Source organism: Muscardinus avellanarius (genome assembly GCF_963383645.1).
Source record: "Muscardinus avellanarius genome assembly, chromosome: 13".
In the NCBI taxonomy this organism is placed as follows: Eukaryota; Metazoa; Chordata; class Mammalia; order Rodentia; family Gliridae; genus Muscardinus; species Muscardinus avellanarius.
This window is the reverse complement of record NC_137799.1, coordinates 86766001-86910179: the sequence shown is the minus strand read 5'-3', so window position 1 is coordinate 86910179 and position 144179 is coordinate 86766001.

Genomic DNA, 144179 nt, shown 5'->3' with positions numbered 1-144179 from the left:
AACAATCAAATAATCAGAAACAAGGTTTGAAGTTTCATATAAATGACAAGACTACTCTATTTTCAACCTCTTGACTTTCTTTAAGGACCATTTCTCTTTATGTTCAGGCAGATGATGTTGTTTGGGCTTTGGCCCAAACAAAACAGGACCCCTGAAGAGATGCCCTTAAAGATTTCCTACATTTTTCTCACCATGGATAAAGCCAATTCTGCTTCTGAGCTGAGGGAATCCATTCCAGCCCAAGTAGTCACCTAGTCCCAAAGCAGTTAAGCCTCAGTGTGCATCAGAAATACTCAGAACGCTTAAGAAGACACATATTGCTGGCCTCACTCTCAGCCTTTGCCAGATTAGGTCTGGGAGAGGGACCGAAAAATTTGCTTCTTAAACAAGTTCCCAACTGATGCTGATGTTGCAGGTTCTAGGACTACACTTTGAGAATGGCTGAGCCAGACTGTGCTGTGAAAGACCAGCTGCTTCCAAACAGATTGAAGCACACCTACATCCAAAAGTAAATTTTCTTATGACTTAGGTATATCTTCATATCTGAAGACTGTAATCATAAATGGTGAGCCAATTGTCAATTTGCAGGATGAGCATTTGTATATAGTTAGATCTTTTTCATGTCTCTTCAAGTCTTAGTCTGAAAAATATGTTTAGTGTGCTAAGGGGTTTCCATTCTCAGTTAACATATTGATACTGATGGTTACTGAAGCAGAAGGACAGCCATCACAAGAAGTATGATTGTCTGAATTTTATCAGTGTAGGTGATATTACTAGATTCTCCCCTCTCCCACAGGTGACTAACTCTGAGTGCCTTGAGTAAAACGGCACATTGATATTAGACCATGCTCCCAGATCTGAGTGAAAGAATGAAAATCACACTGGAGAAAAGCAGAAACCCAAATACTCTGGGCTCTGGGTTTGGGGCAAGAACTATTTGAGTGAATGAGTTTCTACATTGTAGGCATTTTCTTTGGTTAAGATGCAAAGTGCACATCTGTAATTCCAGCATTTGGGAGACTGAGACCAGAGGATGGCAGCTTCAAGGTCAGCCTCAGAAACTTACTGAGGCCCCCAGCAACCCAGTGAGACCCTGTTTCTAAATATAAATAAGTAAAGGAAGACTAGGGGTATGGCTTAGAAGTAGAATGCCCTAGATCCTTTTCCTAATATCCCCCTCCTCTCTCTCTCTCTCTCTCTCTCTCTCTCTCTCTCTCTCTCTCTCTCTCTCACACACACACACACACACACACTACAAATTTCAGAGATAAAATATCTAATCAGCTCACTTTTGTTCAAGTGCTCACCTCTTCCAGAAGGATACAAGAATATTTGGATTTATAATTCCATAGAACTTTGAGTGCTGAAAGAAAAAATAAAATCTTCACCAAAGACTTGAGTGTTTGTGTAAAAAGACAGAAGAATTGGCTCCTAAGAAGCTAACCATGTCTCCATCTCTGGGATTTTTGCTGAGTGGGACAGCTATTTTCCAAACGCCAACTTGAAGTTCTAATAGGGAATCATAAAACTGGAAGACAGAAGAAAACAATCCCACCAGAGACTTACTTTTAGAAAGACTAACAGCAGTCTCAACCTAGCCCCTACAAAGTATAAAGGGGAGCCATTCAGTATTTTGGAAACGCCTCAAAATTATGCTTTTGCTTTCAGAATTGGAATGTCAAGTTTCTTCACATGGGCACAAATGTATGTCTACTTAGCACCAAAACACTTTTAAAAATTGTGTTAAAAACCCTGGCATGTAGTTATAGCTGTCTTAACTTGAAACCTGGCAGACAAAGTAATTAGTTTTAAGCACATGGTTTAGTAAGTTAAAACATTGAAAATGCAAGCTCTGTGCCTGCCTGTTGACAATAGGGCAGGGATAGCATGGGGTTGACAACCAATGGTCACCACCTCTGGTAACATTATCTGTTATGAACAGAATTTTGTATTCCTAAAGTGTATATGTTATATAGTTTCAATCTACAGTGCCTCAGACTTTAGCTCTATTTAGAGGATAGGATCTTTAAAGAGATGATTAAGTTAATATGAGACCATTAGGGTGGACCTAAATCTAATTTAAATGGTGTCCTTATAAGAAGAATCCTTGACATCCAGGGACACAGATGATTCTGGGGACCTTCTTGCTCAAAAGAACAGGGATGTCTGGTTTGCTGCTTGAAACTTCAGATCTGCATTATTATATAATACACTTTGTATTACAAACACAAATTGGCACCAGGGATACTCTCAGAAAGAAAAGGCCATGTGACACAGACAAGGAGGGAAACAAGATCAGCCAGCCAGGGAGCCCGCAGGAGAAGTCATACCTGCTGGGGCCTGGAGACTCCTGCACTCCTACACTCTGAGGACAGAAATACCTGTTGTTTAAGTTCCTGAGTCTCTAGTATTGTTATGGCTGCTCTAACAAACTAAAATACCATTTCAAGAAGATGATTTTTTTTGTAGTATTGGGAATTGAACCCAGAAGTTTCTACCATGAGCAACATCCCCAGCACTTTTTATTTTTTAATTTTGAAACAGGATCTCTCTAGGCTAAACGTGAACTTGAGATCCTCTTGCCTCAGTCTCTTGAGGAGCTGGGGTTATAGCTGAGTACCACCACATACAGCAACCATTGTTTTAATATCAAAGCCCCATAATCATTCTTTGTAGATAATTGCAAAGCTTCACCAAAATGCTTCTTTTTAATTAACAGCAATGTTTCTAAATTTATTTAAATATATCTTCTCATTTGAATTTTGTTTGAACATTAAAATCAGTTGCTTATCAGATCCCAGATACATCCAATGAAGTGATTAAAGTAACAACAATTTCATTTTAATCTAGAATTAAAAGTCATTATTCTTTTAAATAGCTTTCAGAGAACATCTTTCACATTACCCTGGTCTTTTATTTTATGCCTTTTAAGAGTTTTCTCTAGTTTCCGCAAGATAAGTTTCCAATGGCCTCTTCTATTCCTGATGTTTTTAATAGACCCGAACTGCTCTTAGGTCATGTGACAGGAAGATAGGAAAGGCCAATAAGGGCTGGCTGCTTCTGCTCATTCTGAGCTTTTCCTGAAAATTATTCATTTAGTGTTTATCCCAGGCCTCAAGATATAGTTCCTTCAACTGTCTCAGGCTCTTCACAGTTTAATGTGCCCTTCAAGCTCCTTTCTATTTTACTGATCTCAGACTTCTCTATAGCCTCAAAATCCGCAAGCTCACCTCAGTTGGGAGCCCTTGCAACCTTGAGATGCCCTTCTTCCTTTTATCCTTCTTGACATCCATGATCCTGTAAGGACCGTGCTCTGTCCTTCCCTCCAGGCTTGACATCTGTGAACACAGCTATCTGTGAGGCGGCTTCTTGATGTCAAAAACAAGAGTGACACTTTTACTGCTTTGAAACCTGAGATCTACAGTTTTACAACCTAGGATTCTTCCCAAATAACATTTTAAAAATTACTTCTTTTTTCATAGTCTATGTTTAGCATTGTACATTATGTATATGATCTAACAATCTAATCCAAAAAAATAAATCCCAGCCAGGCTTGATGACACATGCTTGTAACTCCAGCCTTTGGGGGGCTGAGACAGGAGGATTACAGATTGGGACCAGCCTCAGTTACTTAGTGAGGTCTTCCACAACTTAGTGAGACCTTGATTCAAAACAAAGAATAAAAAAAAAAAAAATAGGGCTGGGTGTATAGGTTCCATCCCCAGTACCTAAATAAATAAATGAATAAATAAATAAATATCAATAATATATGTTAGTTAGCTTTCCATTGCTATGACAAAATACCTGAAATAATCAAATTAAAAGAGGAAATGTTCATTTTGGCTCATAGCTTTGGTGGTTTGGGTCTTTGGTCAGTTGGATTCATTCCTTTTTGGTGTGGGGCAAGGCATTCTATCATGGTGGAAGCCTATTCCATGCCATGGAGGCAACCTATTCACAAGAAAGAGAGAGAGGAATGAAAAAGAAAGAGACCAGGATCTCATAATGGGCTTTGGGGGCACACCCCCAGTGGCTTCAAGGCCCCAACTAGACCACACCTTTAAGGTTCTGCCACCTTCTAATAGTGACATAGGTGGGTACAAACCTTTAATACATAGGCCTTTAGAGGACAATTAACCAAACTTTAGTAGGGCAACTACAACATTCTCATCTGAGATATAAGGAAATCATACACAGACAGATAAAGTAACTTGGCTTAAGTCATTCATTTAGTAATCACTGAATTATTTTCTTTCTTCCCAAACTGTATTTGGCATTTAGACTTTGAGCAAAACTGGGTTGTATTCACAATATGGTTCCTTTATTCATTAACTTTGACTTCTTACTTTCATTTAAAACTAATATTGATTTTTCTAAACTTCAACATCTCATTGAAAACCACAGATCACAGGGGAGACTGTCTGAGTGTGCCTGCTGGCCACTCCTGTGGTTAGCTTTGTAGAAATACATGGAAAACACACATTTCACATAGGGCTAAATAATGCCAAACTCCTCAAGTTTTTCTGAGATGTATCCTTAAATAAGAGGGAAATATGTGTTAGATATTCTACATGATTAACTAAAGATTATAATTCTCATATTTTATCTTAATTATTCCTTAAAATTTGTGTTCTGCTCAATAATATATCTGTGTTTGGCTTAGTATAACTTATTTATATGTTTAAGTGCCATTGCTCACACTTAGAGAAATTGTTTTCTGCATGTCTTGATTGTCAGGTAAGACATTGTGGCAGTGAGTTTGTGAATTTTAAATGATATAGACTGAAGTAAGATAGTTTCCATGATTGGAAACTCCATCCTGATATTATAATCACATATACATGCATATGAGGAGCTGGATTGGATCTCTTCTTTTGATGTTGTAATAATTACTGAATAAAAACCAAGATTATCAGTAAAAAAGATGGTTTAAAATAATGTATATGAACCATGTTTTGTTGGAAATGTTACGAATTATTTGTGGTTTTGAGTCATGTGGTGGGGCTGAAAATTCTCTTTTTAACTAGACTTTTTTTAACTGTTGCTAGCATATAGTAACCAAAGGACTCTTTTTAGTAAAGAAAGGTGATTGAGGTTATTCTTAATTTTTTTTATAGTACTAAGGATTAAACCCTGGGACATTCTACCTCTGGCTATACCCCCAGCACTATTTTTTAATCCTTATTTGGAAATAGGGTTTCACTAAATTTCCCAGTGCCTCACTACGTAGCAGAGGCTGGCTGTGAACCTGCGATCCTACTGTCTCAGCCTCCCAAATGCTGCTATTACAAGTATGCGTCACCAAACTGGGCTTGTTATTCTTATCTTTAACAAAAAACATTGTAAACATCATACTTTTTCCTATCATTACTTTTAATTGAGTAAAAGCACTAAAATATCATATCATCCCCATAAGCAATGTTTTTTATTTCAGCTCCCAACATTTATTTTAATTTTATGATCTTGTCATGTGCAATAATAACCTTGAGAGTTTCTTCTGGATGTCATTGATGAAGATTATTTAGCCTTGAAAAGGTATCTGCTTAGCTAACTAAGGATTTGAAACATCCTTTATTATTCAGGACAAAAAAGCCTTAATTTATCTTATCCAAAGAATGACCATTTGCTAAATGTCTTAACTCTTTTTCTCTGTGAACAAAATTATCATTGAAGTCAGAGTCACAGTGCAATGGTGCCTTGATGCACTTCTGGGTTGCTATTTTCCAGATTAGAGTTCAACTGCACAGTAAGTTTTCAAAGTCACTTCCTATTGTTTTTTTAAGGTTATTCAAATCACTGGGCTTTTTTAAGTAAAATTTTCTGTTTTTGCCACCCCATTGAACACACTGAGGAATTCAGGAGGCAAAGTGTTCGAAGCGAGTGTTCTGGGTAAATGATGCAGTGGCTGCTGGGTCATTCAGAATGAACAGTGTCCTTGAAACAGGTTACTGCTCCCAGACTTTGATATGGGCACCTTTTTTCAGCTTGGCTGCCCCTTTTTGATCCAAAATAGATTTAGCCATGCCTATAGGATGGGCTTTATCAACTTTTTTCCTGTTACACAAGCTTCATTTTTTTAAGGTATTTTTAAAAACGACCTTGAAGGTAACTTTCAAAGATATTTTATTTGCCTATTTGTATTTTTATTGAATTACTTATAGCAAAGTCTTCTATTTTTTTAACCTCTCAAATTTTTCTAGTGACTATTCATCATTCTGTATAAATTGGGTTTTAAACACTGGTAAAGAAGTGATGGCATCAAAATATTTTATTTTGAGATTTTCAAGCAAAACATAGACCAGGTTTTAGATTTGTTATTTCTTCATGATAAAGACACGTATTTTAAATAAATATTAAAATACATTATTTTTTCTGATGCTTACTATTTATATGGCAGAGATTTAATTTTATTAAATGTTATGAATTTTGTGAATCTTTGGAGTTCATCTTCTGAAAAGACTCTTAATTACCAGATTTTTTCTTATGTTTTGTACAATCTATAAAATCACAAGTTTCAAAACTTGATTATGTATTTCTGATTTAAGTTGTTTCCTATGCTTATCTAAAATATAATTTAAAAATAAACCCGGAATGGTGATATAAAATTAACAGTTTTGATAATTTTTTTTTATATTATGGCACCCCTGTAATAAAAAAGTATAGGTAAACTTAATTATTTTCATTGATTGTGTTATGAATTTAAATATTTATCTTTGTATTTTTTTATTGACCAGCAGATTGTATGTGACTTTTGTTATTTAACAAGAGGTATCCATGTCACCTGAAGTAGAAGCAAGGTACTTTTAATAGTGGTATTTAAAAGACCTGTCAGTATTGAGTCTTTTAATTTCCAGGTTAGGATTTTGTGATAAAAAAAAAAGGGGGAGAAAGAAATCAGATGCTTTCCCTAACATGTGAAAGCTAGGTTGAGATGGATAACAGGAGGAATTCTAGATAAAGAAGAGAATTCTATAGATGAATAAATAAGGGGACCTACCTCAGGGGATGGGAGGGGGAAGAGGGAAACTCTCTAAAGCATATGATGTACTTAAACATATCAAAGTCAGTCACTAAGCCAAGCATGGGAAGGAGGGAGGGACAGGGAATGGGGTGGAGATTGGGTAAGGGCTAATTGGGTGAGACATGCATGTATATCTCTACCATCTTTTATCCCAACAAGATGTATGACTACAATGCACCAATAATTTTTTTTTTTAAGTGGGGGGTGCCGGGGTGGTAGCGCACGCTTGTAATTCCCGCACTTGGGAGGCGAAGACAGGAGGTTCAAAACCAGCTGTGCTGGCTTAAGAGACCATATTTCCAAAAATAAAAAAGTATAAAATGGGTCTGGGAGTGTAGCCCGGAGGTGAAGGGATTCCAGGAACCCCAGTATCACCAAAAAAAAAAAAAAAAGTGGGGGAGACTGAATGAAAGTAAATGTTCAAGCATGCCCTTGGAATAAAGGAGAGACAAGTACAAGGATCTCCATCCTCAGATGGCCTGGGAATGAGGCACTAGAGGGGAATATGAGATGTCAAAGATCGGAGAGGTTCAGCCCTCAGGGGAACATTTGAAGGGAGGTCAGTGTTAGGAGACTCAGTGCTGCTCATCTTCAGGAAGCTGTGTTTAAGGACTCCAATTCCCATGGATCATCGGACAGACTTTGAAGTAAGTCACGTTTCTCATTCGTAGCAGCTAACCTCTCACTAATGGATCCTCCAGCAGTGTGGCTTCCTTACTCTGAAGCTTTCTGAGCCCTGATAGATTTTTCCTTGAGCTGCAGCAATGTATTTTTCTTTTTGTTAGCAGATGGGGTAATTTATAAGGCCCCTGAAAATAGAGGATGGGGGTTTTTATCAACTCAAGAAACCCAGATGGATATAACAGAGAATATATAAACAGAACTTTCAAGATCATGGGCTTCTTCCTCAGTACAGAAAGTGTTTTATTGAGTGTAGTTGTATCAGAAAGAACAATGATTGTGTGACTACTTGTATTCAAATAGAAAAAAGCAAAAAATTGATTTATAAGTTAACATGCTGATCTATAAAACAAAAAGAAAGCTAAATGAGTTGACAGTGTGAGTTATTTCAAATTTCCTTGTTGTAACTTACTTGGACAGACAAGAGTTAGCCTGGAGGACCAGTGGCATTAGCATAATCTGATGTTTTCACAGCAGCAGTTCCTGTTCATGATGTAAGTAGCATGCTGGGGTTTAATTATTTCAAAAAATGATGGATTTCTTATTCAGCACACTAGAATATCTGTCCTTTGGACTTCCAAGAAAAGGCAAAAGATTAGCTGACGTGGCTCATACATTCTGCTGATTCTTATGTATGTACGCAATAAACCTCTTAAAGATATGAACAACACAGCAACAAGACCAAAAAGGACCCTTTACCAGCTCTGCGGTAAAACCAATGTGGGTACATGCACCTTGCTTCTTCCATGTATTGGATAATCAAACTTTTCAACCCCAGAGGGGGTCAAACCCAAAGGCAAAAATAGCTATTCAGTATCATAACATCAATACCATTTACAGAGAATACCTAAAGGTTAAACTGCAGCTGTTTTTAGAATCAGATTCTTGAGCAAAAGTCTAGATTTCTGAAAGGTTATTTACCAAGTCAAATTCTTAAAATATTGACAATAAATCTCATTTTATATGAATCATTTTTTTCTAATATAGTACTCGAGATTGAACCCAGGAGTATTCTAATTCTGAGCTACAGCCTCAGCCCTTTTATTTTTTACTTTAAAATAGAGTCTCACTAAGTTAGCACACTTTTTTATTATTTATTTTTTATTGGTGAAATGTATTCATACATCATAGTGGTATAAAGAAAATACTTTTGTAGACATACATGCACACATCGCCCAGTTAGCCCCTACCCGATCCCCACCCTGTTCCCTTCCCATCCCTCCTTCCCATGCTTGGCTTAGTGGTTGACATCTAGTTTTATAGCAATTTATCCAATATTAACGATGATAATCTCACATAATAGTTTCATTTGTCTGATACCAAGCTTTTGATGGCAAAAATAACAGTTCAATATTTCTTTTTGCTTTCTTTCTTACCAGAGAATATTTTTTCTTTTCTTTTTTTTAGGTGAAACTATCATGCATTTATTTATTTATTTTTCAGAAAAAATCTATCCTGATATGGAATATGGACTCTAGATACCCAAAACAATCTTGAAGGAGAACAAAGCTAGAGGATGTATATTTTCTGATTTCAAACCATATAAAGCTATAATAATTGAAACAGTGTAGTACTGTTATAAAGGTAGATATATAAACCATTGCAGTTAAATAAAAGCCTAGAGATAAATTCTTCCATATATTGTCAAGTTATTTTTGACAAGGTTTCCACGAACATTTGGTGGAGGAAATACTAATCTTGTAACTAATTATTGTTGAAAAATAATAATTACATGAAAAAGAATAAAATTGGACCCTTACCTAACACATATACAAATATTAACTCAAAATAGATAAAAGACCTAAATATAAATCTTAATACTATAAACTTTTAGAAGAAAATCTGGGTCATAAAACCTCACGAGTCCACGACAGCTCCATCTGCGCACTCAACAGGTCTGTGACTCTGCGATACAACCCAAAAACCAAATATATCTCATTATTTTTCCAGTTCATAAGTTGAACTGGAAAAAGCCAATTTTATTTTTTCTGAACTCTGGTGTCCATTGCCTATTTGATTTATTTAGTTCTCTTCATATATTAATTCTACTTGTATTTTACCCAGAACATACAAGGTAGAATGCAGTTTGTTTTGAATACCAAGGGGCAAGGAAACATAGAAATCCATACCCAACGGCTCAGGTTTAAGAATCTGACTAGGATTCTAGCTAAAATAAGAGAGACCCCATCTAGCTCACCGTGGTCCCGCCTCTGACCAGCAGTCAAAGAGCAGGTCTACTCATGGGGACAGAGCTGGAGGAGTTGATAAAAGACAGTATGTGGGCAACTCCCACCCAGTGGATTGATTTGCAATGCTGTAGACTGAGAAGTATAGTATATACAATAAAGACAAAAAAGATTGTAGGACAGAGATCATTAGGCAGCCTAAAAATCCAGATTGTTTACTGAAGAAACTTGGTAACTTTTACACAGAGGTATGAGAAGAAACCCCTTTGCTGTACAATTGTGTAAAAATGTCTAAAATTAATGATGGGGCAAGAAGGCAATGAAACACCCTGCAACACACCAGACCCCGACATCAGTTACTAGGGTGTGCAATCACCACTGGACAATCTGAAGCTTATGGTTCAAGGGTAGGGGGACAGCACAGAAACCCATGCCAAGTATACCTAGCTCAGTCCTAGCTAGACCAGCACAAGAGGCATGTTTGTTTCCAGATGTACAAATTACTTATCTCCACTTCTTTTTTTTTTCCTTTAATATAAAATCAGTTTTTAAAAACATTAAGGCACAAAAAAAAGCTAGGAGAAATAACCTATTTGTGTGTGTGTGTGTGTGTGTGTGTGTGTGTGTGTGTGTGTTACTGGGGTTCCTGGAATCCCTTCTACCTCTGGGCTACACTCCCAGACCTATTTTATACTTTTTTATTTTTGGAAACAGGGTCTCCTAAACCAGTGAGACTGGCTTCTAACTTGCACGATCCTCCTGTCCCGCCTCTCAAGCATGGGGATTACAAGCGTGCACCACCACGCTGGGCAAGAAATAACCTATTTTCAAGTGAGAAAGTAAAAAGCATGAGAAATGAGAATGATCTAGGTTCAAACAATCATAGAACAGCTTCATAATAAGTGCAATTAATATGTTTAAGTGCCCTGTTAAAAAGATCATAGTTGTGCATGATTATACATGCCTGTAATCAGGAAGCTGAGGCAGGAGGGTCCCAAATTTGAAGCCAGCCTGAGCAATTTAGTGAGGCCCTACTTCAAAATTTTAAAACGTTTACAAAAAGAAGCCTGGGGGTATAGTTCAGAGGTAGAATACCCCTGGATCCAATAACCAGTACATCATCATCATCATCATCATCATCATCATCATCATCATCATAACAACAACATACACAATCCAAATCTGGGAAAAACCTGGAAACAGAATTTCCCTTAGTACCTCTAGAAGGAACACAGCCTGCTGATACATTTGTCCTAGCGAGGCCTATTTTGGACTTCTTACCGCCTTATGACAAAATAATTTAATGTTGTTTTAAGCTACTAAATGTGTGTTAATTTATTACAATTGCAATAGGAAACTAATAAAAAACTACAAAGTTCTTCAAAATATTAGCAAATCGAATCCAGCCATGTAAAAGAAATATACTCCACCATGATCAAGTATAATTTATTCTTGGAATGTCATGTTCAATGTTTGAAAATGATGAACATATTAATCACAAAAAGGGTAGAATAGAAAATAGAACTGTAATAGGATCATTTCAGTACCTTTTGCCTGAAAGTTAGTTTTCTTGTTTTTTTGTATTTATTTATTTATTTATTTATTTATTTATTTATTTATTTATTTATTTTTGTGGTACTGGGGTTCCTGGAAGCCCTTCTAACCCCAGGCTACACTCCCAGACCTATTTTTTAATATTTTTTATTGGGAAACAGGGTCTCTTAAGCCAGCACGGCTGGCTTGGAACCTGCATGATCCTCCTGTCTCGGCCTCCCAAGCATGGGGATTACAAGCGTGCGCCACCACGCCCAGCTTGAAAGTTAGTTTTAGGTATCAACTTGACCCAGCTATGGTACTCAGAAATGCAGTTTGTTTCCATGAAGGTACTAAATCAGTGAACTTCTCCCAGGAAAGAGGGAAGTCTGCAGCAGACTACCTTCAGAGTGAAGCTATAACATCAGCTCTTTTGTGAGTTTTCAGCTCAAGGACTACCCTGTCCTGGAGTTCTTAGAGGTAGTTAGAGGAAAAAGCAAATGGTCTCGATATTGGAGAAAAAAGAAAATGAGTATTTATTCACATGATACAAATGTCTATAGAGAAAATCTCTCAATCTAAAATGAATTACAAGCTTGGTGTGATGACACATGCTTGTAATCCCAGTACTTGTGAGGCTGAGACAGGAGTATCTGGGTTTGCCACCAGCCTCAGCTACTTAGTGAGCTCTCTGGAACTTAATAAGACCCTTTTTCAAAATAAAGAATAAAAAAAGTGAACTAGGTGTGTAGCTCGGAGGTAGAATGCCTCTGGATTCAATCGCCAGCACCACAAATAAATACATAAATAAAATAAATTATAATAATCAGAATGTTTAAAAATATTATAAAATATAAAAACAATATACAATATTCAAGCAGTAGAACTAAATGATTGGAAACTGAAATATTTTCACCTTTAAGATGTTATTAAATTGATATTATATATACAATAGCATTAAAGCATGAAATACATATAGACAAATATACCAAAATAGATAGAAAACACTATAAAGCATTGATGTGGGACACGAAAGAAGACCTAAGTAATAGGACAATAATGCCAATAATCAATGTGAAGTCTCCATTTTGTTATGACATAATTTTTTTATTACTGATCAATGCAATCTCAATCAATCTAGCAGGCTTTATAGTAGAAATTGAAAAAAATTCTAAATTTATCTGAAGAAGAAAAATACCTAGCAAAAGAACAATTTGGGGATAACTTATGCAAAGCTACATTAATAAAACTCACCAAGTACTGTGTGCATGTATATTTGTATATTCCTATCGCTCTATACCTCCATATGACATATAATTAAAATGAACCAATAAAAGTATAAAACAATTAAAAATAGTGTCACAATGAAAGTTATAAGGCAAATGTTTTGATCAATGGGATGGAGAAAACAGTCAGCTACATACATACGGTGAATTCAATTTTTCTTACTAAGTTTCCAAAGTAATTAAATTCAAGAAAAGGTTTTCATCATGCTCTTCTGTAAAAATGAAAGATCCATATGCAAACAATGAACCTTAACCTATACATCACCAGTATACAAAAGTCAACCTAAAATGCATCATGGAACAAATCCTAAAATCTGAAGACAACTTCAAGACAAAGAGTTCTGAATTAGAATCCACAAAGTATCAACCCTAAAAAAAAAGTAAGAAATTGGAATTCATCAAATCATAATTTCTGCCTCGAAGGATGGAGACACAGTCAACAGACTATGAAAAATATTTTCTAACACATATCAATAAGATTTCTACCAGAGTCTATGAGGAACAAGCTCAATAAGATAAAATGGGCAAAATATTCGAACAAATATTTCAACATAGATATTAATGAAAATAAATACATAAAATATGTGACATCTTTAGTCATTGGAAAAATTAAAACTTAAAACCACATTGAAAGACGACTTCTTCCCTCCTCCAAAAGTGGAACAGGGGAAAAGAGAGGTCACGTACTCTGAGACAAATCTGGTGACTATGTAAAGTGTGGCCCAGATATTTTGGAAAACATTGAACAATTTCTTATAAATTCAAATATCTATTTATTGTACAGATTAGTAGTCCCACTCTTGAATATTTACCCAAAATGAGAAAAACATGTCTATAAAATGTACATACAAATATATAAATGTTTATAGCAGCTTTGTTTATAATGTCCCCAAACTGAGAACACCCAGATGCCAAAAAGCTACCTACCAAAGGAAAAAAATACTGACATGTGCAACTGTAACAACATGGACAAATATCAGAAGCACTGTGCTGAGTTAGATGCCAGACAACAAACACACTCCATTTCTAAGGCATTCTTTTATTCTTTTTCTTTTCTTTTCTTTCTTTTACTTTTACTTTTTTTTTTCCTTTGGTGGTACTGGGGTTCCTGGAAACCCTTCTACCTCCAGGCTACACTCCCAGACTTATTTTATACTTTTTTTTTTTTAATTTTTAGTCTCTTAAGCCAGCTCAGCTGGTTTTGAACCTGCAGGATCCTCCTGTGTCCTCCTCCCAAGCACGGGGATTACAAGCATGCGCCACCACGCCCGGCTTAAGACATTCTGAAAAAGGTAAAATTACAGAAATAAAATCAAATCAGTGGTTGAAAGAGGCTCAAAACTGGGGGAAGAATTTTTACCTCAAAGGGAAGTAGGAAAGTTTTTGTGGGGACAGAGCATTCTAGGTACAGTTCAATTGTGATGTGACTGCATACAATTATTACAGAGTCATCAAGCTACGGATTGAAAAAGAATGAATTTTACTATATTCAAACTGTATTTCAGGAAATGTAAATTTTCTCAAAAGGAAAAAACAGCAGGCTCAGGAGCATTAAGGCTGATTTAAGGAGTAAGTAGGTGCAATTAGTTTAGTTATGTACAACGTGAGCAGGGTGATTGGCGCTTTGCAACAGAGACAGATGGAATCAAATGCTATGTTACTGAAAACAAGAAACCATTAGGTACTCTTTAAGCACTTCAAAGACAGAGAGTGTGGCTTTGAATGGAACTTTGGAGGATATCTTTCCTCTCATCGTTTTTCACAGAAATAAACTGTATACACACCAGAATGGTTAAGTAACATGTTAAAGATCAAACTGATGGTCAGGGGGCGTGTTTTAGGTTTTTTCAGGTGAAAGTAATATTAAAAATGATTTGGGTTTTGATTTGTAGAAAAGAAAATATGGTGTGGTTTTATTAATTTTGTTTTTTGTTTTATGTGGAACATATTAAAAATGGCATATATTCAGACTGTGCCTGGTGCCCTTCCCCCCACCCCACCCGCTTCCCTTTCCCTCCCTCCCAACAATTAGTGTCCAGGTTAACCATGCTACATTCATACTTTTACACACAGTCAGATTGTGATGTGGCTTTAAAATGGTACGCAGCCAGAAATGGCACACATCTATAATCCCAGTATTTGGGAGCATGAGATAGGAGCCTAAGATAGGAGGATCACAGGTTTGAAGTCAGCATCAGCAACTTAGTGAGACTCTGTTAAAAAAAAATAGGCCTGAGGGTTGTAGCTAAGAGGTAGAATGCTCCTAGTTTCAATCTCATGTACCACAAAGAAAATAATAAATAAATAAATAAATAAATAAATAAATAAAATAAAATAAAAGAAGTTAGACAAAATGAAGTGAATACAGAAAAACAGAATCAAGGAATCCAATTGAAATATGCAGTCACATTGATCATTATTTTCTATAAGAAATAGAAACTCTTTTTCCTGACTTCCAGTTAATGTAGCACCATACTTTTTCACAGGAGTGAAAATGAGCATGTTTATGGTAGGTGTAGAAATAATCTGGTTATTAATAAGAAGTGAATGTGGGTTTCCTCAAACATGAGGGGCCCAGCACATCTTGTTTTAAGCGGACATGCTCCAGTCCGCATGAGCTGGTGACTTTGCCTTCTTGTGCTGTGGCCCTGAGATGCTGTCACATGACTGCTTGCTAATTCCAATTGCCTTTTTCCTATTTATCTTCTTTCTTTTATAGAATTTATTTTTACTGACTCAAATGATTGCAAAAATAAAAGAAGCCAAATAATACAAAAAATGTTTTCCCATTTTTCTTAAACATGCAGTTCTGTGTTATTATTTATTTTTTAAGAGAAAAATGAGAGAGTGCATCCTTCCAAAAAATTTCTATGCATAAAAACATGTACTTCGGGGTGAGTAATGCAAAAAGATTGTTCAAACCTATATAACTTATGTTTGTGGAAGTTTTATTAACATAATTCACACACTAAAAATTCACCAATTTACAGTGTACAATTCCACGCTTGTTTTTCTTGTATATTCAAGAAATTGCATGATCATCACCACAGTAAATTTTAAAACATTTTCCTCACATCAATATGAAACCCTATACATGGTAGCAGTCACACAAATCCCCATTTGAGGCTCCTAGGTAACTACTAATTCACTTTTTGTTCCTATAAATTACTCTCTTCTGGACATTTTATATAGTGGGACTCATACATATTTGGTTTTATTTAGTAAAATCATGCTTTCAAGGTTCATCCATATTGTAGTATATCAGCAGTTCATTTTTAAATTAATCTGTCATTAAATGGATATAACACATTTTATTTACCACTCATTTATTGATGGAAATTTATATTGTTACACTTTGTAGATGCATAAATAAAGCAGATATGAACATTTCTGCCCAAGTTTTTCCTGTGGATGTTTGTGTAGATTTTTTGTGAATACATACCTAGGAGTATAATGTCTAGATAATATGATAACTCCAAACTTTTTCTGATGCTCTTATAAATATTTGTTTTCTATATTTCATTTTCTTAATTGTTATTATAAGTATATAAAACGCTATTGATTTGTGTATATTGACCTTGCAACCTTGATGAAGTCATTTATTACTTCCAATGGTTTCTTAGTGATTTTTGTTCTTTTGAATATACATGATCATGTTATCTGCAGGTATAATTTTACTTCTTAGTTTCCAATCTGTGCTATTTTTATTTTTTACCTTAACTACCCCGGCCAGCATCTCCAGGACAATGTTGAGTAGAAGTAAAGAGAGTAAAGTTCAGATCTTTGATGAAAAGTATACAGACTTTTGCAATTAAATCTGATTTTAGCTCTGTTTTGTTTGTTAGTTGTCTCTGTTAGATACCCCTTATCATGTTGCTGCTTTCAGGAAATCCCAGGATTCTTTTAACTCCTTATGACCAAAATCTGGACTGTTTTGATGGTGTCTTTAAAATGTGAAGCTTCTCATCTCTGATGTATATGATGTCAGATCTTCTGGAAATATTTCATAGCTCTTTTGTCATGGCTTTCCTCTCTGTCTGGGCAAAGCCTCCCAGCCACATCTTGAAACAATTGCTTTGCAGGGTACTGGTTGAGTTTGGTAATCCCTTATCTTCTCAGCCAGCATTCTGCAATATGTAATTCTGTTCTAGGACAGGAATTTTGTTCCTAACAATGATCAATATCCCAGAATATCGGCCTGAATTAGAACCTAGAGCAGAAAAAATTCCCAATCTCTCAGCCCAATCACCTGGAATTTAGGTCTTACAATGTGTAGGCAGGTTGGATAAGAAATGCTGTTGGCCTGTCTTTCTCAGGGAGATACTGTAACTCTTGACTGAGAGCTCAGGGGAGAGGGAGTAATGTGGTCTTGACCAACTCCTAACTCCAGTGGAGTTTCCATCATCATTAATTGGGAGGAGAAAGGAGAAATAGGCAAGCTATGGACCAAAGGCCATAGACTCCTGCTCTTCTTATGAAGGTTCAGTGGATTTCCTGTATAAATGCTTCTTCACTTGTTTATGTCTTAGGACAAGTTTTAAGTGACTTTAACATCTTTGTTTTCTTGATAATTTTTACTAGTGTTGATCTTTTTTGGAGGGGAATCAGTCCATGAAGCTCCACATGTCTCATTATAGAAGTGAAGCTTCCATTTATCTTATTTTAAAAATTTAGCAATACATCCCTGATATATTATATATATTATATATATATATATATATATATATATATATATATATATATAATAAACAAATTATAAACAAATCTCGGTCACTAAAATATTTACATGTTTTTCTTTTATAGAAATGTAATATTTTGATTACTTTTATTTTTAAGTACATTTTTATAGTTATATGTCATAGAAAGTTTCAGTGTGCTACAAACATACATGTACACAGCATTTGGTGTGATTTACTCCAGTTTCCCCTAATTCTCTTTCCCATACATTATAGTGAGGTTCATAGCGATACTTTCATTTATGGACCTAATAATGATGTGAGCATTTTTTCACATACTTATTGACCATTTATATTCTTTTCTTTTGTATTAGACCTCTATCAGAGGAGTAGCTGGCAAAAATTTCCTTCCATTTTGTAGACTTTCTCTTTAGATCCTTCGAGTGAGTGAGTGGGATCTAATTCCATTCTTTTACATATGGTTATCCTGTTTTCCCAACACCATTTAATAAAAAATCTGTCTTTTTTTCAGCATATATTGTTTGTTCCTTTAGTTGTTCAACTATCAACCTGTCGACTTGGTTTTATTATCTTAATTTTTTCTTATTTATCCATGCTTATGCTTACGTTTTACTTTAATTGTTTCCATATCTTATAGTTCTGCCATATATCATGTTTCTTCTCATTTCTAGAAATTATGAAATTCAAAGTTTCAGGTTTCTCTTTTGACACAACAGGGATTTAACAAAATTGTACAAGGTCAAATAATTTGGTTTCTTTGGGACTTTTTGTGTGTCTAGTTTTCAATATTTATTTCTAGTTTTATTAGTCTATGATAAAAGAACCAACAATACTGAAGGTTTTCTTTATGACCTAGTGTTTTCCCCTACTTTGTACTATGAGTTCTACAAAAGTTTTAATCCTTGTTTTAGAAAATAAATGACTTTACATCAATACTTCTTAAAATTGTTTGAGGTCCTGGAAATAAAACCTAGGCCTTCTTGCATGCTGGGCAAACACCCTATCACTGAGTGTATACCCAGTCTCAAACATCTATTTAATAATGAATTTGAGAAAGTTAATGCAATGAATTTTCTCTCAGCCTGCTTTCCATACTCACCACTTGCAAATTCTTGCTAGGCATGTTGTGCTTCTCTACTGTTTTAAGATTTACAACATTGTACTTTCTTCTTTAATAATAGCTAGTGTTTTTGCCTTAGTTTTTTCCTACTGACCTTTTGTTATTTCTGTACTCTTTCTTTGATTCAACTTTTAATTGGCTAGATTTTTTAATAAAAATATTAGAAAAAAATAAGTATTTTATTCTGTGAATCTTGGTATGTCACTTGCCTTTGTACTTGAAGAATTTGTTTTGTTTGAAACTAATAGGATGCATTATTTTTTTGCAAAATTTCATACCCATGTTTTTAAATAATGTTCTGTCCTAGAAAATTGCCATGAAGAAATCCTAGACCACCCAGATTTTTTGTCCTTCCTCAATTTGTAACTTTAATATTTTTTAATGTCCAGAAGAGGTATCATTATCCTTAATGTATGATCATTCCAACAAGTCTTAATGTTTGCTGTTCTGTGCCAGATTTTCTGGGACACAATATTTATTTCTTTTGTTGCATCTTAACATACTTTTACATTTTGCTCAGTAATTTGGTAGTATTTGGTTTTCACTTCCTTTTAATTCCCTGAAGTTTATGTTTTGAATTTATTTTACTTGATACTGTAAAGATTATTTTTATGCTCTTGACTTTAATTTTTCAATGTCTATTTCTCATAAGTGTTTCTAAAGCTACAAAGTCAAGAAAGTGTAAGCATATCCCTGGAATATGACATGGGTTTAATAGTGTTCTTTAGTATATTCTTGTAGTTTGCATAGAACTGGTTGACACTATAGGTGGCTTAGTATCTATAGATGCTTGCCACCCTTTACATCATATCTGCCCTCCCAACAGTCAATATTGTGAGTCTGGGTGAGACTCATAAGTCAGGTTTTAGGTAGTTTGGTCATAACTGGGAATGGTAGAAGGCCATATGAATTAACATAAATTCAATGACTTAAATGGTCTTAAATGACTTAGGAAACAGTCATTAGATTTTCTTTTATAATAGTTTCAAAAATGTAACTTGAAATGAAAGATTTGGAAATGCTTCAAAAATTAAATCAAACTATAAGAAGGTATCTTGAAACTAGTGAAAAGTGTTTAGTTATTCATTTCAAGTATTTGTTATACTACCAAATAGGCAGTGGGTGTTTAACATTCTGGGATCCTTTTCAACAAAGAGTTAGGAGTGAATGCTGAAGTCTCAAGGTAGCCAGAAAACATTGTAATTAAAAATATTTTTTGAAGATTTAAAGAAGTTTATTAAAAGATAGAAGTACAGAGGATAGGTACAGCTCCATACCAGACTGGCATGGAGGGGTGACTCGAATGAATACACCAAAGGGATCACACGTGGACCGGACTTTTTATACCCATGGCCTCTATCTTGTTTACGTGAATAATTAAAATTTTTAAATTAACTTTTATCCAAAATTTTAAGAATATTTATAAATATAACATCCATAAATTGAGTATTTTTGTAAATTTATTATTTCAAGGGTGGATTATTCATTAATTTCTTGAATTTTTGAGTATGCCTACATAATTTTTTAAAATACTTCAATAGTAAGGGAAACAGTTCACTTGAAAACAAATAATGAATGGTATAATTTTGTAAAGAAATGCAGTAAAGCAGTATCAAAGCTTCTCTTCTAATATTTATTTACTTTTAGCAATATAAAGTTTGAGGTGTTAAAACTGTGAACTAATTTCATAAAGGTAAGTTAAAAAACACTACACATGAATGCCACTGTGGGTTTCTCCTGTGATGCTCTTCCTCTTTCTTAACTTTCCTCAGCTCTTTCCATTCTGTGTAGCCTTCTTTCTCACCTCTACCCCCACTCATTCCAAAGATCAAACATGGATTATTGGATTATTAGTCTAGATTTCCCTTCTAGGAAGTACCATTGAGACTAATAGGGAATTCTTGGCTAGACATCAGGTGAAGGTGCTCTAAATTCAGGTTTATTTAGGACCCTGCAGATACTTTTCTAGAAAATGTTTTATTCTTAAAAATTCTGAATCAATATAGTTAATAAGACAAAAGAAAAATATTACTCTTACAATTTGATCATTAAAAATTTGCAGCCGGCAGTGGTGGCGCAGGCTTGTAATCCCCGCGCTTGGGAGGCGGAGACAGGAGGATCACTCAGGTTCGAAGCCAGCCGCACTGGCGTAAGAGACCCTGTTTCAAAAATATAAAATCGGTCTGGGAGTGTAGCCCGGAGGTAGAAGGGCTTCCAGGAACCCAATACCACCAAAAATAAATAAATAAATAAATAAATAAATAAATAAATAAATAAATAAATAAAATTTTGCAGCATCCCCTAAAAAAAAAAAAATCAAAGTTTTCCTGTTCTCCCATGCTGCATAGAGCTGCCAGGGTAAGGCAGGCAGGGTAAATAGGAAGTCAGAACCCCTAAGGATAACAGCAGGTAGGGCGGGCTCATAAAACAGAGGCCCCCTGCCATATGTGGTCATCTGGCAGCCCCATGAATCAGACGCTCAAAGACAAGCACCTTTGATCTACTTGAAAGGCTAGAGATGAGAAATACAAACTTGAGTGACCTTTTCACTTTTCAGCTGCAGCAGTTCTTCCTGGTTCCTTGAACACTCTTTTATTTTCTTCCCTCTAAAATTCCATAGATGAATCCATGTAATTTTCTGATTATCCTATCTCTGTTCTTATCTGTTCAGCAGCAGCAGAGTGTGTGTTTTCATTTTTATAAATCTGGTTCTAAAGATTTTGATTTGAAAGAGTACCTGGAAGCTATACAGATACCTTTGAACTGGACAGAGAGGGAGAGGAGACATAGAATCACTGAAAGCTGTGATGTGCCAAGTGAAAACGAACATTTTCTATACAGGTGATGACAAATATTTGAATTTGTGAAGGCACAAATATTTTAAACTAAATATTAATTCCATAAACTTTCAAAGTTGTAATATTGTGTGTATATATCTTTGGCCTTAATATCTACTTCTATAGTGAAAGTTTCTAGAGTGAAAGATGAAAAGTAATATAAAAAACATGAAACTCATTAAAATAATAGAGATACTGAGAAGTGAAGCAATCAGACTTAGTGTTTATGTCTTAGACATATTGTGTAAATTTAAGGACTCTGTGTATGTGTGTGTGTGTGTGTGTGTGTGTGTGTGTGTGTGTGTTCATATAGGATAGTTGTTTCAAGAGCTTCTGTTGGATCAGTGGTTTTTATATTTCTGTGTGTTGAAATATTAAGTCATAAAAAAATCTATTGTAGTTTATGAAACACCCATAGAGTAATAGCTATATTAACCTTTGTAGTTCACTTTTATCTGAAATATTAAGGATTCCTCTGTATAAGTCTTTAAGAGGAGAAGAAAAAATGTAACATACAATAATGCAATAGATTTTATTAGATATAAAAATTAATTAATCATTTTAAACAAATTATAATAGTACTTGATACTACAGAGCACAGTTGATCAATCTCAGTACTTACCTGTTCTAACATTTTGACTTTCATAAAATAAAATCAGAGGTCAATTTGTTTTTTTAACTTACAGCAAGCAAGAAAGATATTTTTTAAATATTAATTACTAATTTCCCACAAATATTTTCATATAAAAAATTCCAAGACATTACTTTTCAGGATTTATTTTTTCTTCAAGAAAGAGCATATAGTTTTTATTCCATGGTTAACTAAATAGCAATATAAATTTCCTCTGCCCCATGTATATCTTACACATATCTGAGTGGGCATGCAGTTATAGTCATGTATATATGCTATATTCATACTTTTACACATATATGAATGTAGACCCTCATTAATCAAATTTAGCCTTCTTCGTCTCCTATCTTTCCATTCAAACTTTGCTAAGATTTTCTTTCATTATCTATAGTCCCTCTGGTATTCTCTATGCTCCCTAGTTTGGGCATATTAGAGGGAAGATATGTCTCTTCTCTTTCTGTGCTTGGCTGATCTCACTTAACATAGTGGTCTCCAGAATTTTCCATCTTCTTGCAAATGACATGATTTTTTTTCTTCTTTATAGCTGAATAGGATTCCATTGTGTGTATTTCCCATAATTTTGCAATCCATACATCTGTTGATGAGGACCTGGGTTGGTTCTATATTTTGGCTATTATGAATGTGCTGTTATGGACATAGGTATGTATATGTTGCTGTAGTTCTCTGATTTCAACCCCTTTGGAAAAATACTCAGGAGTGGTAGAGCTGGATCATATGGTGGATCTATTCCCAGTTTTCTAAGGAATCTCCACACAGATCTCCAAAGTGACTAAACTAGTTTGCATTCCCATCAACAGTGTAAAAGAGTTCCTCTTTCCCCACATCCTCGCCAGCATTTGTTGTTATTTGATTTCTCTATGCTTGCCACTCTGACTGGGGTTAGGTGGAATCTCAGTGTAGTTTTGATTTGCATCTCCCTGATGGCTATGATGTAGAGCATCTTTTCATGTATCTATTGGCCATTTGTATCTCTTCTTTTGTGAAGTGTCTCTTCAGTTCAATTGCCCATTTCTTGATTGGGTTGTTTGTTTTGCTAGTGTAGAGTCTTTTGAGCTCTTTGTATATTCTGGATATTAGCCTCCTATCAGAGTGGTGGATGGTAAAGATCTTCTCCCATTCTGTAGGCTTCCTCTTTAAGTTTTTGATGGTTTCCTTTGATGAGAAGAAACTGTCTTAATTTGAAGAGATCCCACTTATTAATTCTTGCTTCAATTTCCCCCACTTTTGAAGTCTTATTGAGAAAGTTACTGCCTGTGCCTATATGTTGGAATGTTGACCCTATGCCTTTCTCTAATAACTTCACAGTCTCTGGTCTAATTTCTAAGTCTTTGATCCATCTCGAGTTGATTTATGTGCATGGTGAGAAGTAAGGATTCAGATCCAAGTTTCTACAAATGGATAGCCAATTCTCCCAGCACTATTTGTTGAAAAGGCTGTCTTTTCTCCAGCGTATGAGTTTGGCCCCTTTGTCAAAGATCAATTGACTATAGATGTGGGGGTTTGTTTCTGTATCTTCTATTCTGTTCTACTGGTCAGTCTGCCTATTGTTGTGGTAATACCATGCTGTTTTTACTACTATTTCTATATAGTATAATTTGAATTCCGGGATTGTGATGCCTCCTGCCTGGTTCTTGTTGCTGAGAATTGCTTTGGCTATTCTGGGTCTTTTCTTTCTCCATACAAAATTCATAACTGATTTTTCCAGGTCTATGAAAAATGTTGTTGGTATTTTAATGGGGATTGCATTGAATCTATAGATCACTTTTGGCAGAATGGCCATTTTGATGATATTTATTCTGCCTATCCATGAGCAAGGGAGATCTTTCTATCTTCCAAGGTCTTCAATTTCTTTCTTTAATGTTTTGTAGTTTTCTCTGTAAAGGTCTTTTGCATCTTTGGTTAGGTTTATTCCTAGCTATTTTATTGGTTTAGAGGTTATAGTAAATGGATAGTTTTATTTCTTTCATTGTGGATTCATTACTGGCACAAAGAAAAGCAACTGATTTCTTTAGGTTGATTTTATATCCTGCAACTTTCCTGAATTGGTTAATCAGCTCCAGAAGTCTTTTGGTTGAGTTCATTGGATCTTCTAGATAAAGAATCATATCTGCAAATAAGGATAGTTTTAGCTCCTCTCTTCCCATTTGAATTTCTTTGATTTCCTTCTCTTTTCTTATTGCTGTGGCAAGAGTCTCAAGGACTATATTGAAAAGTAGTGGTGATAATGGGCATCCTTGTCTTGTTCCTGATTTTAAAGGGAATTCTTGCAGGTTTTCTCCATTCAGTATGATGTTGGCTTTGGGTTTATTGTATATAGCCTTAATGATGTTGAAATATGTTCCTTCTATTCCAATTTTCTGCAGTGTCTTTAACATAAATGGGTGTTGGACTTTGTCAAATGCTTTTTCAGCATCTATTGATATGATCGTGTGGTTTTTGTTCTTAGTTCTATTTATGTGGTGAATAACCTGTATAGATTTGCATATGTTGAACCAGCCTTGCTTTACTGGGATGAAACCAACTTGGTCATGGTGTACAATTATCTTGATATGGTTTTGAATGCATATAGTTAGTATTTTGTTTATAATTTGTCTATGTTCATTAAGGATATTGGTCTGTAATTTTCCTTTCTTGAAGTATCTTTATTGGTTTGGGGATTAATGTGATACTGGGCTCGTAGAAGGAATTAGGGAGAATTCCATGTCTTTCAATTTCCCGGAACAATTTGTGAAATATTGGTATTAGTTCTTCACAGAAAGTTTTGTAGAATTCAGCTGGGAACACATCAGGGCCTGGGCTTTTCTTTGTTGGCAGAATTTTGATTGCTGTTTCTATTTCTTTGTTTGCTATTGGTTGGTTTAGGCTTCCTATGTCCTCTTGGTTAAGTTTAGGTAGGTTATATATATGTGTTCAGAAATCTATCAATTTCTTCCATGTTTTCCAGTCTGTTGGAATATAAATCCTCAAAATATATTCTGATAATCCTTTGAATTTCCCCTCTGTCTGTGGTGATGTCTCCTTTTTCATTTTTGATTTTAATAATTTGAGTTGATTCTCTCTTTTTTTTTTTATTAAGTTGGCCAGGGGTTTTTCAATCCTATTAATCTTCTCAAAGAACCAGCTTTTTGTTTTGTTAATTCTTTGATTTGTTTTTTTTGTTGTTGTTGTTCTCTATTTCATTTATTTCTGCTCTGATTTTAATAATTGCCTGCCTTCTGCTGGCTTTGGGATTAGACTTTTGCAGTCTTTCTAGATCCTTGAGTTGTGTCATTAGGTTCTTTACTTGGTGACTCTCTGTCCTTCTTAAGTGGGCACTCAATGCAATAAACTTTCCTCTTAATACTGCTTTCATAGTGTCCCATAATTTTGGTAAGTTGTGTCCCTGTTTTCATTTGTTTCCATAAATTTATTTATTTATTCCCTAATTTCTGCTCTTACCCATTCATCATTCAGTAGTGTATCATTCAATCTCCATGTATTTGAATAGTTTCTTTGAGTTTACTTTTGTTAATTTCTACTTTTATTCCATTATGGTCTGAAAAGATGAAAGGAATTATATTACATCTTTTAAATTTGCTGGCGCTTTCTTTGTGTCCCATATGTGATCTATTTTGGAGAAAGTTTCATGGGCTGCTGAGAAGAATGTATATTCTGTAGTTCCTTGCTGAAATATTCTGTAAATATCTATTAGGTCCATTTGTTTTATAGTTTTCTTTAGTTCTAAAGAGTCTTTACTCATCTTTTGCCTTGAAGATCGATCCAGTGGTGTGAGAGGCATATTAAAGTCTCCCAGAATTATTGTATTTGGGTCTAATTGAGATCTGATGTCCAGAATGACTTGTTTTACAAATGTGGTTACACCCACATTTGGGGCATGAACTTTTACTATCATTATATCTTCTTGGTGTATTGTTCCTTTTAATAAAAGGAAGTGCCCTGTTTTGTCTCTTCTGATGTGTTGTAGTTTAAAGTCTTTTTTTGTTGGATATCAGGGTTGCTACCCCTGCTTTTTTTTTTTTTTGGTCTCCAGTAGCATGAATGTCTTTGGCTGTAAGGTGAGTTTCTTACAGACAGCATATATGTGGATTATGTTTTTTTAATCCACATTTCCTGTCTATGTCTTTTGATTGGTGAGTTAAGTCCTTTGACATTAAGAGATATTATTGAAATATGATTTTTATTTTCTGTCATTTTGTGTTCTGTCTGTGTTTGGTAGTTTGGTCTTTCTTCTCTACTTAAATGGTCCTCTTATCAATTTTCTCTCTTCTCTGGTTCTGAAGTCTGCTTCTTTTTTTTTTTCTTTATGGTTTATTTCTTTAAGAATTTTCTCTAGTGGTGGCTTTATTCATGAGTTTTTTGAGATTTTGTTTATCTTGAAACACTTTTGTTTCTCCATCAATTTTTAATTGTAGTTTTACTGGATACTGATGTTTTGGCAGGAAGTTATTTTCTTCCAGTGTCTGAATCACGTCATACCTTCTCTTCTGGGTTATATAGTCTGGAGTGATTCTTATTGTTTTACCTGTATATGTCACCCGTCTTTTTGTTCTCACTGCTTTTAAGATTCCTTCCTTGGCCTCTATGTTGGTCATTTTGACTATTATGTGGCATGGGGAGGTCCTTCTTTGATCTTGTCTTACTGGTGTTCTGTATGTCTCCTGGACATGAAGATCCAAGTTTCTTTCCATGTTTTGAAAATTCTCTGAAATTATTTCTCTGAAGAGATTATGGATGCCCTTGGACTGTACCTCTATCTCTTCTTCAGTGCCTTTTATCCATAAGTTAGGTCGCTTTATGTTATCCCAAATTTGTTGTTTGTATAGGCTTTGTTGCTATAATGACTTCTGTATACTTTTGACTGTGTTTTCAGTTTTGGATGAACTGTCTTCTAACAGTGATATTCTACTTTCCATTTCATCTAATCTTCCAGAATTTCTTTCTATTGCTGACTTTATTTCATTTATTGACTCTTTTGTTTCATTCCAGACCTCTTTCTGATTCTTTCTTAGTATGTCTAACTCATCTTTCATCTCCTCTAGACTTGTTTTAAATCCTTTCATCATGTTGTAGATCAAGATTCAGATTTTGCATTTCTTGTAGGTCAGTATTCGTAACTTCTGTCATTTCTCCTCTATTCCTGGTTCTCATATTTTCAAAGTTCTCAGGCTTGTTTTTCTGATGTCTTCCCATCGTTTGTGGGTATTATGTTTAGTCCAGTCTTAGTAGTAGGAATTTAGAAGAGTCAACAGTTAAGCAGTACTTTTTTTGAGTGGTGATGGTTAGGTGCTGGTGGAGTAGCTAGGGTGATGGGTGCAAGAGTCAGGTAAGGTAGAGGATATAATTAGATTGTGGAAGAATTTAAATATGATAAAATTGAATCAGGTTGTGAATGGGAGAAGGTTATATAGTAGGACTCTTGTATTTATTAGAATATTTAAGTATGGAGATGTGAGAAACTTTGTATATTAAACAAAGGGATACATTTAGGAAACAAATAGAAAGTTTTGAGGGAAGATAGTTGATAGTCTAAATTGTAGACTTGTAAAGGGAGTGGGGGGAAAGAGCAAACACAAACAGATAAAGTAACAAAATAAGGTAGAAAGACTATTATACATCAAATATAAACAACAACAGTGACAAAACATAAATGGATAGACAAGAAAGAACAAAAAGGGTTAAGAGAATAAATAGGATAAACATACAATAAAATAAAACGAACTAAAAACCATGTGATATGAAGTGTAAGATCCAAACAAACAAGAAACCCAAATAAAAGTTAAAAAAATAATTCCCCCAAAAAAACTGAACACCAAAAAAACCCCAAAAACCAAAAACATAAAATAAAACAAAAATCAGCGGAAAAAAATAAAAAAATAAAAAGTTTACTTATATACATTGTATATGCCAATGTCCCGTACTTGCTTGGAGCGACCCCTTGTGGCCCTGTGCAAGTATCACACCTTAAGTGCCCTTGCTGTGTCAATGGTTGAAGGTGCCCCTCTGGGTGCACACTGGTGCCCTCAGTTATCGCTCTGTCTAGTGGCACTCACTCTGTGCACACTGGCTCTCGTGGCTCATCTGAGCTCACACTGTTACCTGACAGCCCAGTCTTGGGCTCTGATGGGCTGGCAGCTCTTCCATATAACACTAATTCTCTGGGGGCATAGTAGGTCCAGTCTAGGTCCCTGAAGGTCTCCCAGTGCCTTTGAGGGTGCCTCTCCTGGTGCGCAAACTGTGCAGCTCAAGTGCTCTGGTGAACTCGCAGTTTAAGATGTTAGAGCTCTATAGCTTGCCAGGACCGTAGTGCCTAAAAATCCTTTTTGGGCTGGCAGCTCAATATGGTGCCAGTGGCCGCTGCATCTGCAGCTCGATTGTGCTTTTTGTGTGTCTGTTTTGTGGTGAATATTGCAGGTCAGAGTTACTGGATTTCTTCTGCCATATTCCCGAGTCTGTTTTGGGTCATAAGCTGCGTCGGGCCGCGCTCTTTCGTAGATATTTTCTTGATATATTTACCAAAGGTGCCAATGTAAGAATACTAGAGTATTGACTGTATGAAACATATGTGCTTGGATATTATCAAGTATTTACAATAAAAGGTTATAGGTATAGGATAATTAATATTTAGTCATCTTTTTGGTGGTTCTATAACGTCAGTCTTTGGGGTTTTCTGTAAGAGCAAAGATGGTAAGGCATTAGAAAAACTTTCTAATTTACTGTAAAAAAAAATTCTTATCTACTATACTACATATCAGATATCAGCCCATTATCTTATTGTAGTTTTTTTTTTTTGTAGTGATATATTTAGGAGTGGAATGACTTGCTGCTCCCCATTTTCCTTTGCTCGTGGTTAAGAAAAGAAAAAGCTATTTTTTAGAGATCTCTTACCCTCAAAACATATATCGAGCTTGCAGCGCGTGGTGGTACATGCCTGTAATTCCAGCACTTGTGAAGCTGAAACAGGAGGATCACAAGTTTGAGGTCAGTTTTAGCAACTTAGCAAGTTCCTCAGCAGCTTAGCAAAACCTTTCAAAATAAAAAATAAAAATGGCTAGGGAGGTCTAACTTGGAGGTTAAATGCCCCTGGGTTTAATCTGTAGTACTCAAAAGCAAAAATTTATACTTGGCAATGGCCTAAACTGTCTAGCCTACACATGGTAGTTTAGGGGCATAGAATAACAAAATCCTTTAAAAGCTTTGAGTTTTGAATTTCCTTGAAATAAAATAATGACAGATCATTTTTCTAATTAATTGTAGTATATAAGGAATATTAAATATAGTACACATACAATTTCAAGATTTAATTGTTTGCACTGAAGGTGTAAGCTCTCTACAACTGATTAAGCACTTGGCATCTGTGATGTCCTCTTCCTATCCATTGTGTCCCTACAAACTTCCATATCTTGAACAAAATATAGTTAATATACTAGGCAAGTTCTATTCATATGCAATAGTAATTTAAAGCAAAGGAAATTTAATTCAGTTGAGAGATGAAACTGAGGGGGTGGCACAAAGTGGATACTGAGAAAAGCCAGAGATTAAATGGGGAGGAAGCTGATGCCATACCTTAATGAAGGGATAAAGAGAGGAGGTAAATTATCTAGAAGCTGCCTAGGGCTTGAGGATTCCAGAAATCAATGAACTTAGGATGGTTTTGCCAAGAGGGAGATGAATATAGGGAGTACACAGCTGCATCCAGAGGTTCCTGAGGGGAAGGAGTGGGGAAAGGGCAGGGCGGCTCTTCCCCTGCTCACACTTTTCAGCCTCCTCCAATGTCTTCCACTGACTGGACCAGATAGAATTCAGCACCAGCAAAGTTCCAAGTACACAGTCTGCAGGAATAGACATTCCTAAGAAACAAGAGAGAGAGGTGAAGAAAGAATGTACAGTGCAGAGTCCAGCATGGCTGGCCAATGCTTGGGAACACCATGGATTTCATACATTTCCTATGCTTCTCATAGTTATGAAATATTAATTGGCCTGGATTATTTTCTTCACCTCTATATTCTTCATTTAGATAAGTAAAACAAATGATTCCGTTGTAGATAAAAAAAATTTGTCCTTATGGGAACACTTCCTATGGGGCTTATATTTTGACATTTTAAAACTGAAAATTCATGAAGCTTATTTCTGTCTCCTTTCTATATTTAACTAATGATGAGATTTTGCAAGCTTTTAGGATTATGATCATATTAAAAGGAAGCTTTAAATGATAAAAATGTTGTCTAAATATGTATTCTGTAATAATTTGATCATCTAAGTAATACAAGGTACTTCTCAGTAATTTATTCTGTAAATGTAAAAATGTCACTAAATTGGAAGCATAATATATGCTTTCATGCCACTGATATGCCAATATCCTTTAAGAGAAAATTCAGCTCCAGCCTCTGGCTTTATATTGCTTTTCCACGGATGCCTAAAGTTTCCTGCCTCCATCTGTTCAGTGGGTATTATCACTTGATACACAGAAATAAGTTTTTAAAATTTTAACTAGTTGGTCTTTCCAGACTTTAAATGTTTGATCTTTAAATTTAGTTTTTATTCCAACAAACTGCTCTTTCGTGATCATAACACATTTTGGTAGCATGATGTATCAGTATAACAAATGGTTCCCCTCTAAGTTTTCTTTTTTTTTTTTCCTTTCAAATCATCTTGTAAGCTAATATAACACAGTGTTTCTTTACTTGGTCTGGAGCAGTATTCTCAGGAATCACTGATTTAATGTGTTCAGGTATTTAACTATAATGGTTGGATTTTGGAACTCAAGGAACCTTGAGACCTACTTTATTACTTAAATCTTCCAAATTAAAATACATATTACAGGACAATTAGCCAATGTAAAGATGTGATGTGATAGCGTCTACTAGAAACATCTTGGAGATGAAAATAACCAAAATAATTGCAGCTCTAATCAATGTCTCATCTATACTATCAAAAAAAGTTAAGACTCTATTATACAAGTGAAAATTTAATAAGTGTGTCAAGATATGTAAAAAGTTAATATTAGCTGGGCGTGGTGGCACACGCTTGTAATCCTCGTGCTTGGAAGACAGAGACAGGAGGATGGTGCAGGTTCAAAGCCAGCTGCACTGGCTTAAGAGACCCTGTTTCCAAATAAAAAAAAAATATAAAATAGGTCTGGGAGTGTATCCTGGAGTTAGAAGGGCTTTCAGTAACCCCAGTACCACACACACACACACACACACACACACACACACACACACACACACAAAATAACAAAGAAGAAAAGTTAAGCAATATTAGTTGGAATAGGGTATTCAATATCATTTCTAGAATAAAGATATATTCTAAAACCAAATTTAATGTGACTACAATATTATATAATGAGAAGTCTATGATAGCTAACAAAACCTACCTTTTGGTTGGCATGTGGTACACATTTTATCAAAAAATCACCAGTGAGATATTATATTAGTTTTACTTTGATTTGACCACTTGCTGTATTTGTTTTGGCTGCTATAACAAAATACCAAAATATGTGTAGCATGAGCAATTGAAATTTTTTTTGCAATTCTGGAGACTGGCAAGACTAAGAGCAAGAGACTGGGAAAGTAGACTTCATTTTGAGGCCTCTTTTAGCTTGTAGGTGATCACTGTCTAGTTGTATTTTTACAAAACTTCTTTGTAAGTGTGATGAGGAGGGAGAAAACAACTATGAGCTTTCTAATAGTTATTCTCTTAGGGACATTAATCTCATCATGAGCACCCCAACCTCATGACCTCCTGTAATTTGAATTATGTCCTCCAAAGTCACCATCTCCAAATACCATCGCATTGGAGGTATATGTATACCATCAATATATATATATATATATATATATATATATATATATATATATATATATATATATATATTAGGGTGATATAAACATTTGTCCATAACACCTGCTCAAGAACCCTCTGATGGGTATGGATTTTAAGTCACTGTTATAATATCTGATGAGGAGAAACCATAGATACAGAATTTGAGCTAAGATTATAATGTACCAAGAATTCAGATCAGAGAGAGACAGGGCAGGTACACAACCTCAGTATATAGAAGTAGGACAGGTCATTACAGAGAATCCAAAATAACAAGCCATGCAGTCTTCTAGCCAATACTTCAATCTGACTTGGATGGATTGAAAAAAAAGATCCAGGCAGGAGGGAAAATATAAGGCAGAAATCCCAAGAAAAAGAGGATAGTATGAGAAGCTATAAAAATTCTTAAATGCTGCAGGAACAAAACTCTGGTCCTTTTTAGGGCAAGGAGAAATGTTGTTAGAGGATCTATCCTATTTAGCCATATGTTTCACTTACCACTTTTTTTTTATAAATAACTTTTATTTATATAATTTATATTTACAGAACATAGCTGTATTCTTTAGAACAAGATAATTTACAAATGACAGGTACTGTCTTTTGTCAAAGACTTCTTCAAGCAAGATAGTATATATAGTCACGTCTATTAAAAATAATGTGGTGGTAAACAGTGGACATAAATATGTTTATCTGTGCCTCAATCATTTATCAACAACTAGGTTTGGAAACCACCATGTTAGTCACTTGCTAAGACACAAATGTTCAGGAGGAAAAGTCAAAGAAAAGGAAAACTCAAAGACCTTTAATCACATCTCCTTTAAGCTGTAAAAAAAATTCTTTGCAACATCTTTACATCAGATTTGACACAATCTTTCCATTTTGTAAGGTAAGTACACTGATTCAATTTCTCTTTTGACATGAGTAGTTTTAAGGATATAACAGGAAAATTTGTTGACTTGTTTCTCTATACAATGAATACTCCATATTCATTATATATTAAGAAATTATAGCTTCCATAAAACGGTTCATTGTGGATGAACAAGAGACAGATTTTAACAAAGTTTAAAAATAAATATTATACAGAGAAATAAATAATAGTTTAGTCATGGCAACCTAACCCAAACTAACACTAATTAAGAAAAAAAAAATTTCAGAATATGTTCTTTTGTTTGTTTGAGATAGTCTTGCTATGTTGCCCAGGATGGACTCAAATTTTCCAAACAGCTGAGATTATAGGCATTTGCTACTGTGCCTGGCAGAATATGAGATTTTCAAAATTACAAAAACAGGTTATTAAAATAGCAATGTGATTCACTATCATGATTTTATGACATTAATCACATAAAATAAATAAATGTATCCTTCTAGAAAATTTTCACTCCAATCTACAGGTCCTTTCTCATGACACAAAGGTTAAACTATAAATTTCAGTGTAAGGCAATGAATAAGAAAAGCTCTAATAGTGAGGACTTCTGGGAAGATGGCAACCGAGAAAAGCGGGGCTTAAGAGCCCCGCTAACAGCCAATCTCCATTACCACAAAATCAGCGCCTTTCATAGCCAGAAAACACCATCACCAGAGAGACAAAAAATCACCAGGCTCCAGAGAGAAAGCGAACTGAGAACAGAGCTCAGAGCCACAGAGGAGATACACGGGCCTCATGCCCAAGGACGCGGCAGCAGCGCTTTACTGCCGGTGGCAGCGGTGAGTTCACCGGACGGCTACAGCAAGCTGAGGTGAGCCGCTGCGGAACAGCCAGGCGGGATTTCTCGCCGCAGGTAAAATCTAAAGCTCCCAGTGGCTGAGCTCAGCACACGCTGCAGGGATTCAGAGGGGAAATCAAAACCAAGAAGAAATACGCCAGCCTCACGGCCGAGGGCATAGCAGCGGTGCTATATTGCCACCGGCGGCAGCAGCAGAGAATTCACCGAATCCAGTATAGCTACACCTGCGTACTCAAGAACAGTGAGTCAAATTGCGGGCCACAGAGGAGAAATCCCAGTACTGTACTCCATGGGACTTGACCCAGTGGGGGAGGGGCGGTGGCAGAGATATCACACCATAGGAGAACGTGCAACCTGGCACCCCCCACAGTCTAAAGCAGCCTCTATCGACTCTCTGGGTCGGAGACTCTGTGATACAACCCAGTAAAGGAGTAGTGGGGTCTGAGATACTACTGACTCGAGATCCAGAACACCTTAAGTGAAGTCATAGTGACCCAAGGGAAAAACCCAGAGAAGGCACAAACTTCCGAAATTATGGGAAAGAGGAATAATACTGGAGCAATGAATGCCCACAACCCCACAACATCAGAACTTGATAAAACAGAAAATCAGAGATTTCTAGAAGATCAAATTAGGAAAATAACTGTAGAAATAATAGAGGTGCTTCGAAAAGAACTCAGAGAGAGCCAAAAAGAGATAAAGGATGCAATTAATGAAGTAAAGGCCTCAATTCAAAGCACAAACAACCGATTAGACCACATGGAGAACAGAATCTCGCTCTTAGAAGATGATCATTCCAAAAATGAACGCATAGTTTCTAATCTAGGAAAAAATATCTGACAGCAGGAATCTGATATTGAAGAAATATGGGCCCATTTTAAGAGAGCTAACCTAAGAATAATTGGAATAGAGGAGGGAAAAGAAAGTGAAACCAAGGGGATCAACAATCTCTTCAAGGAAGTAATAGCAGAAAATTTTCCAAACATAGAGCAAGAGGTTGATACACAGGTCCAGGAAACTTATAGAACTCCCTTTAGACAGGATCGGAGAAGAGGATCCCCATGCCACATAATTGTCAAAATGACCAATGTGGAAGCCAAGCAGAGAATCTTAAAGGCAACAAAAATAAAGGGCCAAGTGACATTCAGAGGCAAACCAATTAGAATCACTCCAGACTTCCCAAACCAAGTCATGAGAGCCAGAAGGGCTTGGAGTAACATATTCCCAACTCTGAAAGAAAACAACTTCCAGCCAAAAATTTCCTACCCAGCAAAACTTTCTATCAAATTAGATGGAGAAATAAGAAGCTTCCATGACAAACAGAAACTGAAGGAATTTATGTCTTCAAAACCAGCACTAGAGAAAATACTCAAAGAGATTAACTACAAAGAAGAAATAGGTAACACACACCTGAACCAGAGAAACAAGAGTTTCCATCCAACAGACAACTAAGATTGGTTATTTGTGGAGATTCATTATTTATGTTAGTCTTTTACTATCTCTAAATGGTATTGTTTGCCTTTATTGTTGTTAATTTTTAGGATTTCTAGTTGGAATATTAATATACCTTCAGATATAGCATTTGGAAATATTTTATCCCATTCTATTAGTAACTCTTAACTCTGTTTACATTGTCTTTGGATATACAATATGTTTTTTATTTTTTAGGGAGTTTGTATACTCTTCTGTTGCCTGTGCCATTGAAATCATATTCAAGAAATCACTGCCAATTTCAATGTTGTGAGGTTTTATAACCCAGATTTTCTCCTAAAAGTTTATAGTCTTAAGATTTATATTTAGGTCTTTTATCTATTTTGAGTTAATCTTTGTATATGGGATTAGGTAAGGGTCCAACTTTATTCTTTTCCATGTAATTATTATGTTTCAACAATATTTAGTTAAAAGATTATTATTTCCACCACCAACTGTTCGTGGAAACCATGTCAAAAATAACTTGACAATATAGGGAAGAATTTAGCTCTAGGCTTTTATTTAACTCCAATGGTTTATATATCTGCCCTTAGAATAGTACTACACTGTTTCAATTATTGTAGATTTATATAGTTTGAAATCAGAAAATATATATCTTCTAGCTTTGTTCTTTTTCAAGATCGTCTTGGGTATCTAGAGTCCATATTCCATATTAGGATTATTTTTTTTTCTGAAAAATAAATATATAATAGTTTCACCTAAAAAAATAGAAAAAAATATTCTCTGGTAAGAAAGAAAGTAAAAAGAAATATTGAAATGTTATCTTTAAGGCATCAAAAGCTTGGTATCAGACAAATGAAACTGTTATGTGAGATTATCATTTTTAATTTTGGATAAATTGCTATAATACTAGATTTCAACCACTAAGCCAAGCATGGGAGGGAGGGATGGGGAGGGAATGGGGTGGGGATCGGGTGGAGGCTGACTGGGCGATGTGTGCATGTATGTCTACAAAAGTTTGTTTCCCACTATGATGTATGAATACAGTGCACCAATAAAAAAATAAAATAAAATAAAATAAAAGCTCTAATAGTAAGTTACAAAGAAATTAGCTGCTCCATTATCCTTTTCACTTAGGAACCAGAAAAGTGGCCACCGTTCTTTCAATTTACAAATACTAAAATTGACTAGATTTTAAAATATTTTCTCAGTTGAAATACTGATGATTTTATTATGCAATCAACATTAATTTTGACTTAGAAGCACAACTCATAATTTCCATGACAAATAATTCATACAAACAGACATTAGCATCTTTTTTTTTTTTTTTTTTGGTGGTGGTACTGGGGTTCCTGGGAACTTTTCTACCTCCAGGTTACACTCCCAGACCTATTTTTTATACTTTTTTATTTGGAAACAGGGTCTCTTAAGCCAGCACAGCTGGCTTCAAAACTGCACAATCCTCCTGTCTCCGCCTCCCAAGCACAGGGATTATTAGCATGCGCCACCATGCCCGCTAAACATTAGTATCTTAAGGTTAAAAAAAAAAAAAAAGAAAAGAAAACCTACTGTCTAATGTAAGGGTCAAATGAAAAGCACAATTCAACATATCCTTCATTTAAGGACTGTCTGTGGCCACATCCACGTAAAATGGCAGAGCTAAGTAGTTGCCACAGAGACTCATTTGACCTGCAAACACAAAAATATTTTTGCAGACGTTTACAGCTCCTGAGCTAATGTATTGTCAATCTGGGGGGGGGGTCAAACAAAATCAGAAAAAAATATATTTGAGAAGTTTAATTTGAACCAGGTAAGATCTGTTCAGGTATATTTTATTTGTGTACTGTGTGTGCGTGTGTGTGTGCGTGTGTGTGTATGTGTGTGTGTGATCAAATCTTAAAATTAAAAACAAAACAAATTCATACTGACGATAATTGCTATTTCACTTGCCACTTTGATTTAACCAAATGGAAAGAATAATTTTGCTAAAATCTTAATTTCAATGGCAATTTTATATTTTTATTTAAAAATGTTAAGACAGATATTTATCTTATATATATTAAATAAATTGACCTCATATTTTATGTACATCATTTTATTTACTTGGATAATGTTAATTTTTCTCTCCAAATATGGATAATAGGTACATTGTTAGAAGTAATGTTCTGAATATCAAAGCTAAGGGACAGAGCATTTAACATCCCAATCATCTCATGTTGGGGAATTTGATTTTTTACGACTACTCCTTTTCTTGAATCAGCATAAAAAAATTCTTCAAGTCTCAGTGAAGATTCATCTCTTTCCTTCCATCACAATCTAATTTTGCTTAGTTGGGAGAAATGGTTCTGCTCCATTGTATCACTCAGAGATCTGAGCTCACTTAATCTCATGGCTATCTTCTGCCTTCTATTCTCTGCTGAATTTTCTGTATCTGATAAAATAAAGATGGAGATTTTGGAGAAAATAAACTACTATCAGTTATGGATGGACATTGAAAAACATTAATTCTACTCATATCCCACTGACTGTAACTCAGTTGCATGGTCCCATAAACTGTAAGAATGGCTGAGAAGTGGAATCTAAGTGTGAGTCCAGGTAGCAAAGGTACCAGGCAATGGTAAGCACATATTCTTTCCTCTCCTTGATATATCTCTTTATCTCATTATCCCTGTAGGCCTCTTCTCCATCAACTTAATTGCCCTGGAAAAGAAGACCTACAACAAAAAGACACCCCCAAACTTTAACAGGTTTTAACAAGTGTAATTTTAAAATATTTGATTAATTAATTAATTTTTAGTCTTTGTGTGAAACAAAGTGAATTTCCCAGGGTTTGGAGATTTTTTTTTCTGAGAATATATTCTACTGGCAATTAGCTTTGTTTAATACAAATGAGTTGAGAGAATTGCAGCTGATACATTTCAAACAAGTTCCTGAATATTCTTAGCATTAGAAGATTTGTTACTATTTTAGCATTCTGGTTGCAGTTCTTTATGGTAATTTGTTCATCATAAGAAATGTTAACTTTCCCATAAACCCATATTTTGATACAAGCATTTGTGAATGTGTTTCAAGAAGGAACTTGTCAGTGGCCTTTTGAGGGAAAGCTATAAAGCTACTACTTTTGAATAATACATCAGAGGCAAATCTTCTGAACAAGTTCTTTAGGTTAGAAATGAATTGCAACCATTGATTTTACACTGGAACAGAGTAAAAAAAAAAAGCTTCTTCACTTTTTTAGTTAGTGCTAGAACTATATTTTCTAAGACAGTGACCATTAGCCACATGTGACTATTTAAATTTAAAGTTAAATCAAATTAAGTTTTTATTCAGTTACTCCAGGCACATTCCATATGCCCAGTAGTTTTATGTGGTGTGTGGCTACCATATTAGACTGGCAGACAGAAAATTTTAATCTATGTTGCAGTAGGTTAGCAGAATTTTGGAAATATAACTTGCTGACCCACAGTTGTAGAAGTAGAAAAATCAGAAATGAAGAACTCTGATCAGGGCAAATATTCTCAGCAGGCAAGGTATGCTTGGAAGTTACCTGTTTCTTTTTATTTTCTTTTCCTTTTTCTTCCTTTTTTTTTTTTTTGTATGGTCCTGGGGATTGAACCCAAGATAATTCTACACCTGAACTTCACCCTCAGCCCTTTTATATTTTTGTTTGTTTGTTTTTAAATAGGGTCTCACTAGATTGTTGAGAGTCTCACAATAGTGTTGATATTTCCCTCACCCCTGCAATCTTCCTATCTCAGATTCCCAAGTACTAGGACTACAGGTATACAACATGATTTCCAGTTCTTATTATTTTTCACTCATAAATAGCCACATTTCTGTAGTACATAACAAATAAAGCTTAAAAAACTAAATATTTGCTTTGATGACTGAAGGAGAGTGGCTAGAAAACTTTTATTAAAATTTTTATATTGGCATAAAGACTAAAGCTATTCTGTTTGGTATGAATGGAAATATGCAATTAAATATATTGCAATCTAATCTATAATACATAATTAGCAAATTATGCCTGTATATTTTTATATTAAAGCAAATCAAATAGACCACAAAAATCCTTTCCTCTCTCTTTCCATCTACTCTCCCCAAACCTTCTTTTTTTTCTTCTTCTTCTTTTTGGTTCCTGGAACATTTCTTGTTCTTCTTCTTTTTTTTTTTTTTTTTTTTTTTTTTTTTTACAAGCTAACAAGTTTGATGTGGCTCTGTGTCTTATTCTCTTCCAGGCTTGCAGCTGTTTTGGCAACAGAAGAAAAAAATCCCCATAACAAATCAAATAAAAGCCCTTTCTGTGAAGAGGAATTGAAAACAGCAGGCCTCAAAGAGGACTGCACATGCGATGCCTTGTTCTGGCTTTCAACACAACTCAAATCAGAAACACATTACCATAATCTGAAACAGCCCACTGTTAACACAAGACAGATGGTGGGTAATAACCTATGCATCATTAATAAATAAATTCCAGCATTAAAGGCTTTACAAAGTATGACAACATTATCTGGGCACAATTACTGCCCCTCCCACCCCAACATCATTTCAGTGTGTTATGGGCTATGCTAGGTTTATTTTGATTTTTTTCCCACTCTGACTCCATAGTTCTGAAGGATGTTTAAATACAACACAAGTTCTAACCAGATGAAACCTATCTCAGTGTACAAGACTGGTCTAAAGCTCCATAAGGAAAAAATAAAATAGCTGCTAAAGTGTAATGGCTCGCATGTTCTGCCATTGGATAAGCCCACTGCAATTTACCATGCTGCCCTCCACGGCTGGCCTCACCCTTTCTGGTCTGCCTCTGTGCCTGTACTGCACTACACGCTCCAAGCAAAAATCTTGGCATCAGACTTAACACAAAGCTGAAAGATATATGTGTAATTTCTCAGCTTTCCTTTTGCAAACGGTACCATCTGTGTCTTTTTCCTTGTTCCCCCTACCAAGGGGGTGGCGGTGAGTGAAAACAACCTTTGATTAGATTGAAAAAGTGAAAGAGACAAGAAATTTAACTCCATAAATGTCGGAAACAAAAAGAAAAGAGACATAGAGAGAAACCATTCATCAGATGCCCAATGATACTGACAGCATTGTTTAATGGGATTTTTTTTTTTTTTTTTTTGCTGTTGCTCTATGGGACAATGTTATTCCAATGAGATGTGAGAAGTACAAGAAACCAGCAGAACACTATGCAGGCCTCTTTTGGTAGTGTTCTTTTGAATTCTCCAAGGATTCTGTGATGCTGAAGGGGCCACTTTCTATGCATACCGTCCTAATTCCAAAGTCTGATATGGTGCTGACCATAAATTCTGGAGAAATACAAACTTTAGGAGAGCAAATATTAACTTTGATTTCCCCATATGAATTACATATTCTTTATTTTATTTTTTGTGGTACTGGGAATGGAATCTAGGGGATTTCTACCTCCAGGTTATACTTTCAGACCTATTTTATATTTTATGTGAAAATAGGGTCTCACTAAGTTGCTGATACCCTCACTAAGTAGCTGAGGCTGCCTTTGAACCTATGCAATCCTTCTGTCTCAGCCTCCCAAGTACTGGGATTATAAGCATGTTCCACCACACCTGGCTTACATATTCTTTCTAAAAAATAGGTAATATAAGATTTTTTTCAGAGTGCCAGTATGATATTTTAATTAAAGAAATCAGTCATTTTGCACTAACTCACTTGACAGATAAAGAGCTAAACTCAGAGATAATAATACAATCTTAACGAACTAATCCAAGATTATTAAAAGAATATGTAAAAATATATCCATGCATCCTCCAGTGACCTACGAGGTCAGTCATGCAGATGTGAGTTATAGTCTCCAAGCACAAAGTGACTTCTTCTGAACCTGGTCTAAAAGGGAAGGAAGGAAGGAAGGAAGGAAGGAAGGAAGGAAGGAAGGAAGGAAGGAAGGAAGGAAGGAAGGAAGGAAGATAGGAAGATAGGAAAAAAGGGAGGAATGGAGGCCTCTCTGGCCCAGCTGTTCTTTTCCTTCTGGTACACAGTGAACTTTCTTTCATATGTTTCTGCAAGACTTTCCTGATTAGCATCTAAATCTTTGTCCTCTTTTTTCCCAACTTTAAATTAATATTTTATGCTAAATGTGTATCTGCTTTCTCTTAATTGACTGTATGTTTATCTCATTTCCTCCATTACATTGTGAGATTCCTGAGGGTATGAACCATGCCTAATGGATGCTCCAAATTCTCCTTAGCACCCGGCACAGAATACTCCACTCAAGCTGAATAAAATCACAACTCAGAGAGAGCTGCCAGGGCCCCTGGCAGTGCAGAGTTGGAGGAGTCTATGAGTTCCAGGTGAGTCTGTTCCAAGGCGGCTTTTCTTTGAGCTCTCTCCAGCTCTCCCTGGGAACAGCTGCTGAGGGATGGTCAGGTAGAGGTGAGTTATACTGTAATTGGTTCCTAAGGTCTTTAATTTCCTTCATGAGCAGGAAATGATGGAGGAAATTTTACATAGACTCTGATACTGAATCAGGAGATAAAGAAGTGAGCTGAGAAATATATTGATTAAGATAGTTAAAATGGCACAGGCTGTAAAATTTAAGCTTATTCATGCAAAATTTTGGTGTGTTTCCAACTCTAATTTACTACATCATATTTGATAGTCTTCCTCTTGCACCCTGTGGTAATTCCTGAGCAGGAGAATTTACTAAGCTATCAGTTTGTCATCATCATTATCCTCCTCCTCATCATCATCATCATTATCATAATCATCATCAATATCATCAGTTCAAATTAGTAATCAATAAACTTCTATTTGCTCATTTTAAAATACAAACTATGGATGGCCACCAGGTGTGGTGGCTCATGCTTGTAATCCCCATGCTTGGGAGGCTGAGACAGAAGGATTGCACAGGTTCGAAGCCAGCTTTAGCTACTTAATGAGGCTCTCAGCAACTTAGTGAGACCTTGTTTCCAAATAAAAATATAAAATAGGTCTGAGAGTATAGCCTGGAGATAAAAAGCCCCTGGGTTCCACCCCAGTACCACCAAAAAATAAAAAAAAATACAAACTATGGTTCAATGTTGATTAGCCAGATATAACATGTTTTTTTGGATTCTAAACCCCAAAACCAAATCCCATGCATGCAAAGATTAAAACCATGACAAAACTATATATGGTCAGGCCTTCATATCTCTGGGCTCCACATCTTTGTATTCAACCAATTGTGAATTAAAATATTTGGAAAACAATTGTTCCCATACTGACCATATCCAGACTTTTGTTTTTTTTTTTATCATTATTCCCTAAATGATATAGTAAAACAATTATTTATATGGCATTTACATTGTATTAGGTATTATAAGTAATCTAGATGTAACTTAAAGTATATGAGAGGATACACCTAGATTATAAGGAAATACAAAACCATTTTAATTAATTAAGTTGTTTATTTTTCAGGGATAGATATCAGACCCCAGGCCTTAGCTATTCTAGCCAAACACTCTATTATTCAAACACATCCTAGCTGTATGACATCATTTTATAAAATGGATCGGATTATCCATTGACTGAGTATCCATCCTTGAGGTGACCTGAGACCAAGCCCCCATGGACACCAAGGGGACATTATTTAGTTGTACATTCATGGCATAGTTTGGATTATTGTTTTTACTTTTCCCTGTAGCAAAAAAGCAAAATATATCATAAAACATACAGAAGATGAATTATTGTTTTTATTTTTGAGAGTCAAAGATACTTCTACTAAGAAATTAAGAAGTGATTCATTCATGAATGGATATTTTTGTGCACTAGGAATTGTACCAGGAGTGAAGAGTGTATATCTTGAATGATCAGATCTTGAAGCAATAGAGCAAATAAAATCTCAGAACAGTATACAGTGTGGTCGAAAAGGTAATTTTACACAGATGAATCCAATGAGAAAGTAAAGGGTTTTTATAGGTATTCTTGTGAGACCAAGTAGAAGACCCAGGAACTCAGAATAATTTTCTACACACCTGAACTAATTGAATGAAGAGATGACATGCCTGCTACAATATGTCTCTAGATGTGGGCAGGGTGGGAGTTTGTCACCTCACTGAAAGAGTCCAGGCTCATATTAGTCGCTACTCATTCTTCCTCTCCTTCATGTGTACTGCAAGAGCACATAGTTTGGTTTTACAAAAATTCATAGTGTCTAGTACCTCATTTTACTTTTCTCTAAGATGGAAAAATGTTCAATATCTACAAGTTGTTACATGATTAAGTAATATATGTAAGGATCTTAAAATGCAATACAAATTTATTAAACATTAAACATGATAACTTTTAGCTATTACTCTTGTTTTTTTTTTTTTTTTTGGTACTAGGGATTGTACCCAGAGGGGTGTTCTACTATATCCTAGTCCTAGTTTATTTTTATTAATTTTGAAATAGGGTTGTACAAAGTTACTAAGCTGTTGAGGATCTTCTTAAGTTGCTGAGACTGACCTTGAGCCTTCAATTCTCCTGTCTCAGCCTCCCAAATAATGGGATTACAAGTATAGATTACCATGTCCAACTCTGTTATTCTTACTTAGGAGGCCAAGCTCTGGCATAGACATGCTAAGTACAAACTAACCCATTTCCCTTGACATCTGGAAGCATACCATCTAGGGGTAAGATCAACATAGGAAATTAACGTTTAGAGATTGTTGTTCATTCATGCGGAGGTATTTAGTATGTTCTCTGTGCCAGACTTTACTGCATTAAGTGCTGAGTATAAACTAATGAGAAAAGAAAACAGTTCCTGCTTTTATTGACTTTGGCTTTACAGTTTAGGAAAAGAGATTAATAAAAATTCAAATAAAAGCCAAGTTATAATTGTACAATTGTGCCACCCAAAAAAGCTGTTTCAAGAAGTTAAAATTTTTCACTTGTTTCTAAGTGTTCAGTAAGATGAGAACTTGTAAATGTACTCAAGTGGTGACTTGTTCATAATTTTAGATACTTGTATATAAGAGCTAATTCCAAGGACTATTGATTGTGGAAAACAAATTGAAGTGGGATAATGAAGAAGGAGGTATAAAGAAGTGGATGTACTAATTCTATTTGTTTTATGCTTTTAAGAGACAACATAGAGACATGCCCAAAAAACTCAGAAGAGGAAGGTTTAATTCAGTTTTTAGTTCAGGATCAGTCTCCCAGAGTAACTGACCTTGCCTGAATCTTAAAAAATGGGTTACATATGTAAAGAAAAGTAAGAAAAGTATTATAAGTAGAAGGAATAGTGCACTTGCTCATCTCTAGGAGTGTACTGTGATAAAGTTAGAAGTGTGTGAAGCAGGAGTTTATGTATAGATTAGTCCATAAAATTTCTAGATTTGGTCATTTTCTAAAGGTCCAGCTTCCACTGTTGGCTTAAGGTGTATACGCGCGCGCGCGCACACACACACACACACACACACACACACACACACACACACACACCACATTCTGTACTACCGCATACTGTCCTGAACTTTTTTATATGAGGGTGGCTGAGTTCTAAGTGAATGAGCAGAGCTTTGAAAGATCTATTGAAACCTACTCTTGGGACTGGGATGCCACGATTTCCACTGCTACTAACTCTTAACAAGTAAGCCTACATACAAGATTTGGGGTTCTGGCCCAGATATTAATAAAATAGTGCCAGACATGGTGGCACACACCTGTAACCCCAGCCCCAGCGCTTGGGAGATTGAGACAGGAGGATTACACAGGTTCGAAGCCAGCCTCAGCTACCTAGTGAGGCTCTCAGCGACTTAGTGAGACCCTGTTTCCAAATAAAGTATAAAATAGGTCTGGGAGTACGGACCAGAGGGAGAAAATCCCCTAGGTTTCACCCCCAGTACCACAAAAAAAAAGAAAAACAATAAACAATAAAATAGTGCCTTTTTTTTTTTTTTTTGGTGGTGGTGGTACTGAGGTTCCTGGAAGCCTTTTTACCTCCGGGCTACACTCCCAGACCTACTTTTTATATTTTTATTTGGAAACAGGGTCTCTTAACCCAGCGTGGCTGGCTTCAAACCTGCGTGCTCCTCCTGTCTCCGCCTCCCACGTGCGGGGATTACAAGCGCGCCACCACGCCCGGCCCTAAAATAGTGCTTTTGAGGCAGGAAAAAGACCACGTAGGGGAAGGCAGACAGTCTTGCTTAGTTGGCAGTGGGATTTGGCCTTATTTGACAGACAGTAGCTTACCTGCAGGGATCCCATTGCCATCAGGCCCCCTGCTCAACTACTGATATGAGAAAAGAGGTGTGGGTTCTTCTAGGATTAGTCCTGGATCTTGTTGGCATCAGGCCTCTTTCTTGTGCAGCCACAGACATCCTGCTAGCATTTAGTTGGACAAAATAATATCCTATCAAACTACAGAATGACCAAACTTGCAAGCCAACTCCAACTGGTTTCCTATTGCAGATCCACCAAGAAGCAACCTGACCTTTATTTCATCTTCTTGCTTACTAAGGCCAGTTGCCATATGTACACAGGCCGTTTAGCTACATAATTAAATACTAAGGAAGCTGAGCGAGGTTCTATAAAGAGACCTTCCAATCCAGAGAAATACATTCATCATCAACCCCCTGCTAATGAATATTAATTCCCCTAATATGACTCACAAAACTAACTGCCCGCTACTTAAATTTTGAGTATGTCACACTCAGCTCTCTCCAGAGTGTACTTTCACTTTGTAATAAAAAAAACTTCTTTTTTTTATTATAACATAACATGTCCTTAAATTCTTTTCTTTGGTATGATAAATAACCTGGTAAATATTTTTAATTACTTTTACTGGAACATTGTTATTACACGTCATTGTGAGGTTCAATATAATACAAACATATATACACACAACACTTAGTGTGATTTCTCCAGATCCTACCCCACTCTATACATATTAGTGAGATAGCAAGAGTACTTTTGCATATGGACATAGGTTTATATAAACTGCTTCCTTCATCAAGCCTCTTTTCTCCTCCCCTCAGCTCTCCTCCAGTCCCCTTTTATTAATTTCTGCTCTCTCTCCTCATGTATCTGAGGTCCCTTTTATTTCCTGTTTTCTCTCTAGCCTTCACATATGAAATAAAACATATAACTCTTGACTTTCTGAGACTAGCTGATCTCACTTAGCATTATATTCTTTAGTTTTATCCATTTGTCTACCAATTACATATTTTTGTTCTTCTTAATAAAATTTTATTGCAAGTAAATACCAGTTTTGTAACCCCTTCATCTATTGAGAAACACTGAGGCTGGTTTTATATTTTGGCTATTGTGAATTGTGCTGTGATAAATATGGATAATCATGTATCACTGTAGTAATTTTACTTTAATTCTTTTGAAAATATAGTGAGAAGTGATATGGCTGGACCATAGAAGAGTTCCATTGCTTGCCCTAGAAAAACCTTCATACTGATCTCCATAGTGGTGGTACTAATTTGTAGTTCCACCAACAGTGTATAAGAGTTTCTGTTTTCCCACATCCTCACCAGCATTTATTACTATTTGTATTCTTGATATTTGTCATTCTAACTAGAGTTAGATGGAATATCAATGTAATTTTGATTTTAATTTTCCTGATTGTTAATGATATTAAACATTTATATACTTATTGCCCATTTGTATTTTTTCTTTTTAGAAGTGTCTATTCAATTCAACTGCCAATTTTTATTGGGTCATTTGTATTTTTAGTGGCAAATATTTAATTTTTTTCTGTATATCCTAGTTATTAATCCTCTAGCAGAAGAGTAGCTGGCAGATATTTTCTACTAGAATGTCAGCTCTCTCTTCAGATGTTATTGTTTCTTTGCAAGAACTTGGACAATTTTGAGTATAGATTTCATCTATGGAAATTCCTTCAAACTTTTGATCTGTGATGCTGTCATTTACATTCTGATAATGTTTTGTGCATGGGTATCTCAGGAATCTTGTACGGCCACCAGAACCTCACCATACTCCCTCACAGTCTCCATGAGACAGTCTCCTTGAGTTTCTCAAAAGTGATGGAAATAAGGTTGTCACTGGAAGGCAGCAGGAAATGGTGAAGAGGAGAAAACAAAATGTAAGATAGTACTCTTTAATGGAAAACTTGATGACTATCCATTCATGTAATAACTTGTTGATGTCGGACTGTAGAAGTCTGGCTATAATTTCCCATCATCTTATTTTTCATGGTTTCATGCTTTCTTACATTTCTTTGGGAGCTTCCTGAACTCAAAGACAGGAGAAATAAAAGAAGAAAATCTGTTTTTGTGACTTTCTCTAATTCTAGCCAAAACCTCTTTCTCTTGTATCACCCCTATTTGATGATGGCTCCAGGGACTGGCAGATACTATTGTCCTCCATCCCATGACATCTCTGTGATGTGGTGTGGGATTTTAGAATTCTCTAGATAAGACTCTACTAATTTCCTGTACCAACAGTTTTAGTATAAATGCAACACAAGCATATTGTAATAATTAAATGAGACATTCTTTAGTTAAACTTCCTTTGGGGTTTGTATTTATTATAGGCAAAAAAGGTTAAAAAATCTGAATATTCTAGACTGTCAATAATATGAGGTTAAAAAATTATTACCAGTAAAAGACAATTTGGTGATATCACCTGTATTCGTTTTTAGAAGGCCACACACAAAAAATATCTAGTGACTTTGTTTGTCTGGCTACTTCTCAAATTGGGAGTTGCTCATCAGCTCTAACTTTAATAATATTCAGTCTGTGCTGCTTCACACAGCCCTATTTTTATAAATTTTTCATATTTAATTTAACACTCTACTACTGTTGTATTAAAATTCAAATTTTAGCCAGTCGTGGTGGCACATGCTTGTAATTCTAGCATTTTGGAGACTGAGACAGAAAGATCTCAGTTCATAGCCTCAGCTACTTAGTAAGGCCATTTGCAAACCAGTGAGAACCTGTTTCAAAATATAGAATAAAAAAGAGGGCTGGGGTGTAGCTCAGAGATAGAATGCTTCTGGGTTCCATCCCAGTACTACAAAAAAAATTCAAAATTTGAGCAAGAAACCTCACATTTTTTTTTTTTTTTTTTGCATGCGCCTGGCAAATTATGTGCCTGGGCCTATTTCTAGTCTCCTACCTTCCCAGCTATTAAGCGAATTAGTTACAGAATTATTACAATAAAAAAGAGAGACAGAGACAGAAAGATGCATAAAGATAAAGAAGAGAATGAATATGTAAAAGAGAATCAGGGATAAGTTTGTGTAGTTCAATAAAGCAAGGGAACAATGCAGAGAATTACCAGTGTGACTCCAGATGATGTTAAAATATCTAGTTCTGACTTTTCTTTTCTTTCTTTCTTTCTTTCTTTCTTTCTTTCTTTCTTTCTTTCTTTCTTTCTTTCTTTCCTTATTTTATCGGTGCATTGTAGTCATACATCTTAATGGGGTACAAGATGATTGAGGCATGAATGCACAAGTCACTCATTTAGCCTTTCCCTAATTCCTACGTCAATCCCACCCCCTCCCTCCTTCTGATGTTTGGCCTAGTGATTGATTTTAATATGTTTGTGAATATATATTGTGAGCATAAGGGAATTTCTCTCTTTCCCCCTCCCATCACCCTCTATGGTTTTTCTTCTTTGTCTAGAGTTCTTCCTTTGATCCCTTTTCTTCCTAGCTTTTGCATATTAGAGAGAATGTCCAAATTTTTGCTTTTCTTGACTGACTAATCTTCTCTATTTCCATCCATTTTCCCACAAATAACATAATTTTGTTCTTTATGGTTGAGTAAAATTCCATTATGTATATACCTCATAGGTTTGTAATCCATTCATCTGTTGATGAACATCTTGGTTGGTTCCATAGTTTGGCATAGTGAATTTTGTGCAGCTATAAACATATATACATGTGCATTAGTTTTGGTAGTTTTGCTTCCATACTTTGAGTAAATATTTCTGGATCATATGGTAAGTTGCTTCCCATTCTTCTGAGGATCCTTCATACTATTTTCCAAAGTGGTTGCACTAATTTGTAATCCCACCAACAATGCACTAGAGTTCCCATTTCTCCATACCCTCACCAACATTTCTTGTTGCTTGTGTTTTAAATGATTGCCATTCTAATTGGAGTTAGGTGAAATCTCAGGGCAGTTTTTATTTGCATCTCTCTGATTGCTAGTGGTGTTGAATATTTTTTCAACCATTTATTGGCCACTTAAATTTGTTCTTTTGTGAAGTACCTATTTGATACACTTTTTTTGTAGTACTGGGGTTCCTGGAAACCCTTCTACTTCTGGTCTACACTCCCAGACCCATTTTATATTTTTATTTGGGAACAGGGTCTATTGGAAAAGTAGTTGGCAAAAATTTTCTTCCATATTTTGGCTCTCTGTGAGGTTCTTAATCATTTCCTTTGCTATACAACAGCTCTTCAGTTTAATGCAACCCCACATATTAATCCTTCTTTTAATTACTTGAGCCTTTGGGGTCTTGTTGAGAAAGTTTATACCTATGTGTTGGACCTATGATCATTTCAAGGTCTCTGGTTTGATTTCCATGTCTTTGATCCATCTTTTTTTTTAAATTTTTTATTGGTGCACTGTATTCATACATCATAGTGAGATACAAAAAAACTTTTGTAGACATACATGCACACATCGCCAGTCAACCCCCACCCGATCCCCACCTCATTCCCTCCCCATCCCTCCTTCCCATGCTTGGCTTAGTGGTTGACATCTAGTATTATAGCAATTTATTCAAAATTAAAAATGATAATCTCGCATAACAGTTTCATTTGTCTGAAACCAAGCTTTTGATAACTTAATGATAACATTTCAATATTTCTTTTTGCTTTCTTTCTTACCAGAGAATATTTTCTTTTCTTTTCTTTTCTTTTTTAGGTGAAACTATCATATATTTATATATTTATTTTTCAGAAAAAAATCTATCCTAATATGGAATATGGATTCTAGATACCCAAAATGATCTCGAAAAAGAACAAAGCTAGAAGATGTATATTTTCTGATTTCAAACCATATAAAGCTACAATAATTAAAACAGTGTAGTACTGTTATAAAGGCAGATATATAAATCATTGGAGCTAAATAAAAGCCTAGAGCTAAATTCTCCCATATATTGCCAAGTTCTTTTTGACAAGGTTTCCACGAACAGTTGGTGGAAGAAATAATAATCTTTTAACTAAATATTGTTGAAAAATAATAATTACATGAAAAAGAATAAAATTGGACCCTTACCTAATCCCATATACAAATACTAACTCAAAATAGATAAAAGACCTAAATATAAATCTTAGTACTATAAACTTTTAGAAGAAAATCTGGGTCATAAACCTCACAACATTGAAATTGACAGTGATTTCTTGAATATGATTTCAATGGCACAGGCAACAGAAGGGTAAACAAACTCCCTAAAAAATTTAAAAAAAATATTGTATATCCAAAGACAATGTAAACAGAGTTAAAAGTTACTGATAGAATGGGATAAAATATTTCCAAATGCTATATCTGAAGGTATATTAATATTCCAACTAGAAATCCTAAAAATTAACAACAATAAAAGCAAACAATACAATTTAGATAGGTAAAAGACTAACATAAATAATGAATCTCCACAGATAACTAATCTTAGTTGTCTTTTGGATGGAAAATCTTGTTTTTGATCCATCTTAAATTGACTTTTTCTTTTTTTTCTTGCGGGTCTGGGGATGGAACCCAGGGGCATTCTACCTCCAAGCTATACCCCCTGCCCTATTTTTTATTCTTTATTTTGAAACTGGGTCTCACTAAGTTGCAGAGCGTCTCACTAAGTAGCTGAGGTTGTCTGTGAACCGCGATCCTCCAGTTCTCAGCCTCCCGAATGCTGGGATTACAAGTGTGCACCACCATGCCCGGCTTTAAATTGACTCTTGTGCAGGGTGAAAAAGTGGGGTTTATTTTCATTTTTCTGCATATGGTTAACCCATTTTACCAACACCATTTGTTGAAAAGGCTATCTTTTTATCCAGTATATGTTTTTGACTCCTTTGTCATAAATTAATTGGCTGAAAGTGTGTGGATTTTTTTTGAGTCTTCTATTCTTCTCATTGGTCTAGGTGTCTATTTTTATGTCAATACTATGCCATTTTTATTACTATGGATTTATAATATAGTTTGAAGTCAGATATTGTGATGTCTCTGGCATGGTTCTTATTACTGAGAGATACTTTGGCTATTCTGGTATTTTTTGTTATTCCAAATGAATTTAAGGATTGATGTTGCTGTTTGTGAGAAATGACCTTGGAAATTTAATAGGTATTGCGTTGAATCTGTAGATTGCTTTTGAAAGAATGGCCATTTTGATGATATGTATTCTGCCTGTCTAAGAGAATGGAATATTTTTCCATCTTTTATTTCTTTTCTTAATGCTTTATAATTTGGGGGATAGAGGTCTTTTACCTCTTGGTTAGGTTTGTTCCTAAGTATTGTTTTTATGAGATATTGTGAATGGAAATGTTTTCTGGACTTCTTTTTCACTATATTGATGGTTGGCATTCAGAAAAGCTTTTTTTAAGATAAGATTGATTTTGTTTCAAGACACTTTGCTGAATTTGTTGGTCAGTTCTATAAGCCTTTTGGTTGAGTTTGTTGGGTCTTTTAAGTATATTGTCATTATTATCTACAAATAGGAATAGTCTTAGTTCTTTTCCTATTGGTACTCATTTAATTTCCTTTTCTTGCCATATCGCTCTGGCTAAAGTCTCATATACTATACTGAAAAGAAGTGGTGATAATAGGCATACTTGTCTTGTTCCTGTTTTTAAAGGAAACTCTTATAGTTTTTCCCCATTTTACATGATGTTGGCTGTGGGCCTACCTATTGTATATTACCTATATGATATTGATGTATGTTCCTTGTATTCTGATTCTCTGAAGTGCTTTTAGCATGAATTATTTTTATTTTATCAAATACTTTTTCATTTTCTATTGAAATGACCATGTGGTTTTTGTCTTTGGTTCTGTTTATGAAGTAAATTAGATTGTTTTCTGTATGTTGAACCAGCCTTGCATTCCTGGGATGAAGTTGACTTGGTCATAGTGTATGATATTCTTAATGTGGTTTTGCATGTGCATTGCTGGTATTTTCTTTAGCAGTTTTGCATCTATGTTCAGCAATTATATAGGCCTGTAGTTGGATACCACATGTGTCCTCCTCACCCTTTCATAAAATTTTTTTGCACAAGTCTAAGTGGATTTCTGATGCATGCAACTTGAACACACCCTGTTTTACTTAGCTTTTCATAAAAACACTTCAATAATTATTTGTCTACACTTGCTTCTCTCAATTCTACCACCAATTTATATTCTGCCTGTATATAGAAAGATTTTTTATAATAATAAAAATCCTAATAGTCTTTGTGCTGTTTGAAATAAAGCACTGCAATGTCTGGGACCATTTGGAATAAAACTGAAGTATTTCAGCTTAATATAAAGACCCAGTGCATCCTGATGGGCATCTCCTTCTACTCTCTCCACCTGTTTTTCTTCTCACCCACCTGTACATCATCTATCACCCCAGCTCCTTAACAGCCCATTGACAGTGCTGCAAGACTGCCATGTTGTTTTTCTGCATTGTCTCTCCTAGGTCTCTTCAAAGTTGGTTTCTTCTAATCACATTTCTAAAAGTAAATGCCTTGAATCTAAATATACATGTTTTATTAGACTATGAAAAATAATACTAAATTTTCTTCCATAAATACTCTTGAAATTTACCAACAAAAATATGATAGCATCCATCATCTATTTCTCTCAATGTTTTTTTTAAGAACATTTCTATATCAATCATTGCCACCTGGTTACTGTCAGGACTTTACCTAAGTAATTCTCATTAGTCCAACCTCAGTTAAGGTGTGTCTCCTCTAAATCCTTTTCTTTTTGTAGGATTTAGGTAAGGGCCCCTCCAAAGTGTTAATAGAGCACCCCCATATGCCATTACCATCATATACCTTGAATCTAAATATGTAATTCCATCATGAATTTCATGTAGCCCATTATGGCACATAGGTGCTCTGAGGTGGAGTATGGCTATTTTCTTCATTAATCTTTCATGACTCCTAAGTCAGTGCCAGAAATATTTGAGGAGTTTGGTCACTTTCTGTCTTTGATACTAAACAGTTCATTCCAAAGTGCACCTTTACTATCACTCAAATCTGCAGACAAGCAAGAGAATAACAATAGTAACAATGACTGCTTATTGACTTCTTTCCCTATGCCAGGCATTTTTCCAAGTTTTCTATTATATATCATCTCATCACTTCTTCTAACAATACTACAAAATAGAGTCTTTTGTAATTCCCACTTTAGAGATGAGAAGTTGAGGTATAGACAGGCTAAGAAATTTTCCAAGTTTTCCAAAATGGTGGAGGACTTGAAACATGAATCAAGGTAGTAAAACTAAATAATTCATACTCTCTACTAGTTAATTTTATGCTGTCTTTGGGTAAACCAAATACTCAATTGGTTGGAAATGTATTTCAGTGATTGGTAGATATGGGGGCTTTGTACAGGAATACCCAGAGCTTATTGATTTTGGGCCCAAGACCCCAAACTCAATACTTTTAAAGTATTAGCACCATATTGTTTATGGGGTACTTTCTGCTATACTCTATGCTTCTATTCATACCTCCTAAATTATACCAGGGTTAGAATCTCACCATCAGGGATTATTGTAAAATTGATGGAAATAGTGGGAAAGAAATTGTTCCTATTCACAAAGGAAAGATTGAGGACTAGCTAGAAAAATCCATAGGCAGCTGGAGGCTGCAACCAAAGAAAATGATCAAATGGTTATTGCAAGCTGTCATCTAGAATATTTTCAGCAATATATCATTCAAACCTATAGTAATGGTGCAATAATTGATAGAGAATGATCAAATCAATAAATGGATTTTATAATTCTTCCTACTTCTCAGATACGGTGGTGTCTTAGAACTTTAATTCTCAAACTTAAGATATCATTAAAGTAATTAAATCAGCTATTTAGTATTTTCTTCCCCTTTGTTGATTTTTTACTTTTCTTTTATTACTATTATAGTCTTGATATACTTATAATAATAAACTTCCTTCATTTTTTTTAATTTTTGCCAATTGTGGGAATGAAGAGAGATAAAAATGTTGGATATATAGCTATATCCACTCACTTATATGTGTCTACTATATCAGACTGTATAGTCACAAAGTATTTTGAAAGAAACTTTGTTCTATACTAATAGAAATACATGGCCATGTTAAAAAGTTATTGTCTTTGAAAAGCATATTATAATTCTCTACCTTCTATGTGTTTTTCTTCCTACCTCAATTTTTAATAGGCCAATATAAAAGGAAAAGGAAAGAAAAAAAATCAGTATAAGAATCTCAACAATTCAAATGTGGTTTACTGTCTTGTGGAGGCCAACAACCAGAGTAAATTGGAACATTTGGGTTGTGGGCTGGATTCCCACAGTGAGGGGGATTGAAAACAAGAGCACTGTTCTTGTATCAGTAAGTGGGACTGGATCAATGACCCATGAAGTGGCGTCCTGGAAACTGCATCCCAATTGCTTCCACTGTAATTGTTTCTAAAATGGTGGTGCAGCAATGGACATTTTGCAGATCTTTTCCTAACCCCCTACTGGAAAAAGTCAAGTCAACAGTCACCCTTCAAACAAAGCTATCATCAATGACAAGCTACAGTATAAACCTGTATCTGAACTATCCAGGAAACAGGGCTCTTTTGTCTGAGGCAATTGGCTACATTGGGAGAGCAGTCTCTATTATAATTATCTAATCTATAAAATTTTGATATGTCTGTGTTAAATTAGTAACTTTATACTCTTATTAGGGTTATGATGTATCCCATGGGAAACTAAACAGTTCTATTCCTGAAGTTTTGGTCTGGCATTGGTTTTGCTTTTTATCAATGGGTGTCCAATGTTTTTGGGAGTCTGGAGACTCTGTGCCTGAAGCTCTTGTTGGAATGTTTGGAAATGGTATTAAGAAATGGTGTTGTGAAGACAAGCAGATGACTCAGAGTTCCTGCTTTCAAAGAGATATTATAAAAGTTGAAAAATAATATTTGTTTTTACATCTATTAAATAAGAATGTTTTAATCCTGCTAAATGAATCACAGAGCCCTCAGCTAGAAAAAACCTTAGATACCATTCAGGTCATGTTAGTCTCCAACTAGTAGAACAATGCTCTAATGATGGCCAAACAGGCCATCAGCACCTGCCACAAACATGTGCAGATTTGGAAGTAATTACTGTCTGTAGATTACACTGCTCCACCAGGTACACAGTTCTTCATCTCCATTACTTTGATTTCTTCTAATACTGAGCTCAAATCTGCCAATCCCCAATACCCAGACTTTCTTCTAATTCAATATTTTAAACACTTGAAAAAATTTTTTTAAATCATTTACATAAATCTTTAAAACATTTGGGCTTAAATCTTCCCTAACTCATCTCTTTTATTTTAATTCACTCTCATTGTTTACATTTTTCTCAGCTATTATTAAATGCATTTTTAAATTTTTTATTGATGCATTGTAGTCATATATCTTAATGGGGTAGAAGATTGTAGAGGCATAAATGCACACATCACTAATTTAGCTCTATATAGCACTCATTTGTCATTTGAGTTTGGTCTTAAGAAATTTGAAACAAATTTAAAATATAGTATTCAAAGCCAGACACAGTGGAACACCTATAATCCCAGTATTTGGGGAGCAGAGACAAGAGGATGGCAAATGATAGGCCAGACTCAGAAACTTAGGAGAGGCTTGGTAACTTAGTGAGATACTATAAAAAAATTAAAAAGTAGGGGGTGTGGCTCAGAGGTAAAATTCCCTTGATCTCAACTACCACTACATAATAAAGATATTATTGAATCCATAACCAAATATGACACTTATAACTGAAAATTTTGCAAATATATCATTTTCCTTTATCTAATTGTATAATAATACAGCCCAAGATTTCACAAGCTCATACACTAGAATGGATCTTCCCTCTTCTGAACTTTATTACTATTTTTGTCATATTTCATTACTAACATTTTTATTTGTGTCCTGTCATTTTTCTTCATTAATTTTATTATTTTATATGTTTAATTGTTTGGTGGTACTGGGGTTTCTGGAAGCCCTTCTACCTCTGGGCTACACTCCCAGACCTATTTTTTATATTTTTATTTGGAAACAGGGTCTCTTAAGCCAGCGCAGCTGGCTGCAAACCTGCGCAATCCTCCTGTCTCCGTCTCCCTAGCACGGGGATTACAAGTGTGCGCCACCACGCCCAGCTTGATTAATTTTAAAATAATTATTTTATGTTTAGATTGTTCATTTCAAAAACTATATTTAACTTGGACTTATTCTTTCTCAATTCCTCCATTATATATCTCATCCACTTCTGTTCTTATTTTTGTTTCCTTTATTTGAACTCTAAGATTTATTTTTTGCTCTTTTCTAAGATTTTTGAACTGAAAAGTAATCATCATGTCTTAATATTTCTAAAGGCTCAGCAAATTTATTTTAAGGCTATTACTTTTCATCTGAGTACACTTTAATTGTATGCCATATGTTTAAAGATGTAGTCTATTATTGAGATTCAGCTCAACCTTTTTTATTCCAATTATAATCTTTTTACTCATTCATTTATGTTAAATTTTATTGTTCAGAAAATGCTGGGAAGACTCAGAAAATGGCAACAAAAACCAGCATATAACAGTCCTGCTGACACCCAATCTCCATTACCTTAAAAACAGTATTCTGTAAAAGTCAGAAAATACTGTAACTAGAAAAATAACAAGATAAGTACAAGGCAATCAGAGAGCAGAAAAGAAACCCATTCACCATGTGGCTTTGGGCACCATAGCAGTGAAATCTTGCCTCACTGCACCAGACTCCAGAGACAAATAGGAAAACAACCAAGGACCTAAAGTAAGCAGCTACAGATAATTATAATTGCAAGCCATCAGTTCCTCCTGTGCAAACACCAGCTACAACTTTCAGCAGTGGCAGCCAAGCTCACCATGCACTCCAGAGATTCAGAACAACACTCAACAATTCCATAAGTGAAGCAACCATCCCTGTGGGAGAATGCCCAGCGTGACACCCCAAGGTACTCATGCAACCACAAACAAATGCCCTGATTCTGAGACTTTTCAGTTTAACCCTGAGAAGGTGGGAAAGGAGTTGGCAATTGGATATAGCAGAGGGTCAGACAGACTTAGGCTTAGGATCAGTGGTAAGTGTGGGGAAAGACCTATGCTTAAAACAAGATTCAACTAGTAGAATCTTTGGGATCACGATCACAGACCAACCAATTGTGAATGGAAAGAAGTCAGACCATCCCAGCCCTAGCTGTGGAGAACAGAGTCTCTTACTTTGAATTTGGTCTCAGAGGCATCCACCACCTACAGAGGCAAAGAAAGACTGAGACTCCACATCTGTGGAAAGCACAGAGGGTTACCTATGTTTAATACTAGGTCCAGCCCCATTGACACTGGCCATCTGCAGACTCAGAAAACCAGACTTGCAGCAAGAATGATGCTGATGATACTCAGTGTCTGCACAGAGAGAGATGGCAGAGGCCCATTCTACTGAATATTTATATATTTGTAGAGTTGCATTAATTTGTTCTTGCTGTTTTGATTTTTGTTCTTGTGTGTGTGTGTGTGTGTGTGTGTGTGTGTGTGTGTGTGTATGAGTGTATATGCCTGTTTGTTTATTCTCTTTACAACCCCTCTCCAAAGCTTCTTCCTTTGTATATACCTACTCTCTTCTCTCTATGCCTTTTCTTACTTTTTCTTTTTTTCTCTTCTTTCCTCTTCCATGTCTTGTATTAAATCCACTATTTATCACTATACCAGAAACTCTACATTGGTTACTAGAATACTACTACATATTCTATGTCTCTAATCTCTACTATAGACTACCTTACCAAACTCATACTCTTATTCTATTCAACCCTATCTGAGGCTTTACATTATTCTCAGATTTACAACCTCACTTTCCTCCTCACTCAATTTTCACTGTTGAATGCAATACAACTTGCCCTTGGATATACAAGCTGACACCTAGCGACTGAGATAAATATATCAAAGGCAACAGGTACAAACTTCTGAAATCATGAGATGGAGGAATAACAAGGAAGCAATGAGCTCCCACAATACCAAAATAACAGAACCTGACAACACAGAATTGCAGAGCTCTTAAGAAGGCTAAATCAGGAATATAACTATAGAAATAATACAGGACTTCCAAAAAGAATTTAGAGAGAGTCTGCTGGAAATAAAGGAAGCAATCATTTAAGTAAAGGCATCAATTCAAACTATAAACAAATGATTAGACCACATGGAAGATAGTAATTTGCTCCTAGATGATCACTCCAGAAATTAATGTATAGTATATGACTTACAAAAAAACAATTCAACAGCATGAATTGGACACTAAAGAACTATGGGTCCATTTTAAAAGAGCTAACCTAAGAATAATTGGCACATAAGAGAGAATAGAAGGCAAAATACAGGGATAAATATTTTTTCAAAGTAGTAATATTAGAAAATTTTATAAACATAGAGAAAGAGGTTGATACACAGGTACAGGAAACTTATAGAACCCCCTTTAGACAAAATCAGAGAAAATGTTCCCCACATAACACTCAAACTGACCAATATAGAAGCCAAGAAGAGACTCTTAAAGTCAATGAAAGGCAACAAAACAAAAGATCAAGTGACATTAAGAGGCAAACCAATTAGAATCACTCCAGAATTCCAAAACCAATTCATGAAAGCCAGAGGGCCTGGAGTAGCGTATTCTAAACTCTTAAAAAAAAAAAATTGCAGCCAAAAATTTCCTACCAAGCAAAACTATCTCATATTAGACAGGGAAATAAAAATCTTTCATGACAAACAGAAGCCGAAGGAATTTATGCCTTCCAAACAGCACTAGAGAAAATACTCAAAGAGATTAACTGCAAAGAAAAAATAATACATGCCAGAACCAGAGAAACAAGAATTCCCATTCAGCAAACAATTAAGCAAAGAAAAACAAACACTATCTCAAACTGAAGTTAAATCTCAATATGTTAGTAATTAAAATTTATCTCTCAATAATCACACTGAATTTTGTAAATGGTCTCAATTCCCCAATAAAAAGACATAAGGTGCCAAAACAGATTAAAACCCCAAATCCATCTATCTGTTGCCTGCAAGAAATACACCTTACACGTAAAGATAGTAACAAACTTAAGGTAAAGGGCTGGAGCAAGGTAATTTATACCAATGGAACTTGAAGACAAGCAGGAGTAGAAACTATGATATTATATATTTTTATTTGGAAACAGAGTCTCTTAAGCCAGCGCGGCCGGCTTAAAACCTGCGTGATCCTCCTATCTCCGCCTCCCAAGCGCGGGGATTACAAACATGTGCCACCACATCTGGCGAAACTATAATATCATAAAAGTTAGACTTCAAGCCCAAGATAATTAGAAGAGACAAATCAGGTCATTTTTACTGGTAAAAGGAACAATGCAGCAAGAGAAAATAATTATAGTCAATTTTTATACCCCAAACATAGGTGCAACTACTTTCATGAAACAAACTCTTTGTGACATTAAGTCATAATACAATAATGCTGGGAGACACTCCTCTCACATCATTAGACTGGTCTTCTAGACAAAAGGTCAGTAAATATGCCTCAGACCTTAAGAACACCATCAACCAAATGGACCTATTAGACACATATAAATAATTCCACCCAACTACAGCAGAGTTCACATTTTTCTCAGCTTCTCACAGAACCTTCTCCAAAAAAAGATCACATTCTGGGACACAAAGTGAGAACTAGCAAATTTTAAAAAAATCTGACATTCTTCCCTGTGTCTTTTCATACCATAATGAAATGAAACTAGAAATCAACTATAAGAAGATCCAGAGAAACCACATAAATATATGGAGACTAAATACCACACTGTTGAATGAAGTAAGTCATAGAAGAAGTAAGGGGTGAAATCAATATATTTCTATAAGCAAATGAAAATAGAGATACAACATATCAAAACCTCTGAGACACTTTGAAGGCAGTATTAAAAGGAAAATTCATAGCACTGAGTGCTCACATAAGAAGAACCAAAAATCATCAAATAAGTAACCTAATGATACACCTCAAAGTCCTTGAAAAACAGGAACAATCTAACCTCAAAGCCAGTAGAAGACAGGAAATTATTAAATCAGAGCAGAAATCAACAAAGTAGAGAATAAAAAACAATACAGAGAATCAACAAAACCAAGAGCTGGTTTCTCGAAAAAATTAGCAAGATAAACCACTAACCAACTTAACCAAAAACAGAGAATTAACCCAAATTACAAAGATAAGATATTTAAAAAGAGATATTACTACAGACAGTGTAGAAATACAGATAATTATCACAAAGTACTTTGAAAACTAGACTCCAACAAAATAAAAAATCTGGTAGAAATTGACAACTCTCTAGATAAATAAACCCTGCCTAAACTGAGTCAAGAAGATAAAGAATATTTAAACCAACCAATAGTAATCAAAGAGATTGAAACAATAATAAAGAGCCTACCATCAAAGAAAAGCCCAGGACCAGATGGTTTCCCAAGTAAATTCTATACAACCTTTATAGAAGAGCTAATCTCAATACTCCTCAATTTATTTCATGAAATAGAAAAAAAACAACAGACTCTCTCAAATATATTCTACGAAGCCAACATCACATTACTAGCAAAAACAAATAAAGACAGCTTAAGAAAGGAAAACTACAGGCCTATATCTTTGATTAACTTGTATGAAAGACTGCTAAACAAACTACTAGCAACACTCATTCAAAACCACATCAAGAAAATCATACACCATGGCCAGACAGGGTTCATCCCAGGGACACAAAGCTAGGTCAACAAACAAAAAATCAACCCATGCAATTCATTATAAACAAAACCAAAGACAACAATTATATCATCATTTCAATAGATGATGAAAAAGCATTTGATAAAATCCAACATCCATTTATGCTAAAAGCATTGCTGAGAATCGGAATAGAAGGAACATACCTCAACATTAAAAAGGCAATCTACAATAGGCCCACAGCCAACATCATATTAATTGGGAAAAAGCTTCAGGAGTTTTCCCTAGAGGAATCACAATACCTGACTTTAAACTATACTACAAAGCCACAGTAATAAGATCAACATGGTACTGGCACAAAAACAGATACATAGACTAATAAATCAGAATAGAAGTCTCAGGTATAAATCCACACATTTAGAGCCAATTGATTTTTGACAAAGTGAGCAAAAACATACACTGGGGAAAAAAAGCCTGTTCAACAAATGGTGTTGGCAATAACCTTGAGGATCCTTGAAGAAGGCATAGGTCCAATACTGAAACAAATAGGCACAGATAAAAACATTCTCAACAAGACCCCAAAGGCACAAGAAATTAACAGGCAAATTAATACATAGGATTGCATGAAACTGAAGAGCTTCTGTACAACAAACGAAACTATCAAGAACCTCAACTGAGAGCCAACAGAATGGAAGAAGATTTTTGCCAACTACTTCTCAGACGGAGGACTAATATCTAGAATATACAGAAAACTCAAGAAATTTAGCAATGAGAAAACAAATGACCCAATAAGAAATGAGCAAGTGTACTAAACAGATACTTTATGAAAGAAGAAATTCAATTGCCAATAAATGCATAAAAATGTTCAACATCATTAGCAATCAGAGAGATGCAAATCAAAACTACCCTGAGATTTCACCTAACTTCAACTAGAATGGCAATCATTGAAAACACAAACAACAACAAATGCTAGAGACAATGTGGAGAAGTGGGAACTCTAATATATTATTGTTGAGACTGCAAATTAGTGCAACCACTTTGAAAAACTGTATGGAGTATCCTCAGAATAATGGGAATGAACTCACCATATGATCCAGCAATACCACTTCTGGTTATTTACCCAAAAGAATGGAAACCAAATTACCAAAGTAGTGCATGCTATCCATGTTCATAGCTGCACAATTCACCATAGCCAAACTCTGGAACCAGCCAAGATTTCCATTAACAGATAGGATTACAAAAAAAAAAAAAAAGTGATGGAATTTTACTATGCATTTTAAATGTTCTTTCTTGGCTACCTTTTTTTTTTTTTTTTTTTTAGAATTTCTATTTTATATTTCACTTTGATGCCAACCAGATGTGACTATTAGGGGAAATCAGATAAAATATGTTATCTCTCTATCTTAAACACAAAAAATTCAGCTCAATTTTCAACATATGAAAGACACACTTATGACATTTTTCCTTTCTCTCGTGGCAGAGTAAAAAATGCATGCCAAATTGCCACTAATACTTAAGGCCATATGTCTCAATGACGTTCACAAACCTCAGTGTTTATCCATTATCTCACAAATAATTTGCACAGTGCTACTCTGTCTCATGTTCAGTGTTATGGTAAAAATATAGTGGCAGGCAAAAGTAGCAGCATTTCACCCTTCAAAGAGCTTACAGAAAATGAAAGGGTCAATAAAGAAATAAAATAAGAGTCAAAATTTTTAAGATGTAGTATAAAAGAAGAATGCTTATAATAGCACAAGGTAGTCAGAAAAAGCTCTTAAATATGTTTATTTCTGTCTCCTCAGAAGCTGCTTTTATATAATTATTATCATCACTCAGTTTGATTGTAATAATGGCCTTTGCATTGGACTCCCCCTACCTTTCCTGGTCACATTTTTTCCCCATTTTATTCATGTGGTTACAAAGAACAAAAACTGTTGATTCATTTTATTGCTTAAAATCCTTCATGATTTGTATGTTGCAGGAAAAAAACTTTAAACAAGTCCTTTACATCTACATAATCTTTCTCTGCCTATCTCCATGACTTGAGCTGGGCCCGTTCTCTATCTGGACTTCTCCTTTCTAGAAAAATGACATTCAAGTGCTTGAAATTACAGCTGGCTCTCCACAGAGAGAGCATTCTAGTCCCTATTCTTCAAGCCACTACCTTTGCCTAGTCAGGTCTCATCCTAAAAGTCTTTGCTAGCTTTCCATACTAGAATAGGAACTATATTTAATGAAATTATAACACCCTTTATGCATCTTCCCAGTGTGAATCAGAAGTACCTATGTGATTGTTTATTATATAGCTATGTTCTCCACTAGATTGAGGACAGTGGGGATTTTTCTCAACCTAATATTCCCAAGCAGAACATATTACTTGGCATATGTAGATAATTCAATGAATATTGAATTGTATGATTGGATGAGTAGATGATTGGATGAGTAGATGGATGGACTACTAGTTTTTATTGAATATATTAAAGTCCTTCAAAATATTATGATTTCATTAAATAGAATTGCTATTGTTAAATATGTTGATTTTGAGAATAATCATAAAATAACTTTGTGCTTTAGTATGGTTTTAAAATAACTCAGTGTTAATCTCACTTTTGATATTTAGTTTTTCAAAATTTTTATATTCATGCATAAATGCTGAAAAAATATTTTCTCAAAAATAAAAACATTTGTTTCCAAATAAAGAATAAAAATTAAGGCTGGGGGTGTAGCTTGAAGGTAGAATGCCCCTGGGTTCCATTGCCAGCACTGCAAAATAAATTAATTAATTAATTAATTAATTAAATATTGGCAGTAGAATATAAGATTGGCTCACACAACCATTCAGAATTTGGGTCAACATAGACATAAACAAAGTTTTTCCATTTTTTTTTAAAGAAAAGATATTTATCAGACTCTGTGTAGTAGAATGTTCGAAATAGTAAGCATTTGATTTGATGGTCAGCTACGAAATGTTAGAAAGAATATTTATTTGATCATTTCATTTATTTTTATAAGAAATGAAAATATTACCTCAGAGAAAAGTGATATGAAATGTTGTATATTATGACAGCAACATTATTATACCTTTTGTATTAAACTATTATATCAATTCATTATTGAATTAATTAGCCACAAGCAGTATAATTATTAAGCTAATGAAAAATGAAAATGCTATTGCAAGAGAAAGTTTTTGTTAAGAAAATAGAATTTGTTCAAATACTATAGATTAAATAACTTTCACAAACAGTATATGTGTTAATAAGGCTGCCTTCTCTATTTCCTAAATTAAACCTTAGTAAAATTTTACTGGCTTAGTTTGAATCTCAGAACATGATTAAAGTAATAAAGCAACATTAAAAATGCAAAAAATTTTGACTATTTTAATTTACCAAAATTAACAAATTATAGACTTAATCATATTTCAAAAATCTCAATTTATTTTGATATATTATTATACAGGTTGGCAAACAACAGTCAGCAGACCAAATCTGGTCCAGCATCTCTCTTTGTATGGTCCACCAACTAAGACTTTATTTTACCTTTTTAAGTTGTTAAACTAATCAAATGGAGAATATTTGGTAACATGTGAAAATTATATGAAATTCAAATTTTAATATTCATAAATGAAGTTTTAAGGGGCAAGTGACCATACATGCCTATTGTCAATGGCTCTTTTAGCTCTACAATTGCAGAATTGAGGAGTTGTAATAAAGACTGCCTGTCCTAAAATGCTTGGTGACTGACTCTTCATGTAAAGATTTTGTTGACCTCTGCTATTATTATATATTATAACATCATAGTTTGCCTACTAGTGATCTTGATTCTTATTGGGATTTTTTGTGGTTTTTTAATTCTTTATTTTTGTGTGCTTATAGCCTTGTATCCTGGCAATACTGTTTTAAATTGGCCTAAAACTTCTATTAGTCATTAGTCATCTAAATGATATCTTAGTTCCTGGACCTTTCCCAACCACACCCCTGGGCCTTGCCCAGCCTACCTGCCTGTCTGGGTCTTCCTTCAGTTTAAATAGCCTTAGATTTCCTATTTGGATTGTGGATTGTCCAATCACTTTCCCCAAATGTGCAAGAGAAAGTTATGTTGTTATGCAGGTACCCAGAGAGCAGATCATAGGCTCCCTGAGGAAATTATTATAAATGAGCTTTGTTTTTCTCAACTACAATCTAGCACATCAAATGAAGTAATGATCCAAGGTAAAGACATATGCAAAACTTGCATGTACAGCTAAAATTAATCAGAAATGTATTTCAAATTGTGAACTTTTTGAACTAAATAGATGTTTCATAACAACCCATTTTGATTTACTGATTTCAGATGATATAGCGAGGTAGACATACACTTTTTCTTCAAGATCACCCAGCAAATGGGTATTACAAATTGCACCCAAACTCACATGTCCCATGCCCAGCCTACATAACTTATTTACCAATGTAGTGGTGAGTGTCTTTACAAAATGTACAATGCTTATATAAGATATGCAGAGCATATATGTGCAATTATATTTTATCAGAAACTTTGTATATCCAAAATTAGTTTTAGTAATCACTAAATAAAGTTATTTAATTTATTTTTCTTTTCTATCTTCTTGAACTGTAGAATTTTGTTTATATTTGTGGGATGGGGCTGGGCAGAGTTAGCTAGGAGTAAGAAGACAGATTTATGCAAATTAATTTTATTTTCTTTTTCTTCAATTAAATTTATGTAAAATGAAATAGATTTCTGATATAAAACATCTATAGTTTGATCACCTTTTTGTGGTACTGGTGATAGAACCCAGGGGCATTCTACCTCAGAGCTACACTCCCAGCCCTATTTTTTTTTATTTTTTATTTTGAAACAGAATCTCACTGAGTTGTGGAGGGGCTCAGTAAGTAGTAGCTGAGGGTGGTTGCAAACTACGACCCTCCTGTCTTTCTCCCAAATGCTGGGATTACAAGTGTGTGCCACAATGCCTGGGTTAATCACATTTTAATAAAAAAATTTATTCATTTTCTGCTTATACATACTCACAGCATGATGTCTATAAAATGTTTACCTAGTAGCAATTTACAGGCATAAGGTTCAGATGATTTTTTTTCATGATTTTAAAAAATTACTGGTGCATTGTAATCATGGATCTTAATGTAGTACAAGATGCATATATATATATATAGTCATATATGCACACATCACTCATTTAGCCCTTTCCCAATTTCCACCCATTCCTTCCCGTCTTCCTCCTTCTCGTGTTTGGCTTAGTGATTGACTTTAATATGTTTGTGAATGTGCAACATGTGCATTAGGGAATCTCCCTCTTCTCTCTCCCATTGCCCCCAGTTAGGTTGCCTCATTTGCTCCTCTCTGGTTTCTCTTCCTTAATCTAGAGTTCAGAAGATAAATTTAAACAGCTTAACAAAGTTATATTTCCTCCACTAAAACTTAAACATATACCATTTATGTGATTTTCCTTTTCATATTTCCATGCTTGAAGTAGACACCTTCACAGATACAATATCAGTCTCTCTCACTCACTCCCTCCCTCCCTTGTTCCTTTCCTTTCCTTTGTTTCCTTTCCTTTTTTTTTTTTTTTTTTTTTTTTGTACTGGAGATTGAACTCAGGGGCATATTAACTGAACTACATCCCCAGTCCTATTTTGTTCTTTTTTGGAAACAGGGTCTCACTATGTTGCTGGGACCATCAACAGTTGCAAAGAATAGCCACAAACCTATAATCCTCTTGTCTCAGCCTCCCAAGTACTGGAATTACTAGCATGAGTCACCAGGCCTCTCAATTTCTCTTTAAAAAAAAAAAAAGCAGCAGGGTGTGGTGGCACATGCTTGTAATTCTAGCGCTTGGGAGGCCTAGACAGGAAGATCTGCACAGGCTCAAAGCCAGCCTCAGCTACTTGGTGAGGCTCTCAGCAACCTAGTGAGACCCTGTTTCCAAATAAAGTATAAAATAGATCTCAGAATATAGTCCGGAGGTGGAGAAGCCCCTGGATTCCACCCCGGTACCTCCCCCCCCACACACACACATTAAAAAAAAAAGCAAACAAATAAACAAACAAAAAAAACTTTAAATAACCAAGACTTTTATTATGTACTATCAGGGCTAAGTAACCTCTATAATCAGTTCTTGTTTGTTTTTTAATATCTTATCTAATAACATGTCCAGATTTAAAAAATCAAGAGAGTATAATTATGCATTTTTAAATGCAAAATCAACACAGAGAAATTTCATTAATGGATATGAAGGGAAAGATTGTGGTAGTGGTTGTGATAGTTTGCCTAAACTTAATGTTGTGGGAACTATTTAGAGTTAACTGCACAAAGGACATTGCTATCTAGAATTTATAGTACTCTATCATAGAAAATGAAACTCGTTCCTCTCTTTAATGCTTGGCAAAACCCAAGCATGGCCAATAAATGACCAGGGTTAAAGTGGTAATGATTGGAGTCACTAATTAGTACTAAATAAAAAAATTGTAAAACTCATGATGTGCTATGACTTACTCTGTAGCAGAGAGTATGTTTTCTTGACAATGAATTATTTTGTCCAAAGTGAATTCTGTATTTTCTAATAAGATTGACATTTTATTTCATAGTTTACCTGGGTTCTAAGATCTGACTTTCTTCCTCCCTCCCTCCCTTTCTCTATTCTTTTTCTCCCTTCCTTCCTTCCTTCCTTCCCCTTCCTTCCTTCCTTCCTTCCTTCCTTCCTTCCTTCCTTCCTTCCTTTCTTTCTTTCTTCCTCTTTCTTTCTTCCTTCTTTTCTTTCTTTCTTCTTTCTTTCTTTCTTCTTTCTTTCTTTCTTTCTTTCTTTCTTTCTTCTTTCTCTTTCCTTCTCTCTTTCTTTCTCTTTCTTGTACTGGAAATAAAAGCCAGAAGCATCTAACCTCTGAGATATACCCCCTGCCCTTTTAATTTTTTTTAACAGGGTCTAAGTTGCTGAGGAGGCTGGCTAGATACTAACCTGCAAATCTCCTGTCTCAGCCTCCCAGGAACTGGGATTACATATGAGCCCATCAGGCCTGGGTCTGGGGCCTTCAGTTCCTCTCAGAATAATAACACAAGTATGGCCTGGAACTTCTTACACTTAGTTAATTCTGGTCTTGGTGAGATGTGAGGACAGTGAGCCAGACCTTAAAGAAGAGAATTCCAAATGTGGGATCCGATAAAAGTTGAGTGTTGCCAGGCATGGTGGTGCATGCTTGTAATCGCAGCATTTGGGAGGCTGAGACTGGAGGATCACGGTTTGCAGCCAGCCTCAGCTACTTAGTGAGGCCCTCTGCAACTTAGTGAGACCCTGTTTCAAAATAAAGAATAAAAAAGTACGACAGGGGGTGTAGCTCGGAAGTCAAATGCCCCTGGGTTCCATCCCCAAACCCACAAAAAAAAAAAAAGTTGAGTGTTTAGAAATAGGTAAAAAATTTTGAAGCAGTTTAATTAAAAATTTGTGCTGTATACATGGTAAAAAATAGTTAATTTAAATGGGATTTTAGGAAGGAGATTAAATTGATTTTACTCTTTTTCACTGAACTATCATGAATACTAATACCATAGTCATAGCTATTCCAAGATTTATTTAGAGTAATTTCAGAGAAACTTCTCCATTATTTTCCATTTACTTTCCATCTGCCTATTTATCAAGGAAATCAATTATCATCATTAAAATGCACATACAGAATAACAAAAGAAATCGTTATTTTTTAAGAAATTGAAGATCTTTCTAGAAATTAGCCAAAGAAAACTTCATGCTCTAATCCCTTTAGGATCTTAGAGAGTCTCAATATCACTCTTCTTTTCCCAGTATTTTTAACTTAGCTAATATTTTTGTCCTGCACGCTAAAATTCACAACTGTGATATAATTCTTATTAAAAATAAAATCAATATAATAAACTTTCTCTGTGTCGATATATAGTTCTGGCCCAGCAAGAGACCAAGAAAATTTCTGACTCAATTATATGCTTCATACAAATTTTGTATGAAGGTATAAATATCATTGCATGCTAATAACAAATAGCTCCTATCTTGGAAAGTTTCCAAGAGTCTTTTATATCTACTTTTATATAAAATAAAATAAAATTGAAATTTGCTTGAATGAAAAATCTATTAATCAAAGAAAAAATTTTTAACTTCTTTTTAGTTTTTAATATTTTCATGCTAATTTTCTAATCAAAAGGTTGGAAATATATCACATTTATTTATGGCTACTTTATTTTGTCTATTTTTTCTTAATCCAGGAATGTGTGTGTGTATATGTGTGTGTGTGTGTGTGTGTGTGTGTGTGTGTATGTGTATGATAGGCTAAGAGAAAATATTCCACCAGAGTTTATTCCTAAAATTAACATATCTGCTCAACCTAATTAATACCTACTTGTCTGATTAATGTAGCACAAATGTGTAAATTGTCAAAATTGCTAATGTATGGGCTGACCTATGTTATTAAGTCAATATATATGTGAAATACATATTTATATATTTACATGTATATACTTATACATAAAATATGTTATATATGTATATATCATATATGTATATTATATATTATTTCATATTTTATTTTGAAACAGGTTCTCAAGAAGTTGCAGAGGGCCTCACTAAGTTGATGAGGCTGTCCTCAACCCTGCAATTCTTTTGTTTCAGCCTCCCAAGTACTAGGATTACAGTTGTTCACCCCTAGCACTATTTGTAATGATTCACTGGGAGGCTGAGTGATGATTGCCTGTGATCTTTGAACTGCAATGTAAGTCTCACAAGTTAAGAAATCATATCTGTAATGCCTAGTACTACACTTTGAGGATATAGAATAATATTTGCACATTGTAGGATTTCAAAATCTATTTAATAACAGAAATATGATGTGCAAGGGTGTGCACATGGAATGACAATATTGGACTACTCATCACAATGTCCTTAGTATTTCTTTATACCCTTTTTTTTCTTCTCTGTCCCTCCCTAATCCCACATGTGCTACAGTTATCCTCTCCATGCTCATGGAAATGGGGGTGGAAATAAAGGTGAGTCTCTTGTTCACTTTGAATATCAGTCAGCGAAAGCCACAACATAGAAAGGATACTTCCTCTCTTTCTGAGATAGATCTCTGGTACATCTAAGCAGAAAGGGCTACTGCTCATGGCATGCACTGTGTTTAAGCATGATACAAAAGTGAGAATGACATGATCGCCTAACAGAAAAGAGGGAAGAAGCTTTGTTAATGAAAACAAGGAACAATTCAATAGTTTTCTCTTTTGACTATAAATGACCATGGGCCAAGGAGAATGAACCTCTTGGGAGACATCAGTATCGGTAGATGACAAAGAAGACCAGATACTCCCTGTCCAGATAAATGTGCCTTCAGATCAGTGGCTTCAAGCTCAATGCCAGGACAAATGGTTTCTGTCATCTAAGTGAAAGGAATGTTTGTGATATTAATTGTGTTATGAAGGAAGTTTAAAAACGGTAGGGCTTTTGTACTTCAGGGCTAAGGTACATACTAAATATATTTGTCTAATGCAGGGGCTGATAAATTATAACCCTCAGGCCAATTCCAGCCTGCTGCCTGCATTTGTACAGCCCACCAGCTAAGAATTATTTTTGCATTTTTAATTGTTGAAAAATTTAAAAGAATTATATTGCATTAGTGATAAAAATTATCTGAAATTCAAATTTTGGTGTCTAGAAATAAAGCTTTATTGGCAAAGTCATACTCATGTGTTTACAAATTGTCTATGGTTACTTTTGTGCTAAAATACCAGCAGTTGAAATTGTATGTCTCACACAGGCTAAAATTTTGCTATCTGATATAAAATGGTTTCAACTTCTATTCTAGTCTAGGAAGACTTAAAATGTATCTAGCTTCATATTTCTTACTTTCCTTGATAATATCTGTTAATGTATCCTATGGATTATTTTCACTTTTGCATTTCTCTTTCACATTAAAAAGAAGAGAGGAATTGACTCTAGAGCAGGGGCAAAAGGCCTCTCATACTTTTTAAACAAAAGACCTTTCATAATATTTTGTTATTGTTGTTGTTGGTGGTGGTGTTGGTGGTGGTATGTGTGGTGTGAGTGTGTGTGTGTGTGTGTGTGTGTGTGTGTGTGTGTGTGTGTGTGGTCTAACTAAGGATTGAACCCAGAGGCACTCTACCTCTGAGCTCTACCCACAGCCCTATTTTATTATTTTTGAAGCAGTCTCACTAGCTTACTGAAGCTGGCCTCAACCTGCAATACTCCTGTCTCAGCCTCCCAAGTACTGGGATTTCAGGCATATGTCACCATGCCTGGCCTTTCATAATATTTTTAAACAAAATAATTCTTGGCTGGGAAATACTGACTCAAATATTTCTAATTCAATATAGCATTCTAAGAGCAAAGACAATTTTCTGTGAAGAGAATTAACACCTTCAGGCTCAAATATTTTACAGATAGAAATTGAAGAGACTCAGAATGTTACCAGGTAACCAGAGAAAATCAAAGTGGGTAGGGACACTAGTTAATACATTACCATTACAACATAGACTCTACAATGCATATCAGCATATCATCTCTCAAAGAATCACTAAAGTGACCATAGCAAGATGTTTATATGCTATCTGGTGCTTTTAAAACATTTGTGGCTGCTTAAAGCAACTTCATTAGTTTACCCTGATCTTTCCCTTCTAGCAAAGGAAAGAACAACATCCTTTGAGGTGAGGAGCCTCATTATTAATGGTCTGATGACATTTGTCACTTTAAAAAGTCATTTTCTGTGCCTCAGCATGAGAGAAGTTACAAAAATATTTTCCTATGCTGCAGGAAGCACATATTTTATTTGAGCTATTCAATAGCTCCCTAATGTTTTGGGGGAGGTTTTTCTTTAGCTTTGTTTTTGTTTTCTCATATCCAATCTTGAGGGTTTTTTTTTTTAATCTGAGATTTTTTTTTAAATAAAACAGATTTTATTGTAATTCTGAAGGCACATTTTAAATCCTGGAATACATTTAAGAATAAATGTTTAAACCTGTCAGGAAATTTATTTATTTTTTATTTTTTTTATTAATTTATTTTTTAAATTGGTGCATTGTAGTCATATATCAATCACATTGGAGTACAAGACTTGAGAGGATATACAAGCACACATCATCCAATTAGCCCTCCTCCAGCCCCCATCCCATTCCCTCCCCCTCCCTCCATCCCGCACTTCTTTGGTGATTTACTTTGATACATTTGTTTATGTACCTCCTGCATTTTAAAGAGGCTCCGTCCTCCAGTATTACATACCCTCTGATTGGTCACATTAGTTGCTTCACTATAGGGCCCTTTCTATAGCTCAACTTCTTCCTGTTGCCCTTTTCCTCCTAGTTATTGCTGATTAAGAGAAGCATATGATTTATATTTTCTGCGATATTTCTCTGTGCATGCTGCGTTGCAAGTACCAATCCCACTCTTGATGGTCCCAGTAGTGGCCTGGCTACTCAGTGGACTGATCCAGACCTCGCTGGCTCAAGCAGTGGCCTTGCCTCATGGGAGGCCCCAGTTCTGGTCTCTCTGGCCCCTGAACCGGTCTAACCCCTAAGCTGGCTTTGGTCCCAGCCTTGGAGGCCGCAGGAGTGAACTTGCCTCACGCCAGGCTCCGATGCTGGCCATTGGCCCCTGCACCGGTCTAACCCCTCAGCAAGTTCTGGACCCGACCTCGGAGGCCCTAGCACAAGCCTTGCCTCATGGCAGGCTCCAATGCCGGCCTCGCTGGCCCCAGCATCGGTCTAACCCCTCTGCAGGTTCCAATCCCGGCCACGGAGGCCTCAGTAGTGGCCTTGCCTCACAGCAAGCTCCGATGTCGGCCACTGGCCCCGGCGCCCGCCTAACCCCTCAGCAGGTTCCGATCACTGTCTCTGTGGTTATTATTTCAAAGGTTCCAGTTGTAATGTATCAGATCTCTGCCTCCCCCGAATATTGGCCACTGGCATTGCCACTGCCTCCACCGTTTCAAATCCTTCCCAGGCTCTTTTTCCACTCTGAATGTTGTCCAGTGTTCCTAAGCATGCGTGATGGTAGCATTCAACATTTGGTGTAATTTCTCCAAAAAAATAAAGTTGGTAAGATCCGGTTTCTGCTTCTCCTGAATACAAGTCTCCACCACCATCGTGGAGAACTCTTTCAACACCGCATTTCTCCTTGGTCTCCGCTAAACTCTCTCCTTATATGTGATGTCTGAGATTCTTAACAATATAGAGAAATAGCAGTCCTCTTTCACGGCGAATTTTTCCATAAGTTCCAGTGCATTTAGATAAGTTTTGTCTGCATCTCCAGTGTCCAGGCATCCATAACGGCTTTCTTACCTCCTCTCCGATATTTTTCTTTATCTTTTTCTGTTCTGGGCCCGGTTTCTCCAGGGGTCTGGCATGCTATGCGCAGTTCGGCCTGGACCCAGAGTCCCGCGACCCGGGCCCCAGCTGGCGTGCCCTGTGCTTGACCCCCGCCCAGAACCCAGCGTCTTACTGGGCCTGGTTTCTCCAGGGGTCTGGCGTGCTACTCGCAGTTCGGCCTGGGGCCCAGAGTCCCGCAACCCGGGCCCCAGCTGGCGTGCCCTGTGCTTGACCCCCGCCCAGAACCCAGCGTCTTACTGGGCCTGGTTTCTCCAGGGGTCTGGCGTGCTACTCGCAGTTCGGCCTGGGGCCCAGAGTCCCGCAACCCGGGCCCCATCTGGCCTGCCCCGCCCGCGACCCCCACCCAGAATCCAGCGTCTTACTGGGCCCGGTTTCTCCAGGGGTCTCGAGGGTTTTTTTTTTTTAAGAAAATAGATTAAATCATTAAAAGAATGTGTGCTATCCTACCCAATGAAGAATTTGGACTTTATTAATCCATGCCTGAGTCAAGTCAGGTATACTATGCATCATTGAAATATTGTCTGAGGCTAAAAATATAAATTATAAAAATCTAGGTTTTAAAAATTTTATTAACTGACTTAATATTGCTTTCTTACATACTAAAGAAGTATAATTAATCATAACTAAAAAATTCCCCTTCTGCTGTAAACTCCTCAGAGGTCAAGAACAAATGTCAGGTCTATCTTCACTCAAAGAAGGAGAATATACCAGAATGGATGCTTTTAATTTTCAAAACATTAAACTCTATTATAAAAATATCACTAGATAATCACCAGCTCAAAGCTTGTTTTTTTCATGTTTCTGGAGGTCAGATGATTAGGTCACTGTCATTATAAATATACCCAAAGCAACTGGGTATGGTGATACACATCTGTAATCTCAGTACTTAGGAGGCTGAGACAGAAGGATTATAGGTTCAAGGGCCTCAATAACTTAACAAGAACTTCAACAATTTAAACAGGTCCTGTTTCAAAATAAACAGCAAAATAAGACTTAAGTATAGCTTGAAAGTAGAATGCCCTTGGGTTCAAACCATCCCCGGGCCCCACCCACTCCACACACACATAAATACCCCTAAAACTCCCAGACCTACATGAATTCAAGCTCTTGGTGGTTTCTTATTCTATTCCATAGTCTTCATGTGGATCATGGACTTGGTTGTTTTTCCTACAGATGCTTTTTCAGCCTCTGGCTATTTCTTCACTCTCCACTGGATGTTTAATCCACCCTCTTGGGCAATGCAGATAGCCTTATAAACACTGTCCAAGCTGGACACAGTGGCTCATGCCTGCACTTCAGTATGTGGGAGGCTGAGGCAGGAGAATGACAGATTCAAGAACAGCCTCACCAATGTAGTGAGACCCTGTTTCAAACAAAAAGTAAGCACAGCTGGGGATGTAACTCTGGGGTGAATACCCCTGGGTTTAATCCCCTGTACCACCACAACCACCACCACCATCAACAACAACAAAGAAACACTGTCCAAGAGAGCCTCCTTTACTACAGTATTCCTGACTTCTACAGATAACGTCAAATGATGGTACATCTCTGTTCTGAGAGTGCCTTAAGTTGACTTCTATTTGCATGTTTCTTACGGTGGGTTCTAATTGGCTTCCTAGTGCTCACTTCCCACATGGCTCTGAGCTCCTGGAGCTGTGGACAGCAACTCCTCAAATCATTCTTTAGAACCAAGCACACGGTCTGACAAAAGAAATGCTGAATGTCTGCCTGGTGGCCAAAAGGAGCTGTGCATGAATTTCCACCTCATTCTTCCAGATTTAAGCTTTCATTTGAAAATGTTATATCATTGTCAATAAATCAATCTCATATTCTTTAATTATAGGTGGAATTAATTTTTTAAAGCTTTCTCAAACCCACTGGTTGAGTATCACCCCTGTGATTAACTTTTTTCCAGGCTACCCATGAAAAGATTAATGGTCTTCATGCTCTCTAGAGAAATCCCTTAAGCAGGAAAATGTCCAGCCAAATGCTGGAGGAAGATAAAAACAACATGCTGTGTTGAAATCAAATAGAAGCCATGTGCAGCAGGGCAACACAACCATATTCTACAGTCTACGCTTCTCATTTCTTAGAAGTTTTATCAGAGAAGATTAAATGCCACATTTTCTCATATTCTTTTTCTATATTTTTAAAAATTTATTAAATGGTAATTGCATTAAATTATTTGCTAATGATAAACCAATTTTTCCTTGTTTGGATAAACCCAAGTTGGTTGTGATGAATTACCATATTTATATATTGCTGGATTTATACCTTAATCTGATGTTTAGAATTTATGTAGCTCATACACTAATTTAAAGAGTATTTTTCTTATATGCTTATTATCAGATTATAGCACTGATATTATGACTGACTCATAAGTAACTTGTGGATTGTTTCATCTTCTTATTCTTTGAAATTTTGTAAGAATGGAACCATATGGTCCTTTAAATGTTTGGCTGAACTTGCCAGTAAAATTATAGGACATGAAGTTCTCAGTAGCAATAATAACTGGGTTCTATTTTTGTTTGGAGATACTGTTACTCCTTTCATTGAGGTTGTCGATTTTGTTGATAGAAAATATATGTTAATAATATTTTGTTGACAGAAAATATGTCATATTTTCTTTTCTACTAGCAATATTTGATATATTATTCATCCTTTTTTCTTTTGTTCTGATGCTTTTTTCTTCTTTGATTAATTTTGTCTATTTATTATCTATTTGCCATATATTTGTCTACCATATTAGGATTTTCAACACCCAAAGTTTAGCTTTTTGTTTCTGTCTATTGTATTTTCTTTTCTATTTCATTGGTTTCTGCTCTTATTTTTTGTTATCTCTATTCCTCAAATTTCCTTAGATTTAATTTTAGCTTTTAAGATGAGAAATTTGATACCTAATTTTGTCTTTTTAGTTTTCTCACAAAAGAATATTGTTATAAATTTATCTACAGGTAATGCTGTACCTGTATCCCATGCCTAGCAGTGTGTGATATTTTCATTCTTCTTCAGTTTTAGGTTTGTTTGTTTGTTTGTTTGTTTGTTTGTTTGTTTGTTTTGTGGTACTAGGGATGGAAGCTAGGGGCATTCTACCTCCAAGCTACATCCCCAGCCCTATTTTTTATTCTTAATTTTGAAACAGGGTCTCACTGGGTTGCAAAGGATCTAACTAAGTGGCTGAGGCTCTCTGTGCGCCTGAATCCTTCTATCTCAAACTCCCACAAGCTGGGATTACAAGCTTGCGCCACCACACCCGACTCAGTTCTAGATGTTATTGTTTGAATTCTTTTTTAATATTTGGATCACTTCGCCATTTTATGATAACTTCCAAGCAAATGGAGTCTTTCTAGCTTTCTCTTTAATTGTTTTCTCATGTGATTACATCGCAATCTCAGAATATGTTATCTTAAATTTCTCAGTACTTTTCTTTATTATCCCAGTATAGACACAAGTTTTAGATGCTCTGGGTCTTTGTTCAGTATTATACATCCCACAGTTGTTGAGTATCCATCTTTAAATTTAAGCTTGTAAATTGTTGCTCAAATGTTTAATAATTTATCATGTCTATTTTATCCATCTGTTTCTGAAAATGTTATATTAAAATCTCCAATTATGGCTGTAGATTGATGTGTTTCTCATGTAATTGTGTAAGTTTAGCACCTTTTGCGTTTAGGTTTGTTTTGTCTTTTGTCAACATAAATGCAGTGTTATTTGTCTGATATATCTTTTTCACATATTGAGTGATACGCATACAGATACGCATATAGCATATCTGTACTATGGATGCTGCGCTATGTCTCTGCCCCTTCCCTCTCCACTCCTTTCTGAACAAAAAGCCATTTTTGGAGACTTAGAATCACCCTGAATAATTACGCCATCATGACAACGGATGCTTTGTGGTAGGAAGCATGAGCAGCAGCAGAAGGAACCCGAATTCCTGATGACTAGTGTCTCTTCCACCCTTCATATCTGCCTTTGGATGTAAGCCACTTTATTTGGTTTTCTCCTGTGTGTAGATAATCTTAATTTTAACTTAGACATTTACACTCAGACATTTGTCTCATAGTGACACTACAGATGAGGTGAATTCAACAACAAAATACGTTCATTGTCCACTTAACTACCAATACCTTTTTTGTATGTAGAACCTATGTTTTTACTTATTTTAATAATATCTGGAGCTTTAAACTTTGTTATTTCCATAAGAATGTATTGATTGTAATTTAGACAAGTTATCTTGAGGTTAGTGGGGAAAAATTAGCTAAGTTTTGAATTAAAAAGGTAGTATTAAGACATGAAAATAAAAAAGAAAAGTATTAGAATTATTTTAAAAAAAGGATGAAAAGACTCAGAAGGAGAAAGAGAAACATCCATAACAATAAAGATCTTTTTAAAGTAAGTGACTAAATTTGGGGAAATTTGAGAGGAAAGATATTTTTCTCTTTCTTTCTTTCTTTCTTTCTTTCTTTCTCTTTTTTATTTTTTTACAGTACTGGGGATTGAACCCAGGGGCATTCTACCTCTGAGTTACATCCCTCTGTCTATTTTCTGTCTATTTTTTATTCTTTATTTTGAAACAGGATCTCACTAGATTGGGCAGCTGTGGCTAGCTGTGAACCTGCGATCCTCCTGTCTCAGTCTTTCAAGTACTGGAATTACAAGGGTGAGCCAACATGCCTGGCTGACAAATTGTGTGTGTGTGTGTGTGTGTGTGTGTGTGTGTGTGTGTGTGTGTGTAAATTTTGATTTATATTCAAATTGCTAATGGTCTTAAATACCAAATATAAGAGTTATAAATTTTCTTATTAAATTGCAATTTTGTTGAACCAAAATAGGCAAAGTAATCTTGAAATTTAAGGAATTGGTCAAAAGTAACAGTTTATACAAATTGTATAATTTAGAGAAGTCATTTCATTTTTTCAAGTTCTCATTTTCTGTTACAAAATGGAATGTTAATTATCTGTACATAAAATATGATCACTCTCATAAATTTTGATGGGCTACAAGAATGTGAACAATTATATTCATCAGATAAGATATTTTTTAGAAATTTATTTTCTAGTGAAGAAGACAAACAAGGAATTAGGTCGTTTGAAGCAGTATCCTGGCGTTCAGAGGAGTGCCTAGAAGCATACTGGGGAGGTAGCCTCGATGATCCCCAATACAGGCAGATGTGGCTGGCCAATGCTTTAGGAAGTTATATCAGTGAGTATGTGGGTAATGATTGCAGTGGAAAACCAGAGAAAAGTCCAGATCAGGAAGAGTGAAGACTTGAGTTCAGATAGTGTCACTGGGCTGGGGTGAAAGTGGGGATACACTATTCATTCATTTGCTTTTTCAACAAGTAGCAACTGAGCACTTATCATGTTACAGTTTTCTATATATTATAGATAGGATGATGTGTAAATAGATACAAAGAATTCCTCTATTCTTAGCCTGTTATTGTTGTTTGTGGTACCTTAAGTCAACCTCAGAGCCTTGTGTATTCTAGGCAAGTGCTGTATCATAGAGCTACAGCCCTAGTTCCTGTTCTCTTAGTTTTTTATGCAAAAGCATGCAATATAGTGATAAGGCCAGGCATGGTAGTACACATCTGTAATTTCAGTACTTGGGAGGCTGAAATAGGAGGATCACAGATTTAAGGCCAATGTGAACAATTTAACCAGACCCTGTTTCAAAATAACACGAGTAAGTAAATAAATAAGAACTGGGTATGTAGCACAGATGTAGAAGGCCTCTGGGTTCAATCCTCAGTATAGAAAAAATTATAAGTAAAAGAAGAAAAGGAGAAAATTAATAAGGAAGTTTAAAAGAGGAGAGGCCAGCTTATTTTCCATAAAGTGTTCAGGCAAGATTTTGAATAAAGATAGAAACTTGAATAAAATAAAGAAGTAAGCCACACTGGACGATGCAATCCACAAAAATCATAATAGTTCTAAAGCAAATGCTCAAATAAAAATGAGCAGAATATATTTAAAAACCAACAGGAGGCCCAGAATATATGGAGAGAAAAAGAGAAAGAGGAGGTAAAGTTCTAAAAGGAACTGGGTTAGTTCATGGAGTGGCATCTGTCAGGTTAGTGTTTGGGATTTTTTATTCTAATTGTGATAGTTGGCCACTGGAAAGGTGTGTGCAGAGGAGCAACAAGACCTAGTTAGCCTTTTGGAAAAGATTTTTGCTATCTGGACAGTGAATTAAGAAGAACAAGAGCAAAAGGAGGACCCAGAATCAAGGAAGAGGCACTGACCATGGTCAAACATCATCCAGTGGGTAGGGTAAAGTGGTAGCTATGGTAGTGGTAAGAAGTGGCCATATTCTCAGGATCATGATAAATATACTAAACATAATTTGTGAAGGTGAGATGTTAATGGAATGCAAAGCTTTAGAAATCCAAACTGCAGTAAGTTATAAGAGCTGTAAATTAATACTCTTAAGAACTAGATTTTGTTTGCAAATGCATTTTCTTAAAAATTACTTTAAATTAACTATTTGCTAACAATATAAAAATCAAGATATTGGCCCTGCATGGTGGCATACACCTGAAAACCTAGTTCTTGGGAAACTGAGACAGGAGGATCACAGGTTTGAGGCCAACCTCAGCAACTTAGTGAGACTCTATTTCAAAATAAAAAATAAAAATGGCTAAGGGTGTAGCTTACAGGTAGAGTGTTCCTGGGTTCAATCTCAATTACAAAACAACAACAATACACACCACACACACACACACACACACACACACACAAAGATATTGATATTGGCTACTTTTATTTTATAAACAGTCAGAACATTGGCAACTCATACCTACCCATGCTTCAAATGTTTTTTCACCATATGTCTTAATCAGTTTTTGTTGCTTTAACTGAATAGCAGAGACTGGATAATTCATAAGGAAAAGAAATTCATTTGTTAACAACAAACACCTATCATTTATAAGTTGTAATGGAAATAATTAAATCATCACTTCCTGACCAGCAGTGGTAATGGTGGCACTGAAGTCGATAGTCATAGCTTACATTGCCAGCTTCAAGACATGTCTCAGACCGGGCGTGGTGGCACACGCTTGTAATCCCAACATTTGGGAGGCTGAGACTGGAGGATCGCGGTTCGTGGACAGCCTCAGCTACTTAGTGAGGACTCTGCAACTCAGTGAGACCCGGTTTCAAAATAAAGAATAAAAAATAGGGCAGGGGCTGTAGCTCGGAGGTCAAATGCCCCCGGGTTCCATCCCCAGTCCCGCAAAAAAAAAAAAAAAAAGACATGTCTCAGAAGGTTTTAAAAGTAGATAGTCCAAAAATATACTTTTAGCAAAGGTTTTTTATTAAACATCTGTCCTCTGGGAAATTCAAGAGCATGCACAGGCATCTGCTTCAGCCTCTGGCCAATGCTTCTCACTGCACGGTAACCTGAAGAGGCCATCAGACCACAAGACAGAGCAAACCTGCTAGTCATGTCTCTCTTCCTGTTCTTACAGAGTCACTCATGCTGCCACGTGGGCCTCGCCTTCTTTACCTCATCCAGTCCTACCACTTCTCAAAGCCTCCATGTCCAGTTAAATAACATTGACAAATGGCATTGAGGATTAAGTTTGAACATTGGTTTTGGAGGGCAGACCAGACCATAGCACTCTGGCATACTTGATGAGTATTATTACAGGCTCTCTCTTGTACAAAGTGCACCATGCAGAGGCACCATGCAGAGGGCTCCATCTCTTTATATGAAATTTCTATTCCCTGTAGGCATTTGCATTTGTGTCCACTGACCTAGGGCATGCAGGAGAGAACACATTCAAATGCATACAAAACTGCCTTTATACAGTGGTTTTCTTTTAAATCCTCAAGTGTTGATTTGAAACTTTGTTTCTGATTGTATCTGTCTTATGAACAGGAATGCCACCTCATATTAAACCTAAAATAAAAATATTTCCATTTTTATGGTACTGGGGATTGAACCCAGGGGCATTGTACCACCCAGTTACATCCCCAACCCTATTTTATTCTTTATTTTGAAACAGGGTTTCACTAAGTTGTGGAGGGCCTAAGTTGCTGAGACTGGACTCAAACCTGTGACCCTCCTATCTCAGCCTCCCAAGTACTATGATTACAAGTGTGTGCCACCATGCCTGGCTTATAAAAATATTTCTTAAAGTATTAATTCTTGCTGGGCACAATAGCACATACCTTTAATACCAGTATGTGGGAGGCTGTCAGGAAGACTGCAGATTTTAGGCCAGCCTCAACAATTTAGTGAGGGCCTCAGGAACTTAATGAAAGACCACATTTCAAAATAAAATATAAAAAGGGCATAGAAAGCCCCTAGGTTCAATACCTAGTACCACATTAACACAAATTAATTATTTCTAAACTGAACATATTCCTCAATAGGATAGACACTAACATTCAATTTTAAATTTTCAAGACTTCCATGTTATTTTCTATTTCCCTTTCATTCACAATCATTGGCAAACAGAGCACATGGGGCATAAGGACTTGGAAAGTACACCCTGTCCTGTAAAGAGGACCCAGACCAACATGGTGAGACAAGGAAACCTTAATTAGATTTTTAAATCAAGATTTAAACCTCAAACACTAAGCTGTGTGGTCAGGAGACCATAACTGATGGGGAAGGCCAGGAGTCCAGGGAGAGAAGATAGAGCCTCATTTATAATTTGGCAGGAGAAACTCCTCTGGCCAGGAACCGTTCCAGGGAATGGAGAGCTACAAAGCCAGGTTGCTGAGCCCGAGCAGCACCGAGGGCACTAAGTGTTCCTGGCTGACAGTGCATCTTCAGGGAGCCACTTGGGCAAAGCAACGCTGCTGGCATTCTAAGTATGTTGGAAGATCACCAAGATTTCCTGTTTCCTACTTGCCAGTACTCTCAAGATGGGGTACAGGAAACTTGGTAGGTGGCCACACTCTAAGTTCTTTCTACACTATGACAGAGTGATACTGATACCTAGGACGCTACAGCATCCTGAAGAGCAACATGATAGGAAGGTGTTGTTGTTGCTGCTGTTGTTGTTGTTGTTGTTGTTGTTGCTGCTGCCATGGTGACATCTTAAAAACTTAGAGTGGCAGCAGGTACAGTGGCACAGACCTGAAATCCCAGAACTCTGAAGGCTTAAGCAGGAGGATCACTGTTCAAGGCCAGCTTCAATATCTTGGCAAAAATATGTTTCAAAATATTAAAAAAGGGTTGGGGGTATAGTTTGCAAGAAGAATGCCTTGGCGTTCAGTCCTCAGTACATAAAACAAAACAAAACAACTCAGGTGGCAGGATGGCAACAACCAAAAACTCCGAAGTCAAACCTCTTGATATCCTCTATTACAATCTATTCATTTATTTGTTTATTTTTTATACTGATACTGGAGACTGAACCCAGGGGCTCAGGGGTATTCTACCTCTGAGCTACAACCACAGCCCTTTTTATTTATCTATCTTATTTTGAAATAGCGTTTCCCTAAGTAGCCAAGGACCTAGCTAAGTTGCTGAGCCTGGCCATAAGCCTGTGACTCTCCTGTTCCAGCCTCCCAAGTAGTGGGGTTACAGGGATGCACAGCCAAGCACCACTTCTCTATTAAACTCTTTTTTTTTTTTTTTTTGAGGTACTGGGAACAGAACCCAGGGGCATTCTACCTCTGAGCTACACTCTCAGTCCTATTTTTTAGTCTTTTTTTATTTTTTGAAACAGAGTCTCACTGAGTTGCAAAGGGGCCTCGCTAAGTAGCTGAGGCTGTCCGCGAATCCCAATCCTCTAGTCTCCGTCTCCCAAATGCTGGGTTTATAAGTGTGTGCCACCATTCCCGGCCTCTGTTAAAATCTTGAACACCATCTATGAATAAATGTAAAGTTTTCAAACAGCTATTTATATTAAAGGATATAGTGGCATCTTATGTCACACCCAAATAAACTGTGCTCAAAATTATGTCATATCCTAGCAGGGTGAGGCACTCGTTATGTGATGATGAATATAATGACTCTTAATAAAATGACTGTGGTACTGGGGTTCCTGGAAACCCTTCTACCTTCAGGTTACACTCCCAGACACCTATTTTATATATATATTTGGGAACAAGGTCTCTTAAGCCAGCGAGGCTGGCTTCGAACCTGCCTGATCTCTGCCTCCCAAGCGTGGGGATTACAAGCATGCGCCACCACACCTGGCTATAATGACTATTAAAATCATTTTGCTTTCTGTTCCTGTGGACATTTTTTTTTTCCGCAACCACATACACAAAAAAGGGGAGAATATTTTTAACGAAAACCTAGGGAGACCATCAGGATTTTCTCTTTGCTAACTAACCCTTTATCAGTCAGACACAGACAGCCTCACAGAGAGATGTAATCAGCCCTTAAAACAGATGCTGAGGAAATTCATTGAAGGAGAACAGAAAGATTGGGATGAGTGATTACCCTATCTTTTGCTTTCTACGGGGACGCTCCCAGTGCATCTATAGATTATTTAGTATTTGAACAGTCACATGGGGGATTATTCCACATGAAATCATCAGGCAGGTAGAAAAGAAAAGAAAAGCCCAGTGAACATCAAGAGGTCATTTATTTGCTAAAAATGAGCAGAGATGATGATACCAAAGCCCCCTGGATATTTCCATCATTATTCTGTGACAGCAAAGCCTGAGAACAATTATAGCATATCACCTGCTCAACTTAAGCACTCCGACCCTGAGGTAATTACTTTGGGGGGAAACTACAAACTGGGGTGCAGTTCTGAAAGGGTGCATCATTTTATTTCTTTTTTCTAAGTAAAATAGGAAAAGATGAGCACTGGCTCCTTACTAATGAAGAAAATGCAGGCGCAGGTACCCACCCATGCTTCCTCAGGCCGACAGGCTGGTGACCTTGCCTGCCTGTGTTGGAGTCAAGGTCAGCCCCTGACCTGGGCGCGCTGTGTCTAACCAGTGGTCTGCAAATGTCATTAGTGTTTTCCTTACTAATGCATTATCATCATCTCTCTTCTTTTGACTCTTTGATAGTCTTGTCACTGTATCTGATTTTTGTTTCTAAAGGAAGGTGATCCATGATTAGAACAGAAAAGCCCACAGTTCCTTTGCACAAGGTGTTACACTTTTATCTATTTTAATTATATAGATATTTTGAAGTGAAACCTGTTGAGGTCTTCATGACTATTCAAAAGCCATATTCCCTCTGAGCTCACAGGCCTTATGGATTCAAGATTTTTATTCTCTCTCTCTCTCTCTCTCTCTCTCTCTCTCTCTCTCTCTCTCTCTCCTTTTTTCACTTGTATTTGCTGCCTGCAGTTGAAAAAAATTGCACAGCACTGAGAAAATTATAACTGATTGATTATTAGAGTAAAATCCTTATGGTGAGAGTCAGTGATATTCCATCGCTGCTCTAACATGAACTTGAATGCTTTTATCAGATGTTTATTAGCTGTATCTATTGCATTTGCCAATTGTTAGTTATATTTTTAAATAAAACATTTGCATATGGCGACATTATATTGCTAAAGAAAAATGTTCACTAAATGGAAAATATTTTCATTGTTAAAAATGTCATTTGGATGCCGGGCGTGGTGGCACATGCTTGTAATCCCTGTGCTTGGGAGGCTGAGACAGGAGGATCGCACAGGTTCGAAACCAGCCTCAGCTACTTAGTGAGGGTTTCAGTAATTTAGTGAGACCCTGTTTCTAAATAAAATATAAAATAAGTCTGAGAGTGTAGCCCGGAGGTAGAAGGCCCCTGGGTTCCATGCCCAGTACCACCAAAAAATAAAGTCATTTGGAAGCATATTATTTCCCCTCCACATTTTTCGAAGTTATGTTTTTCTTAAGGTTTGTTTCTTTATTTTATAATAAATCTAATTTTGTGTGTTTATTAGCCATTCATGATTAAGTTGCCTGTCTTATACTCTAATAGGCATATAGTTTTCATCTGTGGATCATGTTTTTCTTCAGGGAATATCCCCTCTCTTCATTCATAGTAATCTGTGGTTTAGTTCTTGTGCACCCTGCTTACTCTACCTCAACCTTCATACCTGCCTTCAAATAGTCACATATTCTAAGTAGATGCAACCAAAATCATTGTATAATTATTCAAATAATTCTATTCTTTTAATAGAAACACTATGGACCATAGACACTTAGGTCAGTTTATAATCAATTTGCTGATGTATAAATGCCATGTTGAAACATATGTGCTACACAAACTAAGCAGAAACCAATAGAAATAACTGATAAGAAAAGAAAAAATTTTTGTAAATGTGTTAGTAGCCCTGGATCTAACTCTAATACAGATATAATACTTAGATTTTCCTAAAACAAGAGCTAATAATATATATATTTTAATATATATGTTATTTTTGAACATAATTGCACATATATGTGACATGTAAAACACTTTTTCAAGCTTTTAAACATAGCTGTAACTAACGCATTTAAGAAATAGAACTAAATGTTATATTAGTCCTAACGCTAACTGTAATCCTAATTCTAAACATATGTGAAACTCTTATAAACCACTGAAATTGAACATACTTGCACATATATAGGACATGTAAAACAGCTGTCCAAGGTTTTAAAAATTGCTGTAACTAACACATATAAAAAATTAAACTAAATGTTATATTAGTCCTAATGCTGACTGCAATCTCAATTCTAATTGTATGTGAAACTCTTACAATACACTGAAATTGAACATAATTGCACATATATATGTAATAATATTATTTTAAAAAATGTTTTGTTCATTTACATTGAGTCTTATTTCTATAAATAGGTAACCAAAAATTTCTGATAAATGCAATCTTTTTCTAATTTTCTAGCATGTGACATTGAATTTTTATTCACAAGAATATTTTAACATTGTGGAGTTGTTAATTTATCTATTTGAAAAGATACTCAGTTATTCCTTACAATTTACAATGGCATTTTTAACTTTTAATACCACATGTTTTATATATGACTTATCTTAATCATATATTTTTATTTTGGAAAGTAGATGCATCTTATAAATTCTGGATTTTTGAGATGAAGGAACTACTTTAAGTTCAGCCAATTGATTTTTGATAGAGGGGCCAAAAACATACACTGGAAAAAAGATAGCCTCTTCAACAAATGTTGTTGGCAAAACTGGTTAACCATATGCAGAAAATTGGAAATTAATCCCACTTTCTCACCCTGCACAAGAGCAAATTCAAAATGGATCAAAGACTTGGAAATTAGACCAGAGAGCTTAAGGCTCCTCGAAGGGGGCATAGGTCCAACACTGCAGCACATAGGCACAGATAAAAACTTTCTCAACAAGACCCCAAAGGCACAACAAACTGAAAAGCGAATCAATGCATGGGATTGCATGAAATTGAAGAGCTTCTGTTCAGCAAAGGAAACTGTCAAGAACCTCAGTTGAGAGCCAACAAAATGGGAGAAAATTTTTGCCACCTACCCCTCCAATAGAGGACTTATATCTAGAATATACAGAGAATTTAAGAAACTCAACACTAAAAAAACCAAATCATCCAATCAAAAAATGGGCAAGCAAACTGAATAGACACTTCATGAAAAAAGAAATTCAAATGGCCAATAAATGCTGAAAAAATGCTCAAAATCATTGGCAAACAGAGAGATGCAAGTCAAAACTACCCTGAGATTTCACCTAACTCCAACTAGAATAGCAATCATTCAAAACACAAACAATAACAAATGCTGGCGAGGATGTGGAGAAGTGGGGACACTAAAACATTGTTGGTGGGATTGTAAATTAGTGCAACCACACTGGAAAACAGTATGGAGAATTCTCAGAAGAATGGGAACAAATCTACCATTTGATCCAGCAATACCACTTCTGGGTATCTGCCCAAAAGAAAGGAAACCAAACTACCAAACTAATGCATGTGTATCTATGTTCATAGCTGCACAATTCACCATAGCCAAACTGTGGAACCAGCCAAGATGTCCATCAACAGATGAATGGATTACAAAACTGTGGGATATGTACACAATGGAATTTTACTCAGCCATAAAAAATACAATTGTGATATTTTCAGGGAAATGGATGGATCTTGAGGACATTATGCTAAGCAAGATTAGTCAGTCACAAAAAGTAAAGAATCAAATGTTTTCCCTAATATGTGAAATCTAGGGTGAACGGGGTCATAGGAGGAACTCCAGGTGAAAAAGGAGATCCTATAAGGGAGCAAACAAGGCAACCTAACTGTGGGGATGGGAGGGGGGAGAGGGAAACTCATTAAAGTGCATGATGTACTTATTCATATCGAAGTCAACCACTAAACCAAGCATGGAAGTGAGGGATGGGGAGGGAGTGAGGTGGGGACTGGGTGGGGGCTGGCTGGGTGATGTGTGCATTTATGTCTACACAAGTTTTATTTTTACCCCATTATGATGTATAAATACAATGCACTAATGAAAATAAAAATAAATAAATAAAAATGTATGCATGCATGTAAACACTATAAACAAACAAATAAACAAAAATAATTAGAATTATATCTCTCTCTGAAAGGTATTGAAATTCAGAATTGCAAACCTGAGTGGGCTTCATCTTGGGTTTCAGTTCCCCTTTGCTTATTTGTTTCTTTCTGCTACTTCTTCAGTGCAGCTACTGCTTCCTCTGGTAAACAGGTGAAGGCATACAGGTGCTAACTGCTGAGTGTATGTGGAACCTAAAGCATCTCACTCTTGGTTTCTCTTCCCCTTTACCAACCACAAACCCCAGGAAACAGGACTCTGAGTTATTTTTCTTGGGTCTTAGGCTTAATTTTAATCCAACTATTTAGGCCTATTAGGCGGAACACAATTTGACATTTTGGATAGGCATAAAAGGTTTAAAGGATTTTGTAAGCTTGGAAAACACCTCCCAGAAATATCTACTTAATAAAAACTAAATAAATTAAATTGTATTTAAAATTTATTACTTTAAAGCCAAAGACAAGGTGATTTAAGGTTCTTGGCATCATGCTAGTTCATAATTATGTCTTAGTTGTCCTTTATTTCAAGTTCTGATTCTTACAGCATACAATAACCCATGAGTCTATTTTCTAGCAATAAGATAAAAACTATCCTTTTCTTCATGAAGACTAGATTAATAAAGATATAGAAAAGAGTGGTTAGGCTTCAAATAACTTTCATTTTCAATATATTTATATTTATAATTTATTTGTATGTTTATCCATATATATTATTTATATATATTTACAAATAAAATATAGACTTGAAATATTTTCATCTTAATGTTTATTATTGTCATAACCAAAATATTTTCATATTGGAGAATGTACTTATTGATTTATCTATTTATTTATAGCACTAGAGCTTGAATATAGATACATTCTACCTCTGAACTATATACTTCAAGCCCTTTTTATTTTTTATTTTAGAATAGGGTCTCACTAAATTACTATACACTGGCCTCGAACCTTCAATCCTCCTGACTCAGAGTTACAAATACTGTGAATATAGGTGTGAGCCACCCCACCTCACTGAAGAGTGATATCATTTCATAACTTTAAATCTATACACAGAATTAGAAATTCTATTTCTTGTCCAACTGCCTCACTCTCTCTCTTTCTATCATTTCCTCTTTCATGAATCAGACTTTAGAACATGGACCTTTTCACCACAGATTTATTTTTCACAGAGTTATTGATTACTTATATTCTTGAAGACTCTACTCCATATTTTTTGTTTTGTATAAAAGACCTGGGGCACTTTGCAAAACACTGACCAAGACCCAAATGTGACTGATAACTTCTTTTTCATGCTGGCATTCAGGGAAATTTCTTTTATATAGGTTATTACCAAGCAGGGTAAGTTACATAATTTATGGAACTCAGTGTAAAATGAAAACGTGGGACTCCTTGTTCAAATATTAACTCCTTAGGTAGGTACAGTGGCATATGCCTGTAATCCCACTATTTGGGAGGCTGAGACAGAAGCATCACAGGTTTGAGGATGATACATTGTAACTTAGCAAAGCCCTGCTTCAAAATAGAAAATGATGCCGGGCATGGTGGTGCATGCTTGTAATCCCTGCTCTTGGGAAGCAGAGACAGGAGGATCACGCAGGTTCGAAGCCAGCCACGCGCGCTGGCTTAGGAGACCCTGTTTCCAAATAAAAATGTAAAAATAGGTCTGGGAGTGTAGCCTGGAGGTAGAAGGGCTTCCATGAACCCTAGTACCAACAAAAAAAAAATAGAAAATGATGATGATGATAACAATAATGATAATGATAATTATAATACTGGGGATGTAGCTCAGTAGTAAACCACACCTGGGTTCAACCTCCAGTACTATAAGAAAATAAAAAAATAACTTCTTGTTCAAAATTAAAAGTTTTTAGATGGCAGCATAGGATTAACCAAATTACCAGAGCTTGTTTTTTTTTTAATAAGATTATGATTATATAGGTTACATGCTTATGAAGCCATCCCTGAAACCAATGGCAAATAAGCCAATGTCAAATAAAAGGATGTTCCAGCTTCATCATTCTACCTCTAAATTAATTTCCACAACAAACAAACAAACAAACAAACAGAAAAAGTAGATTTTTTTAAAATGACAAATGCAATTTTGTAATCAGAGCAAAGTTGAAAATTATAATAACTCACAGAATGTTATAGTCATGTATAATTGGTTTAGTCATGTCTGCTATGTTTAGATTTTATATCTAGTATTTATCTCTAGTTGTTATTTACTTCTGGATTGATCAATGAAAACAAAACTATTGTTATGAAATAATGGAAGAAATAGCACCCTTAATTTTATTTCTTACTATTTTATCAATAGAAAAAGCAAAGTTCTATAAGAAATAGTTTGCTGAACTTCCTAGAGAGAAACAAGGAATTTTTAATCTCAGTTTCAAAATGGATTTAAGAACTGTAATTCTCAGAAATACCTCACTAAAGCACCTTATCTGTTCAGCAAATATGCAAATGTAATAACATATTTGAAGTTAGTAATCAGATGTAAACTTCAATAGTACAAGCTAAGAACTAAAGCCTTGACCTGATTGGTGGTTCTTATCTTGAAGACTGGGAGGAAAGGTTGCTAGAGAGTAACTTCAGGCTTTCAGTGGATGTAAATTACATGTCAAGTAACAGTGCCTGTCTTCTGATAAGGAGAGTGAGACTGCCTAGATAAGCAAGAGAGAAGGCAGATAAGACCTGCAAGAAAGCAGAGGAAAGAGCACAAAAGGCTTTCCTATGTAAATACCAATTGCTATTTAATTTCTGAGAGAGTCAAGACATAGGAATAATGAAAATGCATTGTTATAATCGAAATGCACAATAGGGTAGCAGGAGATCCGGATTTTAATTCAAGGGCTTCTATTTGCTATTTGTGTATCCTTGTGTCAGCTTTTTGTTTATTTTAATGCAAAAAGAGTACTTTAGCAATATAATCTTAGCCCAGACTTTTACAGTTCAAAATGTATGTATCTAATTTTCATAACATTTAGATAATTTTGTTGTAAAAGATCCTAGCTTTTCCTAGCAAAACTATTCACATCTATTTTGTCCAATATTCACTACTCGTTTGATCCAGATACTTAGTGCTAAGTCTTGGAAACTACAGGGGCAATTAAAGCCCAGGTTCCACAGCATTAGGTCTGTGTAAGGTTACTGTAATATGGTCCTTTATTTCTTAAAATAAGAGATTTTTGTTTGTTTGTTTGTTTGAACACTATTGCTCCTGGAGAACAAAACAAAACAACTGATCACTGATATTGAACTGCTATATCACCTATGCATTAAGAAAAGAAAAAAGCATGTGGAGTTTCAGATTAAGATCTGGGATCTGGTATTTGCTCCCTAAAATTCAAGAAGTTATCCACATTCATCCACATTTGAAGTAGAGTAAGTGGAAGCAATATACTATTTAAGAAATAATGATTTATTCTTCTAACTGAAATGGAAAAGGTGATAAAGTTGGAAGCAAAAGTGGATTCTATAACTAGATAGTCAATTATTTGGCAGAGTTGGCAACCTAGAATTGAGTCCTTGAATTTCAGAACTAGGTCCCCTTCAAAGTTAATTATTCTAATTTTATTTTAGGAAAGAAAAAAAAAAACAAAAACGATGTTCTGAGAGAGATTGTGTGTCTTGGTCAAGGTCATTGAATGTGAGAACCAGGATTTTAAGTGACATCTGTCCCCTTTACTGCAGGTACCTTTTTAAGAAGGTAATTCAATGATGCAATGAAAAGCATATTAATATAAGCTTGACATAAAGTATGATTGGAGAAGGCTTAATAATGAGAGTCTGAGGTCAGATGTAAAACAGCTACCCTGATTGAAAGTCTTATCTGAACCATCTAAGAGAAAGGAGCATTTTCTAGTATACTTAAGATTAGCTCCTGGAAAAGTATAGATACCTATATGTGCTAGTATTAGGAAGAGGTTTTAAAATGTATTAATGTATCAGTATTGGGAAAGATTTCCAATTTTAAAAATATATCTCCTGTATACTAAAAAAAAAGCCAGGGCTAACAGAAAAGAGGGAATTGTAATTTACATTTCTAAAGAAAAGGGAAGAAAGCTGGAGCCAGAGATGGGAGGAAATCCCAGATCCTGGCGAAACAAGTTAACACATCTTGGGAGGGAAACAAAAGGTAGAGGCCTATATTTGGAGACAGGACTGCTCCCCCCTCCAGCCCCAAATCCAGCTGGAGAGATAGCAGAAACAGGATGGGGCTAGAGATATGGGCTAGTCTATAGATCAAAGGACCTGCTGTGAACTTGGTCGGGATAAAAACACTTAGTAAACTGGAGTTTGATGGTATTTTCATTCGAATTGACCCCCAGTGCCTCTCTCTCTCTTCTCTCCTCTCTCCTCTCTCCTCTCTCCTCTCTCCTCTCCCCTCTCCCCTCTCCCCTCTCCCCTCTCCCCTCTCCCCTCTCCCCTCTTCTCCTCCTCTCTCTCTCTCTCTCTCTCTCTCTCTCTCTCTCTCTCTCTCTCTCTCTCTCTCTCTCACTGGACTGTAACTATATCCTGTATTTCTATCTTTTTAAAAAACTTCTTTAAATCTTCAGCAACTGTCCAAGCTATGAATATTTATTCTTAGCTTAGGGCAAGAATCCATGGTTTTTCTGTTTTTGTTTGTGTGATTATGGTGGGGGAATTACTTCTCCCCTCACACACCAAACACATTTCATCTGCAACACTATAGAGCAGGAAGTGTGCCAGTATTGGAAGATTGCTCTGGTATTAATTTCCAAAATGTAAAAAAGAAAAGCAGTCAGAGCCTGGGTGCTGTGTAGGCACTCAGGCTGGGAAGGGAGGCAGCTGTTACAATAGAGAACTCCTCTCTGTCCTTTGTCCTCACTTGTACCCTAGTAAAGTCCTTAGCTGTAAAAATATGTAGAGACAATTAAAACCCCTAAGACCACAGTGACTCTGCTGGGGCATTTCAGGGCCATAAAAATGGGCAAAGCCAGGTAGATTATTGACCTTTGCACTTTGTAAGTACACTGTATGGAGAAAAAGAAGTACCACTTGACTAAGAAACGAGTTACTAGCCATGGTAACACTGGTAAGAAGATACCAATGCAAAATCTATTTAAGGCTGGGTCAAAGTTCCATTTTTGGGCTTTCCAGCATGGATGACAGAATGCTGCTTTTTCCTTTTCTTCTATTTCTATTTTCTACTGATTTTGGAATGAAGACTTGTTAAAGCTTCACCAAGCTGCCTATTAGTTTTAATTTTTCTATTCAATAAAGTTTAGTTGAATAGAGAAAAAAAGCCCACAGTGACATTTACAACATTAACATTCATGGGACATGAAGGGTCAATTCTGGAGTTCCTGTCCTATTAACTAAAGAATCAGTGACTTCCTATTAAAATTATGTACTTTCTAATGCTCCTTGGAAACTCTAGAAATTTATGTTTTTTATTTTTTATTTTTCTCTTAAATCTTGAACTGCTACACAATTGGGGTAAAATTGTGTCAATACTACAAATAGAATGTTTACCTTTCAAATGACAATATTGATTATTTATTTATTTATTGTGGTACTGGAGGTTGAACCTAGGGACATTCTACCTCTGAGCCACACCCCAGCAATTTTTTGTCTTTATTTTGATATAGGGTCTCACTAACTTGTGGAAGGTCTCATTAAATAGCTGAGGTTGGCTGCAAACCTGTGATCCTTCTGTCTCAGCCTCCCAAGTACTTGTATTACAGGTGAGTACCACCATGCCCTACAATATTATTTTAACTCAAGAATTGTTATCTGGTAAGTTCTACAGAGTAATGTCTATGCAATGGTGATAAGGACTCTGAGAAAAAGAAAGGTAATTTGTTAATATTTGGTACTAAATAAGATTATTGGATACTGCTCTTTTTATTCATTATATTTCCAAAAGCATATCTACTGAAAAATTAGGAAAAGGAGTAAAATTTGACTTATACTAGTTAATTAATGTTATACCTTGGAGCAAACCAAAGAGCCATAAAAGGTAAAACTGGATCTAGATGTTAACTACAATAACAATCCCAACCCATTCTTCTTTCTTATAGATAAGTTCATTGAAACTATTTCAAATATTCCTCAGAACTTCTCAGATGTTGCTGATGGCTAAAGATGTCACCAGCAGAAGATAATTTATAGAACTAAAGTCTTATTCCAATCCCCTGTCTGTATTTCCTCCTCATTCTCTTCCTCCTTCTCCTTTTCCTCCTCCAGTACTGCGGTTTGAACCCAGTAAAATTCTACCTCTGAAATACACCTCTGGCTTAAAAACAAACAAACAAACAAACAAACAAACAAACAAACAAACAAAAAACAGGGTCTAACTAAATTGCTGAGGGTCATGCTAGACTGCTGAAGCTGGCCTAGAACTTGTGATCTTCCTGTCTCAGCCTCTCACATACTGGAATTACAGGCATGTACCACCATGCCTGACTCCAATCTCTTTCATTTATAAAAGCAGAATTATATAGTTAGGTGGAAGGAAAAGTGTGTATTTAGGTCACACAGTAGAATAACAATAATTTCTTTCTAATGAATAAGATGTTTCTCCTGCTAACATGATTTTGGATTTCAGGAGTCATACCTGCTACTTCATACGCTATGCTATGGCCCTTGTTGCATGCTAATAAAGCATAAAATGTTAGAGCTAAATTTAAAATATCATGTTTACTGTCTCTTATTAAATAGCTGAGGAAGTTGAGGCCCAGTAACATAATAAATCACACTCTAGTTCAGATAGTTCATGACTAGGTGAATCTAGATTAAAATTCAGATAGGTGCACATTGAATAATAACTCCCTAAGAATCCATATTTTATTTCCTAGATACACTGAATATTTATCTTATATAGTAAAAGTATCTTTGTAGATGAGATTGGATTAAGGATTTGGGGATGGATAAATTATCCTGGATTATCCAATGTAGCAATAGGAGAGATTGGAGTGATCTAAGGATGAAAAAGGCAAGAAATAAATTCTTTTCAAAAGCTTCCAGAAGGCTAATGTCTGGAATTCAGAGCTCTTAGGGAAAAATTGCATTGTTTTAAGCTGCATAGTAATAATTTCTTATAGCAGCAATAAGAAGCTAAAGTAGAGGCTATTTCTAAAATGTCATGCTCCTAGGACAGCACCTTATATGTATTAAATACTTGATAAGCAAAAAATAATCTTGACTATATCCCTAAAATAAATTCCATCTGGAATAATTCACAAATATTTGGGATATAGGCCTTTAAGTTTGAACGTCACTTTTAAGGTACTTTAACACATATAGGTAGCTAGGTGTGATGATGAACACTTACAATCCAGTCCTTGGGAGCCTGAGATAGGAGGATTGATCACAGGTTCTCCAACAGCCTCAAGAACTTAGTGAGGCCCTCTGCAACTTAGTGAGACCCCGTTTCAAAAATAAAATAGGACTGGAGGTGTAGCTCAGAAGTAAAATGCCCCAAGCTCCAATTTTCAATGCTTTCAACACACATACACATGCACACACACACACACACACACACACACACACACACATACACACACACACACATACACACACACACGTAACACAACTAAACAAAAGTTACTGCAGAATTTAATTGACAATATAATTGTATATTCACATACTCTTTTTGACTCTACAAAGCATACTCAAAATTATCAGTATGTTCAATGATGATTTGTAAAAATCACACTAGTTCTCAAATTCATTTTTTTTTTTTTGCGGAACTGGGGATGGAACCCAGGGACATTCGACCTCTGAGCCACATCCCCTGTCCTATTTTTTATTCTTTATTTTGAAACTGGGTCTCACTGAGTTGCAGAGGGCCTCACTAAGTAGCTGTGGCTGTCTGCGAACCACAATCCTCCGGTCTCAGCCTCCCGAATGCTGGGATTACAAGCTTGTGCCACCACGCCCGGCTTCAAATTCATTTTTGACAAAAGGCTGTTTTTTTTTATTTAAGATGGCTTTCCAAAAAGTGATGCTTGGTTCAGTTAAAGATAACTTCATCGATCAGGAGGAAGATGGCGGTGGCTGTGGTCACAGTGGCAACCGCGGCTGCTGAACAGAACAAGCATTTCTCAGGGGAGCCCTGGACACCAGATTTTGGTGTAATATTGGAATTGGACAGGTTAAAGAGACACTTCTAACCGCAACTTCCTATCTAGAATACAGGAGAGGGAGTGGATAATGGCGGAACTAGAATCTAGGGGACAAGGAAGCACCCGACACACAAGAAAAGAAATTTCAGAAAAACTTCCCAAAAGGGATCAGAGAAAGGACCACTCCAGCCGCACACACGGTGGACTCTTATCAACACACCTCTTAAGAAAAATAAGCCGGGCGTGGTAGAGGGAGCTGGACAGCGCCAGGCAGGGAGAAAAGTCAGGGTCCAGTGACTTCAGTGTACCTGGCCGCCACGCTCTGTGGTGCTTTGTCAGGGCCATGGTGCACCCAGATCAGCAGACCCTGCTCTATGTGGTGAGGCTGTGGCCTCCAATCTTGGAAGGGAGATAAAATTCATTGCTGCTGAGTGCTTGAACCCACAACCTCTTCAAATCACACATACTGTCTTCTCTTATTAAAAAAAATGTATTAGAGAGGAGCCAAGATGGTGGTGGCAGTAGTCAAGACCCAGGAGATGCAGACAAACTCTAACCAATTCACTTGGAACCTTTGGAAATAAAAACCCCGTAAAGGTGGACTGCCCCTGCCGCTCATGCTTAAGAATTCTGGACATTATATCATGGAAGGAAGGAACTCAGGGAAGAACCAGAGGGAAGGGCTCTGATGAAGCTGCGCAGGCAGAGCAGCAGAAGAGCAGCAGGCGGTGCTAGCACAGTGGCAGAGCGGCGCAGGTGGGGCAGCAGAGCAGTGCCAGAAGAGCAAAGCAGCAGCAGGGAAGCGCAGAGGTGTGGGCACTAGTGCTGGCAGCAGAGATGGAGGCTATTATTTTGGAGAGGCAGAGACCAAATTCAACCCACCTTGATCCTCTGAAGAAACTGCCCCAAAGGTAGAAACTGGCGGGGCAGACAGATCCAGTTCAGTCCACCTTGAGCTTTTGAGGAAATACCCCCAAAGTAGCCTGACTTCACCTGCCACACATGATCGAGAAGCCTGGACCATATGCTAAGTGGCAAAAGAGTATGGGGGGTATCAGAGGGAGCCCCGCATACCTGGGGTGGGCCTACATGTTGCATTTTCTGGGAATCATCAGCCCTAATGGCCACCACGCTCCTCTGCGCAGTGGGAGGCTAGGGTCCACGTGAAGAGAAGCTATGGACTTCTGCCTCAGGAGGGAAGACAAAATTCATTGACACTAGGTATTTGGGGTCCCAGCTTTTGCAAAAGACATGTACTTCTTTTTCATAGAAAAACAAAAAAAAAAAAAAGGAAGAATGCTGGGCGTGGTGGCGACGCTTAATCCCCGCACTTGGAAAGCAGAGACAGGAGGATCGCGCCTTGCTGGCTTAAGAGACCCTGTTTCCAAATAAATAAACTATATATATATATATATATATATATATATATATATATATATATATATATTAAAAGAGGAGAGATAGGTCAGGTCTCTGGGAGAGTAGCCTGGAGATTGAGGGATTTCCAGGAACCTCAGTACCACCAAAAAAAAAAAAAAAAAAAAAAAAAAGAAAAGAAAAGAAAAAAGGGAACATCTGTAGACAACTTGCTCATAGTGACAGAGACCAGAATCCAATGCACAACAACAAGGCTGGTGCCGGGGACTCTGAGGTCAGATAGGAATCTGCCGAGCAACAAGGCCAACACCACGGCCAGGGAGGCCAGGATCGGAGCCTGCTGTGAGGCAAGGCCAGGGCTGAGGCCTCTGTCTGAGGCCAGAATTGGAGCCTGCCAAGGGTGAGACTGATGCCAGGGCCAGTGAGGCTGGTATTGAAGCCTGCTGTAAGGTAAAGCCAGTGCTTGGGCCTCCGAGGCCAGGATCAGAGCCTGCTAAAGGATTAGGCCAGTGCCAGGGTCAGCAAGTCCGGGATCGGAGCCTGCCATGAGGCAAGGCCGGTGCTGGGGCCTCTAAGGCTAGGATCAGAGCCTGCTGAGGGGTGAGGCCAGTGCTGGGACCAGTGAAGCTGGTATTGGAGCCTGACGTGAGGCAAGGTTGCTGCTGGGGCCTTTGAGGCTGGAATCGGAGCCTGCTGAGAGGTTAGGCCAGTGCCAGGGCCAGCGAGGCTGGGATCCGGGCCTTTTGTGAGGCAAGGCTGGTGCTGGGGCTTCTGAAGCTGGGATCAGAGCCTGCTGAGGGGTGAGGCCAGTGCCGGGGCCAGCTTGGCTGCGATTGGGGCCTGCCATGAGGCAAGGCTGGTACTGGAGTCTCCGATGCCAGGATCAGAGCCTGCTGAGAAGTGAAGTCAGAGCCTGGGCCAGCGAGGCCAGGATTGAAACCTGCCATGAGGCAAGGCTGGAGCTGGGACCTCCGAGGCCGGGATCAGAGCCTGCCAAGGGGTTAGGCCAAGCCAGTGCTGGGGCCTGCAAGGCCTGGATTGGCGCCTGCCATGAGGCAAGGCTGGTGCTTGAGCCAGCGAGGCCAGGATCAGAGTCTGCTGTGGGGCCAGGCCGGCACTGGGGCCTTCAGGAGCGGGATCAGAACTTGCAATGCGGCATACATAGAGAAACATCACAGAAAATAGAAAATCAGATGTTTTTTCTAATATAAAAAACTTAGGAAAAAATGGGTAATGGAAGGAGATCTATTTGAAGAAAGGGCCCCATGGAAGAGCAATTAAGATGACCAATAAGAGAGAATGGGACGGGGAAAGATGGTATCTCTTTCAAAAGCATGATATACGTAAACAAATGAATCAAAGTTAATCACCAAATCAAGCATGGGATTGACAGAGGGTGAGGGAATGGGATGGGGAGGGGATAAGGGCTAATTGGATGATGTGTGCTGGTATACCCTCACAAGTCTTGCTTTCCATTGTGATGTTTGATTACAATGCAATATATATATATATATATATATATATATATATATATAGGTACAATATCAATATTAACTTAATAGAGTTAAGATATAATTAAAATAAAAGAGTCAGAAAATCTTAAAATAAAAAATAAAAATAACGTCTTCTATAATTGTTGGAGATAGTTTAAAAATCTTAATTTCTTTCTTTCTTACAAATAGAGATTAAGAAAAATAATTTCTAGTTCAGCAAATAATCTGAACAGCATTGTGCATACATACTCATAATGCATGTCTACACTATTTGTCTGATAAACATCCTTCTACTTCAGAAACAGTCCTTTCTCTTTGTGTTCAGACCAACAGACACAAGGCTTTCATCTACCTTAATACCCCACCCCACTCTGCACCATCGTGCTGTCATATTACCACATTCGGTAAAATTATCTCTGAAAAGAGTGGTTTTTTTCCAAAGGGGAGCATGTGATTCACATGAGAGACCGGTGTTTTTTGTTTTTTTAATTCTTTTTAATGATTCATATGAATTCTGGGAGATAAAATATTTAAGGTTTTTAAATGAGGTTAGCTTGGAAATTTTAGGCACTATCTTTGCTTTCATTTTCTCACTTGAAAATGAAGTTAACATTCAAGAAGGAACTGTTGAGATGGGTAGTAGGTGGATAATTGATAAATGAGTAAAAATAAAGATGTAAGAAAGGAAAGAAGATAGCAGGGTGGGGGAAGAAAAAAAGAATATGGATGAAAGAAAACAGAAAAAGAGAAAAGTGAGATTGAGAACGAAGGAAGGAGGGAAGGAAGGAAGGAAGGAAGGATTGTGACTTATCTTGACTCTAGATCCTCTGAGTCAGCTAATATCTTGGAATGTATATTAGCTAATTTTCCTTACACTTTCACCTGAAACAGAATTATAATAAAGCAGAAAGATCAGCTGAATCATATCCATGAGTCATTGCTTTCTTCACAGATTGGAGGGCTGAGATGCTGTTTTGCAATTACTTTGGATGCCAACTATGTCCACAACTCTTCATATAGCTCTAATTATTTCCACTCTCTGTGACATAAAAAAGTGACTCTCATTCTAATTCTACTTTCATATAATGGCTGGGGTGGTGAGAGTGAGTCAGAAGCATCCTCCACTTCTTAATATTAGATTTTATTGTTTTATTTGTTGCCATGAAAAAGGAGAGTCAAAATGATCTGATTTGCTTGCTACGGTCACCCTAGTTCTTGATCAAGGGATATGACTCATGTGTATACACTTCTTTGCATAAGTGTACTTAGAAAAAGGTAAAGGAAATAGTTATTGACTGGTTTCACATTTAAAACAACCCCAATCCAGGTGTGGTGCCGCACACTTGTAATCCTTGCACTTAGGAGGCTGAGACAGGAGGATTGAGCAGGTTCGAATCCAGCCTCAGCTACTTAGTGAGGCTCTCAGCAACTTAGTAAAACCCTGTTTAAAAAAAAAAAAAAAAAAACATAAAATAGGTCTGGGAGTGTAGCCTAGGAGGAGAAAGCCCTTGGGTTCCATCTCCAGTACCACACAAACATAAAAAAATAAATAAACTAACCCCAAATTATCAAATAGCAAGTTCAATGAGGGAAGTGTCCACTAAAAAAGGATCTGTTAAGCCACAAAAATAATGTAAAATGCATTAAATCGAGCACTGCAGACCCAGAAATAATGGATGCAAAGGCATCGTCAATAATTTTGAAATATTCAAATATATTAATGCTAAATATTAAAGAAAATAATATAATGGACATTTGGTTGATACTGAGTCTTATAGAAAAGATATTCATCACAAAGAATAAATTCTGTATTATTTCTCTGATGGAAATCATAAAAGTAAGTATACTAAGTAGTTAGTAGATACTAAGTAGTTATCACTGAATATTATAATTGTGACTCTGGAACAGATTCATTTAGTATGAAGCTAATAAAATTTATCTAAACTTTTGAAATATAGACACCTGGAAATGCTGAGAAGCTTCTATATTTAAATAGTGAGGATGTTTGTACGAATGTAAAGCTGTACATACATGATTACTAATCAGTCCTATTTAATATTAATATTAAGATGTGCCTTACAACATTTTTTGATATTGAAATGCTTGATAAAGAGCAACTCTTTCTTAATGGAAGGTCGAAGAAATTAAAATATCACCATTTTTTGTCTGATCAATTTTTTAACTTTTTTTCACAATGATCGCATGCATAATTTTAGGCATAAATTCATTGTTATTTGCCTAGACTATAAATATTTGTTTTGTATATTTGCATTAAAATTCAATAAGGCAAATTTAATAAATATTGGTTGACCTGAGTTAGAAAAAATGCATTTATTGTATCTATATGTATACACACATATAGAATGTTCCATTTTAACTATTAATTTTAAGAGTCAAATCTCTAAATTGATTGAGTTAATTTTTAACTATAGAATGAACACTGTATCTTTTGCAAATTATGACTTAATCAAATCTGAAAAGTCCAATGCAATTTATATATTGTTAAGAGATCAGAAATTGAGACTAAGATTTATTCCATTCTTGACCTGAGGAAAAATTACAAACATCTCTATAAATAATTGTATTAGATTTATCCAGTATCTAAATAATGACTTGTCTCTTATTTTATGTTTTTAAGTATATACTTAACTGAATATTTATTTTTTCAATTGTAAATGTTACACTTTAATAGTAAAAAAGAAAAACTAGCTAGGATACATTTATACTATATTTAGCTTATCTAATTATGTATGTATATATACATATAATTAGAAAAGCTCTCCATACTCTAAAATTTCTGATATTTTTATTTGCTCATAATTTAGTAATATACTTCATCAAAATTTTTTATAAGGAGATTTCCGGGAAGATGGCGAGGGAGAAAAGCGGCACTTATGAGTTCTGCTAAAAATCGATCTCTATTACCACAAAACCAGGGACTTTCAGAGCCAGAAAACACCATCAGCAAATAAATAAAAACTGTAAATACAAGGGACAGAGAAAAAGAGGGCTGGAAAAACAAGACACCAGAAAGAAAACAGCCTACAGTGCCGCGGCCGCCAGAGCGCAAAGCACCTGGAGCCGCAGCGCAGAGCGCGGGCTACATCTTCCCTCGCAGCAACAGACTCCGAAAGGAGGGAGACTCAGAACGGAGCTCAAATTCAGAGAGGAGGTACACCGGCCTCATGCAGCAGCAGCACCTTACTGCCCGTAGCAGTGGCGAGTTCACCGGATGGTTCCAGACCAACGCACTCAACCAGCCAGCAGGCACCAGAGAGGAGGGGTGGACAGTTAGCCAAGGTGAGCAGCTGCCGAACAGCCGGGCGGCAGTCAGTTTTTTCAGCCCAGGGAACATCTAAAGCTCCCAAGGGCCGGGCTCAGCACACCTGGCAGGGACTCAGAGCAGAGCTCAACACCAGAGAAGAAATATGCCAGCCTCACGTCCAAAGGCATGGCAGTGGTGCCATACTGCCAGTGACGGCAGCTGCAAATTCACCGAGCCCACTACAGCTCCATCAGTGCACTCAACAACCGTGAGTCAAATTGCGGCCCTAGGGGAGAAATCTCAGTACTGCACTCCCAGGGACTTGCACAGATAGTCGCCCTGGGTCGGAGATTTTAGCAGTCCAACCCAGTGGAGGAGTGGTGGTGCAAAGATATCACACCATAGTCACAACTCCCTGCTGGAGAAGCCCAACCTGGCACCCCCACCATGGTCTAGGCAGCCTCGATTGACTCCCTGGGTCTGAGAGTTTGCGATACAATCCAGTAAAGGAGTAGTGGTGACTGAGATACCACAGACTCAAGACCCAGAGCACCTTAAGTGAACTTGTAGTGACCCAGGAAAGAACCCAGAGAAGGCACAAACTTCAAAAATCATGGGAAAGAGAAATAACAATGAAGCAGTGAATTCCCACAACCCCACAACATCAGAACCTGATAACACAGAAATCCAGAGATCTCTAGAAGATCAAATCAGGAAAATAACTTTAGAAATAAGAGAGGACTTTCAAAAAGAATTTAGAGAGAGTCAAAAAGAGATAAAGGATACAATCATTGAAATAAAGGCCTCAATTCAAAGTATAAACAACAGATTAGACCACATGGAGAATAGAAACTCACTTCTTGAAGATAATCACTCCAAAAATGAATGCATAGTTTCTAATTTAGAAAAAAAAAATCTGAAAGCAGGAATCTGACATTGAAGAAAGATGGGACCATTTTAAGAGAGCTAACCTAAGAATAATTGGAATAAAGGAGGGAAAAGAAGGTGAAACCAAAGGGAACAAAAATCTCTTCAAGGAAGTAATAGCAGAAAATTTTCCAAACATAGAGCAAGAGGTCGATACACAGGTCCAGGAAACTTATAGAACTCCCTTTAGACAGGAACAGAGAAGAGGATCCCCATTCCACATAATTGTAAAAATGACTAATGTGGAAGACAAGGAGAGAATCTTAAAGGCAACAAAAACAGAAGGCCACGTGACATTCAGAGGCAAACCAATTAGAATCATTCCAGACTTCCCAATCAAAGTCATGAAAGCCAGAAGGGCCTGGAGTAACATATTCCAAGCTCTGAAAGAAAACAACTTCCAGCCAAAAATTTCCTACACAGCAAAACTATCTATCAAATTAGATGGGGAAATAAGAAGCTTCCATGACAAACAGAAACTGAAGGAATTTATGTCTTCAAAACCAGCGCTAGAGAAAATACTCAAGGAGATTAACTTCAAAGAGGAAATGGGTAATACATGCCAGAACCAAAAAAAAAAAAAAAAATTCCCGTCCAGAAGTCAACTAAGCAAAGAAGAATAAACAGTATCTCAAACAGAAATAAGATCTTAACATGTTGGGAATTAAAAATTATCTCTCTATAATCACACTGAATATAAATGGCCTCAACTCCCCAATAAAAATACATAAATTGGCAAAATGGATTAAAAGCCAGAATCCATCCATCTGCTGCTTACAAGAAACACACCTCACAAGTAAAAATAGGAACAAACTCAAGGTAAAAGGCTGGTAGGTAATCAATGCCAATAGTACTAGAAGACAAGCAGGAGTAGCAACTATGATATCAGACAAGTTAGACCTCAAAACCAAACTTATTAGAAGAGACAAAGAAGGTCACATTTTACTGGTAAAAGGAATAATCCAGCAAGAAGAAATAACAATAATCAACATCTATGCCCCAAACATAGGGGCACCTACTTTCATAAATCAAACTCTTTGTGACATGAAGTCACACATCAGTCCCAACACAATAATACTGGGAGACTTCAACACACCTCTCACAATACTAGACCGATCTTCCAAAGAAAGGGTCAGTAAAGATGTCTCAGAACTAAAGAACACCATTAAGCAAATGGACCTGTTGGACACATATAGAATATTTCACCCAACTACAGCAGAGTTCACATTTTTCTCAGCTGCTCACGGAACCTTCTCCAAAATAGATCACATCCTGGGACAAAAAATGAGAATTAGCAAATGGAATGAAAATAGAAATCAACTATATGAAGACCCAGAGAAACAACATAAACATGTGGATACTGAACACCACACTTCTGAATGAAGAATGGGTCATGGAAGATGTAAGAGGTGAAATCAAGAAATTTCTAGAAACAAATGAAAATAAAGCTACAACATATCAAAACCTCTGGGACATTTTGAAGGCAGTATTAAGTGGAAAATTTATAGCACTGAGTGCCCACATAAGAAAAACAGAAAATCTTCAAATAAATAGCCTAACGACACACCTCAAAGCCCTTGAAAAGCAGGAACAATTGAACCCCAAAGCCAGCAGAAGAAAGGAAATTATTAAAATTAGAGCAGAAATTAATTAAATAGAGAATAAAAAAAAACAATACAGAAAATCAACAAAACCAAAAGCAGGTTTCTTGGAAAAATTAACAAGATTGATAAACCACTAGCCAACCTAACTAAAAAAAAAAAAGAGATAGAATCAACCCAAATAATGAAGATAAGAGATGAAAAAGGAGACATTAATACTGACAGTATAGAAATCCAGAGGATTATCAGAAACTACTTTGAAAAACTATACTCCAACAAAATGGAAAATCTGGAGGAAATTGAAAACTTCCTACATAATTACAACCTTCTTAAACTGAGTCAAGAAGATATAAAACACTTAAACCAACCAATAACAATCAAAGAGATTGAAACAGCAATAAAGAGCTTACCTCAAAGAAAAACCCAGGACCAGATGGTTTCCCAAGTGAATTTTATAAAACCTTTATAGAGGAGCTAATCCTAATACTACTCAAAATATTTCATGAAATAGAAAAAACTGGGACTCTCCCAAATACATTCTATGAAGCCAACATCACACTAATACACAAACCGAATAAAGAAATTTCAAGGAAGGAAAACTACAAGCCTATATCTCTGATGAACTTGGGTGCAAAACTATTAAACAAAATACTAGCAACAAGCATTCAAAACCACATCAAGAAAATCATACATCATGACCAGGTAGGGTTCATCCCAGGGATGCAAGGCTGGTTCAATATACGAAAATCAATCCATGTAATTCATCATATAAACAGAATCAAAGACAAAAATCACATGATCATCTCAATAGATGCTGAAAAAGCATGTGATAAAATTCAACATCCATTTATGATAAAAACACTGCAGAGAATTGGAATAGAAGGAACATATCTCAACATTATTAAAGCAATCTACAATAAGCCCACTGCCAACATCATATGAAATGGGGAAAAACTTCAAGAATTCCCCCTAAAAACTGGAACGAGACAAGGATGTCCATTATCACCACTTCTCTTCAATATAGTACTAGAGATTCTAGCCAGAGCAATAAGGCAAGAAAAGAAAATCAAAGAAGTACAAATAGGAAAAGAAGAACTTAAGCTTTCACTATTCGCAGATGACATGATACTATATTTAGAAGACCCAACAAACTCAACCAAAAGGCTTATAGAACTGATCAACAAATTCAGCAAAGTATCTGGATACAAAATCAATCTTAAAAAATTAGAAGCTTTCCTGTACATCAACCATAAATCCACTGAAAAAGAAATTCAGAAAACACTTCCACTCAGGATCTCCCACAAAAAATAAAATACCTAGGAATAAACTTGACCAAGGAGGTAAAAGTTCTCTACAAGCAAAATTATAAAACACTGAAAAAAAAAATCGAAGAAGATCTTAGAAGATGGAAGGACCTTCCATGTTCATGGATTGGCAGAATAAATATCATTAAAATGGCCATCCTCCCAAAAGTGATCTACAGATTTAATGCAATGCCCATTAAACTACCAAGATCACTCCTCACATACATAGAAAAATCAGTCCTTAAATTTATTTGGAATAACAAAATGCCCAGAATAGCCAAGGTAGTTTTCAGCAACAAAAACCACGCAAGAGGAATCAATCACAATACCTGACTTCAAACTCTACTGCAAAGCCATTGTAATAAAAACAGCATGGTACTGGCAAAAGAAAAGATATATAGACCAATGGAGCAGAATAGAAGACCCAGAAACAAGCCCACACACTTTCAGCCAGTTGATTTTTGAAAAAGGGGCCCAAAACATACACTGGAAAAAAGATAGCCTCTTTAACAAATGGTGTTGGCAAAACTGGTTAACCATATGCAGAAAATTGGAAATTAATCCCACTTTTTCACCCTGTACAAAAGTCAACTCACGATGGATCAAAGACTTGGAAATTAAACCAGAGACCTTGAAGCTCCTTGAAGAGGGCATAGGTCCAACACTGCAACACATAGGCACAGATAAACATTTCCTCAACAAGACCTCAAAGGCACAACAAATTAAAAAGAGAATGAATACATGGGCTTACATGAAACTGAAGAGCTTCTGTTCAGCAAAGAAAACTGTCAAGAACCTCAATCGAGAGCCAACAGAATGGGAGAAGATTTTTGCCACCTACACCACCGATAGAGGACTAATATCTAGAATACACAGAGAACTCAAGTAGCTCAACACTAAGAAAACAAAGCATCCAATAACAGAATGGGCAAATGAACTAAATAGACACTTCACAAATGAAGAAATTCAAATGGCCAATAAATGCATGAAAAAATGCTCAACATCATTTGCAATCAGAGATATGCAAATCAAACTACCCTGAGATTTCACCTAACTCCAACTAGAATGGCAATCATTCAAAACACAAACAACAACGGATGCTGGCGAGGATGTGAAGAAGTGGGAACTCTAAGACATTGTTGGTAGGATTGCAAATTAGTGCAACCACATTGGAAAACAGTATGGAGAATCCTCAGAAGAATGGGAACAAATCTACCATTTGATCCAGCAATACCACTTCTGGGTATCTACCCAAAAGATAGGAAGCAAAACTACCAAACTAATGCATGTGTGTCTATGTTCATAGATGTACAATTCACCATAGCCAAACTATGGAACCAGCCAAGATGTCCATCAACAGATGAATGGATTACAAAACTGTGGGATATGTACACCATGGAATTTTACTCAGCCTTCAAAAAAAAAAAAAAAAAACTCAATTACATCATTTCAGGGAAATGGATGGAACTGGAGGACATTATGCTAAGTGAGATTAGTCAGTCACAAAAAATAAGAAATCAGATGCTTTCCCTCATATGTGAGAGTTAGGGAGAAATGGTTCATAGGAGGAACTCTTGAAAAAGGAAATAGAGGAGCAAACAAGACAATCTAAAGGAGGAGAAAGGAGGGGGAAGAGGAAAATCTCTAAAACACACAATTTACTTAAACATATCGAAGTCAATCACTAAGCCAAGAAAGGGAAGGAGGGACGGGGAGGGAATGGGGTGGGAATTGGGTAGGGGTTAAATCAGTGATGTGTACATGTTTGTACACACAAGTTTTTTACCCCAATATGATGTTTGAATATAAGGCACCAATAAAAAATAAAAGAAAAAAATTTTATAAATATTAAAAAGTAATTTTAAACTGCTCTATTTTTTTAAACTTAGATAATTCATAGAGTAAGACAGAATGATTGTAAAGGAGGAGGAGAAGGAGGAGAAGGAGGAGGAATAAGTAAGGACTACAGAACCTGAAAAATGACTTTCATTCTTCAAACTCAGAACGATAGAACTATCACTCCTGAATGGTAAAACAAAGGACACAGAGAATCTTTTCCCTTCAGATCCTGGATGTAGGACTCTCTCACCAAAAGATACAGGATGCTAACACTTTTCAGTGTCACCCCTAGTAATCTGCTGTCGAACAAAATTCTAGACAAATGTGACCAAAGCAGAAGATCCCTCCTCCCACACAGCTCACTTTTATGGGACAGAGGCTTTGCATTTGGCATGAACTATTGCAAATACTGGACCCTTCAGAACCATTACTGTAGTGTATGTAGTGAGAGTTATAAACTGAAAAAGGAAGACAGAGAATATCTGAATATTACCCACATGTTCAACAAATGCTCAGCTCTTAATGTGTGGATTGTCACTCAACAGAAGTGTGACATTAACCCTAACCCACAGAAGTGCGTGGCTCAGATAATTTGTCTAGGGGAAAAGCAGTCTTAAAGATCTTTGCCAGCTATCACTCTGATAGGAAAACAATATCTAGAATATAGAAATTACTTAAAAGACTTAACATTAAAAACTAATATAACCTTGTTGACGAATTGTTTTTTCTATGTTATGAACTATGCATTTATTCTTGGAGTGATCATCTTCTAGCAGTGAGATTCTATTCTCCATGTAGTCTAATCAAATGTTTATAGTTTGAATTGATGCCTTTACTTTAATGATTGTATCCTTTATTTCTTTCAGACTCTATAAATTCTTTTCAAAAATCCTGAATTATTTATACAGTTACATTCCTGATTTGATCTTCTGAAAATCTCTACATTTCTTTGTTACCAGTTTCTGTTATTGTGGAGTTGTGGGAGCTCAGGGCTCTGTTGTTGTTCCTCTTCCCCATGCTTTCTGAAGTTTGTACCTGTTGCTTTGGTAGATTTCTTTCAGTCTCTAGGTGTCAGCGGGTATATTTAAGGGCAAGTTGTGATCAACAGTGAAGGTTGAGTAAGGAAGGAAGAAAGGGAGTAAATGGAAGAATAGTATAAGGTCGGATAGGGTCAAATAGTATATGAGTTTGTTAAAGTAGTATATACTAGAGATTAGAGATAGTGCCAATGTAGTAGAATTCTAGTTAACCAATATATAGTTTCTGGTATTGTGATATGAAATCGATTTAATATAGGACTAGGGAGCAATAAAAAGAAGAAAAAATATACACAAGAGAGAGGAGAGAGTAGGTTTTTACAAGGGAAGAAGTTTGGGAGAGGATTTGATATGAGGGTTAAAAAACAACAAAAACAAACACAGCAAAACAAAAATCATAAAAACAAAGCAAAAGACCCACAAATCCATTTTATAAAAAGCAAAAAAGCAATCAGGTATACACACACACACACACACACACACACAAGAAAAAACCCAAACAATCCCACCAATGAATTGATGCGACACTACAAGCAAATTCAGCAGTCTCTCTCTATGTAGATACTAATTGCTACGATGACCTTTCCCTCTGTGACTCTGGTTCTCTGAGTCTTTTAAGTCTATGCAGATGGATGACATTAATGGGGTTGGAATTAATATTGAGTTAAGGTCACCCTCCACACTTTCACAAATCCAATAAACTCAACAAAAAGGCTTATAGAACTGATCAACAAATTCAGCAAAGTGTCTGGATACAAAATCAATCTTAAAAAGTCAGAAGCTTATCTGTACACCAACCATAAACCCACTTAAAAATATTCAGAAAACATTTCCATTCAAGATCACCCTCAAAAAAATAAAATACTTATGAATAAACTTAACCAAGGGGGTAAAAGATCCCTACAAAGAAAATTGTAAAACTTTGAAAAAAGAAATCGAAGAAGATCTTAGAAGATGGACAGATCTTCCATGTTCATGAATAGGCAAAATAAATATTATCAAAATGGCCATACTTCAAAAAGTGATCTACAGATTCAATGCAATGCCCATTAAACTAGCAAGATCATTCCTCACAGAAATAGAAAAATCAGTCCTTAAATTTATTTGGAATAACAAAAATAATAAAAATAATAAAAAAGGCCCAGAATAGCAAAAGTCGTTCTCAGCAACAAAAAAACATGCAGGAAGAATCACAATACCTGACTTTAAACTATACTACAAAGCCATTATAATAAAAAAAGCATGATACTGGCACAAAAACAGATGCATAGACCAATGGAGGAGAACAGAAAACCCAGAAATAAGTCCACACACTTTCAGCCATTTGATTTTTGACAAAGGGGCCAAAAACATACACTGGAAAAAAGATAGCCTCTTCAACAAATGATGTAGGCAAAATTGGTTAACCATATGCAAAAAATAGAAAATTAATCCACTTTCTCACCCTGCACAAGAGTCAATTCAAGATGGATCAAAGACTTGGAAATTAGACCAGAGAGCTTAAGGCTCCTTGAAGAGGGCATAGGTCCAACACTGCAACACATAGGCACAGATAAAAACTTTCTCAAAGAGACCCCAAAGGCACAACAAACTGAAAAGCGAATCAATGCATGGAATTGCATGAAATTGAAGAGCTTCTGTTCAGCAAAGGAAACTGTCAAGAACCTCAGTCGAGAGCCAACAGAATGGGAGAAGATTTTTGCCACCTACCCCTCCAATAGAGGACTAATACCTAGAATATACAGAGAATTCAAGAAACTCAACACTAAAAAAAAATCATCCAATCAAAAAAGGGCAAGAAAATTAAATAGACACTTCATGAAAGAAGAAATAAAAACGGACAATAAATGCATGAAAAAATGCTCAACATCATTTGCAATCAGAGAGATGCAAATCAAAACTACCCTAAGATTTCACCTAATTCCAACTAGAATGGCAATCATTCAAAACACGAACAATAACAAATGCTGGCGAGGATGTGGAGAAGTGGGGACTCTAAAACATTGTTGGTGGGATTGTAAATTAGGGCAACCACATTGGAAAACAGTATTGAGAATCCTCAGAAGAATGGGAATAAATTTACCATTCGATCCAGCAATACCACTTCTGGGTATCTACTCAAAAGAAAGGAAACTAAACTACCAAACTAATGCATGTGTGTCTATGTTCATAGCTGTACAATTCACCATAGCCAAACTGTGGAACCAGCCAAGATGTCCATCAACAGATGAATGGATTACAAACTGTGGGATATGTACACAGTGGAATTTTACTTAGCCAGAGAAAAAAATACAATTGTGGTATTTTCAGGGAAATGGATGGATCTTGAGAACATTATGCTAATTGAGATTAGTCAGTCACAAATAGTAAGGAATAAGATGCTTTCCCTAATATGTAAAATCTAGGGTGAATGGGGTCATAGGAGGAACTCCAGTAAAAAAAAAAAAAAAAAGAGATCCTATAGAGAAGCAAATAAGACAACCAAACTGTGGGGATGGGAGGTGGGGAGAGGGAAACTCATTAAAGTGCATGATGTACTTATTCATATCGAAGTCAAACACTAACCCCAAGCATGGGAGGGAGGGATGGGGAGGGAGTGAGGTGGGGACTGGGTGGGGGCTGGCTGGGTGATGTGTGTGCATTTATGCCTACACAAGTTTTTTACCCCATTATGATGTATAAATACAATGCACCAATAAAACTTAAAACAAAGTCTGTGATGTGGAGGACTTTACCCATCCCACAGATGGTGAGTCCACAGCACTTGAGGGATCAGGAAAGGTCACCCAGGAATTGAGTAGCAGACTTAAAATTAGGAAAAAATAATAATAACCTAATCATAAAATGAGCAGCTGAACAAAATAACCTTCACAAAAGAATAACTACAAATGAACAATATACACATGAAAAAATGCTTAGCATTGTTAGCAGTCAGGGAGACACAAATTAAAACTACACTGAGATTCCATCTAATGACTTATTAGAATGGCTATTATCAAGAAGTCAAACCTCATAAATGCTGGTGAGAATGGGGGAAACAGGAACTCTTGTACACTGTGGGTGGGATTGCAAATTAGTACAGCTACTTTGGAGATTAGTGTGGAGATGTCTCAGAAATCTGGGAATGGATTCACCATGTGATCTAGTTCTACCACCCCTGTGTATCTTTCTAAAGAGATTGTGATAAGAATATTATAATAACACATGCATATCCATGTTTATAGCAGCACAATTTAAAAAAAGCCAAATTATGGAATCAACCCAGTTGCCCATCATCAGATGAATGGTTTAGAAATTATGGGCTATACACACAATGGATTTCTACTCAGCAGTTAAGAACAAAATTATGTCACTTGCAGGAAAATGGATGGACCTTGAGAATATTATATTAAGTGAGATTAGCCAGTCACAGAAAGTGAAGGGTCATATGCCTTCTCTCTTATGCCAAAACTAGGAAGTAACTGTGATATATGAAGGACTTAAGTAATGGAGGGAAACTCCCGCAGAGCGAGGGAGGTGGTCTAGGGAAGGTTGGGGAAGAGGAACACTGAATGAAGAAAACACCTCCACTGACAAAATGTATTTGTGTGAGAATACAAATGCCAGTTTCAATATCTTGTATGTGAAATAGGGGGAATAGGAAAGAAATTTGAGAAAAATAAAATTTTTATCTAGCTGGAAAAGTACAATAATTTAAATATCCACCATCAAAACTGACTTTATTTGAAACAGAATGTGGAGAATTTCAAGCCTGGAGGTGAACTACAAAAGCAATTGAAGTTTAATAATAGATAATCAGAAGGAAGGTGACAAAATTATTGTAAATAGAAGCTAAATTCTAAGTTATTTTTTCTCTACTGGGGATGAACCCAGGGGCATTATACCTTTGAGTAGCACCCCCAGTTCTATTTTTTAGTTTTTCTTTTATAATATATATATTTTTGGCAGTACTGGGGATGGAACCCAGGGACAGTCTACCTCCAAGCTACACCACAAGCCTTATTTTTTATTGTCTATTTTAAAACAGGGTCTCACTAAGTTTTGGAGAGACTCACTAAGTAGCTGAGGCTGGCCTTGAACTGCAATCCTCCTGTTTCAGCCTCCTGAATACTGGGATTACAAGTGTGTGCTACCATGCCCAGCTTTTAACTGTAAGTTTTGCTAAGAGAAATGAGGAAAGAGATGGATGGGAAGAGATTCCTTAGGGTCACAGCAGACATAAAAAAATACCTCTAAAAATGATTTATTTGAATTAATCTATAAAGCTATTTGAGTCACCAGGCATTTTATTAAAAGAATATTAAAATCAGCTTGTAATAAGTAGAGCTTAAGATGTGGGGATGCTTAAAGAAAGAGATAAATGAACCCATCCAAACTACTGTTATCCAAGCATGACTGTGGACATTCTTTGAAAGATTGGCCCCATGAGGCCCAATGTTAGAGGCCCCTAACTATTTGGGATAGAAGGGAAAAGAAAATGCTTAATATACTTCACCAAATAGTCCAATCAGTCACCAAGCATGGAAACAAGACTCATGGTGAGACTAGTATCAAGCTGTTACATTACATTGATTAAAATATCTAGTTTCTAATAAAAAAAAGTTATAGCACATGCTTAGAAACAAAAAAAGTAAAATCTCTATAACAGAGAAGTAGCATAAAACACAAGTTCCCTCTGAGGGCAACCACATGTCAGATTTAACAAAGACTTCAAACTCATCATTATAAATACATCCAAAGAGCTAAAGAAAATCATGATTGAAGAAATAAATGAAATATGACAATGTTCTAACAAATATTCAACATACCAAAAAGGAGAAACTAAATAAAAGAGACAAATAGAAACTCTGGAGTTTGAAAACTCAGCAACAACAACAACAACAACAACAACAAATTATGAACTAGAGGAACTCAAGGTAAATTAAAACAGGGAAAGAAGATCAATGAACTTGAGATACATTGACAGAGATAATGCAATCAAAAACAGTTAAAAATTAAAAGAAGGAAATAAAAGAATGAAGATAAATAAACAGAGCATTAGGAATATGGGACAATAGCATACCAATATAAATGTAATGCAAGTAACAAAAGAAGAGGAAGAAAAGAAAAGAATGGAAAACCTATTCCAAAAAATATAGCTAAAAATTTTCCAACTTTATTGAAAAATGATGATCTTCACATTAAGGAAACTCAGTATATTCCATTTAGGATCTATAAAAAGTGATATGAAACCAAACAAAGAATAGTGAAAATGGTGGAAGATTTGGAGAATATCTTGAAATCAGAAAGAGAAAAATGTGATGCGTAGTCACTCTCAACAAACCTTAAGTTTAACACCTTATTTCTCAGGAGAAACACTGGAAGCCAGAAGGCAATAGGTCATTCAAACATTTAAGGATAAATTTATACCAACTCTTCTCAGAATCTTCCAAAAATAAAAGAGTAGGTAATATGGCCTGCACACATTCTCTGCTACCAGTATCATCCTGATACTAAAACCAGATAAAGATCTCATAAGAAAAGACAAGTATGGAAAAAAGTGCAGTAGAAATATAGGTTAAATAAAAATACCACCAAACCAAATTCAATAATATAAAAATACACACACCATCACCAGTGGAATTTACTTCAGAAATAAAAGATTAATACTATCTGATAATAATTGATACAATGCACTATATTAACAATTTTATACTATTGTTGCATTATCCTATATTAAAATGCAGTTTAAAGCGGTAGTGATTTACATGCACACAGCACTTGGTTAATTTTTAAAAGTCCACATAAATACATTAGTAGAATTTGACAGAATTTACTCTTCCAAGAAAAAAATAATGTATTGTTTATGTAATGATTCTACTTGCTAGAATTTAAAAATGAAAGACTAAAACAGTAAGAAATAAATTTAATAACAAATGTCAAATGTGCATGCCAAATAATATAAAACATTAATAAAATAACTAAAGGTCTCCACAAATGAGAAAGTATATCATCATCACAGATTGTGGTAATTTTTGTTATTAAGATTGTAATATACCTCAAATTTATCTATAGACTCAAGTGATTTCTGCCAGAATCTCAGATGCCTTTTTGCAGCAATTGGCTTTATAAGTCTAAAATCCATATTCAATTAAAAGGCACCCAGAAGAGCAGAAGCAATCTTGTAAAAGAATAAAAAAGTTTGTTCAGTAGTTTTTAAGTGATGTTACAGTAATCAAGATGGTGTCATACTGGCATAATGATTAACATGTAGATCAATGAAATAGAATTAAGATTCTAGAAATAAATTTATTTATCCATGACTGAGTAATCTTCATTAAGGGTAGCAAAGACAGTACAAAGGAGAATGTATAGTTTTTTTTAGTAAATAGTGCTGGAACAATCAATTAGCTACATATCAAAAAGTAAAATGGTTAAGGTTGCTTACCTCAACTAAGAGTCCAATCAAAATATTCCAAAGGCCTACATATAAAAGCTAAAAGTATAAAACTAACAGAAGGAAAATAGGGGTAAATCTAAATCTGAATGAATATCTATAAAATGAAAAGAACTCTTAAAACTTAATAACAAATGATAAGTAATCAAATTAAGATGCAGAAAAGATTTAAGTAATTATCTAAGAGGATATAAAAATGTATCATGAGCACATAAAAGAAATGCTATTAGGAAAATGTGAATCAAAATGACACCAAGGAGGAGCCAGCCGAGGGGTTAGTTCGGTGCGGGGGCCAGCAAGGCCAGGCTTGAGACCTCCCATGAGGCAAGGCTGGTGCTGGAGCCAGCAAGGTCGGGATAAGAGTTCTCCGGGTGGCCAGGCCACTACTGGGGCCATCAAGAGTGGGATCAGAACTTGCAATGCGGCATGCACAGAAAGATATCACAGAAAATAAAATTCAGATGCTTCCTCTAATTAGCAAGAACTAGGAAGAAAGGGGTAACAAGAGGAGGTCAAGTAGTAGAAAGGGCCCTTTTGAGAAGCAATTAAGGTGACCAATCAGAGGGGAAGGATAGGGGAGGATGGAATCTCTTTGAAACTCATGAGGTGCATAAACAGATATGTCAAAGATAATCACCAATTGAGAATGGGATGGGGATTGGATGAGGGCTTATTGGATGATATGTGCCTATATATCCTCTCAAGTCTTGTATTCCAAAGTGATGTATGACTACAAAAAAATAATAAATTTATTTTTCTTCTTCCTGATTTTCTCTTCCTTTGGCAAGAAAACATAAGTACACGTATAATAAGGCAAATATTTTGTTATAGACCATGATAATTGTACTTTTCAGAGATATCTATATTTTGCAACAATTATGCTTTTAAATTAGTTGATATATAATATACTTTGAATATATATATACTTTGAATATATATATATACTTTGAATATAAGGTGAGTTTTTTTCAAATGCATTGTTTTGAAAGTATCAAAAGTTGGTCTAGGTAAAATATATTCTACCAATACAGAAGTAAATTTTTCGCATTATATTTATTTATTTTTAGTTTTTTATTGGTGCATTGTGGTTATACATCTTAATGGGATAAAAGATAGTGGAGACATACATGCACATATCACACAGTCCTTCCATCCCCCACCCTCCTTCTCATGTTTATTTTAGTGATTGACTTTCATATGTTTGTTAAGTACATCATGTACTTTAGTGAATTCCCTCTTCCCCCCTTCCATCCCCTCAGTTTGATCATAATTTGTTAACCAAACATTGTTGGTGGGATTGCAAATTAGTGCTTTCACAAATGAGGAAAGCATCCAATTTCTTATTTTTTGTGATGACTAATCTCCCTTAGCATAATGTCCTCCAGTTCCATCCATTTCCCTGTAAATGATGTAATTGTGTTTTTTATTTATTGTTGAGTAAAATTCCATTGTGTACATATCCCACAGTTTGTAATCCATTCATCTGTTGAAGGACCTTTTGGCTGGCTCCATTGTTTGGCAATGGTGGATTGTGCATCTATGAACATGGATACACACACACACTACTTTGGTAGATTGGTTTTCTTTCTTTTGAGTAGATACACAGAAGTGGTATTGCTGGATCAAATGGTATGGTAAGTTTGTTCATATTTTTCTGAGAATTCTCCATAGTGTTTTCCAAAGTGGTTGCACTAATTTGCAATCCCACCAACATTTTAGAGTTCTCACTTCTCCACATCTTTGCCAGCATTTGTTGTTTGTGTTTTGAATGATTACCATTCTAGTTGGAGTTAGATGAAATCTCAGGGTAGTTTTTTTTATTACAAGTTTTTTATTCTTTATTTTATTTTTTTACATATTTTATTGAAAATAAATGGCATACATTTAAACTGTACTTGGTGCCCTCTCCTGTCCACCCCTGTTTTCCCTCACCCCCTCCCACCAATGATTGTCCAGGGTAACAATGCTATATACATACTGTTACACATATTCGGATGTAGACCCTCATTAATCAAGTTCAGCCTTCTTCCTCTCCTATCTTTCCATTCAAACTTTGCTGAGATTTCCACTCCATTATCTGGAGTCCCTTTTGTATCCCCTATGCTCCCTAGTTTGGGCATATTAGAGGAAATCTATGTCCCTTCTCTTTATGTGCTTGGCTGATCTCACTTAACATAATGCTTTCCAGGACTTTCTATCTTCTTGCAAATGACATGATTTTGTTCTTCTTTATAGCTGAATAGAATTCCATTGTGTGTATTTCCCATAATTTTGCAATCCATTCATCTGGTGATGGGGACCTGGGTTGGTTCCATATTTTGGCTATTATAAATTGTGCTGCTATGAACATAAGTATGCATATGTTGCTGTAGTTCTTTGATTTCAACCCCTTTGGAAAGATACCCAGGAGTAGTAGAGCTGGATCATATGGTGGATCTATTCCCAGTTTTCGAAGGAATCTCCACACAGATCTCCATAGTGGCAGAGGATGCCTACAGAATGGGAGAGGATCTTAACCAGCCACTACTCTGATAGGGGGCTAATATCCAGAATATATATAATATCCAGAGCTCAAAAGACTCTACACTAGCAAAACAAACAACCCAATCAATAAATTGGCAATTGAACGGAAGAGACACTTTACAAAAAAAGAGATACAAATGGCCAATAGATACATGAAAAGATGTTCTACATCCTTATCCATCAGGGAGATGCAAATCAAAACTACACTGAGATTCAATCTAACCCCAGTCAGAGTGGCAAGCATAAAGAAATCAAATAACAACAAATTCTGGCAAGGATGTGGGGAAAGAGGAACTCAGGGTAGTTTTGATTTGCATTTCCCTGATTGTTAATTATGTTGAGCATTTTTTATGCATCTATTGGCTATTTGAATTTCTTCCTTGTGAAGTGTCTAATTAATTCACTTAATCATTTTTGATTGGGTTATCTGTTTTCTTAGTGATGAGTTTCCAAGTAAATTTTATAAAACATTTATAGAAGAGCTAATCCCAATACTCCTCAATCTATTTCATGGAATAGAAAAAAAAAAAAACAGAACTCTCTCAAATACATGCTTTGAAGCCAACATTACATTAATACCAAAACCAAATAAAGACAGTTCAAGGAAGGAAATACATAGGCCTATAAAATTGAGAAAATTGGATGCAAAATTGCTAAACAAAATACTAGCAACATGCATTCAAAACCACAAGAAAATCATACACTATGACCAGGTAAGGTTCATCCAGGAATGCAAGGCTGGTTCAATGTACAAAAAATCAACCCATGTAATTCATCATATAAACAAAACCAAAAGATAAAAACTAAATGATGATTTCAATAGATGCTGAAAAGCATTTGGTAAAATCCAACATCCATTTATGATAAAAGCACTGCAGAGATCAGAATAGAAGGAACATACTTCAACATCATAAAGCCAATCTACAATAGGCCCACAGCCAACATCAGATTAAATGGGGGAAAACTGCAAGAATTCCTCCTAAAGACAGAAACAAGATAAGGATGTTCATTATTGCCACTTCTCTTCAATATAGTACTTGAGACTCTAGCCAGAGCAGTAAGGCAAGAAAAGGAAATAAAAGGAATACAAATAGAAAAAGAACTCAAACTTCTACTATTCGCAGATGACATGATACTATACTTAGAATACCCAATAAACTCAACCAAAAGGCTTATAGAACTGATCAACAAATTCAGTAAAGTCTCTGAACACAAAATCAGTATTAAAAAACCAGAAGCTTTTCTGTACACCAATCATAAATCCAATGAAAAAGAAATCCAAAAATCACTTCTACTCAGGATTTCCCAAACAAAATAAAATACTTAGGAATAAACATAACCAAAGAGGTAAAAGATTTCTACAAAGAAAATTATAAAACATTGAAAAAAGAAATCCAAGATCTTAGAAGATGGAGCTATTCCATGTTCATGAATAGGTGGAATAAACACCATCGAAATGGTCATACTTCCAAAAGTAATCCACAGATTCAATGCAATGCCCTTTAAACTACCGGGATCATTCCTCACAGACATAGAAAAATCAGTCCTTAAATTCATTTAGAACAATAAAAAAGCCAGAATAGCCAAAGTAGTGCTCATCAACAAAAACCATGCAAGAGGAATCACAATACCTGACTTTAAACTACACTACAAAGCCATAGAAATAGAAACAGCATGGTACTGGCCCCAAAACATACATAGACCAATGGAGCAGAACAGAAGACTCAGAAACAAATCCACACACTTACAGCCAATTGATTTTGACAAAGGGCCCCCAAAACATATACCAGAAAAAAGATAGCCTGTTCAACAAATGGTGTTGGCAAAACTAGTTAACCATATGCAGAAAAAAGAAAATAAATTCTATTTTCTCATCCTGCACAAGAGTCAAATCAAGTTGGATCAAAGACTTGAAAATCAGAAGTAAATTTTTTAATAATTCTCTGCTTAACATGGAAATGATCTAAATAATAGCTTTCATTTTTCAAATGTGACAAGGCAAACAAGTCTTTTTATTACTTACCTATTTACAAATTTAAGAGTTAACTACATTATTTACTCTCAAGTGACTAAGTTCTCTTAAATATACATTGTTTCTTATTTCACTACTAAAGAAAGAGCAGGAGTCAGGTGTGGTGGCACAAGCTTGTAATCCCAGCATTTGGGAGGCTGAGACAGGAGGATTGGAGTTCACATACAGCCTTAGCTGCTTGGTAAGGCCCTTTGCAACTCAGTGAGATCCTGTTTCAAAATAAAGAATAAAAAAATAGGGCTGGGGTGTAGCTTGAACATAGAATGACCCTGGGTTCCATCCCAGTACCAAAAAAAAAAAAAAAAAGCAAGAAAGCAAGAAAAGAAGGAAGGAAGGAAGGAAGGAAGGAAGGAAGGAAGGAAGGAAGGAAGGAAGGAAAGAAAGAACTAGATATCTCCTTATCTTGGTGTTAAAGTAACAAAAAATCTTGGAATTATTTAAATGATATGGTCCCTTCCATTAAGTATTGTGAAAATACTCAGATAAAATGTTGTAAAGCTGGGCGTGGTGGTGAACGCTTGTAATTCCAGTGCTTGGGAGGCTGAGACAGGAGGATCGCACAGATTTGAAGCCAGCCTCAGCTACTTAGTGAGACCCTGCTTCCTAATAAAATATAAAAATGTCTGGGAGTAACGCACAGAGGTATAAAAGCCCCTGGGTTCCACCCCCAGTATCACACACACAAAAAAAGAATGTTGTATAAAGTATCTTTTGTAGTATGGTGTGTAATCTATAAGATGTTTTAACAACTTTCCAGATGTATATTATATTATATTATATTCTAACACTTAGTTGATAAAGTGTCAGGAAGTTTAGAGATCACTTGGACCTTAAGTATTCTTTAGCATGTTGCTCAAATATTTGACATTTGGATAACAATAGATTTAGTAGAACTGATATATTTAAGTATGTATATTCTTTTAAAATGTTAATAGCCATAAAATTTATATTTTATACATATTTGAAATGGCCATTATATTATTTATTCAATTAGTCACTCTTGGACATAATTTATCCTGGGGAGGATGTAGAGTATTATTAAATACAATAATAATGAAAAATAAAAATTATACAAATTGAGGTAATAAAACATGTCAAAGTATATTTTTACATAAAGCAGGAACTTAAATATACATTTAGAAGAATTTAATGTCAAAGTTAAGATATATACCTAAACCTTAAGAAGTGGTCAGTAAAAACATAGGGACAATACATACATAAAAATACTCAACATCATTAGCAATTAGAAATATATAAATTAAAACTACATTGAGATTACATCTAAACCCTGTGAGAATGGCAATCATTAGAAAATCAAACAACAATAAATACTGTCAAGATGTAAGGAAATAGAAATGCTTTCTATTCTGTCAGTGGGTCTACAAATTAATGTAGCCACTATGGAAATTAGTGTGGAGATTCCTCAGAAAACTTGAAACAAATCCACCATATGATCCAGCTATACCACTGCAAAGGGACTGAAATAAAAAATATTATAGTAATTCATGCATATCCATGTTTATAGCAGCACAATTCAAAATAGCCAAATTATAGAACCAATCTAGGTGTCTATCAACAGATGAATAAATTATAAAGTTATTGGGTATCCTTACAATGGAATTCTACTCAGCAATAAAGAACAAAATTATGTCATCTGCAGGAAAATGGATGGCCCTAGAGAACATTATGTTAAGTAAAATTAGCTAGGCAAAGAAACTGAAAGGTCATGTTTTCTATTATATGAAGAAGCTAGGGAGTAATCAGGATATTAGGGACTTCAGATAACAGAGAAAAAAGTTCAGTGGAGTAGGACCAAGAGAGGTGTATTGGGTGGGGGAGGGGGAAATTTATGAAGGAAATGCTTTTACTGACATCATGTACATGTGTGAGAATACCAGTATCTATCACCAACTGCTGTGTGCATGTATGTCACAATCACTATGAATTATATTATAAGGTTATAATGCAGCAATAAAAGTATAAAAATAAAAATATAATTATTTTTCTGTAAATTATTATGAATTTTATATTTCAAAACTTTTATAGTACACATGCATAAAATAATTTGTTCTCTCTTGCTATGATGCTATCAGAGCAGAGGTAGTATATGCTACCTTTATGGAATATACTATTTTGTCATGCTTTAATATATAATACTTTTAAAATTATTAAATGTCTTTTAAAAAGTAGAATTTGATTGAAAGCTGTTTTATTCTGCAAAGAGTCAATCAGGATTGAATTTTTTCTGACTGCTATAAACAAGATTGAGAAAAAGTTTTGCCCACTGTAAAGAGATGGCAAAACTCTTTCATCTTAAATACCAAGTCTCATTAGGAGATAGTAGCTAATTTGGACACAACATTGAGATAGATTGGAAGCTCTGTCTGGACTCAAATGAAAGAAGTCATGGTTTATTAATAATGGCTGCTTTGAGGATGGGAAGAGTGTGTTTGCCTTATTCTACAATCTTTCCATTGAAAGTTCTTCCGTCAAAAGAATACAAGAAAGGAGCACAAGAGTCCTGCTTTCTTTATGGTCATAGGAAATAAAGTGAAATGACATGAAACCGTCAACTTTCACAATATCCCAATATTTTAACATTTCTTTTTAAACTCTGACAAAACGGCTACAGAAACATCAATTTAGCCAGGCATGGTGGTGCACTCTTATAATCCCCGCACTTGGGAGGCTGAGACAGGAGAATCACGCAGGTTCGAAACCAGCCACTCTGGCTTAAGAGACCCTGTTTCCAAATTTAAAAAGTATAAAAATAGGTCTGTGAGTGTAGCCTGGAGGTAGAAGGGTTTTCAGGAACCCCAGTACCACCAAAAAAAAAAAAATCATTTGATGAATTTTGTTGGAATAAATGATGTTTTGTATTTATAAAGAACTTATCCAAAGTATGGAGTTATATACATTTTAATAGTGCTCAAAATTATATTTAGTTAGATTTATTTATCTGGTTAAAAGCAAGTTACATTACTTTTTCTAGAGATAAAGAAAAAAATATTCTATCACTACTATTTTTTTTTTTTTACTTCGGGTCAAACAACTGTATTGTCACCTTAGTTTAGTTCCATTTTGTAGCTATGTTGTTTGTAACTGTGTAACTCAGACTACTGTTGAGAAACAATGGCTTCAGGATTTATATGTAGAAAGGTAGAAACAGTGATTAATTTATAAGAGACAATTAGATGGGATGCTTTGGTGATTTTGCATAGTACTATCCTGTCACACCCAATTAAACGTTCATTGGTGGTATCTGAGAAGTGCTGATGAAGACAGTGGGGTGGCCAATTCCCTCTCATGGTGCTGTGTCTTGAAATATGAATGTTTTCAGACACCAGCACTTTTCTTTGATGTTCATATTGTAGTTAAGGGAGTAACTGCATTGTGTGAAATAAGGTGGCTACCATGTAGAGGGATCACACTGATCATTTAATTGGTGTTAGTTGATTAAAAAAAAAAAAAACTTCTGATGCTTTTTTGGATGGCCTGAGAGATTTAGGTTTGATTTTTGTTTGTATTCTGACAACTTTATATGTGTCTTGGAGTTTTCAATTATTTCCAGTAACAGAATGAGTGAGTAATGTGATGATCCACCGTGTCTGGCTGTAAATATGCCAAACTTACAGATTTCAATGACATCAAATGAAAATCTACAATGTCTTATGCAAATTTCTTTTGATACATAGAACATAACCAACTTTCTTAAAGAAACTAAATCTAAGTATCTTCTCTAATCAATGGCCATTCTTGTCTAAAGCAAATACCAAGACAAAATATGTCCAACAATGACTTATGAATTAATAGTGCTTCACCTAATTTTCAAAAGGTCTGTCAAAGCTTAGTATACATCTAGTTGATGTATTTTAAGGGGAAAAGGGGGGTTTATTTTCTGATTCTGAACACGTTTTGTTGCAGTAAGAAAAAATTACAACTATTGTTCTGTTTTTTAGTGTGCTATTGAAACGTACTGTAACACATAACATTTATGGTTATAAAAAGTGCTTTTCACTTTAAAGCCCCAAATCATAAAAAGTTGTGCACCAGTTATTATCATTTACCTTTTCCTTAGGTACATTACTTTTCATATGCTTTCATTAGTGCTTAGCTCCCTAGCGTGCAAGTAACTTAAAGTCTATTTGCCAAAACCCAGCTGGGGAGAAAAAAGAAGTAATTTTTGCTTCAGTTCTTCAAGATGGAACAAAGCATTTTTCAAGAGATGGTAGTTTTAAAAGAAGCAGGCGGAGGAGCCCATAAAGCATGGCTAGCAAGCATAGGATTGCTCTCTCTGATTTGCAAGACTTAATAGGTTTCAGACAATTAATAGACACTATTATATCTTTATGCCATCTTAATTTTGCATAGTGCCATAATAATGACTACTCTAAAAAGCTTGATTAATTTTTTCACAAACCTTGATATTTATTTTTAACGTTAGGTAATGTTTTTGTTGTTGTTCTTGGGAAAAAGAAAAATTATTTGAAGACTCTGTCCTGTGTCATTTGCCTCAAACTTGAAGATGATTGAATAAATCTATCTTCTTTTACTCACTGAAGTGTCACAGCAGTTCTGATGTTTATTACTTGCAACATTTGGGGGAATAAATTAGTGTTGATAATAAGAAAGAATATGCTTACAAAATATTAGATTTGGGGATGAGTAGAGAAGTTTGTGTTTTGCTGTCTGTATTCTGTTTACACTTGGGAATTTGTAGACAAAGACAGTTGAAAAAATGGATAATAACATCCTGATTACCAGTTTCCTTTGATTCCCCCCCCTAGAGTCTATGAAAATAGTAATTTAGAAAAGATTACTAATGTTGCAACTTTTCAAGTGGATTCACTGGTTATCGTATCTCAGCAAAGAGTTATTTACTTTTGCTAATAATTAATATCTAGAAAATTTATTTAAAAACAATTATTGGTATGTGTGTGTTATTAGAAATTTGAACTAGGGTTATTATATCTACCCTATTTTGTTTCTTATTTAGAAACAGGGTCTTTCTAAGTTACCATTTGTTGGTCTTGAACTTATACCCCTCTTGTCTCAGCCTCCCAAGTACTAGGATTACAGATGTGCACCGCTATGCCTGGCAAATTACTAGATGATTCTTTTTAAAAAATTAAAAATGAGAATGATTTAACACCAGATGAAAATGGCAAGAAAAATAAAACCCAGAGATCCTGACAAAATGCAGAAATAACTTGACTTACAGGTTCCTGTCTTGTAACTAAACCTTGTTGATACCATAACAAGAATGGTATTAGCAAATGTGAGACATTAATATAAAATCTCAGCAAAGCTGCTGGAAGAAGAAAAAGAGTTGGATTCCAGTGTTGTGGAGAATAAAAGGGTGGCACATAATGGGATACAAAATATTATATTTGTGTTCTTTTTATGCCTCCTAGTAAAGAGGAGATTTAGGCCTAGAGTTTGCATGTTAAGCTTTATGTTTCTCCTCAAAGACCTTCACTAACTTTTGCTTTCTATCCAACTTTTATTTCAGAGATTGTAGAACCTTTCTTCAGGTGAAAGGTAAGAAAAATCCTTTTTTGTTGTTGAATAGGTAGGTTGACTAGCCATCAAAACTTGCTTTGAATTTGAAAAAAAGTTTATGACATCCTTCTCTCTGTGAAATCCATTCCAGAAGGGCAAACATTTCTAGAATAGGCAATTTTGTAATTAATTTTTTCTTCCAAAGAATTTTTTCTAATAATTGAATCAGTTTTTCTCCAATTTTATTATTTTGTTCTCTATGTTCACTGCCTATGAAATCTATAGGTTTTATATATCCTGCCCCAAAGCAAGATCTACAAGGATGGGAGCAGGAACAGAAGATAATAACTGATTCCCTCTTAGTACTGAATGATATACTCCCCTCCCACACACAAAATACTTCTGACTCTGGTGTGTCCTCACTCAATCCACCCCTCTCATCCTGGTGTGTCCTCACACAATCTACCCAATTCCTCAGGAACTTGAGAATAAATCTCAATTTTAATTAGAATGTCTAAAATAGTGAAAGTCACATGTGAAATAACTCCAGCTGTATGGCTTAAATATTTTTTCTGGTCTCATGAAAGGCAAATACTTTATACTCTTTAAAATAATCACTTTCTATATGGGTGCTCTGCCACTTGAATCTACTGCCACTTGATACTGGTCCTTCTCTTTCCATATTCACTATTCCTCACCATTCCTCCACTTTTATCTGAGTCTCTTGAGACTTACCCCCCCACCCTGGACCAACACAGGAGGAGAGACTTTAAAGTATTCATAGATCCTGTTCCACCCTAGGCTGTACCCATGAATTAGATGACACAAATCTCACCCTCGTACATATATCTTACAAAATTTTCTCTGTCCCCTGTCTCTGTAGTTAGTTGTTTCCTCCCATGGCCCCTTTGGCATAAAAGTGATAAAGGTGCCCTTGTTTTTTAAACATTTTCCTTTGTGGTTTTCCTACCTTCTTTCCACACCTTTGGTTGTTACTGTTGGCACTAGAGATTAAACACAGAAACATTCAACTTCTACCAAACCCCCAGGCCTATTTTACTTGTTTCTTTTGCAGGATTGGGGTATTGAACCCAGGGGTATTATACCTCTGAGTTACACCTCCAGCTGTATCCCTATTTTTTTATTCCTTATTTATTTATTTATTTATTTATTTATTTATTTATTTGGGTGGTACGCTTCTACCTCCAGGCTACACTCCCAGACCTATTTTTATAGTTTTATTTGAAAACAGGGTCTCTTAAGCCAGTGAGGTTGGCTTCAAACCTGCATGATCCTCCTGTCTCAGCCTCCCAAGCACGGGGATTACAAGCATGTGCCACCATGCCCATCGTTTATTCTTTATTTTGAAACAGGATCTCATTAGTTGGAGAGGACCTTAGCTGAGGCTGGTCCAAAAATGAGATCCTCCTGTCAAAGCCTTCTGTGTACCACCCCACTTGGCTTTATTTTTGTTTTGAAACAGGATCTTGCTAAGTTGCTGATACTTTTCTTCAATATGTGATCCTCTTGTTCTGCCTCCCAAATACTGGGATTACAGTATTCACCACCACTCCTGGCTTACCATATCTTTATAAAGTATTTCTTTCCCAATTATTCCTCAAATAACCTAGTTTTACTTTACCTTTTCTTAATAGCCCCTGATTACACCACAAATAGCTCTCCTTTCCTTCTTGTTGGTTGTTACCCAAGGAAGCACAGAAAACTGGAGATTTTCATATAGACTGCTCATTGCAGTGGGTCAATGGGCCAAGATGAAACCACTGGGGAAGAGTGTGTGTGTTTATGTACTTGTGGGATGTGTCCACCTTAAAGGCACATCTTAGAATAAAATTGAAGTAAATAGGTCTTGGCTTTAATGTAACCATTTACTTCTCTATATATTATTGTTTATCATGATTGAAAATCACATGTGACCACTTACATTATTACATTTTTATTTTTCAACATGAAATATAAAATATTTGAGATGTCTAGAACTGCTGGTAATGAATTATTAAAAGCTCATTGACATATTATAACAGAAATTTCTCACAGTAGATAAGGCCAGAAATTTGAAATCAAGATGTAGCATGGTTGGTTTGTTCTGAAGACTCGAGGATTAATGTCCTTGGCATTCTTTTTAGACTGTAACTAAAATATAGTCATCATGAAGACTTCTTTCTGTTGTGTGCATTTGTATGTCCTCCCCTGCTCTTATAAGAACACCAAATAATGCAATCAGGACTCTTTCTAATTCATTATGATCTCAATTAATTAAATCCATTTATTAGTCAAAGTTCTATAGAGTAACAGAACTCACAGAATTTATCGAATGGACTTACAGTGGGAAGCAGTATAGTATCAACTGGCCTCCAGTACCCGGAGAGATGGAGAGATTAGCAGCTGGTCAAGCAGTTCAAGAGTTGGAATCTCAAAAGAGGAGTGATTGGGATATAGTCCCAGTATCTTAGTCAACACTCTCATTGCTATAATCCAAAAAAACCCCAAAAACCTGACTATGCTACTTAGAAGAAAAAAGATTTATTTTCTTGGTCTCTTGGACATTCTCCATGCAGTCCGTGTAAATGTGGGTTCTCTGGAGCTCAGGGAAGGGGAGTGAGAGGCAGAAAGACGGGAAATGAAAGGCTCCACTTCTTTTTTTTTTTTTTTTTTTTTTTTTTTTTTGGTGGTACTGGGGTTCCTGGAAGCCTTTCTACCTCCGGGCTACACTCCCAGACCTATTTTTACATTTTTATTTGGAAACAGGGTCTCCTAAGCCAGCATGCTGGCTTCGAACCTGTGCGATCCTCCTGTCTCTGCCTCCCAAGCGCGGGGATTACAAGCGTGCGCCACCACGCCCGGCTCCACTTCTTATAGTACAGAGACATGAAGCAGAGATCAAGCAAGCAAGGGAATCAAAGGAATAAGCAAAATGCCTAAGTTCACACCCCAGGAAAACACCTTCTCCAGCCACACCTAGTTTAATACCCAGATAAACCAATCACAATGGGGTTTCTATTGATAAGATTATAGCCCTCATGCCTTAACCCTAAGCTCTTTAGAGAACATTCTGTAACATATCTGTACATAACACAGTCCAAGAAGGAAAGGCCTGGAAACTCCCTGAAGATTCATTGGTAAGTATTCAATTAGAAGAACAAAAGAACTGAAGTTTAATACCCCAGGCAAGAGAGGATATATCTTCACTTGGGAAGAATAGATCCTGCCTTTCTGCTGCTTTCTCCTTCTTCTGTCCTTCATTCTAGAGGCACCAGCCTATTAGACTGTGCCATCCACATTCAGGGAAGGATTGTCCTTCAATCAACTGCTCTACATGCCAATCATCTTATTCACACACCTGAAGTCAAGTAATCCTAGATGGTGCTCTCATTTTTAAATTATATTGGTGCATTATAGTCTCACATAATAATGAGGTCTAGAGTAATAGGGACATAAATGCACACAGAACTTGGTGAGCTTCCCCTTGGCTCCCTGCCCATCCCATTTTCTCTCCTTCCCCATACATGATATAATTTTATATTCACTTTCTGTGATGGGCTAATCTCACTTAACCTAGTATTTTCCTGGTCTATCCATTTTCCTGCAACTGAAATAATTTTGTTCTCCCTTGCTGCTAAGTAGAATTCCATCATATGTATAGCTCATAATTTTGTAATTTATATATCTCTTGATGGGCACCTAGGCTGGTTACATGAATTGGCTATTGTGAATTGTGATAAATTATGGTACATATTGTGAAGATGAATATGCATGCATCACTATAATATTCTGATTTCAATTCCTTTGGGAAAATATTCAGGAGTATTATAGCTAGATTATATGGTGGCCCCAATCCCACTCTTCTGAGGAGTCTCCACCCTGATCTTCATAGCAGGTGTACTAATTTGACATCCCACAAACAATATATAAGAATTTCTGTTTTCCCACATTATTGACAGCATTAATTGTTGTTTGTAGTGTGTGTGTGTGTGTGTGTGTGTGTGTGTGTGTGTGTGTGTGTGTGTGTTACTGTGGATTGAATCCAGGGCATTCTACATCTGTGCTATATCCCCAGATCTATTTTATTTTTATTTTTAAAGGGTCCCTCTAAGTTGCTAAGGGCCTCACGAAGTTTCTAAGGCTAGCCACAAACCTGCAATCCTCCTTACTCAGCCCCCCAAAACTTGAAATATAAATATAAATGTTGTTGTTGGTATTCTTGATATTTGCTATTCTAATTGGGATCCAATGGCATTTCACTGTAGTTTTGATTTACATCTTCTTGATTGCTAATGATGTGAACATTTTTTTTTTTACATATTGATTAGCCATTTCTATTTCTTCTTTTGTGAGATGTCCATTTAATCCATTTACTCATTTCTTGATTGGGTTAATCCAGTCAAGTTGACAATCAATATTAACCATCACATCTATGAAAATTATATGTTAAAATAAGGTTTTGGATTAAAAATGGCAATTGCAGGATATAGCACATCTCAGTAGCTGGAACAAATAAAGTTCAACTACCAAGAAGACAGTGTCTTGACAAACAGAATAAACAAAGCATCAGAAGATATTAATGAACCAAAACACAAATGGGAACCATGAAGGAAGGAAATCCAGTACTCTGAATGCGAGATCCACTACAAAATCTTGAGCATGCAACTGACCTTGTGTGGCAGTGGTGCCATCTTGGGCCACTGGCACAAACCATGATTGCTGGTACAGCACTGCAGCCCCAGTAAATACCAACAAATAATCCAAGAATGTGAAGTGCAGAAAGTTGCATCAGAGTTCCAACATCTTAAGAGAGCAGCACCACTCTTTAGGGACACAGAAAAAGATCCAAAAGCTGTGTGCTCATCAGAGGTGGAACCCGCAGCAGTGCACTGTGCCCTCTAGAGACCCAGCCCTCAGGACAGCATGGTAACAGCTTATGTTACTTGGTGGAGGTGGATAAACACCCAGAGTATCCATGGGAACCTGGCAGGCTAAGACCTGGTGGTACATCATAGAGGTAGTCCAGTTAGAACCTCCAAAGACACAGGAAAGGTCCATAGTGCTCAAGGTGCAGTGCCTGCACAGGGTCACAGGGTTTTGCTTCAAGACTATACTGGACACCCTCTGCTGGTGCAGGTAGGGAGGCACAGGCCCAGAGCAGGAAAGCACAGAGCACAGAGCCTGAAAACACAAACCCAGGGCAGAGAGCACAGAGCCAGGGCTGGAGCATGGAGCCTAGGACCTGAGGGTTGCACAAAGCCCAGGGGCAGAGGGTGCCATAGCACAGGGCTGGAAAGCACAGAGCCCATCTTGGAAAATGCAGGACGATGAGCTTACAAAGAACTTATTAACAGTGAAACCTGATGCCCTGACACCTAAACACAAAGCTGTCAGAGGTGAGAGAGGGGTGTAAACACTCATAAAGTGGGTCCAAAAGCTGACAATAGGTTATGGATCAAATGAGAGACATTGGAATATACTCCAGAATCTATCACAGTGAACAGACATACAGATATTACACGAGCTTGAGCCATATATATGTAAATTAGCAGGACTGCAGTTTTTATGGGTTTTGTTTTTTCTTTTTTTCTCTCATACTGTTGCTAGTCCTTTTTGTTCCTTTTATTTTTGTTCTTTTTTTTTTTTTTTTTTTTTTTGGTGGTACTGGAGTTCCTGAAAGCCCTTCTACCTCCAGGCTACACTCCCTGACCTATTTTATACTTTTTTCTTATTTGGAAACAGGGTCTCTTAAGCCAGTGTGACTGGCTTCGAACCTGTGGGATCCTCCTGTCTCCGCCTCCCAAGTGCGGGGATTACAAGTCTGCGCCACCACGCCCGATGCTTGTTCATCCTTTTTAATTCCTTTTATTTTTTTGGTTGTTTTTTTTGTCATTGATTTATAATAGTTTTTGCAATTTGTATTTTTACTTTATGTATGTTTTCCCCTTCCCCCATTCATTTTACAAACTTTCTCATGCTATCCTATTTACTCCCTTCTCTCAAAACACTTTTTTCCTAACTCTATCTTCTTATTTTATATTCAAATTATTTTAAAACTCCATACCCAAATACTCTACTAACTACAAGAATCCTACTAACCTTCTCTCATTCCCAACCAGATACTAACTTTTTATACTTAAATTCTTACTCAATTTAATTATATCATCTACTTTACCCTACTCCTATACCCATTACCCAGCTCCTCCCCCCTTACCCAACCCTCATTATTGAAAAAACGTACTGCTTACCCATGCATGAATCTGCTGACACCTCTAAATTCCAACTGCTAAGATTGGATCAGACAGATTACCCAGAGTCACATGCAAAAAAGAAGATGTCAAGATATCAGAAAAACAAGCCTGAGAACCCTGAAATCATGAGAACTAGAAACAGTGAAGAAATAATGGAAATCACTAATACTGACCTAAAAGAGATGCAAGAAGGAGAATTCTGAATCCTGATCTTCAATATGATGACAAGCCTCACAGCATGTGTACAGGAAATGAAAAAGGAATTGGAGACATTAAAAAAGAATCAGAAAAAGGTCTGGAAAGAATGAGTCAATAAATGAAATGAAGACAATAATAGAAAAAGATTCTGGAAGGTTAGATGAAATGCAAAACAATGTCACTGCTGAAAAGCAGTTCATTCAAAACAAACACTGTAAACAGCATACAAAAGTCATTACAGCAACCAAACCTGAACATTCAACAACTGTGGGACAATATGAAATGTCCTAACTTATGGATAAAAGACATTGAAGAAGTGATAGAGGTAGAGACCAAGGATATTTGTAATCTCTTCAGAATAATAATTTAAAATAATTTTCTAAATATGGACAAAGACTTGGACATACATGTACAAGAGACATACAGAACACTGTTAAGACAATATCAAAGAAGGACCTCACCATCCTATGTAATAAAAATAACAAACGAGGCTAAGAAGAAAAAAAAAAAACCTTAAAAGCAGTGAGAACAACAACAACAAAAAATGGGTGACACACAGGGGAAAAACAATAAAAGTCACCTCAGACTGTAATGCCAGGAGAGATTGGTATGATGTGATCCACACCCTGGAAGAAAACAACTTCCAACCCAAACTGCTATATCCAGCAAGGTTATTATTTTTAAATGATGGAGAAACAATAGAGTTTCAAGATAAGCGGAATCTCAAAAAATTTATAAATACAAATCCAACACTAGAGAAAATACTTAAAGAAATAAACCATAAAGAAGAAAACAGAAGCAAATTTCAGAAACAAAGAATAGATGAAGTTTATCAGCAACTAAGCAAAGAAGAAATAACATTTTATCAAGTAGAAGATAGAACAAAAAATGTCAGGAAAGAAAAATCATATTTCAATAATAACCCTGAATGTCAAAGGTCTTAACTCATCAATTAAAAAACAGACTGGCAATGTGGATTAAAAAAACATAATCCAAATATATGTTTGCCAAAGACATTACAGCCAAAGACATTCATAGACTTAAAGTGAAAGGATTGGAAAAGATATATCATGCTAATGGAGACCAAAAATGGTTAGGGGTAGCAACACAGATATCTAACAAAACAGACTTTAAACAAAAACACACCAGAAGAGACAAAGCAAGAAACTTCCTTTTATTAAAAGGAACAATTCACCAAGAAGATATGATAGTAAATGTTTATGCCCCAAATGTGGGTCATTCTTTCACAGGATAGTTTAATTTTTAAGGTTTTCCATGAAATTAAAATCTGTATCTCTAACACTTGATATTCATTTTCTTGCTAGTACCAAAAGAGAAATAAATCACTGTTCCATCTAAGAGGCTTTCAGATATTTAAATACAGCTACAAGCCAGGCATGGTGGCATACATTTTAATCTCATTACTTGGGAGGCTGAAACAGGAAGATTGCGCAGGTTAGAAGACAGCCTCAGCTATTTACTGAGGCTTTCAGCAACTTAGTGAGACCCTGTTTCCAAATAAGATAAAAAATAGGTCTGGGAGTGTAGCCCAGAGGTAGAAAGCTCCTGGAAGGTAGAGCCTCCTTTGGGAAGGTAAGATAAGACCCTGGTATAGTCTTTTCTTCTGGAGGGTAGACCAGTGCTACAGAGAATGCTGTGTATATATTTTACAAAGATTATTCTTCCCCTTCTCCTACCAGAGCTCTCACAACCCTACAATAACAGAACCTGATAACACAGAAATAAAGAGATCTCCACAAGATCAAATTAGGAATGTAACTATAGAAATAATACAGGATTTGAGAAAAGAATTTAGAGAGAATCTGAAAGAAATAAAGACTGCAATCATTGAAGTAAAGGAATCAATTCAAACCATAAATAATCAATTAGACAACACGGAGAATAGAAGATGATCACTCCAAAAATGAACACATAGTTTATAACTTAGAAAAAGCAATTCGACAACAGGGACTAGACAATAAAGAAATACGGGCCCATCTTAAGAAAGCCAACTTAAGAAGGATCAGAATAGAGGAGGAAAAAGAAGGTGAAATCAAAGTAATCAACAATGTGTTCAAGAAAGTAATAGCAGAAACTATTCTCTCTATGTTTTCCAAACATAGAGAAAGAGGTTGATACACAGGTTCAGAAAACTTACAGAAATCCCTTTAGACAAGATCAGAGAAAAGGTTCCCCACACCACATAATAGTCAAAATGACCAATGTAGAAGCAAAGGAGAGAGCCTTAATGGCAACAAAAACAAAAGGCCAAGTGACATTCAGAAGCAAACCAATTAGAATCACTCCAGACTTTCCAAACAAAATCATGAAAGCCAGAAGGGCCTGGGGTAACATATTCCAAACTCTGAAAGAAAAGACTTTCCAGCCAAAAATTTTCTACCCAGCAAAATTATCTTTCAAATTAGATGGGAAAATAAGAAGTTTCTATGACAAACAGAAGCTGAAGGAATTTATGTCTTCAAAACCAGCGCTAGAGAAAATACTCAAAGTGATTAACTACAAAGAAGAAATAAGTAATACATGCTAGAACCAGAGAAACAAGAATTTCCTTCCAGCAGATAACTAAGCAAAAAAGAACAAACAGTATTTCAAACTGAAATAAAATCTTAACATGTTAGTAATTAAAATCATCTCTCAATAATCAATCTTAAAAAATAAGAAGCTTTTCTGTACACCAACCATAAATCCACTGATAAAAATAATCAGAAAATACTTCCACTCAGGATCTCCCACAAAAAATAAAATAAAATACTTAGAAATAAACTTAACCAAGGAGGTAAAAGATCTCTACAAAGAAAATCATAAAACATTAGAAATAGAAATCAAACATCTTAAAAGATGGAAAGATCTGCCATGTTTATGGATAGGCAGAATAAATATCATTAAAATTACTATCCTTCCAAAAGTGATCTACAGATTCAACACAGTGCCCATTAAAGTACCAAGACCATTCCTCACAGACATAAAAAAATCAATCCTTAAATTTATTGGAACAAGAAAAAGCCCAGAATAGCCAAAGTGTTCTCAGCAACAAAAATCAAGCAGGAGGAATCACAATACCTGACTTTAAACTATACTACAAAGCCATTGTAATAAAAACAGAATAGTATTGGCACAAAGACAAATACATCAACCAACGGAGCAGAACAGAAAACCCAGAAACAAGTCCACACACACTTACATCCAATTGATTTTTGACAAAGGGGCCAAAAACATACACTGGAAAAAAGATAGCCTGTTCAACAAATGTCAGCAAAACTGGTTAAGCATATGCAGAAAATTAGAAATTAATCCTACTTTCTCACCCTGTACAAGAGTCAATTCAAGATGGATCAAAGACTTGGAAAGTAGACCAGAGACCTTGAGGCTCCTTGAAGAGGGCATAGGTCCAACACTGCAACACATAGGCACAGATAAAAACTTTATCAACAAGACCCCAAAGGCACAACACACTAAAAGGTGAATCAATACTTGGGATTGCATGAAACTGAAGAGCTTCTGTTCAGCAAAGGAAACTGTCAAGAACCTCAATTGAGAGCCAACAGAATGGAAGAAGATTTTTGCCACCTATTCCTTCAATAGAGGACTAATATCTAGAATACACAGAGAACTCAAGAAACTCAACACTAAAAAAAACAAATCATCCAATCAAAAAATGGGCAAGTGAACTAAATAGACACTTCACAAAACAAGAAATTTAAATGGTCAATAAATGCATGAAAACATGCTCAACATCATTGGCAATCAGAGAGATGCAAATTAAAACTACCTTGAGATTTCACTTTACCCCAACTAGAATTGCAACCATTCAAAACACAAACAACAAATGCTGGTGAAGATGTCGAGAAGTGGGAACTCTACAACATTGTTTTTGGGATTGCAAATTAGTGCAACCACTTTGAAAAACAGTATGGAGAATCCAAAGAAGAAAGGGACAAATTTAACATTCATTCCAGCAATACCACTTCTGGGTATGTACCCCAAAATAAAGGAAACCAAACTACCAAACTAATGCATGTGTATCTATGTTCATAGCTCCACAATTCCCCATAGCCAAACTATGGAACCAGTGAAGTTGTCTATCAACAGATGAATGGATTACAAAACTGTGTGATATGTACCCAATGGAATTTTACTCAGCCATAAAAGAAAACACAATTGCAGCATTTACAGGAAAATGGGTGGAAATGGAGGACGTTATGCTAAGCAAGATTAGTCAGTCACAAAAATTAAGAAATCAGATGCTTTCCCTAATATGTGAAATCTAAGGTGAAATGGTCATAGGAGGAATTCCAGGTGATAAAGGAGATCCTATAGAGGAGCAAATAAGGCAACCTAACTGTGGGTATGGGAGGGGGGAAGAAGGAAACTCTTTAAAGCACACGATAGAGTTATTTATATTGTAGCCAACTACTAAGCCAAGCATTGGAGGGAAGGATAGGGAGGGAGTAGGATAGAGACTGGGTGGGGGCTGGCTGGATGATGTGTGCATTTATTTCTACACAAGTTTTTTACCCCATTATGATGTATAAATACAGTGCACCAACAAAAAATATAAATTAAAAAAACACATAGTTTGTAGATGCTTTACATTTGATAAAATCTTTAGTTTGCTTACCACCACCACTTCCAAACATATATGTTCTGCTTCTTTAGTCTTCTGAGGCCACCTCAGCAGGAACTTTAAATTTATAGACATTGGTTACATTGTAAATAACAAGAGTAATCATATTTTTTTTATTTTAATTAACACAAAAATATGGGGTACACTATGCTTTACTACATGTATAAGGTAATGATCAAATTTGAGTAATTGAAATATATATCAGCTAGAGCATTTATCATTCACTGTGATGAGGCTATTCAAAGTCCTCTCTCCAAGCTATTTTTAAATATACAATATATTATTGTTAAGTATGATCACTCTACTGTGCAATAAAATAACAGAACATCTTACTCTCTATAACACTGCACATTTTGTCTAATTTTCCATGGTCTCTTCCCTCTATTGTCCCATGCTTCCCACACACTGGTAACCACCATTCTACTTTCTATTTACATGAAACTTTTTTTAAGATTCTACATCATGCAGTATTTGTCTTTTTGTACTTGGTTTATTTCACTTAACATATCTTCCAACTCATTCCTATTGCAGCAAAAGGCAAGATTTTATTACTTTTTATTATTGAATATTATTCCATTATGTATAAATGCTGTATTTCCTTCAACATTCATCTATCAATGGACATTTGTGCTGATTCCATTTCTCATCTGTTTGATTCCATATAATGGCTATTATAATTGTGCTGATAAAGTTGTCTCTTTGATATGCTGATTTAATTTCCTTGTGGGAAGACTGAATCAGATTCTTTACCTCCCTGTGCATGTAGTGTGTATGTTCTTACCAATGATCTGTGCAAAGCCCTCCGACTGGCTTTGGTTTTGGTCCTGCCACATTGGCCAATGGATGTAGCAAGCATGGTACAAATAAAGGCTTGGAAAGTGCTTGGACTTGGAATTGGCCTGCCTCTGTGCATGGTCCTCCTGTGATAATACACATATCTGAGGCTAAGGACAGAGGAATGGAGCCAATTCAAAAGTAGTCTTTCTAAGCAAGACCATCATAGATCAGCCCTAATCCAGGCATACCCCTGCCACCCCTTTGACAAGTGAACAACTCCTACACAATAAGGAATATCATCCAATTAACTCACAGATTTGTGAGCTAATTAAGTGTTAATTGTTTTAAGCTACAGATTTCTGGGGTGATTGATTATGCAGCTATATTGTGGCAAAAAGATTACGAGTCCAGATAAAGCTTTTGGGGTTGGCTTTTACTTAGCATAAAATCAGCCCAGTGGTGAATCATAAAGGTGTAATATGTTAAGCATCCTCATGCATCAATATAAGATGATGGTCTCAGGCAAATGAGACACAGCTCACAAAATCTTTGAAGAGCTATTTTACAATTCTCTCCACCAATTAAGCAGAATATAATCGACTATAAAAATATCAGAGGTCTAATAAGCCCTGCTTTTCCATACTTGTTAGCATCAATCCATATTTCTTTAACTATTTTCTGTTCCACTGCTGTCTAATTATTCTCACTTGCCACTCTCATCCTGATTCTGACAGTTGTCTTCCCTTTCATGGCTCCCTTGCCACTGTTGAAGCTACCACTAACTTTTGTTTTCTGCCTTGTGTTTCAGAAAAAGAAAAGTTACTTGGCACAGCTGCCCAAAGGCTGTGACAGTCAAAGAAGAGCAGAGTGCACCACTGTGTGGATGTATGTCATTTTCAATATGATCCACATAAAAATAGAAAATGAAGATATGAGAAAAATTAAAGTCACTCAATGATATTAAAATCATATGCACAAACATGCCCCCCAAAAATAACAAGGAGAAGGAAAATGTAGTAAGTATTCCTCTTTCCTTTTGAGGTTTACATTTAAAATTTGGGAGTTATTATGACTGTCTCATGAAAATACAGCTTGCAGAGGGACACCTGGTTTAGCTAAAATCAGTGCTGAGGCTGGCTGCATTACTGTTTGCTGAGCCTCAAGGACTAAAGTTGTTGGCAATTCCTGATGTAGGAAAAATTTTTACAGTTCAATGTAATAAATCAAGGAATCACTTTTAAGGACATTTTTCATGCACTGAGGCAATTAAAAAGTGAAGAATTATTTACCTCAGATATTTTTGTATAATATATCAGAAAAGAATGAAAGTTTAAACTAACTTTTTACAAAATATAAATTTTATGAAATTTTAAATTCCTGAGAGATTGAGTTCTAGATTTTTGTGTTTGTATTTTCTGTGAAAATTTTTGTTTGTTTGTCCGATACTCTTTTTTCTTTCCTTTGATGCTTTATAAAGCTATGCAGACTATGTTGGGTTCCCAGGAAGTTGGATGTTGTATCACAGTATAACTCCTGCTAAATGAGGGTAAATGAAGTATTGTGGAGACAATTCAATCTGTGGACACCCCCATGCTTAACACCTCTGAGTTTGTCAATCTGGGAAGCCAATCTGGGAAGTATCTGTTTTGAGAAGGAAACAGAGGTTGTCTTTTCTGTCACTTCTCTACTGGATTTCCTATCACTTGTTTCCAAGCATGGCCTGACCCTCAGTTCTCTACTTCGTACTCTGGGAAATTAAAATGAAGTTGTTTTGTAAAGCACTTATCTTGATATTTCAGTTGCTTGGCTTCCATTATTTTATTAACCCCTTCTCATGTATCCTTGTAGATGTTGTAGGGAACACTTCCTAGAAAGTCACATAAATCCTTATCTCAGGGTCTGCTTCTGGGAAACCCAAACTGAGTTCAACATTGAATAAAAATGTGAAAACTTGTAATAATCAGGATCATCAAATTAGACTTTATTATTTTCTATGGGTTCCAGACATAATTTCTGTCATCTATGTTAAACTGCTTCTGAGGCTGATATTTGTGTCTCTCATTCCCTTGTTTCCAGTTAAGGTAACTCATTGAATCAAATATTGAAAACTGCTGACTTATATCCCAGTAACTTATATCCCAGTAACTTACCAGACTTTCATCACCAGACTTTCATCACTATTCAGCTTTTCATAGATGCTTCAAGAGAAGCTAAAGTTAGCTATAATTGTACAACTTGCTAGCAGTAAAAGCTGGAATTAGACGTTACTTCTGTGGTTTTTCCCCCAGCAAGCACACAATGGTGCCTTCTTAATATAATATGAAGACAAGCTGCCCTTTGCCCCATTCAGTGGAGATACAGAACAGCTGGTCACCATCTATCCTTTCTGGACAAAGGCTGCGAGGATGGATTATTATGGAAATAACTTCCTTCTACTCTGGTAGGTGATGATTCCACTTAAGGGAAAGTGCAACAGAGGGGAACTCTCAGTGCTGCTGGCCTGCTTCCATGCAGTCTGTGGATAATAGAGCTCTTTGATGTCTGGTACATTCATAGCACAAAACTCAGATTTCTAGTCAACGGAAAAGCTATTTTACACTACTTTTGATCTGATGAAATAACTTAACTAGACATGGTTAATCATAGCTGATGATTATGCCATGCAAGGAAAAGCCACTAAAATATAAAATAAGCCAAATGCCTCTACAAAAAACAAAGAGCCTACCCCCAGCCCACTGCAGCAGGCATATGCAGAGCGGACTCAAGTGCTCTATCTGGCATGACTCTGTTTTTTTTTTCACCATCCAGACTAATGCTCACTATTTTCATGACCTGTAGCCTAATCGTCACCACATCCATGAGGATTTTGCATACCTGCCAACCTGTTTATTGCATACTCTGTGTTGCAGTCAATTCATCTCCACTCTATCTGGCTTTGATCACACCACCAGTCCCTGGCCTGAAAAAAAGCAAGTTCCTTCATAAAAGTTTAATCCCACTTAGGTCATCTGTTTTACTGTTTTGTCCCAAGCATCCAGACTTAGAGATGATTTGGTTGGTATCACAAATAGAAATTCCACAATAAATGATTGCTCCTAAAGGTTTGCAGCATTAAGGGGGAAAATGCTCTAGGGAGAGCAACACTGACAAGTTGTTTTATTAGTTGAGCTGGCTTTAAAGACCAGCCAAGGTCCTGTTCTGACTAGATTTTTTATTTGTACCAGTGGATACTCAGCTATTTCAAGAAAATAAACAAACTGATCTATTACTGTAGATTATTTCCATGTAGACGAAATTCTAATTTTGGATGTACAAATTAATTCAAAACTAATGAAATATATTTCCAATATTTCCAAAATCCTGACAGCTAAACATATTATTAGGATTTGGAGTGTGTGTGTGTGTGTGTGTGTGTATGTGTGTGTGTGTGTGTGTGTTACTAGGGAATGAACCCAGGGGCATTCTACCTTTGAGGCACATACCCTCAGCCTCTTTTAATTTTTTGTTTAGAAACAGCATCTCCCTAAGTTGCCTAGGCTGGCTTTCAATCAGCCATCCTCCTGTCTCAGCCTCCCAAGTACTGGGACTACAAGCATGCACCACCATACCTGGCATGCTTTGAATCTTGAATGTGCCGCCAAAGGCTTATTTCTTGAAGATTTGACCCCAGCCTATGGAACTATGGTGGGGTGGCAAAAACTTTAAGAGGCTGGCCTAGCAAAGGGAAGTTAGGTCATTAGGGGTATGTCCTTAAAGGGGATATTAGGACCCTGGCCCCTTCTCCTCTCTGCTTCTTCCTCTACCATGTAAATTGTCTTTAACATTCTAAGAAGGTATGGGTGGACTATCAAATATTCTTTCAAAATAGAAGACACTCTTAGTCTTAAAACTTTCCAGAAAAATTAATAAACAATAGCAAAAAATAGGCTTATGAAGTTATAATTTTGAAAACTGAGACCTCAGTTTTAGAGAAATTTCATCAGTGCTATAAAGAGATTTTGGATTTTGTGTTTAATGACTACATTTTAGGAGACAGTATTGTTATCAGAAAGTAATAATCTTTTTTTTAGCTGGTTACTGGGTGTTAGTCCTTTCCTCTATTCTTGCTTCTTCCAAGAAAAAGATTTCAAACAGAAAGCATGGATAGGGGAATGTAAAAGGTTTATTTAGAAAAGTGGTGGCACAGTATAAAAAAGGCCATGACAAAAGGATTATGTTCCAGAGAGAAGGGGTCTAGAAAGTGTCACTTTCTGGAGTGGAGAACAGTGTGGCGTTCTCCGCACAGGAGGCCTTATGTTCTCTGCTGAATCCCTCTTTTCTTGTGTGGTCCATTGTTCTGTTCTTAAAGTGCTTGTGCCCTCTTCACCATGTTGGAAACCTGCAGGTCTAAGTGAAGCCCAGCAGGGCTTTAGCTGTAATATGCAGTTTTCTTTCTAACTGTGGTTTTCTAACTACAGGTAGGTGGGGAGTCCTGTACCTCTGTTCATAAAGGCCTGACTAAATTTCCCTCAGTTCTCTTACATCAGTTCCAATCTTACTCACCTGTTAATTTCTACTTAGTTAATTAACAGTATGACAAATTACTAAAATTCTCTTTGAATATATGAAAAGTTGTATTTTTTGTTAATGGAAGAGTTTGCTTTATGTTGTTTCAAAAATGAATTTAAGGACATATTTTTCTATGTCTGTAAAGAATTATCTTGGTAATTTAATGGACATTGCATTTAATCTATAGATCACTTTTGACCATTTTGAAAAATATTTATTCTGCCTATCCAAGAGAATCAAAAATCTTTTCATCTCCTAAGGACTTCTTTGATTGGTCTTTTCAATGTTTTATAATTATTCTTATAGAGGTTTTTTTTTTTAACCTCCTTGGTTAGGTAGGCTTATTCTTAAGTACTTTATTTTTTTGTGGTATATTCTGAGTGGAAGTATTTTCTGGATTTCTTTTATAGTAGATTTATGATCAACATATAGGAAAATTTCTGGGTTTTTTTAGGATTGATTTTGTATCCAAACACCTTGCTGAATTTGCTGATCAGTTCTATGAGCTTTTTGGTTGGGCTTGTTGGGTATTCTAAGTATAGTATCCATGTCATCTGCAGAAAGTGATAGTTTTAGTTCTTCTTTTCCTATTTGTACTCCTTTGATTTCCATTGCCTTATTGTTATGGCCAAAGTTTCAAGCAATATATTGAATAAAAGTGGTGACAAGGCACGTCTTTATTCTTGTTTTTAGGGAGAACTCTTACAGTTTCTCCCTTTTAATATGATGTTGGGTTTTGTGTGTTCTTATTGTATATTGCCTTTATGATGTTGAGGTAACTTTTTCTATTCTGATTCTCTGCAGCGCTTTTAGTGTAAATGGGTATTGGATTTTATCCAAAGCTAATTTAGTGTCTATTGAAATGATCATGTGATTTTTGTCTTTGGTTTTGTTTATATGATAAATTATATGGATTGTTTTCTATATGTTGAACGAGCCTTGCATCCCTGGGTTGAACTCTATTTGGTCATGGTGCATGATTTTCTTGATATGGTTTTGAATGCATATTGCTAGTATTTTGCTTAGCAATATTTTGTATAAGATCAACAATATAGGCCTATAGTTCTTTTCTTGAGAGGTCTTTATTTGATTTTGATATTAATGTGATGTTGGCTTCATATAATGCATTTGGGAGAGTCTCATTTCTTTCTATTTTATGGAGTAGATGAGAAGTATTGGAATAAGCTCTTTATAAAGGTTTCATAAGCCAGGTGTGGTGGTACACACTTGTAATCCCTGTGCTTGAGAGACTGAGAAAGGAGGCTCACACATGTTTGAAGCCAAACACAGGTATTTAGTGAGGCTTTCAGCAACTTAGTGAGACCCTGTTTCCAAATAAAATATAAAATAGGGCTGGTAGTATAGCCTGGAGGTAGAAAGCTTTGAGGTCCCACCCCTAGTACCAAACACATACAAATAAATAAATAAATAAATAAATAAATAAATAAATAAATAAATATTTCATAAAATTCACTTAGGAAACCATCTGGTCCTGGGCTTTTGTTTGATGGTAGGATCTTTATGGCTGCTTCAAACTCTTTGATTGGTAATGGTTGGTTTAAATTTTCTATGTCTTCTTGACTCAGTTTAGGAAGGTTGTATGTATCTGGAAATTTATCCGTTTCTTCTAGATTTTCTATTTATTTATTTATTTATTTATTTATTTATTTATTTATTGGTGGTGCTGGGGTTCCTGGAACCCCTTCTACCACCGGGCTACACTCCCAGACCTATTTTATACCTTTTATTTGGAAACAGGGTCTCTTAAAGCCAGCGAGGCTGTCTTCACCTCCCAAGTGCGGGGATTACAAGTGTGCACCACCACGCCCAGCAATTTCTTCTAGATTTCAATTTGGTAGAATATAGTTTTGCAAAGTAGTTTCTGATCATTCTCCAGGTTTCTATGCTGCTGGTGGTATTATTTTCTTTTTCATTTCTTATTTTAGTAATTTAATTCTTTCTTTTTGGTTAGGTTGCCTAGTGATTGATCTATCTTGTTTATTTTTTTAAACAGCTTTTGATTTTGTTGATTTTCTTTTTTTTATTCTATACTTCACTAATTTCTGCTATGATTTTAATTATTTTCTATCATCTACTGGCTTTGGGATTAGATTGTTTCTGTTTTTAAGGGCTTTGATGTACACACACAAAAAAACCCCCAGAATAGCCAAGTAGTTCTCAATAACAAGAACCATGCAGGAAGCATCACAATACCTGACTTCAAACTATACTGCAAAGCAATAGTAATAAAACAGCATGCTATTGCCACAGAAACAAACACATAGACCAATGGAGCAGAATAGAAGACTCAGAAACAATTACAAACACTTACAGTCAATTGATTTTTTTTTTTTACATAGAGGCCAAAATCATACACTAGAAAATAAAAGATAGCCTCTTTAAACAGTATTGGCAAAATGGGTTGACCATATAAAAAGAAAAATGAAAATAAACCCAAGTTTCTCACCCTGCACACGAGTCAATTAAAGATGAATTGAAATTCAGACCAGAGACCTTGCAACTCCTTGAAGAGATTATAGGTTCAACACTTCAACACATAGGCACAGGTAAAAAAAAAAAAAAAAAATACAAAAGAAAACAAAAAAACCATTCTCAACAAGACTACAAAAGCACAAGAAATTAAAAGGAGGATTAACATATGAGATTGCATTAAA